Genomic DNA, 125,445 nt, shown 5'->3' with positions numbered 1-125,445 from the left:
GTATTGCCTGACAAATAATCCTGTAAACTGCTGCTTACTGCCCCATGAAAAGCCTGCAGATAATGCCAACCTTTCAGCTTGCTCCTCTTCCTTGGACAAGCACAGACTGCATTTGCAGTTTGAGATTCAGCTCCCTCCACCTCCAAAGAATCTTCCAGAAAGAAAAATAGGCAGCAAAGCTAATGTTACTGAAGAGGAAGTGTCCTTTCAAAACCTATGAAAGACATTTCAAATTTTACATCCAAGACTTCTAGTGAAGAGTGGAAATCTGTGATACAATAGACATAACCCACCTTGTGCTTGAGTCCCCCTGGATTTGAACCTGAGGCCTTTTGAAATTACATGGAAGAGCAGATGGGTTGATGCAAGATGCAGCCTCAGTACTGTGGTCCAGCAACAAAGAAACCACAAGTCCCCTGCAGCACAGCATCTGCCATTCCGTGAGTGTCAGTAATTCAGTGCTTTGTAGGTTAAAAGAGAGATCCTTCTGTTCTTCAAAATACCATAAGTGGTCAGTACAACACCTGCACATGGGGTATTTGTTTACTCCAGATGGGGATCTCCTGTATCATAAAATTCTGCCATGTGTCCAACCATGTGTCATGACAAGACAGCAACTTGTCCATTCACAGTGAATTGAGAGTGTAAGAAATGTACAAAACCTGTACTGAAAGCAATTCAAAGAATTTGGTGGATGAGAGGCTGGACATGATGGGCAACGTGCACTTGCAGCCCAGAAAGCCAAAAGTGTCTTGGGCTGAATCAAAGGCAGTGTGGCCAGGAGGGCATGGGGGTGATTCTGCCCCTCTGCCCTGGTGAGACCCCACCTGCAGGGCTGCATCCAGCCCTGGGGTCCCAGCACAGGAAGGACAGAGGAGAGACACAAAGATGCTTAGAGGGATGGAGCATCCCTCATACAAGGAAAGGTGCAGAGAATTGAGCTTGCTCACTTTGTAAAAAAGAGAACTTGGGTGAGCTAACTGCAGCCTTCTAGTAGCTGAAGGGACCCTGCAAGGAGGATGGAGGGCACTTTTGGCAAGAGCAGGTAGTGGCAGGACAAGGGAGAATGGACTCAAATTAGAGAAGAGATTCAGATTAGCTATTAGGAGCAGTTTTGATGTGAGGGTGATGAGGCAGTGGAACAAGTGGAACAGTGAAGTTGTGAGTCCCCATCCCTGGAAGTGTTTGGGACCAGGTTGGATGGGACCTTGAGCAACTTGGTCTAGATGAAGGTGTCCCTGCTCATGTAGTGCTGGAGTTAGATCATCTTTCAGGTCCTTTCCAACCCAAACCATTCTATGAATAATTGATTATGGTATTTCCACCTGCTGGACCAGCTGCTGGGTCAGGAATCCCTAACATACACACACACATCCCATGTTACATACATCCCTGTATAAGGGGATGAGTACAACAATCATTGACAGGAGTCATACTGCAGTCATTTCCCTTAAAATAAAATAATTTTACAAGTAAAATAATAGCTGTGTGCCTGTCCTTCCCAAGGGGCTGGATTTCAGACAGAGAGAGACATTGTCTTCTTGCTTTGTAGATGATTTCAGGACTGCAGTACCCAGAGGAAGTGTTTGCATTGAGTAGCTGTACATGAGCTCTGGAGCTGTGTCCAATGGTAATGCAGCAGCAATCTGTGCACAGAGCAAGATAGAAATCTTGGTAGGCCCCTTACAAGCTGTGAGGTTATGTCACAGGAAGCAGAGCCAGCAGCTGCAGTAGCTTCCTGAAAGGTCTGGGGGGTTTAAGAGCTGCAGTAGAGCAACAAAACATACCCAGAAAATGTCAGTGTGACAATTTTGTAGACTTTCAGCATAAAGCTTGGAGACCCCTTGAGCATACTCTGGAAGCCAAACCATTTTTTTTTTTTTTTTTAACAATCTCTACCCTGTGCCTGAAGGTCAGCACTGCTGATGTTTCTGACACAGAGAGCCCTTCAGGAGTCTCTTGTGGTGTTTTGGAATGATTTTGCAGCTGGTGAAAAGGTCTTTTCAGCACAGGGCATTGCCTATGTACAGCAAAAATTAATGATGAGAAATGACAGCTAAATGGGATGGAAAATACTGGTTTACAACAATCACTCTGTTCTGAAATTTTCCTGTTTCCCAAACCCTGCCCAACTGTGCGTCTTTTGCCCATTTCTATGCCTCTGTGCTATCTTCTTTCCCTTCTTCCACCATTTCACTGCTTTTTTTGCAACACACACAATGATATCAACAAGATCCATTTGTCTCCTGCAAAGGAAGAAAACTCAAGCTTTGACTTTTTTCCTTTGCCTTGTGACTTTGCCAGTCTGAATGCACTGGTTAAACAGGAATCATGATTGGCATTCATGATAGGAGCAGAACTGATGCAAGATAAATCAATAGCAACATGGGCTAAACCTGCTTCAGTACATCTATCATAGTAATTTACCTAAGTTTAAATCAATGTAATTAAACTGACTCACTTTTCTGGTAGAGACAAGGCTTTACAGTGTGCCAACTTTAATCCATTGACTGGATTAAAATAATAAAAAAGGGGTGGCTGGTGACTTTCATGTTCAAGATGATGAGTGACTGGTAGTGTCATGGAGAAGGAGCCATATGAAGGTATCTGGATGTGATTTTAAAAGAAGAAAATTAATCAGAGTGAAGAAATTTCCCTTAGAGTGCAGTGCTGTGTGGTAAACATGGCCTGAATTGCTAACCCTGTGCATTATCAGTATCCCTGTAACCCTTGCCTCTGGTGGACAATCACCTCTCAGCAGGGTAAAAAGCCTTGCATGCTGACAGAGACAGCATAGCTGATCATTGCATATTAATAGCTGGCCATTTTACAAAGTAAAAATTATTGGTTTAAATAACTTTCCCCTTTAAATCACTTGTTTCTAGGGTAAGTCTCACCCCTGGTAAAGGTGGAATAATACAGCTACGAGTTTTACTTAAAAATTTGTATCAGTTTAAGCACCTGGAGATTTAGTTCAGCTCAAAGTGTCAGTGAGAACTTCCTAAATTGTAGTTTGAGTCTCCTAAACTCTCTAGGCCAGCCTAGACCCTCTGCAGGACTTTCAGGTAGACTGTTATGTACAAATACTCTATCATGGGATATTTTGGGATGCAACACCAGAGGTCTCTGACTGAAATGCTCACAGGCATGGCAGGTATGAAGCCCTGCCCTTTCCATGGAGAACATTTTGTTTATGGCTGGGGTCATTTTTACCAAACCCAGTTTTGTAGAGCTCATCAGTTGCAGTAAGACAAGGAATGATTTCATGTGAGAACTCTTCATCATCCTTCCTTTCCGGTCGACAGATGACCTCCAAGCAAACATCATTTTCAAGCCCCTCCATTACAGTGAGGTTGACTTATTGTCATGTCATTACTGCTGGCAGTGCCTCTGCCTGCACTGTGGCCACTCAGAGACTCACATCAGATGCTGAGGTGAGGTTACCAACTGAGGTTACACAACTTAAAATTTTCCCCTGCAGAAGGGTTGGGAATTTTGTGTACAGACCACATAATGATACAAACCTATTTGCTCTATATTATTCCCTAGCTCCCAAAATAACATCTCCTTCTCTAGTGCACAACCCACTTTGAAAGCACAGATAATTTGTATGAACCTGATGGGATGTGTAACAGAGATGTGGCTTTTTGTTTCTTGTCTGCCCTTCCTTCCCTGCCCTAAAACCACAATGGGAATTTAAGTGCCTTGATGACTGATGTTTCTTTTAAGACAAACTATTAGAGATTGCTTAGATGCAGTTTCTCATTCTGGGTGAGACTAAATTAATTTCAACAGGGTCTTATTTCCCAGGAAAAAAACCTCAAACTATTCTAAACTCAATGATAACAAGTTCTAAAAAAATTTCAAAATCAGGGCTCTCTAAGAACATGTAAGATTTCACCTTAGCCCACAAATGTTCTCATACAACTACTTCTGTTTTTCTGATTGCTGATTTTATTTGGTCCACTTTGTCCTGTCTGGTTTCTGAGTCCTTTTTTTTTCTTTTTCTCCAGAGTCTGTCTGATGTCTAAGGAGCAAATCACAGCAAATAGCTCCTGTCTTGTCTAGCTAATTGCTACACTGACACTATGAGCAACAGCAAAAGGAATAAGATGGGATTTTGAGCCATAATAAAGTGAAATGTTTGATAAAACAAGCACAAAAGGAAAAAAGACAAGACTAGGAAGCCACCAGTGTTGCACTCAAGTCCCTCATACCATGTTTAAATTTTCTTTCTCCTAGTAACAGAATTGATCATCACAGTGCTCCCTCAGGACTCCTGCTATTTTGTACACCACAGATAAGTACATTTTGTTAGACTCTTTAATTACTGGCCACTACTATTCCTATAGTAGTGTGATGCGTTTGTCCATCCTCTTCTAAGAAACATTTTTCTTGTGTCCTATTTGCTTCTCTTACCTTTCTTGGCAACGTGCAGTTTAGGATAAAATGTTTTTGTCTGTCATAGCAAAGCCCCATGTAACTGCTGCCAGGTTTGAGTTTTGTGTGGAATGCATTTTAAAGGTTCACCAAGCTTTTGCCTTGATTGGCAAAAAATGAAAGGCTCACACTGAGTGTTTTCTATTATCAAGAAACAATCTTCAAACAGATTTAGAGCTCCATCTCTTGTACCAGTCGGGATAGTTATGGCACAGGCTCAGATGTTAGGACTCTTGGCATTAGCTAAGAAAGTACATCTGGAGTGTTGTTCAGCTGGGCTCTAAAAACTTAGACTGCTAAATGCAACCCCAAATCTGGGTATCCTGGACCAGTAAACTCAATTGCACCAAAAATTTTTTTCTCAAATGAGGAATGGGCTACTAAAAGTTGGACCATGATTTTGTGGCTTTGTAAGATGTGGTTCTTGGTGGCAGTACCAGCCTGAAGTCTCTTCCTACTGTTCTGCTCAAACAGATTTCTGCCTGAGGCACTGTTGTTCCACAACACTCTGAATGTGATGGAGACAGACCTGCTCCAGCAGTGACTTCAGTTGGTCATTTTTAGGCTGGGCCAGTTCTGTGCTAGGTTTGCATGAAGGTCTGGTGTGTGAGGAGAGCTGGGCAAGCAGCAGCAATGGGGCAGCAGCCCCTTAGCACTGCTGACTGTGCTGCAGTGTGGAGACTTTGTGTCATGAAACCACAGCTGAGGAGAGGATTGCCAAAGGGCTGGGTGCTACTAGAGAGCCCCCAGCACTTGTGGTTTTCAGATTTGTACTCATTGAGTCAACACAGTGGCACTGCATTAAACACTTGACTTCTATGGTCAATTAAGTGACCTCATTTGCAGAAGTGCCACACTCAGGGTTAGAAGCCAAGTTTCTGGAGTTGCTTTCCTAACACTCGAGGCCAGGCTTGCCTTCTTGCAGAGTGACACCTGGCAGAAAGGGGCTTTGTGCCTGCCTCAGGAAAATCCTGCCTGCTGCCTGAGGTTTGAGTAAGGAGATTATCTCTGCTTCCTCTCCTGTAAAAAGATAATTACACTGCCCAGCTTCCTAGAGAACCTTTGCATCTCCAGATAAAATATACTACAGAGGGGCTGTGCTAGATGAATTATTCAAGCTAAATTAAATTAATGAAGACTGTGGAAAATCAGTTGTTTCTTTTTTTAATGTGCTAGGTTTGGATTCTGCAGTGGCTTTTGTGGTCTCAAAATATTCTGAAAGAAGAGCACTGCTAACTCACAGCTCTGCTGAAAATATTTTCTTCATTGTCTGAAAATATATTAATTTAATTATTGACAAGTCCATTTGTGAGAGAGCTATTGAGGCGTGACCAGCTCACCACAGTGTTTTCTCTAACCATAGAATGCCACAGGGAGTGAAAAATGAAAAGTCAATGCAATCTCTGTGAGACAGCGAGATGGATTTATGAGGAATTACAGGCTGGTTTATAAGGAAAAAAAATTATTATTTGGACAACAATGTAGGTCTTGCAGTGTCCAGGAAGGACCTAGACAGAGAAAGTACAATGTCAGCCAGGATGCCTTAAATCCTTTGCATCAGTGCTTTTGGGTTAGCTTTGCTACCATCGCTGCTGTGGACATCTCTAAGATCCCCTCTCCCTTCCTGTGTCCCCAAAATGCCAGGAGATAGCTCCTGCACAAAATTTTGTAATTGTCACTCCATGATTTGGGATGTGGGGCTGCCAGCACTAGTGTGCTGATAGCCTGCAACAGCAGCTTAACTGAAATAAAATTATAATTTATTTTACCAAAAAGTTGCACAGCTCTTAGTAGAACAGATTTAAGAGAGGTGCCTTACAAATTATATATTTTTACCCATCCTTAATTTTCCTTGATGGAGCATAGGCAGACATGGCATTTTTCTCCAATATGGAGAACTGGAAGCTGGCTATCAGGCTTGCAGCCTGTTTCCTGAGATTAATTTTTTTTTTCCTACATATCTTTAGCCTGTCAGCTTTTCCTGGCTCACATAATTCCCTGCCCTCTTTTGGAATCTTGGAGGTGTTAGGGGTCCTCTGAAAGCAGGCTTGGCTACCCAGCCTGTCTGGGTAGAGACAGGACATTGTTATCATCATTCCTTTGAAGCTGAGTACCTGAGCCTGGCTTAACCAGGTCATTATTTTACTTTTCCTTGCTCAGATCTGTAAAAATCCCGTTGTTGCCTGCTTTCAGTTAACCCTATGAATTCAGACCAGCAGCAGTAGGAAATGTGGGGAGGGGGCAGGAGGAGCAATCTAGCATTAATCAAAGGGTCCTGCAGGCATTTTCCCAGCTTGCCTCACTTTGCTACCACAGAATTCCATGTGATCCTGAAAACATGGATTCTTGCCTAGAGCCTATAATAAACAACCTGCCAGCACTGTGTTTCTGCTTATTTAAATTAACAAAGGGATAATTTCTGTCTGGCATGCAGCAGAGCAGAAAGGCAGGAGGGGAGAGGCTCGGCCATGCCACCCACTTGCTGCTGCTCAGGCCAGGCTGGCTGAGTCCCAGTGCCAGGCAGCCCCTGCTGTCCCCTAAACTGTGCCTGAGGCTGGGCACACAGCTTGGAGAATGCCTCTGTCCCAGGGAAGAGCAGGGGTTTTGTAGTTCTCTGCAAGGTACCTGCCTATCTACCAGCCAAAACAGCAGGTTTGTTTTTCCCAGAGGCAGACCTCAGCCTCAGGGGTCACACCCAGACACACTGCACTGCTGGAAGGGACAAAGGAAGGGAGGGAGGGAGCATCACCTGCTCAAGGTGAGGTTTCGGCAGCTGCTGAGGGCATGAAAATAGAGCTGAATCCAGCCTACCTAAAATCTGAAGGGAAAGGATGAGGTTCAGGGAGACCCAGCTACCTGTTCTCATTGCCTTCTCCTCTTCCTTTTCTGGGAGTGCTCCAGGTTAAAAGCAACAAGGATTCATGGGCCATGGTGTGGCTCTCAAGCTGCTGAATGCCCACAGGGGAACTTTTATATTAGGGTGCAATTAGAGTGCATGTTTTCCTGTGGTCTGGTCTGCAGTGGACATCTCTGAATCTGCCCAAGACCTCAGCCACACACAGTGAAACAAAACAAAGGCATTACATTTTGGGAAACACCATGAATTTATTTTTCTTCCCCACAAAAAATGATAATCATTAGGAATGTGTCTATAAAACCTATTTGATATTTCAGTTTTGTTGAGATGAAATACGACCAAAGTGCTGAGTGCATATGGATGTTGTTGGTTAACTACCTGGTGAGGAAAGGGTGGTTTTTACTCTCTGTGTTCCCCATGCAGTGAACACAACAGAGTTCCTCACACTCATTATTTGATCACTTCCAAAAATAGATTCCTGCATATTTCATCCACCAGAAAACTTGCAGAGAGAGAAAAGACCTACTTTTCTATTTTTTTCCCTGCTAGTTGTGCCTGAAGCAATGTCACACTGAGAACTACTGGACAGCTTTCATACTTCCTTCTCTTCACCAGGAGTTGGCTGCAAAAATGTTAGGGAGCACCAGGGGCCCTACTGCTCCTGCCCAGCCTTTGCTGGATCCACATGGGGCCAGAAGCCCCATTTCAGCCCAGCCTAGGGTCAGGTGCTGCCCTGCTGACACCATGGCTGTGCTGGGATCTCTCAGCTGTACATCACAGTCTTGTGTCCCATCCTGTCTCCGGCATCCTCTCCTTCAGCTCTGGATGGGAGCTCCTGGATTGTCCTTGGCCCTTAAGCATCACTTCCCATGTCAGGGGCCATTGGTGGACTTGGCTACAGCCATTGTCTCTGCCCACCACAGGCAGAGCCTGTGGGGCAGCATCCACTGGTGAGGGTGGAGTCACCCTCAGGTCCCAGCTAAGGGCTGTCCCTCACTGAGAAAAGCAGCTCTGACAATACCAGTGTGAAAAAGTGATGGCAATGAGCCACCTTCATCTTGCAGTATTCCTGCGTCCAAGCAGGGAGGAACTTGACTCTGTGCTACACAGACAGAAAACATCTGCAGCCTGAGCTGTGTGCATCGTGGTGGCTTTCACAGGAGCCAAGGGAAAGGGGTGGCACTCAGACTCCAAGGTCTTCGTGCTTTAGAGCCATTTAAAAGTCTTTAAAGCACCTATTTAACCATCTGTAATGATAGTTATATGGCTTACTAGTTATCTGTCTCATGGTAATGCTGGGTTCTTAGCAAATAGAAGTCCTCTCAAGCCTTTCCTCGCTTGGCAAAGGCTTCATTCCCCTGACCATCCCAGACAATCCTCTCCTGTTTGTCAATCTCTCTCATACTGAGGGACACAGAGCCCCAGCCCTGGCCTTTCAATTGCCCAGCCAAGAGGAGATGCTGCTCTCCTCAGCCTGTGGTTTCCCCCAGCCCAGCTGCCAACAAGTCTGGCTCAGCCAGGCCCGAGGAGATGCTCCTGTTTTCTCTGCCCTTCCACACCCTCCCCTCTGAACTGTCTCCAGCTCATCCCATCTTTCCTGAGGATGCTTAAAAATAACAGCAATGCCCACCTGTGGAGCAGATATGCATCTTTGTGAGCTGGTCACAAAACAGACACAAAGCACAAAACCAGAGAATACAGAATACAAATAGGATGGTTACAGTGATGACAGATCTTGTGACAAGTCACCTTGCTGTTTCTCATTTTTCCCAAATATAGAGATGCTGACATTTCTATCTTTTCTTTTTAAAAGAGTTGCATACCTCATAAACACGAGAGCTGAAGCCAGACCTCCATACCCATCTTACATTTTATTACTTGTCAAAATAGCATTGGTGGGAGCAAGACTGTGACAGAACACAGGTTCTTTATAAATATTGCCTAAACTGCACCCCTAACTTCCTCTCCTTTCTATTTCTTATTCTCTTCCTTTCATCATAGTAATTTCCTTCTGACTCTTTTATTTCTCAAAAGCACTGGTCCTTCTCCTGGTTAAATTAAACTTCTAAAATAGCTATGAAAAAGCTTATTTTCACAAAGAAAAAATAAAATGCTGACATCACTTCTAAAAATACTACTAGTAGTATTTCATATTCAGCAATAAAAGGCAGACCAATGGCAAAAAGTTCACTTTTTAAAAGTCACTAATAGAAGCATGGTTTAAGAAAAATATAAAACACACACATATGTATATATAAAAGAACAAATAACTACCAAATATCCAAATCTCACTGGGAAACAGACATCAGGAATAGCAGATTCTTAGTCTAGTTCTTTCTCCTTACATCAGATAATTTTTTTCTTCAAAAAGTAATTATCAAGCACAAAGCAGATATTCAATTTGTCTTTGATTGCCTGTAGTTTTCCCCACTGATACTGAATCAGGGAATATCCAGAGGAATCAATTCAAATATGCATTGGAGTGTGGGAAAAAAAGAGAGCAATTATGACTGAAATATTAGGATTTATGTTTTATATTTGCAAAATCTTGTATTTTCTAAGTCTTACTCTGAGGGTGAGAATCTCATGACATAACTGTAGCCATGCAGGGCTGTCTCAATTGCTGTGAAGCATCACACCAGTCCCCAGATGCTGGTCCAAGCTGTGTGGCAAGTTTTGTGCCATGGCTCTCAGCCTTGTGCAGATGTTTTTTGTGCCTGAAATGGCATGCGTTCCTCTGTTCAGGTACTGGAATTGCTAAAATATCAATGACAGCCACACACACTCCCTGTGTCAAAAAGGATTGATAAAGACCAAGAAACTTGCAGGCTTGTGTTTCTCAGCTTATTCTCTGTATCAGCAAATTACTTCAGTAGTGCCATGAGGTGCAAAAGGAGATGGATGCATTGGGATGGGCATGTGAAAGGCAGTCCCAGCAACTGTGCACAGCCAGGAACAGGTGGTAATCTCAGCCCAGAGCCCCTCTGAAGAAGAGGAAGGTCACACTGTTCCTGCAGCAGGGTAAGCCATGCCAGCCTGTTAAGCACTACACAGTTCCAGAGAGGCAGGCCAACACAACAAGGAAATGCAACCCAGATACCTTGTTTATCTGCCAGGGAGTGAGAAAAGATGCTGCTGCTGGTTTAATTAAAATGTGTTTTAATGTACTAAATGTGTTTTAGTACATTAAAATGTGTTTAGTGGAGAGTTTATTGTACTCATCCATCATTATTGGTTAGCTACGTGTCCTGACATATATTGCATGTGCTTTAGAAAGCTGAGATTCTCAGCATTTTCCAAATTTGTAACATTTAAAACCATCTGATCCCCCATGGGACATCTGGATTTGCAATGCTATTGAGCACAAGTATTCCTCCACAGCATTTCCTATAGTACTGAGAGGATGAGATACCATAATAAAATTAAATATAATGTTAGCACATATTAAGAAATCACAGAAACATGGGGCTTTCTTGCCAAACACATATCTGCTTGATTTTGGAATCCCACAGTGTCAAGGAAACTCAGTAGGAATGGCAAATTGGAAATAGCCTTTTCTATAAAAGGAAGGGACATACCTATATTTCATAAGCCATTAGAATCCAGATTGTGAATGCCAACAGAAATAAAGGTTGTGCACTCTGCTAATTGCAGATTAAGTTTACTGACAACACTCTTAGCTGGGAGTACTTGCATCACCAACAGATTAATGCTGTCTTTAGCAACCTAACTTAATGTTGCAGCAGACCTCTCATTAGGGGTAGAAATGAGCCAAGACACAAACTCTCATTCATTCAACGTGAAAAGGGTCCCAGTTTATTCTTTACAGCTTTGCCATCCTGACTCTGACTGCAGCAAGCTCCCACTGCAGGGCCCAGCTGCAGGCTCTGACTGTGGCTGTTTCCTGCTGGGCTGTGACTGCCAGTGTTGGTTTGCAGACTCTGAACACAGCTCTCACCCAGCTCAGCTGTGACTGCAGGCTCTGACTCCATCAGACCCACACTGACCTCACAGCAGGTCTTCTACTGCAGCAACTCTCTTCCTTCTTCCTTAGGGCTTCTCAATATTCTCTTTCTCAAGGATACTCTTCCTCCGCCATCCTCCTGACCAGCCAACCCACACCTTTTATCACACTTTATTAGTCACAGCTGCAACCCATTAAGGGCAAGGATATTCCTCTTCTTTGGTAGTTAGGACAGTTGTGAGTTATCAGGGGTGAGGTCACCTGGAATCCCTTCTTCTACACCTACAATTGACCAGCTGCCAGTTTTTACTATTATCTGCACAGTGGCTGTGTGTCCAAAGGTTTGCCTGCCTCATGTGGCTGCTTGCTGGATGAGTAACTCAGGAGTGGAAAGAAGAAAGAGGAGAAAGGGAATCTTCAAGGGATCTGCTCAGTAATGAATTTATTCATGATGCCATACCCCACAGTAATCTGCCTTGTCCCCAGTGTTTCTTTACTTGGCTCAAGTCCAGGTGCTACATGGAGCCCAATTAAGTCAGAAGAGAACTCTTGCCCTACCAAGTACACCACCCTTGATTTAGGCTGTTGTTTTTTTCAAACAGCCTTTTTCCATAGAGGGGGACCATAGTATCCAATGCCAGAGAAACAGCACAATCCCCTCTCTCTGGAAGAACCTCACAAAGAAAAAGCAAATAAAATCCAAAGACCCATGGGCAGAGATGCATCTCACTCCTTGCCCATCTCAGCCTAATGGAGCATGACCACAGGTGGAAGGGTGTTATGAAGGCACTTTTGTTCTAGTAAACTTCAATTTCCTTCCCTCTATGTAACTTCACTTGTGAGTTGTTAAATCTTCCTTGGCAGCTTTTTGTGGAGGTGGGGGTCTGGGGAAGGAGGGCTCCTGGCACTTGAAGTGGGATGGTGCATCCTGCCTGGGGGAGGGCTTGATGCTGAGGGCAGCACATCTCTCACAGCCCAACACAGAAAACAGAGGTAGCAGAAATTCATTTCACACTGAAGAAGAAATTCTGGTACCAGAAATTTCAGCTTTACTTTGGCCAAAATTGTTTCTGCAATTTTTGGTTCACCTCCATACCATAGGATGCACTGTAATACCTGGGGCTGCCAGCCATGCAAACCTTGCAATGTCAGAAGTGCCTCTCAGGATAGAAAACTAGTATTTCTTCTGTCCAAAACACTATGTGACTACATTTAACAGTTTTATTTCCTTTGCCCTCTCTGAGTGCCTACAACACAGGATGGTAAACAAAGGCACCAGTTTCTTTACAACAAGGCATTGTGCTGACAATACATTGCATTTATCTTCAGGCTTCACTGGGATGCTTCAAGGCATAACCAACCTCCTCTGTACTGCACTTTTTTTCTTTGGTTTTAACACATTTTGAGAATGATCAGTGTCTGTTACTCCTCTCTCACTTTTTCTTCTCCTCTTCTGAGTATGCAACCCTCTTTCTTTTCTTCTTATTTTCTTTTTTTTTTTTTCTTTTCTATTATTTTGAATTTATCTCTTGAGAAGGTACAAAAATCCATGGATTGGTAGAGCATAAGGTTCTTTTTTGAACAGTTTTGTGAGGTGAGTATGACATAAGCAAAATAATTACTTTCACAAGTAAAATTGGCTCAGTTCTGTCTGATTACTCTTTTGAAGCTACATTTCAATGCATCTCTGATCAGACTGACTGTTTTCCATTGCAGTACTTTTGCCTCTGTGTTATTTTAAGCTTACCCTTACCATGAGACTTGAATTCATTTGGAACTCATTAATAATCAGTATAATTCCCTTTCATTAGAAATCTCTTATTGGAGTAACTGCTTGTTGTGACAATTCTCACAAAGTCACCATCTTTGTAGAGATGCAGCTGCTGCTGATTAAATAATATCTAACTTAGTAGTAAACTAATATTCCCCAAAATAATAAAAAGCCTTAACATATTCCATGCATAGTTAATAGGAGATCAGAAGGATGAAAGATACAGATAGGATCATTTTCTTGAATATCAGGATTCCCTTTTTTTACTGTGGCACAGTAAAAGGATTTTGTCTTGCATATATATGCATCTTTCCCTGCTCAATGTATTTTTTATTTCCATGTATAATGGAACTCACAACATGAAATGCTGACAAAGCTGATGAAGACAGCATCTTTCCCAACAGTAACACAATGGCTTGGCAGTTCATCATGTCTGAAGATAAGATTTTGTAATCAAAGGCATTGGAAGCTTGTGAAAGAGAGGGTTAATAATAATGAAAAAAAGAGCATTTCTTTCTTGGAGCATGGACTGAAATCTCTGTTTTTCTCTAAACTTTCACTGGGCAGATATATCTGTATTTTGACCCTCTTTACAAGTCAGTGTTTTTGTAGAAATTCTTGTACCAGGCTAACAAAGCTGTGCACCAGTATTCATGCAAGGGGTGTCAGTGTGTCACATTTCTCTGAACAATAATAGGCTGCAGAGTGGGAAGACATTTTAAGCAGCTTTGAAAGAACACGGAACAATTCCTTTGTTTTGCATGTCTTCCATGTGTATAACTACTCCCCCAAGTGCCAGAAAACTAACACAATAATTCGGCTAAATTTGGTAAGACTAAGAATTAAGTAAGAGCCTTTTCTATGGCCACATTCTGCTGGTAACTTTTGAATTATTTTCTGGAAGACAAGGAGAAAAAGAGCAGTCAGCTCAAGTGGGTCTGGAAGCAAATCCCCTTATTTGAAGGAGGATGAGGACAGGAACAAAGACATGTCCTATGAGAAATTAACTGTCTGTTTTGCTGTCCAGCCTTGATCCTACCTCAAAGATGGCAAGTGTCTTGGGGCAAAAGTTTCTTTGAAATGTGTGCAATTACTGGTGGCATTTCTGTTGCTACAGACCAGGCCATTTTCTCAAGAAACTCCTGCCTGTCTCTAATAGTGTTTGAAGGGTCCACTTTCAAATTACTTCCCTCGTTTCTTCTACCTCTGTTACTGGATGCATTAGAAGGCTGCCATTCAGGATGCAGTAGGAGCTTGCCATTACTGTTGGCTTTAAATGTTGGCTTGATCCACAGGAAAATAACATCTACTGTAGCTGTGGCTGGACTAAAGTGACAATGAGTCTGTGCCAGGCAGAAGGGCTTTGACTCATCTGCCCAAGGGTGATGTGGACAATTCTCTGCAAACTTTGGCTCATAGCAATGAGTCTTCTCTTTCTACAAGGAGCATTTTTACTGAGTTCATCTCAAGTAACTGGAAGCTCCAGTTCCTCTCTCTGTACCTTAGTGGAAACCTCGCTGACCCCTTGGGTGGGGGCAGCTGCCCTGTGAGAGGCACTGCCAAGAGAATTCAGTCCCATCCCTGGTGATCGTGCCCTGGGACCTCCCTTTGGTTTTCAGCATGAGGAGACAAAGCTCCTGATAAAGCAAAGAGTTTCCTTAAACTCTTTCACAGCTCAGATGCATTGTGAAAAAAGAGACCTTCATCCTCCTAATGAGCAAATGTGTTCAGAGTAAACGCACTCCTTGAAGGGCGTTAATGCTTTCATCACCACTGGCTAATGAGCCTGAACTTGCACCTTGTACTAGATACTAATCAGATTCCTCTTTCTGTTCTCTCCAAAGCACTGCAGTTCGAGCTGCCAGCAGGCAGCCATGCTTTTTAAAAATAACCACACATGGGTGTTCTTATTCAATATTTCTGTCACAGGAGCTGGCAAAGGTCTAGTCCCAGGCAAGACTGGGGCTCATTTCAATATGCATTGGATTCTTAATTTCTTTTAAAGTTATTATTAACTTATTCCATTTACAAAATCAAATAAAAAGACCTTTAACTGAAGAGTTACTATTTCTTGTATAATGTAATTTGATTTTTTCCTCTCTAAATTTCAAATTACTTTATTCCTGTTCTCTTTTTTTTTTTTTTTTTAATCATTTGCATAATCTACAACACTTTCAGGACTTTCTTACTTTGCATAAATCAATTTCAATTCTTGTTCACTTCATCACTTTCAAGGGGATTCTTTTCTGCTTTACAGGACTTAAATTAATCCTCTGGAGAAAGTAGTGTCGTGACACGGCCAGCATCAAAATCTGCATAATGAAAGCAATTTTTTCCATTTAAATTGGCACTCAAGAATATCACTGCTCATTAGCAGACTTAAGATCTTTTATTTCATTTTAAGTAAGAAGGACAAGTATTCTTTCCCTAATACGAGTTTCTTGCATAAGAATTTGTTCAAAGACCTTTAAATTTATTGCAGTGTAAGTTAGGTGTCTAAATACCTTAAAAAAACCAGCCTGTGTGATTTGTAGAGTATTAACACTGCTAGTAAGACTACCAGAATTTTCAGGCTTGATCAGGGTGGTGGTCTGTCTCATCTGGCTTCTCTCTGGGGTTAAACTGATCTGAGAAGATGGTTGAATAATGGATGGGTGTGGAATCACTCACGATGAAAGGGGAATTTCTGACTAATTCCAGGCACTCAGCAAATGCTTTTGCTGGTGATGATCTTAGATGAAGCTTAATACGAAACCTGTACTTAAACTTTTAACTGAGAAAAGTGCTCAGTATAACAGAAAGAAAGCTTCAGGAAAAAAAAATAAAAGCTCTTAGCCTGGAAAGGGGTGAAATTTTGTGTTCCTTGTTTCTTCAGAACCAGCACACAGCTGCAAAGCAGCCACATCTGTTTCTCCAGAAGTCTCCAGGGTTAGTTAGCCTTCCAGGGTAGATGCCCTCACACTTTCCCCACAGTCTGCAGGCTTTATCATTAATAATTCCTTAATGTTTATCCTTCACAGTTTCAGAAGAAGTGTCAGTGTTTGGGGGAGAAGGGGCCCTTCTTGCCTTGTGCCTGCAGCCCAGCTGCAGGATGGAGCAGGCTGAGCCCCTCCTGCGCCTGTAGCCCTGCTCAGGCTCCAGAGCCTGGCTGGTCTCTGTGGCTTTGCTTCAGGCTCTGACACGCCTGTCGTGCTCTGCTCAGCTCCATCCTCCCCAGACAAAGCTGCTGTTCAGTGATTGCAGGCAATCTGGGCTCCACACTGACCTTTCCCATTCTGCCCTCTCACTCAATAAGTGTATTCCTAGGTTCTGTCCAGTTGTCAAAAATAACGTTCTCTTTCTTTTTAAGATGAAGATTATTTTCCTTACTTCACTTTCAACTCATTTGAATATTTTACAGGATCGAGTGGCAATGATATCAGCTTGCCTTTTGTTAAGTTTTCTGTGTTATGAACGGGATGTTGCTTTTGTCTGCTAAATACAATGATAAAGAGCATTTAGAAGAAAGTGTTGATGCACCTATTTCTCCTGCATAAATGTGTATTTTCCAGTCATTGACTATTTCATTGTTACATTGCTATCATGTAAAAGGAACACAACAGAATAAATTGAACTCGGGGAGCCTCTGATAAGAAAATATGTTATTGAAAGTTGTATTTAATTTGGTAACATTTGTGAAAGACTTTTTAAAAATTATTTTCCTAGTTAGCATGTATTATTCCAAAATACATGTCTTTGATTTTAGAAATTGTCAGAGGAAATGAATAATTTTCCCATAATTTTTAAATGTCTTGTCTGTCTTACATGTTCAGAGCCAAATAAAAGACTCCATTTATGCAAAATTTATTTATGCTAACATCTGAAAACGATTTACATGCTAGAAGAGTGGAAGACACGGTGATCTTTTTTATTGCAAGACACATCAGAAACAAAACTTCTGTCTGACATATTTCAAGGTACACACTTCTGTTTTTTCTTCCATCAGTCTTCCCCTAATTCCCTGGCCTGCTGTGAAGTAAACATAACAGCAAAGAAACTACTTTTAACCCTGGATCAGCATTATTTTCTAGTCCATTTATCAATATTTTTCAAAAGAGATACTTTGGTTGGTCAAATGTATAACTGCATAGAATTAATTATTTTTGGAAAGCGTATCCTCTTTATCCCAGTATCTTTTGAGAGCTGCATTTGTGAAGGCACTCACATTTTCCACACTCATTCATGGACAAGATGCCTAGAGCTAGGTCAAGAGGAGAAGAGTGGGGATAGTGGCAGTCATCATTTGGACTTTGGGAGGGTCCCATTGAGTTTGCTTCCTTCACCCTGTCTTGTTTCAAAGCTTATGTTGCAGTTACTGGATGAAATGGATGGTGCATGGTGTAACTTGGACCTAAATCTTCCATTTCCTTGGTGACTGTGCCAAACCCTTGGCAAGAAGGGAGCAGCCATTCTTTTGACAGGCAGCAACCTTGCTCAGCCCTTCAAACAAATGTTGGTAAAGTATTTTATATGCTGCATAGCACTGGCCTGTGGATAGAGCCACCTGCCGAAGAGAGGTTGCTCTCTGGTCAGCATTTTCTTTCTGTCAGCCTTCGGCATCCTGCTGACAGCATTATCACTGGGTGCTCTGGGTCCAGGCTGCTTTCCTTAGCCCCTAACCCTATCCAAGCCTTGTACAGCAGGGCTGATGGTTCCCCTTCATGTTTGCACTTGAAATACTGAATGTCTCTGCCTGGGAATTTCTTTTCCTTCTACCAGCCCTTAGGTTTTCAGCCAGAGAACCATTTTGAACATTTTATGCCATTGTGGATATCAGAACCCTTGGAGTGCAGGAAAGACCTTAGGGTTTAGGGTTTGGGTCAGGATTACGATTAGAATTAGGATTAGGATTAGGATTAGGATAAGGATTAGGATTACGATTACGATTAGGATTAGGATTATGGTTAGGTTTAGGGTTAGGGTTAGGGTTAGGGTTAGGGTTAGGGTTAGTGTTAGGGTTACGGTTAGGGTTAGTGTTAGGTTTAGGGTTAGGGTTAGGGTAAGGGTTACGGTTAGGGTTAGGGTTAGGGTTAGGGTAAGGGTTACGGTTAGGGTTAGGGTTATGGTTAGGGTTAGGGTTAGGGTTAGGGTTAGGGTTAGGGTTAGGGTTAGGGTTAGGGTAAGGGTTACAGTTAGGGGTTAGGGATAGCGGTAAGAGTTATGTGTTAGGGTTTGGGTTTGGGTTTGGGTTTGGGTTAGGATTAGGATTAGGATTAGGATTAGGATTAGGATTAGGATTAGGGATTAGGGTTTAGTGTAATTGGTTAGTGTTAGGATTAGGGTTTAGTTTGGGTTAGGGTTAGGATTATGATTAGGATAAGAATTAAGATTAGGGTTAGGGATTAGGGTTAGGGTAAGGGGTTAGGATTAGGGATTAGGGTTAGGGCTAGGGTTAGGGTTAGGGTTAGGGTTAGGGTTAGGGTTAGGGTTAGGGTTAGGGTTAGGGTTAGGGTTAGGGTTAGGGTTAGGGTTACGGTTAGTGTTAGTGTAAGGGTTAGGGTAAGGGTTTGGGTTAAGGTTTGGGTTTGGGTTAGGGTTAGGGTTAGGGTTAGGTACAGGGTAAGGATTAGGGGTTAGGATTAGGGATTAGGGTTAGGGCTAGAGTTAGGGATAGGGTTAGGGTTACGGTTTGGGTTAGGGTTAGGCTTAGGGTTTGGGTTATGGTTAGGGTTAGGGTTAGGGTTAGAGTTAGGGTTAGAGTAAGGGTTAAATTTAGGGATTAGGGTTAGTGGTAAGGGTTAGGGTTAGGTTTAGGGGTTAGGGTAAGGGTTAGGGTAAGGGTTAGGGTAAGGATTAGGCTTAGGGTTAGGGATAGGGTTGGGGTTAGGGTTAGGGTTAGGTTTAGGGTTATAGTTAGAGTTAGGGTTTGGGTTAGGGTTAGGGTTACGGTTAGGGTTAGGGTTAGGGATTAGGGTTAGGGTTACGGTTAGGTTTAGGGTCAGGGTTAGGGTTAGGGTTAGGATTGGGGTTAGGGTTAGGGTTAGGGTTATGGTTATGGTTAGGGTGTGGGATAGGGTTAGGTTTAGGGTTAGGGTTAGGGTTAGGGTTAGGGTTAGGGTTAGGGTTAGGGTTACGGTTAGGTTTAGGGTTAGGGTTAGGTTTAGGGTTATGGTTAGGGTTAGGGTTTGGGTTAGGGTTAGGGTTAGGGCTAGGGTAAGGGTTAGGGTTAGGATTAGGGTTAGGGTTAGGGTTAGGGTTTGGATTACAATTAGGATTAGGATTAGGATTAGGATTAGGATTACGATTACGATTACTATTACGATTACGATTATGATTAGTATTATGGTTAGGTTTAGGGATTAGGCTCAGGGGTTAGGGTTAGGTTTAGGGATAGGGTTAGGGTTAGGATTAGGATTAGGATTAGGATTAGGGATTAGGGATTAGGTGTTAGTGTAATTGGTTAGTGTTAGGATTAGGGTTTAGTTTGGGTTAGGATTAGGATTAGGATTAGGATTCAGATAATGATTAGGATTAGGATTAGGATTAGAATTAGGATTAGGATTAGGATTAGGATTAGGATTAATATTAGGATTAGGATTAATATTAGGGACTAGGGGTTAGTTTAATTGGTAAGGGTTCGGACTAGGGTTTAGTTTGGTTTAGGATTAGGAGCAGGATTAGGATTAGGATTACGATTACGATTACGATTACGATTAGGTTTAGGGATTAGGGTAAGGGGTTAGGGTTAGGGTTAGGATTAGGGATAGGGTTAGGGTTAGGGTTAGGGTTAGGATTAGGTTTAGGGTTAGGATTAGGGTTAGGGTTAGGTTTAGGGTTAGGGTTAGGGTTAGGGTTAGGATTAGGGTTAGGGTTAAGGTTAGTGTTAGGGTTAGGGTTAGGGTTAGGGTTAGGGTTAATGTTAGGTTTAGGGTTTGGGTTAGGTTTAGGTTCAGGGTTAGGATCAGGGTTAGGGTTAGGTTTAGGGTTAGGATTAGGGTTAGGGTTAGGGTTAGGGTTAGGGTTAGGGTTATGGTTAGTGTTATGGTTGGTGTTAGGGTTAGGGTTAGGGTTAGGATTAGGGTTAGGGTTAGGTTTAGGGTTATGGTTAGGGTTAGGGTTTGGGTTAGGGATTAGGGTAAGGGTTAGGTTTAGGGTTAGGGTTAGGGTTAGGATTAGGGTTAGGGTTAGGGTTAGTGTTAGGGTTAGGGTTAGGGTTAGGGTTAGGGTTAGGGTTAGGGTAAGGGTTAGGGTTAGGGTTAGGGTTAGGGTTAGTGTTAGGGTTACGGTTAGGGTTAGTGTTAGGTTTAGGGTTAGGGTTAGGGTAAGGGTTACAGTTAGGGGTTAGGGATAGCGGTAAGAGTTATGTGTTAGGGTTTGGGTTTGGGTTAGGATTAGGATTAGGATAAAGACTAGGATTAGGATTAGGATTAGGATTAGGATTAGGGCTTAGGGTTTAGTGTAATTGGTTAGTGTTAGGATTAGGGTTTAGTTTGGATTAGGGTTAGGATTATGATTAGGATAAGAATTAAGATTAGGGTTAGGGTTAGGGTTAGGGTAAGGGGTTAGGATTAGGGATTAGGGTTAGGGCTAGGGTTAGGGTTAGGGTTAGGGTTAGGGTTAGGGTTAGGGTTAGGGTTAGGGTTAGGGTTAGGGTTACGGTTAGTGTAAGGGTTAGGGTAAGGGTTTGGGTTAAGGTTTGGGTTTGGGTTAGGGTTAGGGTTAGGTATAGGGTAAGGATTAGGGGTTAGGATTAGGAATTAGGGTTAGGGCTAGAGTTAGGGATAGGGTTAGGGTTACGGTTTGGGTTAGGGTTAGAGTTAGGGTTATAGTAAGGGTTAAGTTTAGGGATTAGGGTTAGTGGTAAGGGTTAGGGTTAGGTTTAGGGGTTAGGGTTAGGGTTAGGGTTAGGGTTAGGGTTAGGGTTAGGGTTAGGGTTAGGGTTAGGGTTATGGTTAGGGTTAGGTTTAGGGTTATGGTTAGAGTTAGGGTTTGGGTTAGGGTTAGGGTTACGGTTAGGGTTAGGGATTAGGGTTAGGGTTAGGGTTAGGGTTAGGGTTACGGTTAGGTTTAGGGTCAGGGTTAGGGTTAGTGTTAGGGTTAGGGTTAGGTTTAGGGTTATGGTTAGGGTTATGGTTAGGGTTAGGTTTAGGGTTATGGTTAGGGTTAGGGTTTGGGTTAGGGTTAGGGTTAGGGCTAGGGTAAGGGTTAGGGTTAGGGTTAGGGTTAGGGTTAGGGTTATGGTTGGTGTTAGGGTTAGGTTTAGGGTTAGGATTAGGGTTAGGGTTAGGTTTAGGGTTATGGTTAGGGTTAGGGTTTGGGTTATGGTTAGGGTTAGGGTTAGGTTTAGGGTTAGGGTTAGGGTTAGGATTAGGGTTAGGGTTAGGGTTAGGGTTAGGGTTAGGGTTAGGGTTAGGTTTAGGGTTATGGTTAGGGTTAGGGTTTGGGTTAGGGTTAGGGTTAGGGCTAGAGTTAGGGATAGGGTTAGGGTTACGGTTTGGGTTAGGGTTAGGCTTAGGGTTTGGGTTATGGTTAGGGTTAGGGTTAGAGTTAGGGTTATAGTAAGGGTTAAGTTTAGGGATTAGGGTTAGTGGTAAGGGTTAGGGTTAGGTTTAGGGGTTAGGGTTAGGGTTAGGGTTAGGGTTAGGGTTAGGGTTAGGGTTAGGGTTAGGGTTAGGGTTAGGGTTAGGGTTATGGTTATGGTTAGGGTTAGGTTTAGGGTTATGGTTAGAGTTAGGGTTTGGGTTAGGGTTAGGGTTACGGTTAGGGTTAGGGATTAGGGTTAGGGTTAGGGATTAGGGTTAGGGTTACGGTTAGGTTTAGGGTCAGGGTTAGGGTTAGTGTTAGGGTTAGGGTTAGGTTTAGGGTTATGGTTAGGGTTATGGTTAGGGTTAGGTTTAGGGTTATGGTTAGGGTTAGGGTTTGGGTTAGGGTTAGGGTTAGGGCTAGGGTAAGGGTTAGGGTTAGGGTTAGGGTTAGGGTTATGGTTGGTGTTAGGGTTAGGTTTAGGGTTAGGATTAGGGTTAGGGTTAGGTTTAGGGTTATGGTTAGGGTTAGGGTTTGGGTTATGGTTAGGGTTAGGGTTAGGTTTAGGGTTAGGGTTAGGGTTAGGATTAGGGTTAGGGGTTAGGGTTAGGGTTAGGGTTAGGGTTAGGGTTAGGGTTAGGGTTAGGTTTAGGGTTATGGTTAGGGTTAGGGTTTGGGTTAGGGTTAGGGTTAGGGCTAGGGTAAGGGTTAGGGTTAGGGTTAGGGTTAGGGTTAGGGTTAGGGTTAGGGTTAGGGTTAGGGTTAGGATTAGGATCAGGGATTAGTGTTTAGTGTAATTGGTTAGTGTTAGGATTAGGTTTAGTTTGGGTTAGGGTTAGGATTATGATTAGGATTAGGATTAGGATTAGGGATTAGGGTTAGGGATTAGGGTTAGGGTAAGGGGTTAGTGTTAGTGTTCGGGTTAAGGTTTGTGTTAGTGTTAGGGTTAGGGTTAGGGTTTGGGTTAAGATTTGGTTTTGGGTTTAGGGTTAGGGTTAGGGTTAGGTTTAGGGTAAGGGTTAGGAATTAGGATTAGGGATTAGGGTTAGGGCTAGAGTTAGGGTTAGGGTTAGGGTTAGAGTTAGGGTTAGGGTTGGGGTTAGGGTTAGAGTTAGGGTTAGGGTTTGGGTTAGGGTTAGGATTAGGGGTTAGGATTAGGGATTAGGGATTAGGGTTAGGGCTAGAGTTAGGGTTACGGTTAGGGTTAGGGTTTGGGCTAGGGTTAGGGTTAGGATTAGAGTTAGGGTTAGGGTTAGGGTTAGGCTTAGGGTTAGGGTTAGGGTTACTGTTAAGGGGTAGTGTTAGGGGTTAGGGTTAGGTGTTAGTGTAATTGGTTAGTGTTAGGATTAGGGTTTGGGTTTGGGTTAGGATTAGGGTGTGGGTTTGGATTAGGATTAGGATTACGATTAAGATTATGATTAGGATTATGGTTAGGTTTAGGAATTAGGGTTAGGGCTAGAGTTAGGTTTAGGTTTAGGGTTAAGGTTTGGGTTTGGGTTTGGGTTAGGTTTAGGGTAAGGATTAGGGTTAGGTTTAGGGTAAGGGTTAGGGGTTAGGATTAGGGATTAGGTTTAGGGTTAGGGTTAGGGTTAGGGTTAGGGTTAGGGTTAGGGTTAGGGTTAGGGTTAGGATTAGGGGTTAGGTTTAGGGTTAGTGTTTGGTTTAGGGTTAGTGTTTGGTTTAGGGTTAGGGTACGGGTTACGGTTAGGGTTTAGGGTTAGGGGTTAGTGTTATGTGTTTGGGTTTGCGTTTGGGTTACGATTAGGATTAGAATTAGGATAAGGATTAGGATTAGGATTAGGGTTAGGGATTAGGGTTTAGTTTGGGTTAGGATTAGGATTTGGATTAAGGTTAGGGATTAGTGTTAGGGGTTAGTGTTAGGGTTAGTGTTAGTGTTAGTGTTAGGGTTAGGGTTAGGGTTAAACCATTATAAATCCTACTGCAAAAAAGTTACAGACCTAGTAGAGCTGGAGCTGCTCTGGTCAGGATGGAAGCTCCCTGTCTCCCTGAGGTCATAGCTGATCATAGCAGCTGGAAGCCAGAGAAAGGTCCTGCTACACAGCAGTCAACTATGTCAGACTCCAAAATTGTTTTCCTTCTTCTATTTGTATTAGGCTTTCAAATACAAACGGCAAGCATGCTCTTTATCCCAGGAGTTTTCACTCTAATGGGTTGTTAATGAGCTATCAATTACTTATGCAAAAGGAAATACACACATACAAACACATATAATACTATTCCTTAGCTGAAGGTTTTAGGTGTTTAAATGTCGGGGGCTTTACCATCCTCATCTGGGTCATTAGCCCTCCATACATCTTCATAGAGTGATTACTCACTCTATTGCAAGGTCTAGCATGCAAAACTTTAGGAAAGATTGTGTATCTGAGGATCAGGGGCTCATGCTCCAATCTCGTGCAGCATTGGCAGTTCCCTGGGTAAGTTGATATGCAGCACTTCCATGCTGTCGAGCTGTCCCAGTGTATTAATCAATCCTCAAGCCGTCTTGTGAAGCTCGCTAGCTGTTAATCTTATTTCTAGAGGCATCGTCTCCTTCTTGACTGAGGATTCTTGAATTACAATGGCTAAAAAGCATTTCTGTCCATTCACAAGAGGACCAGAAGCTAAACTTTCTCCCATCCAGCCTTTGTCATTCACGCAGAGAGGACTGATCATTGTCATGAGCTTGACCTCGTAATGAAATCAGTGACCTTGAAGGTGGCACAGGCAATACAAAATCCTCTTGTTCACCCCAAGTTTAGAAGCTGTTTGCCTGACTCCTTTGATCAGCTTCCTCATGAATGAGGAGCCCCCAGCAAGACCTGCCTGAAGCGCTGAAGTCGCTGGCTCCCATATGGCAGAGGAAGCATTTGTGTGGCCCAGGAGGATCAGGACACAGATCACTAAGCTCAGTCCTGGGGCTGCTATGGATCCTTTTCTTTCCTCAGGCTCCTCTCCTACATTTCTCTGCATATTCCACTCCCCATTAACCCTGTAGTTGGCCCCAGGGTAGCCTCCAGCCTGGGGACCAACATCCTCCTGCCACACAGTTGCCTTCCCTGGCCCATCTCCTTCACTGCTGCTTGCCAGAGCTCCCAAAGCAGGGGCTGGGCTGCCTGAGCAGAGCAGCACACAGAGGTCCTGGTGGTAAAAAACACCAGCAATAAAACAGGATAAAAAACAATATAAGAATGTAAATAAATGTAAAAATGTAAAACAGTATAGAAAGGGGATTTTTATTTTTACAATGCATTGATTTTTTCCTCTCTCTGTGAGTGTGTATACATATTTGTGTGTGTGTGTGTCTCAACCATGTCCAACGAGCTTAATATGCTGGAATTATCCAGCCTGCTAAGGGTTAAAGTATTTATGAACTTGTTAAGAGATGGGAACATTATGCACTGTTCACAATGTTTAATTTTAACTGCCACGCTAGAGAGAATCTTTGATTACATTATCAAATTATTCTCATTGAATGTTAGTTGTATTTTTTCTTTCTTTGACAGCACTATTTCTGTGTTAGAAAATATATTCCTCCTAATTGAGTGGAAATGGGGGATATTAATTAGCTAGGTTTTTCATGCAGAGGATTCCAGCTGCTGAAATCCTAGGCCTGTATAGGGTTAAATGTCAGTCTAGAAGATTAATGACTTAACTGAAAACATTTTATCACAGATACAGAAAATAAATCCCCTTCTCAGATAGCCACAGAGCGTGTGTGCCACTGAGGAGGGGGACAGCACAAACCAATAAAACCTGACTGCTCCTGCACCAGCAAACAGCAGAGATAAGACAAAAATCATTATGAGGATCAAAGTCGCTGAGCTCCTTGCCTAGTGCTGCTCTGCAGGGCTGGAATACGAGGTGTGCTGCCTGCCTGGGGTGACATTCTCCACAGAAGCTCAGAGCCTGTGCCTTCACCTGGCTTTCTCAGCACAGGAAAGGAGGGATATGTGCTTTCATGCCAGGTTTACCTCCATGAGAATATCCTGTGCTGCTCTGAATTAAACCTTAGGAGTCTGGCTTTTTAAATTTCCAATTTCTCCTCCTTCCTTAAAAGTAAAAAAAATCTTCCCATCATCTCACCTTTCCCCACATGCTTTCCCTTCCTTATATGATTCAATATAGCTGGCTGTGACTATAATGAGATGCAGCCAACAACCTACTGACTATCAGTGGCATCTGTAGAACATGCAGGAGCAAAATGAACAGAAATCTCTCCTGGAGCACAAACATTTAGCAGTGACAAGAATAGTGCACAGAATATAACACAAATGCTTGGCTGCATGAGTTTTGAGGCTTGCTTGCCCACAAGTAAGGAAATTAATCTGGTGTTTAGATGAGGTTCATGTCTACACACTGTAAGTATGGATTTAGTGGCTTTTTGGTCAGAAATGAAAGCAAAGATGCTCAAACCCACAACATTTAAAATGTTCTCTTTTCCAGGATTAAGTCTTTAAGGTTTTAATAGTTAAACAGCCAAAAATTTGTCCTGATGAGGACAGAAAAATGTCACTCCGTCACCCACAGGAAAATGTGTCTTGGCTGGTGGGTGACTACTCAAACATTGACATGTTCAGGGGAAAAAGTATATTAAATAAATCCTTCAGGGCAAGAAATTGCATCATCTTACTTTACACTTTTAATTTTTCAATGTAAGACTGCTCTGTAGTTTTGCAAAAGTGCCTTTCAGTGGTAGGAGACATCTTTCTTCTAGCAAGATCCCCAATGAAAGCTCTGGACTCCAATACCATGGACATACACAAACCCACCTACTTCGAAAATATTAATCTGCAAAAACAAGGCACTGAAGGGACAATGTGACAGTTACTTGTACAACTTGAATTCAACCCACTTGCACACTTGTGGCACAGTCTTACACAACTTTTCTCACTTGGTCAGCTGCAGTGTGAAGTGCATGGGAGAAGGTAAGGCACTTTTTGAGCAGGAGATCAATATCTTATTTTATTTCCTTTTTTCTCCAGTTTGTAGCCCCAGGCCTTATCTATTACAGACTTTTCAAACCAGTTCTGAATAAAGATTTGTCTATTTTCCCCAGGCCTTTCCTTTAGCCTTATTACCACTTCTGAATACTTCCCATGCTGGTTTGGCTGCACTTGTAGATACTGCCTCCTTTGGTGGGTGGAGGGTTGGGGCACTGGGAGAGAAAGGTCAGGGTGGACCTTCTTTCCCTCAAGCAGCATGCACAAGAGTAGGTTAGCTGTTCAGGACATGGTTTCCATGTACTTCAACTGCAGGTGTTATAATGTCTACAATGGAGAGAAAAAGAAAAGAAGGAGCTCCAGGATCATCCCATAGAAAAAGGGGAATGTCAGATTCTTGACAGTAGGCTTAAGTGGGTGGACTTTGCAGTGATGAAGGAAAATAATGGAAAGAAGATTCAAGAATAGCCAGGCTCCAGGTGGTCATGGAGTGCCTGGAACAGGAGCTCTGCCTGGATGCACTGGGGAGCTCCAGGCTGGGCCACGTCAGAGGAATTCCACCTGTCCCAGTTCTGTGCATGGCTTTGGCTTCCCAAGAACAAAGCCCCAGCACACAGCCCAGCACAGCTGCCTGTTGCTGTCACAGCTGGAGGGTCTCCTCAGTCAGGTCCCACCAACAGGAGATCTGCACTGCAGGGGGAAAAGGGGCAGCATCACCTTCTGTGGGGAGGGGTCCTGCTGGGACAACTTTGAATCCTAATTTTCCTCCACTGTTCCCTGAAGTAATGAGCTGCAGGAAGGAATTTTCTTTTTATAGAAAGTTACACAAAGGGACTACACAAGTTCTTTGGTTCTGCCTTTGCATTCCAAAATATACAACTTGCTTCTTGATACTGTATGATCTTCAGTTACCATACACAAATAAATTATTTGCAGGAGAATGAGGGCAAGCTGAAAACTTATTTATCATCCAACCATTATAATGTGGTTGATGATCAAACAACCTGTGAAGCTGAGATAATTTTCTTCATCTTCAAGTAGCCACTGGAAAGCCTCATTACATGCCTGAAGTTGCATTGCTTAGCAACAACATTTCAGAAATTCAAGTTATCAGCATGATCACTAATAAGACGGTAAGCTGCAAAAGAATCCTGAATAAACTAGATTCATTTGCATTTCAAAATAAATGGGAGTAAATGTCAGATTGTGTTCTGGAGTATATGAACTCTTCTTAGCACAGATATACTGCGTTTACTCAAGCTTTTGTACAATAGAGACAAATGTGAAATGTTTCTAAAATTTTATAAATGCAGGATGTCTGTGGGTTCCAGATATTTTACTACTCTTCAACTGTTAACTTCAGCTAAAGAAGTCTGCTTTCAGCAAAACCTGCTGTCAAAGTGTGGCACACAGGAGAACAATTAGAAGTGCTATTTTCTAGGACAGGAGTATGAAGAAGGATAAAGATACAATTAACATGTTGCAGTGTACAGGATCCATTTGTTTGGTTTTTAAAACCATGGTTTTGGGACCACATTTGTAAATTTTACATGTTCCTTGGGGAAGAAATTTGCTAAATGTCATATGAAAGGTTTTCATGGCCTCTGTGTCAAAATGTAGACACTTAAGAGCTGCATGGTTCACAAATCCAGAGGGATGTTTCTGTAGCCCCAGATTTCTGGTAAAACTTACAGAAAGCAGAGCTGTGGGAGTGCTCAGTGAAAGTGAAGTGAGCAATAGCCCAAGACTATCAGTGACATGTTGCCTTTGTCTGACCTGGTTGCAATATTGATCAGCAACCAAGAACAAAAGCACCTGTCAGTGACCATGAAGCACTTGGTTTGGACTTGTTCTAATTCTGTCTCTAGAGAATTGATCTTGAAATGCTTCTTTCATTTATTCACTCACAGAACCAGTGTTTGGGGAAGAAACCCTGTTTATTGCTGTTCCTTTACAGACGAGCCTTACTTACCTTGAGGGCAGAGGAACACATTGTCTTACTTACCTGCTTGTAATTAGTAGGCTCCTTCTCTGGTCAGCATGTGTGTGGATGTTCAGGCACTTCCCAAAGATGCCACATCCCATCAGTGTAAAATTCTCTTTGGCTGCAGAGGAAGCCTCCCAGCCAGCTTTGACTCACTGCTCCAAAATGCACACACTGAACTGGAGGAGAGGATTTTATTTTTCCTAAGAACACCACTGGGACAAACAAAGCTGGATATTGGAGCTGGATATTTCCTTCTCCCAAGAAAAGAACAAGACTCATGCTCCAGGCTTTCTTTTAGTATTAGTTGCCAGCCAAAGAAGACAAATTCCAAGCCAAGTTTTCCCTAGTCTAGAGGTCATTCAGTGGGAGAGCTCTTTCCCTGCAAGGGAAGAACATGTATCCAAATGACAGGCAAACATATCTGAAGGAGAGAAAAAGAGCTTGACCTTGCAAAACAGACAGAGGTGAGGCTCTCTGGATACTTCAAGAATATGAAGATGCACAGCTTAAATGCTACACTTCTTATTTTTGTACAGTACAGACTTATTGTTTTGCTGTAGTATTCAGGTCTTTTCCAACCTAGAGACCTAGTCTACAGCTATTCCACCCTGCAAGCAGATATTAAACTTATATTTTAAGAAAGAAAATAAATGCATGTGAAGTGGTATTCCACCTTATTTCAAAGCCCAACATTGGAAACAGTTTGGAAAATGCTATAATTTCGAAAACTGTGGAACCTTTTGTATTTTGACACCCACACACAGCACTTCTGGCCTACAAAATAAGGTAAGAATGGAAAATAACTCATTCTAAACTTCAGTCATGTTTAATGCTAAAAATAAAACATGTAGACAATCTTATAATTCTTATAAATAATGATTCTAGGGTCCAGAGCAATAAATTTGAAAACTGTAGTTTATGATAATGTATTCTGCAGTGACAGTAGAAAAATAGGTCATCATTTTGAAAAGGAGAGAAGCTATCTGTCATGTTGAGCACACTAACAGGAAATTTGAAGCAGTTTCAGAGACAGTTAGTCCAAGATATTGCTCTTCTGACCCCCATGTCCCCCAGCACAACATGTGAGTGAAGAGTTTGTGGTCTTCACTGTGCAGGCAGAGTTACTGCACGTGTCCATCTCAAGGCTTGTTATATCTGGTGTTATATGTGGTATTAAGAATCTATCTATCTGTATGTCTGTATCACAGATTATCAATCTGGGTGCCATTAAACAAACTAAGTAAGTTTTGCTGTAAAAACAAAAAGGCAAAAAAAGGAGGAAAAAAATGAAACTAAAGAAATATGCTTAAAGAATAGGAGTGAGTGCCCTTAGCTGTGTGAAATGCATGGTCAGCTGCAAGTTCCCTGAAGGTACAAGCTATCACAGAGCAGTAAATCATGTTTTATCTTTACCCACTTAAGCACAGTTGCCCCCATAGGTCTAATCTGCCACTTTTTTGGGCATGTAATTAACACTTCTGGGGCTGGACTTCAACAAAAACCTACGGATTACAGGGAAAAGTATGTTCAGTCTATACCCCTCCACTAGCACTAGATGAAGATGATCAAGTCTCTGGCAGAATCTGGTTTTACCTTTGTTTTCAAATCTCAGGAATACATTTATCTCTGCAGATTTAGGGAGTGGAGGGAGGTTCAGTTCCACACAACTGGGGCAGGATGCTGAGTCTGTGCTTTAACAAATATTTGACACAAATATTTTTTCAGCCAGAAAAAAGCAAAGTTTTCTTCACCTGATTTGCTTTCCAAGTTGTCAGTGTCTGATTCAGTGTAGCCTGATGCTTAATTTTTCCTTTGATAATTGATGTATATGTCTTCTCCATTTAATCATTAAGTATCAAAAGAGGGATTCACTAAATTTCATTTTATTATACTTTTGCTGTACTTTTTTCCTTTTCCACACCCCTTTTCAGCAGGCAAAATCATCCTCAGACTTTCCTTTGCTTTCAGCCTCGTTTATCTTCTTTATTCAGTGTTCCTGAAAGTGCACTACTTACTCAGCATCTCAGGAATAGTCTGCTTCTGCACTGACTTTTGCATAAACTCACACTAATTGGCCTCCAGCTGCATATTTAAGAAGTTTGTTGAAAAAGCTTGAATTTCAACACTAATTTTGAAATAAAACAGTTAATATCAAAGGCAAGTAAGAAACATTTGCTACAAAAGTAAGTAAACTGCTTTGTCTTTAGCTAACTTTGCATCAAATAGATGTCTATAAAAGGTCTAATAATAAATGTGCATCATAAAAATTGTTCATGAAACATGGAAAAAGACACTTCTGACCAAAAAAGAAGGGCCTCTGCTCACCAGCACTGAATATCTAAAGGTTGGTTGTCTCAGTCAGTACTTGGAACTTTCCTTGTGCAGCCTTGAGCAAAGAGCATTTCCAGAGGACAATTCACTGCCCTGGTCCCAGATATTTCTTTTCTGCAGCAGCAGTATCTGCACTCCTCCTTTAAAAGAAACAGCTGATGTCTGTTTTGTTCATTCCATTAGCTCCTTCTGTGTAAAGATATGTATTAAGAGTCCAAAGATATCCTCACAAAGCTCACCTGGGAGGAATTCCAATCAAATTTATAGAGGTGATATTGCTGGAAAGAGAGGCCCACCATCCACTGGGATTGTGCTACGCCTGAGTCGTGCTCTTGGCTAACCCTGGGGTGAAAGGCTGGACATGACCTGGCAATCTGCACTCACATCTCCCCCAAGAGGGAAAACAGGCAGGTGCACTGGGTCTTTTATAATGGGAAAAACCCAAAGGAGGGAGGAATTGGAGGAAAGAAGTCCCTGAGGGCTGACCTATCAGAGACTTACATGTTCTCTCAGTCTAGTAGTGGGGAAGAAACAGGACTTAATAAGTCTGTGAACTTCCTAACCCCAGGCACTAAAAGCAGCCTATTTGGCATTATGGATTTATAGATATATAGATAGAATTCTTCACAGTTGCAAAATGGGCACTGTGTGATTTCAAACTTCTGGTCATCAGATATTCTATAGAAGCAGAATTCACTTCAACTTTTATTAATTCAGCTTTACTCAGATATATGTAAAAGTTAAGTTACAGAAATTTTTCTTTATATGCTACAGAATAGAACATGGATACAATAACGGTAGCATAAAAATAAATATATATTATTTTACATCATCTCAGTTAGATTGGGAGTGTGTATATTTAAGTATGGCACTGGGCAGCTGAGACTGGATATAAAAATCCATCTGGTTTTAGAGGAAGTTGTTATCAATGCCCAAAGAGCTTAACAGAGAATTACCTCATTTTTCTTTCTAAGGCTATACTAGACTGCTCTATGGTGGACCTGAAGAGAGCAAGCTGCTAATAATTTTCATTTGGACTGTTTTCTCATGGCTATCTAGTGGTCTGACTAATAGGACCCCCAGGGATTTTGGTGTTGCTGCATGAATTTCCCACACAATATATGGTATGGGTTGGATTTTTTTCCAGAGTGCAGATGGTTTTAGTTGTTAATCTCTGCAAATTCCTGCTGACCTCTTGTACGTGCATGGCTCTCTCCCAAGGAGGAGGTTCAGTCTGCCTTGTCTGTCATTCCACTTGCAGAACTTGGAAAATGTTTTAAGCCATTCTGGAAATCGGCTTTTCTCTTTCTTGAGACTGGTGGGCTCAGTCTCAAGATAATCAGAATCTCCTCCTTGTTTTCTTGTGTTATTTTTCCAGGGAATGCAGTTCCTGGCCAGTAAGAATATTAAAGGTTGTGGTGGCACGTGGTGTAGGGCACAAAACCACTTCAGAAAATGTCCAGTTCCTACTTCGTTTTTCTCACAAATTAACTATACTTTTTCATTTATCTTTTACCATAGACTAAAATTCACTCTTTCTCTATCGTTTCTAGACACACTTTTGGGGAGCAGGGGGAGGGAGTGTACTTCGTTTTCCCACAAGAAGATATTTTAAGCCTTTTGCTACAAAAATTATTATTCAGGTAGTTGCCCAGGAACAATGTCTGTCTTCCCGTATTCCCCAGACACAACCTTTTACCATTTCACATGGGAGACTCTTGAGCTCCATCTTCTGGAAAATGCGGGACAGACTTGTATTTCCGAGCTGGTTCCTGTGGAAGCTGGTGGGTTTGGGGCAGTGGCTCCCATCCAAGGCAAAAATTTTCCTTGCACCTTCTTTCCCTGTGTCCTCGAAGGAGAACCAAAGCTTTTGCAAGCATTTGGAAGATACAGGTACAGTTCCAAGGCAGATCTCGAGGGGCAAGAAGCCTTTGTGATTATTTTGGTATTACAATTGTGCCATGGTTGGGTGGAAGTGGCCTTGCACACACATTTTGCTCAGTTTGAACAGTGGCATGAGCAGGTTTCACCAGGCCAAGTGTGAGCATACACAAATACCTTTAATGGGGCTTTTCAGCCTGTTGGATGATTTCTGTGTTTTGGCTTCATTGAGGTGATTTAAGCATTGCTGGCTGGCACTGGCAGGCTGTTTCTCTTTGTTACAGGAGAGGCTGAATCAACACTTCACATTATGCTCTAGCCTTGATCTCCCTTACTTAGCAACCCGACTTTTTGTGCTGATTTCAAAGCCACACCACCGATTGTAAGAACTTCCCTTCGTTTCTTCTGGACCAATTCTCCCAGGCCAAAATGAATGCAGCCTCCCTCCAACCCTGCCCTGAAACAGCACAGAGAGGAGCAATCCAGGCTGGAATGCTGGCAGGAGCTTTGCCACAGCCTGCTTGCTTAGGGACTGGCTGCTGCACCATCATCCCTGAGCCAGAGGGAAGGAGCGGGATGCTGAACGAGCTTTGCTGCCAGCTGGTTGTTAAAATTGTTGTTTTTGCTGATTCTGTCCCAGAGAGGGATGTTGAAGCAGGACTGTCCTCCTCAAGCATGTGAGGGTCAGCACATGCCAGGGTGTGCAGTCAGCCCCCAGGGGTTCTCAGGCATCTGAGCAGTTTTGCTGTGTGGCACTGGGTATTTAGGGGTCCCTTTCCCCATGTGCACTCCATAGGGCCACAGCTGAAGCATTGCATGGGAACATAGTGGCAGCAGTGCAGGGAGCACAGGGCCTGATGGGGAACGAGAGGAGCCAGGAGATTTGGTGAAAATTCCTTGTGCTCTTCAGCAACAAACTCAGTCCTCCCCTTGGGGCATGCCTGGAGAAATGTATTTTCATTGCTATAGTAGTGCCCAGAGGCACCAGAACTTGAAAAAGGTACATCAAAAAGAGATAGTTATTGCCCAGAAGAACAAGATGAAACTGGATATGATACAGGCATCCTTAGGAGGATCATCCTTAAGAGAGAGGTTATGTCTTTAGAAGGATAAACAGGGCTGGTTAAGGCTATTTAGGAAAGGGAAAAAAATTATTTTGAATACTTGATTTTCATAGGAGATGTGTGGGATCAGGAGGGAAACAATGCCCTTCAAAGAAATATGTACCCAAAATTCTACTGAATCCAAGAAAAATTTAGGTTACTATGGATATCATGTTATCCAATTTGCTATTCAAACCAGGGTCAGTTTCAAAGTTACATGGGGATCCCAAAGTTGTCTGGGGCATTGTTCAGTGAAGTGCAACAAATCTTCAGGATTGCAGAGACTGCACCCTGGGCCCTGTTTCCAGCATGTGAACCACTCATTGAGACTTCTGTTTCTCCATTTCCCCCATATGTGGATGGAAAGTCCCTTACTGCATCTTGTGACTTATCTCTGCTCTTATCACCATGCATCTCTCTGTCCATATTCCCTCCATGGCCCACTACTAATTTCAGTTTCAGAGAGCACTCTTCATTCAGAGGAAAGGAATGGAGAAGTCTCAGTAGCTGAATGACAACTGCAGTGTTGTTTTGTTTCCTTCATCTAATTCTGAAGGAAAAAAGAAAAAAAAAGAACCAAAACAACACAAGGCAGTGCTTTCATGTCTGAATGTCAACAACAATAAAATTTCAGCTTACTATCAGCCTCAGATTAATTCAGTAATTTTTACTCTCAACAGCACCATTACCATATTATGTTGAAGATAACTCCACTCACCAACCTGGGGCAGCTAAAGCTCTTCTGACACTAGAAAATGTTCTAGAATTGCCAGGAGCTGAACCTTCATAAACACACATGACTTCCAGGAGAAATCAGGGTGTCACTGGGTCCCCCTGGTTATCATGCATTTAATTCTGAACAGGTGCCCACTATATTTATATTTGGTGTGTTATTCTGATATTATATGGTCAAGTTGTATTATGGCAGAAATAAAAGAGAAATATCAGGTGTTATGTCTGAAGGCTAAAATGAAGGGAGGCTTTCCTGGAGAGTTCATTGACTGCATGGATACACAAATCCTGTACTGAACAAGTGCTGGATTCCTTCAAAAGAATTAACACTTTCTGACAAATAATCTCTGCATTGCATACACAACAAGATTTTCCTCTCAAAGAAGGGAAGGAAAAGAGAAAAAGGAAGTTGGTCTTTACAAATGCTGTCATAATTTGAGGGTACAACCAGGAATTTATTGAAAGTTCTAGGCCCTTACAAGACAGGAAAAATCAAGTTTATCTGAGAATTGAGATACAAAACACATTTTCTCTTTTCAATCAACAAAATGCAAGGAGTAAATTTTCCTTCCTCCCAATTTTTTGCAACATTCCCCCAAATTAGGAGCACTTATAAGGTGATCAGTTTCTGCACAAATTCTTTTTGGTCTTTTTCCTCTAGGGCTTCCCTTCCCACTGGGGCAGGGGAATGTGGCTCAGTGCTGGAGGAGAAAGGCATCCTTTCTAGAACAGGGGTCTTGTATCCTGATTCACTGTGTCTTGTCTTTTGGGCTCCCAGTGTTGGCTGAGATGTGTGCAGGCCTGGCATGTGGTATAGTCTGTAAGCACAACACACCAAAAATATTATCAACAAAATGTTCTTCTATTCCCAGCACCCTCAGGACAACGGGATAAGTGAAGTCCTGGGCAAAACACTGAAGGAAGAGATGAGAGCTCTCTTCTCCTTTCAGAAGTACCCAGCAGAGGGTGCAGTCCTCCACCCTACATCCACCTGCTTAACAAGAGTCATTAGATGAGGAGGGCCATGAAGTCACTCAGAGGGCTGGAGCACCTCTCCTATGCAGGCAGGCTGGGAGAGCTGGGCTTGTTCAGCCTGGAGAAGGGAAGGCTCTGGGAACACCTTAGAGCGCATTCCAGTACCTAAAGGGAGCTGCAAGAGAGCTGGGAGGGACTTTTTACAAGGGCATGTAACAACAGGGCAAGAGGCAATGGCTTTAAACTGAAAGGAGGTAGGTTTAAATTAGATATTATGAAGAAATGTGAAGATTGTGAGGCATTGGAACAAATTGTCTGGAGAAGTTATGGATGCCCCATTCCCAGGAATGTTCAAGGATGAGGCTTTGAGCAACCTGGTCTAGTTGAAGCTGTCTCTGCCATCACAGGGGTTTTGGACTGGAGTGACCTAGGACCTGGAAGTCCCTTCCAACCCAAACCATTCTCTGATTTTATGGTTAGATTAATTTATTAAAATAACAGCAGTCTCCCAAAAAAAAATAGAAGTTTTATTTTTCCTTCTAAAAGGCAGGACATTGCTCAAGAGCTCAGGGAATGCTAGCAGATTAAGTGTGTGGAAGCAGAGCTGAGAAGAGCAGTCAGTGGAGGGTGAGAGGAGGAAAAGCACTGTGCCCTTGGGGTGAGGTGGGATGGCCCAGAAGAAGCCAGGGAGGACCTGCTGCTCCAGGGAACTGCCTCTCCTACAGGAACTCTGGGTTCCTGATGGAAACCAGAGGAACTTTCACCTCTCTGTGCTCTTTCCCATGCCATCCAGAGTCTACAAAGTGATTCAGGTCCTGCCCTCTCTCCTGGCACAGAAGACAAGACAAAAGCCACAGCTAAGAGTGCTGCTGGCATTATCTTTCCCACAACAGTTTTCTCTCTTCTGCTACAAAGTGGTGCCTGCTGGTGGTCCAGCATCCCTATCCAAGGCTTCCCTCCTCACCACTCTTCACTCAGCATTTCAGATGTGTCAGGCAGGAAGGATGCTGTTTGCCGCAGTGAAGCAGCCAGGAATACAGATTTTTCTAGCCCTTTGAGGTGGTTTTAATTCATTTCCATTACTTTCCCACAGCAGAGGCAGGATTGCTTCCCTGGCAGATGCAGAGGTTTCTGCCTGTGTGGCCTTGATCTTCTAAACTCAAGCACTTTGCTAAGGAAAAGGAGAAGAACAGGTGAAGAAGTGTTTGCTTCTCCAGAAGTCAATATATCCAAAATAAAAGAGGGTTTTAAAATTTAAAAAGTCAGAAATGAAGGCTCCCTGCCTTTTCATTTCCAGTGCACAGAAATATTCCCCACCAGTGATGAATAGAGTCCACATGAAGTTTTAGCCAGTGGCTTAGGTAAAATTTCTTCATCCAAGTCTTAACTGTTGTAAACACACTTGCTTAAACCTGAGTCAGAAGTCTGGAGGGTCAGGAACAATAAAAAATAAAACATCTAGACAGGAATTAATTATTTTTATTAGACTACAAATATGTCTCTCCCCACTTTTTTTTTTTTTTTTTTTTTTTTTTTTTTTTTTTTTTTTTTTTTTAAGTTTAAGAAAAAAGGGAAAAACCTGCAATGTAAAAGGAAATTCCTTTTCGCACTCTTTGTGGCTTTGCTGGCCTGGAAGTGCCCTGGGAATTGCACTGCAGCAGTGATACCATCCCCTAACATGTTTCTTTCAGCTGTGTACAAGTTGTCTTCCTGACTTTAGAGCACTGTTTCTCAAAGGCAGTTTCTCTTTTTCCTACTCATCTCTTTCAATCTCTTTGTTTGCTTTACCTATATTTTTCTCCTTTCTGCTTTGCTAGTTTTTGCAGTAAATTAGTGTCCATACTTTCCAATATATATGTAATTTCAAACAGAGAAATTTACAATCCATTTTGTATATCTAAATCTACTTGAAAAGCATCAAGCCTCACTTGAAATCCCATTTTTTGACATTCAGAAGCAACATCAGCAGTTTCAGCTACAATCCTTTTAATTACTTTTTCTCTGATTAAGACAAATTTATTTCCCAGAGTTATGTGTTTGCACAAAAATACAAGGCACAGAAAAATCCTAAATCAACAAAATGACACCAGTTTTGAAAATTACCCTGCCTGCAAATATTTATCATTTGAACATCTGTCAGAGCTGTATGTCCTACAAGCATTTATACTAAGTTCTTTCTTAATGCAGATGGAAGGAAAGGTGAGAGAGGGAGCTTAGAGGCAAAATTGCACAGCATAAAAAACACAATGTAATCAAGTGTGTAAAGCACATGGATATTAATTTTGTCTCCTGCTCTTTCATAAATAGCATTCAAGGTTTCCTCTGTTGTTCGTTTGTGTTTTTTTTTTAGTTTTCCTTCCTCTGTTGCCTCAGTTGAAGAGGTTCAAGTGAAAAGAGATTCTGATAAATTTCTGAACATAATTTCAAATGGAATAATAAAATAAAAAATAAAATGGATTTCTTTTTGCAGTGGAGCACAGATACCAGCCAAACTCAGTATTACCTTTTATATGAAAAATTCCTCTCAAAAATTCCACAAAAATTTAAGAACATGTCTGCACACCAGGGAATCAGTTGTTGAAGGAGTCAGTGTGTATCAGCTCACCCCAAAGGATCCAGCTGTTATCCAGCTGACACCCATCTCTTGTGGTGCAAACTTTAACTTCAGTCCCTATGGTTAAAATAACAAATGACTGAAGAGCTTTCAGCTCATGTTGGAAGAGCAAAGCAGTGTGCTCTCCACAAACATCTTGAAAAGAAGGCATTACCTGAATATTTAGAGAATAGGATTGTCCTAATTGAACAAAATACTCAAAAGGCCTTCAGGATGTCTCCAACTCTTCAAGCTACAACTTGAGATGATTTTCTGGCCCTTGAGGGGCAGAGCATGTCAGCCAAATGTTTAATATGCTTAAGGAGATTTCTAGGTTTGCTGCAATAAGAACCTAAGAATGGCACCGCTGGGTCAAACCCAAAGTCACTCAATAAGTTACAGGCAATGGCTGCAGCAGGGAAGACATGTGTGACAGCATTTGGAACCCTTCCAGCCTCTGCTTGCATTCAACTCCTGAGTTAGAGGCCTTTTCTTTGCATTTTTTGAATTTTTGTTCAGATGTTGAAGGCAGTTTTTAAATATCACAATGACCTTGGGCCAGGTAAGGAAGACCAAGTTCCTGAATAACTGAGCTGAGGCACAGCAAAGTCAAGAGAATTGCCTCTCTGAAAACTCAGTGTGACTCAGAGGCAAAATGGGACCAGGGAACCACTGTGCTCTGACAGTGTGCACACCCAGCTAGAGGAAAAGAAAGGGCATCTTCTATTGGCATCTGAGTGCCAGTAGGTTTGTTTTCCAAAAGCATGTTTTTGAAAGCTGAAAGCCACTTTGGACTAGGTTTTTTTCCCAATATAAAGTGGGATCACATGGCCAGTTTTCACAGCTTCCTTTTTTTTTTTTTTTTTTTTGTTTTGTAGGACAGGTAGCTGAGACTTTCTAACATTGTATACAATAGGGATTCCCCAAACAATAGTCTCCATCCTCCTTTATACCCACAGCAGCCCTTTGATTTTATCAGTGTTGATTTATAATGTTAGAAATTCTAGTGTTGAACCCAGGAATGTCAGACATTTCCTAAGACTCCCTACACACCCAGCACATTCTCCATAGCCTTGAAATCTGCTACATTGGGCAATCTTTTATTTTTTCCCTATATTTTACTATTGCAACCCTTCATTGAGCAGGACCTGAAGCTGGCAGCTCCTTGGAGAAAGAAAATTGCCCAAAACACTCTGATGCTTGTGGTTTCAGGTTTGCTGTTGCTCTGGGCAGTATAAAGGAAGGCACTGTGTTAAGGACAGCCAAGGCTCCACACAAATTTTTCAAAAATGGTCAGTAATGCTTACCATCCCAAAAAACCAGAGTTTCTGGAAGAAGATGCTCAGTGCTTCTTGAAAACTCATATTTATTTCAGTCTGGGACCCTGAGAGTATGAATGGATCTTGGAAGTTCAATTCTTGCAAGCAAGGGTTTTTTTGGCTGCCAACTCAGCACTGTGTAAAACATAAAAAATAGTATTATGCTCTAGTCATGGAAAAAACTTACCTTTTAAAGGTTTTTTTTCCATTTTATTTATTTATGGGAGTGGAGATGGGATGTATTACATCTGCAGATTCTCTCAGCCTGAAAATTTTTATTCTTTTGTAATTTAAATTTCTGTCTTATCTCTAAACTTAACACCTTGCTATACCCATTCTCACTCACAATTGTTTGTTGATAAAAAAAATTGTGTTACTGAGCAATTTGCTTTGAACCTACTCCTTCCTTTTTCCCTTTTAAGTATCACTAACTTTCATTTTTTGCATGTTTGCAGATTCTGCAGCACAGGATGCCCTCTTGTTGCCCTTCTTTCTGATGTTAAGAAATTTGCTCCATCCCTTTGCAAGTGACTTTCTTCTATCAGCCTGCAAACAACAAAAGAGGCTTTAAGGATGAAAGGAAGAGGAAGCCAGATTCACTTTTTAATAGTCTGGGGAGTGGACATTATCTCCTAGAACCGTGGAGCTTGACTGCAAAAGCCCAGAGATGACTGAATTAAGCTCACACATGTAATGTTATGTTCCCACAGGCCAGCCCCAGGTGGACTTTCATCACGGGTCTTTTGCTAAAAAGATATATGAAAAGATCCCCAAACATGATCTGGAATCAATATGATATTATTCTTTCCTTTTCCTGCTTTCCACTTTGCTGCTTTCAGTCTGACAATACCATAACCTTCACAGTCACCTCTGCAGAGATCCTGCTCCCTCTGGAATAGCAGTGGATGCTCTGCAGCCGTTTGCTTCTTCCCCAAAGTCAGATAACAAAGTTTCACATCTGAACATTTGTAGCTTCTGGTTTATGCTTGTTCTGGGTGGTTAATGTTTTGGGTTGTTTTTTTGTTTTGTTTTGTTTTTTCCCCTGAAATCTGCAGAATTTTGTGCCTTAAAAATGGTACAGATTTAAACCAAAGAATTTAATTTTTCTCAGCACATTATGGCTCAATTTGTTTTTGACAGCCTTCCTAGAATTTCCTCTTTTTAGAGCTGGTGCCCTCTATGTTCACATTAACTCTTCAACAATAGCACTTCTTTCTACACAAATGTCTTTTTCTTAAAAAGCTGGAGTTCTGCTTAACATGTGATATACTCTAACATACCAAAACAATTCAAAGTGAGTTTCTAATAAAACCCAATTGCACAAAAATTTACTATTTGACTCTTCAGACATAATCTTCTTAGGTAGATAATCAACTCTATTAATAAGAATATGTTACCACAATGTTTAGGAATATTGTAGTTTTAGGAATATTGTAATTCTTCAACAAAAGTACAACCTTTTATTCACCTGGAGAACTATGCTAGGCCACTGAAAATAAACATGTATTTTGGGGAAGTATTGTTCTATACATGCCAAAGCAGCAGTGTTTATTCAGTATTTGTATACAGTGAAAATTGAAGGTGCAGGATGATCATGCTGCAGTATTCAATTCCTGCATAAAAATAAACTGTGCACTACAGATGGAGAGATTGGATGACATTTAATTGATTCCCTATTCAAGAGCTGTAATCATCAAGATAAGCTGACACAATGCCCTAAAGAATAAGACTGTGAACAATTTAAGGTCAAAATAATGTTATGATCAGTCACTTGTGGGCTTGTTGTCAGATAATATGTTCTCACCATGGAGATTTGAGTTACCTGAGCCATCTCTTTTATAACCACAATAAAAATGAATAGGAGTAGGTTATGTCTCCCATTCACTGATTTAATGTCAAAGCTGATGCTATCTGGTGGTGGATGTCTTACTGTAAAAGTCCTGGTGACCTATTTTCTAGTTGTTAGTTGCTTACAGAACAATAATTGAAGGTGGAGTTGATTCCTCCACATTGGACAGCAAAATGCTGAGGTCTTGAAGAGGAGATGTTCTCCTTGAGTCAAAGCAAGAGATGATCCTTTGGGATACAGTAAGACTGGGTCTACCCATGCAAGTTTCCCAAATATGCCCTTATTTTTTCTTCTGGGTACTTTGTCCCAGCAGAATTTGGGCACTTCTACCATCTGCCTAGTCCTTCTGGACCAGTGACCTTCACCCTAGAGCAACTGCACAGTAACTCAAACCAGGTGCTGACCCTAGGTGATAAAAACAGGTATGATGCTTCCATGAAAACGGAATGACAAAGGTTTGTTGTGCCTGTGTGCATGCTGCCTTAAGCCTTGGGCTCACATCCAGGGCTGCACTCTTGGCCAGTGCAGAAACCACGGACACGAAGTGACAGGTGACAGCACTGGTACTTGCTGGGCTGGTTTCTTCTCCAGGCACACAGTGTGCTTGGAGAGATGCCACAGAGAAAGGTGGCAGCCAGAGGCCACCAAGCAGCTTATGGTGCCCTGGTAGTACTGTGTGAACAAATGGGATTCCAGCTCAAAAACATGACAACTCTTTTTCACATTTCTCCATAAAAATAGATATAATACCTTTACAGGCACTGATACCAATTCTTCAGATGGTGAAAAATGCAAACAACTACCAGGTTTTGTTACAAGCACACCCATTCCTATTCATTGTACCAAGGTTTGGGATCAGATGTGCTACAAGTTTAGGTGCCTAAAGATGCACAAGGCCTTTATTGAAAGCAACCTGAACAAATAACATAGTGATTTGAAATTGTGATTAGAATGGGCATAGCTACATTGGCAAGCTCCTTAAAAACTGGAAAAGGTGGATAAACCTGGCCCACACACCAAAAACAACACCACAGTGAGCCATAAGGGTTGTGATGGCTCAGACAGATTTTGGCAGAGTGTTTCAAGTGGGAGAGCTTTGCCTAAATAGTATTTACACCTTCCCAAAGCCTGCTTTAACTGCATACTGCAGAGGGAAGAAAAAATATCTCCTGAAATCTCCAAAACATAAAGCCATTTCCAGAGCTTTATAAGATGCTATAACAAAATAAACTCATGATACCATGAGTTTATGAAAGGCCTGAGATAAATCAGGACCTTAAAACAGCCTGTCTGGGGTTTGGGAGCTCTGCACATTTTGAAACATGGCAGCAAATCCTCAGATCCTAACATTATGAGAAAGAGTTAATTTTACTAATAAAATGCATGTGACCCTGAGATTTGTATGCTCTCTTTTTTCCTACAGTTATATTCCAGCAGTTAAACTCAGTTATTACAGTATAATGTATTGGTGGCTTGCTGAGGGCTACAGACATCATGTGCAAGGAGCTTTCTAAAAGCTTGCAGTTATTTTTCAGAGCTGATAGCTCCTTTATTGTGTGGTTATCCCCATATACAACTCTGACCATGCAGGTTTACAGCATAGCAGGGCAAATAGTAAGTGCAGGGAAGAGGGGTAGAGTGCCTTGAGAGCTGAAAGCATTGCTGCTGCTTTATGACTGGGATTGCAGCTTTGCTGTCCACTGCCACTGATGTCTGCAATTACTTTTAGCAAGGCTCTAGGAGGTGTTTCACTTATTATCTAGCTCCTCACTTCAAGAAGAAAAGAAGCACTTATGGGGCTGGAGTGTTCAAAGTGGGACTGTGAAGCTGGTGAAGGGTCTAGAGTATAAATCACATGAGGAGCATTTGAGGAAGCTGGGGTTGTTTAGCCTGGAGAAAAGGAGGCTCAGAAGAGGCCTTATAGCTCTCTAAAACTACCTGAAAGGAGGTTGGAGCAAGGTATAGTTCAGCCTCTTCTATCAGACTCTTTAGTGACAGGATAAGAAGAAATGGCCTTAAGCTGCACCAGGGAGGTTCAGGTTCAACATCAGGAAGATTTTTTTCACAGAAAGTGCTGTCAAGAATTGGAACAGGCTGCCCAGGGTAGTGGTGGAGTCACTGGAAAGAGTAAAGAAATGACTGGACACAGCACTTAGTCCTATGGTTTAGTTGGCATGGTGGTGTTTGGTCAAAGGCTGCACTTGATACTAAGAGCTCTGAGGAGCTTGGTGTTCAAAGTGACTTCCACCTTCCTGGTCCCCTAGAAAATCAGCATTTTACAAACCTGAGAAAGAGCAGAAATTAGGAGCAAGCTTATTTCAGATTTGTGGTCAGTAGCACACTGCCAGCAGAGCTGTGGCAGAGGTTTCCACATTCAAAACTCTTGTTCAGAAAGCTGCTGTCTCTTGTGCCTGCAGGTGTCACAATCTTCCTTACACACTGCCCCAGCCTGTGTACAATTCAAACAGCTGCAACCATTGCTCCCATCTCTGTACATGCCTTGTGAAGGCAAAACACCCTGTAAGCAGTCTCAACCACAGTAATAATCACAGCTCTTGCTTCTACTGAAAGAAAAATGGATTAATTTGACCTGGCCATAATAAAAACACAGGATAAATTGGGTAAACACAATCTCAGTGCATCAGGATTTAAATGCCACTAGCAGTAAAATGAGTGAGAGCAGGAAGCAATAAAACTCAGCAGTATTAAACTCATTATATTGCACAACTGTTGTGGTATTAATGAGCTCGTTTTGCACAGACAATGTATGCAATGCAGCTGAGCTGGTGTCAGTATAATAAGTTATATTTTTACTCCCATTCCTATGCACTTTTAAATTCATACTGGAGATGATGCATAAATTGAAATTTAATTTTCTTTTCTCTTTCAATTGAAAAGAAAGACATTCCCCAAAAACTCATATTCCAGCCTTGCTGTCACCTCCCACACATTTCACATATTTTAAAGATTCACTATGAATAAAAACACACACATTCAAAGTAAGTAAAATTTTAATTTATTTTGAAAAAATAAAAAAATAAAAAGCTTCTTAATGAGGGTAGACTTCTTAATTGGGAGAACTTGAAAGCCTTACTAGAGAGGGCTGCAGCTGCAGTATGAGAGGCTGCTACTGGGAGGGAACCTGTTGTGTGGAGAGGAGCTTCCTCCTGTTTTTGCCTGCATGAGAGGATCCTGCAGGATGAGGAGGCCTCCAAGGAAAGAGGCTGGTTTTCAACAAGTTGCCTTGTCAAGCAGTTTTGAGTCATGTGAGAGCAGAAAGGACATGTAGGACCAGTGGAGGATTTCTGTCCATACAGATGTGGGGTTTTGCAGGTGGTTTTGGGGAAGGGAGCTGTGGCTGGGACACAAGGCACTGCCACCAAGGGCTCCTTGCTTTCCCCTGAGATATAACAGGCAGGCTCTGCCCAGCTCCCTCCTGGGCACAAGTAAGTCAGAGCACTAAGTCAACACAACATTCCGAGGAATTGCTCTGAGCTGGAGGAGGCTGCAGGCTTGCAGAGCAGAGATTGTTGTAGGCAGCCAGCTAAATAAAATGTGGTCAGAAGCAGCTACACAGAGATAATTGCAAGGTAGTGATCATCATCAGACATGCTGTTTTATGTCTCCTGAATTTGCTTGCACAGAGAGGCTCATCAGACTGAGCAGGGCTTCAGCAGTGAAGCCAAGGACTTGGAAATGGTCTTGCCATTGCTGACACTGGCAGTCCTGCAAGTCCAGTGCCACCATCCCTGGTGTTGAAGCAATGGTGAGCTCAGCCCACCCCAGAGCTGATACAGAGCTTGCCAGGGAGCTCTGAGACAGGCTGCGTGGGCACTCTGTTACTGCATGAAAGAGGTTTCAGATGTTTTGATCAGTTGAAACTACTTTAAAATATATAAGCCACTCATAAAATTTGCAAGTTGAGTCTGTGAAAGTCTAAGCTTCTGCCCTAAGAGATAGAGAGGACCAGGAGCTGCATTCTGCTGGAATGAGACTGCCAGGGCCATCTCCAGGGCAGCTTCCCAGACCCTGATGTTTCCTTTCACACCCTGAAGTATGTTATCTGACAGTGTCTAAGGCAAAACACTTGGACTCATTTCTGAAACTTCCCTGAGTTTTCTTTCACACCTTAAAGATGCTAGTTCAGGGTACTGAATTACAGCAGCCCAGCTCTGCAAGAAACTTAGCAGGGATGAAGTGCTGGAAAGGGACCATGAAAAACTGAAACCCAAGTTGGACTAGGTGATCTCCAGCCACCTTGCTCCTGAGCAAAATTTTCCTGCTGTTCTGTAATTCTCATCACCATCTTATTCTGTTGTCTTTCAGTCACTGCACTACCAATGATCAGGACTGGCACAGCGCTCAATTCTGTATAAGACATTGTTATTTTCATAATGCCAATATCTTCTCCTAGGGTTCCAATTCCAGCAGCATGACTCCTTTGTCATGCTAACAAGAGAAGATTTATTTGGATGTCAGCTTTAAATATTGAAAATTGCAGAATGACTCATGATATCAGTTGAACAAAAACATCCCTGCACTGCCAGATTTAGAGAGAGAGCCCCTTGGAAATTTCATTTTCAGACACCTTTGTGCTTGCAAAAACATACTAGGCACCCTACCAACAAAGTGGCAACTTTTCGAGAATTATAGAATATAAAGCCTAATGGGAAGCTTTTAACTTTGATAGCTGACTCAGGGAGAAATTTTCCATTAAAAATCACAATAAAAACCTGCAGCCAAGCAGTAAGACTAATGTTTTGTTTCAGTTTTGTAGCTACTGGGCTTCTAATGTTCACAGAATCATTGAGGTTGGAAAAGACCTCTGAGATTAAGTTCAACCTTTGACAGATCATCCCCCTGTCCACTAGACCACAGCATTAAGGGCCACATTCAATCATTTCTTGAACACCTCCAGGGATGGTGACTCCATCACCTCCCTGGGCAGCCCATCCCCATGCTTAACCACCATTTCTGTGAGGAAATTTCTTCTGATGTTCAGTCTGAATCTCCACTGGCACAAGAGGCCATGCCCTCCTGTCCTATCACAATTACCTGGGAAAAGAGACCAACCCCCATGTAGCTGAAACTTCCTTTGAGGCAGGGATCAATAAGGTGTCCCTGGAGCCTCCTTTTCTCCAGCTAAACAACCCCAGCTCCCTCAGGTGCTCCTCACAGCACAGAACCTGTGCTCCAGACCCTTCCCCAGCTCTGTTCCCCTCTCTGGACTCCAAACCTTCTCTTGAGGTGCACTGAGAACCTCAATGTCTTCCTTGCAGTGAGGGGCCCAGAACTGGACACAGTATTTGAGGCAGTGATTTAACAATCACTCCCCTGAGTCTAGCTGGCCAGACCATTTTTGACACAGGCCAAGAAGCCACTGGCCTTCTTGGCCACTGTGCACACTGCTAACTCATGTTTAGCCAGCTGTCAAACAGCACCCTTACTATACAATAACATAGTATAGTTCACCATGATGAACTGTATTACAAAATCATTTATGAGTCATGTTTTCTTCCACTAAACATTCCCCCAAAAGTGTGTTTTCTATATGATCCATCCATTAGGGTCTCCTGCTATGTGTGGGCTTTTTTGGGGAGACAAGGTAGTATTTTTGCAGGTCAGGGACATGTGTCTAAAACTGAGAACTGAGTGCTCACAGTTGGAGAAAGTATGCTATATTAAAGCAGTAAGACTTGTCAGGGAGATGAAAGAGCCCTGGCTTGTGTGTATTCAGCCAGTTACATAGTACAGCAAAAGCCTTGAGGCAAACAGTTTCATTAAACATTAATTTGTGAAGCACTTCAAAGTTTAGGTTGAGGCATGCTTCTGTATAATACATGATATTATTTATCATCTAAAAAAGTTGTTTTGGATGCAATTAGGGAATAATCCTACAGCTCTCAGCAGTGATTCAATGGAATTCAAGGAGGTCTCACATCATTTAACACAAACATAGAGCAGAGGAAGGGCTTGAAAGTCTCTCCTTTTTAATCTGGCAGATCTGAGAAAAAAAAAAGTTGTGGGCTTTAAAGCATGGCCTTTGATTCATTTGCTTGAACATTTCAAGCTTATCAAAGTAGCTTAGCTCATAGAAGACAGTTAGGAGTTGTTTACACTGGTCCATGGTGTGCTGAAAAATGGACAATAGTAACCTTCACAGCAACACTGGCTAGAAGGTTCTGCATAGGATGGGCAACAAGTCAGCCTTGCTCTCCAGTCCCTTTGCCACACCTGAGCTGAAGCTGCTGTTGCACTAAGAGCTCAGGAGCAGCAAGGAGAACATCTTTCCAAGAAGCAGATGGTTGAGGGGGGGCTGTGCCCTCAGAGATGATGACAGCATGGAAGCCAGCATGAAGCAGAGCACCTGTCCGTGCCCCCAGAGCTCCTCCTGCACAAGCACTGGCTGGGTGGCACAGTCCAGCTGGAAATGCAGGACAAAGCCTACCTGCAAGGCAGCTGGTACCTCGGGATCAGCAAAGACCAAAACTGTCTGCACCTACCCTCTGATTTTATAGGCATACCTATCACTCACTACAAGTGAATAAGCATGAACAGTGAAACATTTCAATAGTAAAGGCAAAAATGTGTCATTGCCTTAAACACATGGGACTATTCACGGCAGTTATGATTTCGCATACAAGCTGAATTCATGAAATACGCAGGAAACCAATCAAACCAGCAGGTTGTATTTTCTGGTCATTTTTGTGAAGTACTTCAGGAAGCACTGAGAGATGTGCAAATGTGTAAGAGCATACTCTCTTCTATAAAGAATGACCTTTACCTTCTGCTCACTTACCAATCTTCAACTCAGTGCAGCATGCTATGCTGTACAGTTGCTTAGTGCATGTTCATACAAGAAGTCATAAAAAGCACTATAATTTCAAGAACTGCTTTGTAGGCCTATTTTCTGTAGCAGCTGGATTATTGTCCATGCCCTCAAATTCCCTACTGTAAAGCAACTATTTCAGAATCCCATCTAGTTCCTTTACCAGATCAACTACTAGGTACCACTGGAAGAGGGAAAAAAAAAAGGAAATATATAGAAATGTAAATAATTTCTTAATGAGTAGCAGTTAATGTGAAAGGAAGCTCTCACACTGCAATTGAAGAACTTTCCACTGTACTGAGAGTTCTAATGTTCTTTGCTATTGAAACAGCAAATTCACTGCAGCAAGCCTCCATTGCTAAAAATCAGCAAAGGCAGGAGAGCCCAGCAGCACCACACCTAACACTGCTCTACAGCCAGCTCCAGCTGAGGTTGGAAGGCATCTCTGGAGGTGATCTAGTCCTACACTCATCCCCCTGCACACATACCGGTTTTAAAGGAGACTCCACAGCCTCTAGTGGCAACTTGCTCCACTGTCTGACCACCCTCATAGGAAACAGTTTTCCTGATGTAAAACATTCTCCTGTATTTCAATGTATGCCCCACTGCCTCTCAGCCTGCCGCTAAGCACCAAGAAGAGCCTTGGCTAGGTTTACTCCCCCTTCCATCATGCACTTGCATGTTGGTAAGGTCCCTCCTCAGCCCCCTCCAGGTTGAGAAGTCCCAACTATCAACCTCTCCTTGTACAACAGATACTCCACCTCCTAACCATCCCAGCCTTTTGGTGGACTAGGTTCACTAAATGTGTCCCTCTTGTACCAAGGAAGCCCAGCTCTGAACACAGCACTCGATGTTTCACTGGATCTGAGAGGAAAGGATCAGTTCCCCCAATGTGCAAGCAACACTGTTCCTAACACAACTTGGGAGACTGTTGACTTTTCTTGTAGGCTGGCTCAAGGTCAGCTTGGCACCATAATTACCAGTGCATTTTTAAAACTCCCCTGGACACAAGCTTCCCCTTTCCTGCTCAGCATCCAGGCATCACTCAGATTACAGAAGCTTCTTCCACACCACACCTTCACTTCACCCTGCTCCACAACAAGGCTGGCAGGAGGCCCAGCACAGCTCGTGGCCCAGGACTGACTCAGCAGCAGGGAGAAGCAGCAAGCCTTTTAGTAGCCAGGAACAAGTTTAGCAAGTTCCCAGGAATATCAAAGAATATTTTTACAGTAAATGCTTTACTATGAAAGCTCTCATAAAAGCATCTGAGAAGTTGGAAGTGGTAGATGAAAAATTTACCCAGTTGTTAACACTCCAGAAAGCAATTAAAGAGCACAAAAGAATGACATTTGAAGTTCTGTATTTCCCCAGAGTGATGTGGTAACATGAATCAGCCTATAGTGCCCCAGCCAAACTTCCAGAAGTATTCATGTATCACCATAGCCTGTAGAAAGATTATAGTCTTTTATTGATTTATTGTTTTACAGATTCAGCTTTCAATAATAAAGTCCAATAAATCGATTTCCTAATAATAAAAACTCATTTTGCACATTATGTACAGGTATCCAAACATGTCACAGCGATAGCACAGACCTTCACACAGAACAAGCTGGGGAGAGGTGCTAAGGGCAAGGACGTACATTCAGAGATCAAGTCGTGGATATGCACAGTGCTTTTGGCACACCTCACTGAAGACTGCCCACACAGGGACAGTAAAATAATCCCAACTAAGTGATAACGTGGATTAGTTCAACTACATTAATTCCAGGAGGAACACTTAATTCACAATTAAACTAGCCATCAGAAGAGATTTAAGTTGAATCAAATGCAGCTGAACTAATCATTTTAGTTTTATTAAGCAATCCTCTGTAGACAAATTCTAGGCCTTGAGATCTGTCTCCAATATTGAACACATTTTTTAGCTGAGAGATGCAGAAGTTTGAGGACAAGGGAACTCAGGTAGGAAAAGTATTCTTTGGCAGTTCGATACAAATATAAAAAATACATTTTTTGAGGGCTAAACTAAGCTTTTCCCATTACCACCAGCACCAGAACTGCTTCAGTGACACAGTAACACATATCAGAACGTAAACACAACCTTGCATTTTAATGAAACAATTCATATTACAGATGAACATCATTACTCCAGGAACCCTTCAACAGGCTACCCACTCCCCACACAAAAGTTGAACTTAACACTCAGTGAGAAAACTTCCCCATGTCAATGACAGAGCCCAGGAAACATTGCACAACTGTTCACCTCTGCAATACAGGACCTGGCACACACAAGAGACCAATATACAAAGTGTACTTGAAGTATTTCAGCTCCTATGGAAACCTATTTTATGTCAAAAACCTTAGTTAATTTACTGAATAATCATTGCTCTTTTCTGAGATAAAGCTGACCACAGGTCTCTTTTTTTTTAACAGCAATCTAACCTTAGTATGATGAAAAACTGCAGCTAACGGTTTATGCAATCTGCTTTATAACATTAAATCAAGCAACAACAACTTAAAATACACCATTTCACAATGAGGCAGAAATTCATTTAAAATCTGGCAATTCCCTTTTAAAATCAGTTGTTTTCCCTTCTAGTGACACGGCTATCCCAAAGGAGATAAAGCCAGGCTCAGTTTGAAGAGTGGGGGGGAAAGGGAAACAGAAAACACTTCTAGAATGAAGCATTCAACAGTTCTGCAGCCTGCAGGGCAGAAGGCTGCAGTATTAATGTTTGTCTTCAGTAATACAGACCTAAAGATATTGCTTTGTCCAAACACAGCCACAAACCTGAAATTTTAAACTGCTTCCAACAAGAGGAACGTAACTTAAATAGGCCAGTCCATGGTAAAGACCATTTAGCCAATATCACTACTTAGTTATCTCAGTGCAGAAATACTGTAGGGCAGCTTCACTTCATCTTCCTTCTTTGTCCGCTTCATCTCATTCAAACTTCTAGTGCTCCGTTCAGAACAAACAGAAATAATAAAAGGCTTAAGCAGACTCCCTTGCTGGGCACACAAGTACAAGCAGCAGATCACATTTAGCCATGGAAGTTGACTCGGCCCATTTTCAAATCTTTCAGCAAATGATGCCAGAGCCTTATCCTGCTTGGTACCTTGAGTGTTATGGGGAGAACAGGTATATGAACAATACATAGTACTGCTTATGCTTGTTCCCAATGGAAAACTGACCTGATGCTGAGAGAAGTTGCATTCACTCAAGGCTGTAGGAATATTTTCATTCCACCACTTTGAAAAAAAAAAAACAAACTGGATAGTGCAACACAGACTGCCTAACCCACTTACCATAGAAACTTCCATTCCTTTTTATGGAATCTTCTCAGTATTTCTAGAACTTAACACCTACAGTTGGCTTAGTCATCCCAGCCAAGTTGCAGTCTCTATTTTCAGTTAACAAAACCAACTTCTCTAGAATTCACATATTACATAGAAAATGTATCTGAAGAAAAATCATTAGCTTTGAAATGCCTGACCATGAAGAATTAAGAAACAAAGATGGGAGTTCTTTCTTGGTTTTAAGGATCCACAGGACACAGAACTCCTATTTACATTGTCCTGTAGATTTCACAACATTTAATTCTTGCATGTTCATTCTGACACTTGAATGTCAAAGTGAGGGCAACTCAGCTTTGCTTTTATTAACTATCTCTTTCAAAGAGGAAAGAGATGAATCCCCTCCCCATAGATTCTCACGCATTCACACAGACTCTCTAGAAAGGTAAGACACTTTATTGAATTTTTTTGATAAATTAAGAAAGGACTATGAACCAGACTTATGGGTCACAGGTGCTTGTAAACAGACATCAGTTCCTTCCCACAGAAAGCCTCACTTCATGCACTCAGCCCAAAGTCACTTTCCCCAGCGTTGCTCACAGGCTGCATAGTGATGGAGGGCAGAGAAAAAGTCTTCATAGCTGACGTTTAGGTGGGAAGGCAAAGAACTGAGAAAGCAAGTTAGAAACATTAAAATAAGCTTTCATAAACACCACACTATTTGTACAGCCAACTCAGGTATATCACTAAAAGCAAGCTACTGTCTGAGTAACTTTGTGAAGCTGTTCTCAACATGGTTATTGTAACCCAACTCTATCAACTAAACCACTCACCCTCTAAACCAAAGCCTCCCATTAGAGCACACAGGGCCCTTCCAATCAGTGAAAAGCTGGAGGTGTGCCCACACATTTCACTGTGCTTATAAAAGTGCTCAGATTTAAGAAGTTCAGCAAATCTAGTCAGTTTGGTTATTACTAAAATTGAAAAGTGATCCATAGGTGTGATCTTCTTGTATTATTCCATTACCCTTGTATCCTTGCTTTCTCTGTCAGAAACCTGTAAGCCACAGACAATCAACACTGATGTAAGGAACACTGTGAAATGGGACTGGACCACAGACTAGGTGGTGACAGAAGCTGCTCCTTAAACCTGAGGCATGAAGCCTGCTGCTGCCCAGCAGGCTAAAAAACCAACAGGGCTAAAAAACCAACAGTGAATATTTGACAGGTTTCATTTAATAATTTTAAAATATCCTCAAATCAATCCCCAGACACTTGTTTAGTTGGATCTCCTCTTTTGGCCAGTTCCATAAGTTACATGATAAAGACTTGTTTACCTAGGTATTTTTCATTCCAGTGTGTTTCACAACATTTATAAGCAACTCACATGATTTCTGTCAGTCTGATGTGCCATGGAAGGAATCCTAATGTGCTGTCCACAGGACCAAACTTCAAGACTAAATCAGGATCAGGAAATCCATTTGTACCTGTAATAACAAGTTACATTAGGTTTTATTAAATTCATCAGAGGATTTGTTTTAGTTCTAAACCCTAAGGCATCTGCTTTTTCACTAAATGTCTTTTTTTTTTTTTTAATGAAGGTCCCAAGGACAAGTTAACAATTAAAAGGCACAGAGGACAGACTGGTCTTGCAACACCTGAATGACCAACTGAGCAAAAGCTTGGGCAGCCACTGCAGGCCCAGCTGGACTGTTATTTTTATGTCAGTAAGTTTTCAAAGACTTTCTATGGAAGTAACAGGAACAGATACATTGTTTTGAGTAACAGCAAACCTTAAAAATGTTGTTTTAGTTTTGTCTTGGCAAACTTGATTTTAGTAGCACAGAACATGCTGTACCCTGACTCTACCTACTACAGTCCTTACTTAACTATGTGGAGCTGCAGACAAGCAGAGTAAAAGGACTATTAACACACACAAAAAAAAAAGTTTAAGGAAGTTTCACTGAAGAACATCTTTGTACTACAGACCATCAAGAAAAAAACCTTGTTAAATGACTTGTCTCTCTTTTTCAGTATGAGACTAAGATAGAAATTTTAAAACCAACTTACTATCAATCAAATCTCAAAGACACTGTTGCAGCTGGCATCTTTCTGGTTAGATGAGTAAGGAAGAACAGGACAGTGTGTCTTTTTCTGTTACTGTGTGGACAACCTGACCCATTCTAGGGCAGAGCTAGATAATATTGATGAATTCCACTAGGTGCTCACACTTTTACTACCCATACCTTAAAACCTCAGCCAGTCATTTCCCTCGTGAGAACACGCTACACATCTTCTGAGGCTGAAGAGATTGACCAAACATTACTGCTTCTGTCTCCCTTCCATATACTTCTGCAGTGCCTAAGCTACTCCAGGCTAAAATTGACAGACAGGAAATAGGCTTAGAATGAGCAGTCTGAGGCCAGCTTTCCCTGCTAATTCTAGCAAGTTGATTTAGAGCAACATGTGAAAACCATGTAGTAGAGCACCCCAAGGGGACCCAAGAAGCTAAACTGTTCCTCTTGCACCTACCTAGCTCATCTGAAAAGCATTCCAGCAGTCATAACCCTATTTTGCTATAATGCTGCAATTAGTCATGATTATTGCAGGTAGTTTCTCATCACTATCCACTAATTCTGCAGGTTAAGTGCACGAGTGCTTATGCTGAGTAATGACTACCTTCAGCAGATAGAAGTTCAATACAGCCTACTTGCTCCAAACTTCCAATGTTATTTCTCAATTCTTTCCTTGTTTGCTTAAATTAAAAAAAAAAAAAACAAAAAACCACCCCACTACACAAAAGCATCAAGAGCCTTTTACAATTTTCAGATGAGTTGTAGAGGAACTTAACTTTGGGAATAACAGAAAAGGAAACTCTTATTTTCTCCACCCAGATTTACAAACTGAAGCTGGAGATTTTTCAAAAAGTTCACATCCTCCCTTCCCCACTGAATCACTACAATAGTGATGACATCTTTTACCAGAGGTAAAGAAGCTATTTTCCCAGGCATGTGCATTTTTTAAGGAAGGATGAATTTTTTAGGTAGGAGTATCTTGTGCCACAGTCCAAATCTTATCACAAAGTTAAGAAAAAAAACTGCAAAGCAAAAGCCACTTATGTGTTCAGAAGCTAGCACGTTAGTATGAAAGAGCTTTGCAGTGAAGCAGTGAATACTTAGAAATGGGGACTCTAGAGGAAGTGGACAGCTTTACTCATCAGTTGATTCAGTAGCTGAGTACTCCTCAGCTGGTACAGCGGCAGGATCTTCAAAACTGCAATCGCTTTTCAAACAGGGAAAGACCTTCAGAGAGCCCAGTTAATGCTAACATTTCCTTCTGGTTCCTATCTGAAGGAAAATGAAAATGCACACTGTAGTGTCATTACTGTCAGAACAGCCTACTAAAAAACACGTGCTTTCCACTCTGCATCCATTTCTCTACCTAAACACAGCAGCAGTACAGATAATTTACATGTGGAAGCTCCCTCAGAGCTGCTAGAGTCACAGCAGTCAAATTTATTACACACAAGATACAAGGATTTGGGAGCAGACTTTAAAAAACAAAAGAGGCCAAAAGACTTGCACACTCAAAGGATGGGAATCTGGCAGCATTCCTTCTAGGTCAGGAGTTCTGCAAGGGGAACATGAAGGAATTTTAGAGCTAATAACTCTATCCTTCTCTTCTCCACATAGATTTTAAAGGGCAACTTGAGTAGCCTTAGTTGATAGTCATGTTCTTTGCTGGAAGGCAGACAGACAGCAAGCAGAGACAATATTAAAATGCAGCTGGCACCTACTTTTCTGAAAACAAGCTGGTTAGCTGAGGCATTGCTCAGAAGCAAATACTCTTGAACTGCAGAAAACTCAAGCTGTAAGAATTAAGTGCATGACTGAATTAAGAACATGAAAAGCCACATGACAAGCTAGAACCATACCATTTTAGGACTAGGCTTCAATAACTGCACCCTAAATATGAACAAAAAGTTTAAAAACTACATTAACAGGGATTTAAATCAAAATTTAAAACCCAGAGATTTACGTAAGACTCTATGAATGCAAATTCTAAGAGTATAACTACTCAAGTATTGCTTTTCAGAACACGTTCTCAAATCAGTAATGCACAGATGCTTACTTTCAATACTGTTCCATTAAAAATGCACACAAGCTAAATTTGACTACAAGTACAACAAAGTTTAAAAAGCTGCTGCTAAGTAAGTCATGAAATACTTCACCTCCAACAATGTTCTAAACATTAAGTAAACAAATTAATAAGTAGGACTAGTTACAGATATTATCCTTAATTACTAGCCATGTACATAAAGCAGCCTGCTTCAAAGTTCACCGTTTTGACAGATTAGATCTCTCTTTCAATGCTCAGTTAGCATGCAATACTTCAAAATAAAACTGCTAATTTTAAGATTGGACCTAACACTTTTAATATATCCAGAGAGAAAATCCCCAACAGGTTTGAAAAGCTGCAGTTAAGAATCACTGGCCAAAATACACACAAAGGTCCTCTATTACATTAGTGACTGTTCTGAAGGAACTGTTGTTAATTTCCTTTAATTGCCTTTGGGACATAACAGAATAGATGCCCTAAGTTCTTCTTCAGGTGCCTTATTACATACATTTAATAGTTCCATTATAGGAGGATGCTGACAACAGAGAAAGGAATTTGGTTTGAAGTTAAGCAGCCAAACTGCCATGGAAGTCTATCCACAGAACAATTCAGCTGACCAGACACACATGAAAAAGAAGAAATCACTCTCAAGTCCAATTAATGGGGACCACACTACAATAATGTGCCTAAAGGCATCCAAGTTCAAGTGTGCAATCTGAAACCTGAACCCTACCAAGCTAATTACAGCTGCAATTAACATGCATGGATCACCTAGGCAAGCTGAGCAACTCATTAGAGCTCCATAGTACCACTAGAAAAGTGGAAGCTAATTCTAAACTTCTTCTCCCAGGTGTGATATCAGGGCAGTCCTGCCCTTTTCAGACCTATTGCATGTAGCCACACACCTCAGTGCAGAGCCAGTAATCTGCACGAATTAGTAATGAAGACAACTAAGCTAGTGTGGGTTATAGAGCAGCAAGAGAACAGCAAGTGCTCTATAACGTGCATTTAGGGTAGTAGGCAGGCAGCAGGAACAGCTTTAATCACTGTAACCAGATCTTGAAAAGACTCTGTCCATCTATGTTTGGAACTTGCAGGAAGTTAGCCTAAATTAGAATAGTCTAGTTTCAGGTAATCCCAGTAGTACTTTTCTCAAAAAGCTCATTGCAGAACATACCACAGAGGCTGCAAACTCTGAAAAGCCAAAATTCTGCAATTTAGCTTAATATTTCTGCTAAAGAATTTTTCTGCTTAGAAAATAGCTCAAAAGGCAATAAACCAATAAGAAATTTTTAACAGAAGCCTAAAAGCAATAATCATAACTTACTCTGATAGACTAAGCATCAAGATGCATACATTCTAAGCAATAAATATACTAGTAACCAAATTGTTATGAATAGAGTACTCTTTCCCCTCCATATTATACTTACTACTTAATAAGTTGTCTAACATATTCACATCCAGGTCTGAATGTGTTCTTTGCTGCTGTGCTACCAACTGACAGAAGTTCTGAGCAGCTTTAACTATGTCTGCTTTTCCATCTTCCGGAGACAGCACCTTCAATGTAGATTGGCAATTTAAAACTGAAAGTACAAAACACAGTTTAAAAGAAACAGAAATATAATTGTTTTGCATGTGCTTTAGATAGTCACAGATACAAGTTGAAAGTAACTTGTAGCTTAATTAATATATTACAACTAGTCACAAATATACTGCAGCTCTCTCAGAAAAGTGGGATTTGCTGTATTACTAAAACAGAAGCTTAAGACAATTACTTTGAGAAGTCTTGTGAGAAGGGCATTTAATTCAGTCTTGAAATGTAGTTTTCCAGGAAATTTGGGTTGGTTCTTATGCTGTCAGGCAAAGCACTGAGAAGAAAGATGCTTGGATAGTAACTTCAGGAGTTCAGGAAAACAAAACAAAACAAAAAAAAAAAAAACCAACAAACTAATTTCTACCCTAGAAGAGGAAGGTATTTTTAACAGCTACTGTGTACATTCACATGACAATGATTAAGATGGGGGCCTCCCTCAATCTGATCTCCCTCAATCTGATCTGAACAGTATCCCTAAATGTAATACACGCAATTCCATTTTTCAGAAGTGAAAACTTGCATATAATAATAAATTGGGTAGATAGCAGTTTGTTCCGCTGCAAACATAAAGCATCTGATCTGACTGTGAAGCCTTCTAAAAAAGAATGAAGAAATCATCTTGATGCAAGAGTTACAGTAAGGATCTAAGATTGAGTCACTGAAGCATGGAACAAGATAATAGTCCAGAATTCACCCATTCATCTGTAATTATGTCTGTGACTTAAGAGGACATTTCACAATAATAATTATCTTAATCCTACACGATTGAGAGGCAAGAGTCTTCTCACACGACATGAGTTGCATCATTGTCAGTTCTGGTAAGGTACCCAAGAGGTAAACTTGCCAAGGAAGCTGAAGGCCACATATGGTGCACTATAGCTGGCTTGAAGTGGGTTAAATACCAAAGTGTCAACACTTCAGGCTGATACTAACCTTATGATAGTTATAACCAGATACTTAAAAATAACGTTTCTTAAAACTGCAGAACCTGCCTGCAAAGGACCACACTGCACAGTCAAGATTCATAAGAACACCTAAAACTCCTCAGTTCATCTATCCAATGCCACCACAAAGAAAATAATTGTTCCTTAATATTGCCTGATTTGCAAATTTGCATCAAATGTCCTAGATTAAAAAATATTTAACAGTATCCCTAAATGTAATACACGCAATTCCATTTTTCAGAAGTGAAAACTTGCATATAATAATAAATTGGGTAGATAGCAGTTTGTTCCGCTGCAAACATAAAGCATCTGATCTGACTGTGAAGCCTTCTAAAAAAGAATTAAGAATTTAAAAAGAGAACAGAAAACACCTCTGCTTTTCACAGTTTCCAGCACAAAAGGTTCCTGAGATTTAAACGCACTCTTTCCATCAGCAAGTCTGAGAAGTCTTTCAGTAGTTTGTTTGGTGTGAACATAAATATCCCAACTTAGATAAGTGTAGCTAAGTATGGTGAATTTTAAGACATTAATAGCCTGCCTACCCCATTTTCTGCTGATTATTTCAACTTTCATGGGAAGAAAAAAAAATAGCATGAAACCTGAGTTCTTCCACATAAATCTTAGGCTAAGCTGTTCATAAGCCAAATTCATAAGACAATGTTACAATATTATACTTTATACTGGAAAACTGGCACCAAAGGATTTTGTTATCTGGTCAGCTCTCAGAGAGGAGGCAAAATTTGCAAGCAGCATTTTAAACACAGCTAAATGTGTGCAGTCTTTTCATAGCTGCACAACTTGTGCAGTCTTTTCATAAATCTTTGAACTATGACGATCTTAAAACATAAGGGTTGTTTAGATTTTTTTTTACAAGACCTTCTTAAATATTATGAGTTGCAGTTAGGAGAGCTGTATCAGCCCATCCCTTTAAGACAAAGGTTTAAGCACATGCCTGTGATTTATTATATTTTGAACAGACTTCAAGCATTTGTCTTAGGCAGCAGATGAGTAAATGAATACTTATAGCAGACAGTACTGTAAAAAGTACATCAACCTTGAAACCTACTCCTGCTTTCCACATCTAAATATGTGCTACAGCTATTGTTATCAAATTTATTTTTTTTAACTTGTGCCCTATACCTTCCTGGTGGCATTATACCTGGCCATGACAACCAGCAGTTTTGCTCTTTCCCTTTCTCCTTCCCATATTGAGGTGTATGTTTGGAAGACAGAAGCACAGACATTGTTAACTTGACATCAGTTCCCTTACACTTTAATACTTTTTCAGCTCACAGCAAAAGAATTAATTCCACTGAAACAGTGGGGAGTAAAGGCACACTGATGCATTGAAGGGGTCGTGGCACAACAGTCAGGCTGAAGATCAGACCACTCAGTAATGATTACTACAGAAAGAGGACAGCAGTGCTTTGCTGTTAGTTAAGAACAAATAAGCACAACGGACGTTTAATACTAGCTCAGGAAGGCTGCATGTTTTCTGATAAGCAGTTCTTAATGAAGAAAGGTCACTGTACACAGGAATGTGTTTAGGTAAAAGCAGATTTATGATTGATATACAGCTATTTAGAGGCATACCAAGCCCCTCTTGCAGTTCATCTTACCTTGACCACTTTTGTCGTGATTTGCAAATTCTCCGGTGTACTTTGAGCAATCTAGTCCCAAGAGCTCTTGCTGCTGTTTTAAAATTTCATCCATCAATCTCGAATTATTCCTCTTGAAAATACCTTTAAAAAAAAAGTTGCATGTCAGCCAACTCCTACAAAGGGTGTTACAAAATAAATCTGACACGAGACAAGAATAAAAAATTAGTCAGTACTGGTTTCAGACTGGAGTTCACGAGCGCAGCTAAGAATTCAAAGCAAATGCTACTGCACATGACTAATTTAAGTGACCTTGAAAAGACAACTTATGTGCTTTTGTTCTTCTTGCACCCAGCCTGATTTAAGCAGCAAGTTGCAACTGCATAAGGGATACCTTAAGACTTATTTCATTGTCCTTAGTATGCTAGAAATAGAGAAAGCAATAATCAGCAAAAAACAACCAAGTCAGATTAACACCAAATTTCTTTAATGCCCACACTTCTTACGTCTGCTACCACTTATTGCCACATCCCTAAGGCTACAGGGTAACAAAGCAAGTCACCACTGAATCAGCATTTCAGGTCTCAGTAACTGCCCACTCTTAAGCCATCCAATAGCATGGATTTCCTAATAAGAGAATTTCACAAACTGTATTTTTCAAGGAGCTCATGCAGTCCCAAAGGCCTTTTTATACTTACATATTTAAGGCAGACACATATTGAATACAGGAAATTACAAAAGCCTATTTCAAACATACTTGGGTTCTTGCACTAAAGTAAATTCTAGCTTTTGAGAAACATAACTCAATTACTTCTAATTAAATGCCACAGTAAAAAAAGAAATGTTACAGCTTAAATATTTACAATGCAAAAGCATGGCTAGGCATATTAAGTCAGGAACTGGATAATATATCACATGGTATTTAGAGGTTTTTACTGAGCTTCACTCAGAAGCCTTATGTCACTTCAGCTGACCAGTCTAAAATTGCCCATACACTAACCCTACAATGCAGACAGTGCAAAAGACAATGAAAGACATGCAATTTTATGATCAGGCTTAGGATTCAGCACCATAACCTGACTACAGGATCTGGAACTGCTAAACAGCGCCCACATTGGTCAAACAGTATATAAGCACTGGATTAACACTGTAATACACTAGGAGTCAAGTTTGCAATATGAAGTGATACAATGCATTTATTTAATATGCTAGCCTTTAGGCCTAATGAATTAGAACTTTTCTACAGGCTTCATTGGAGGCTTTAATAGGTGGCAAAGTATCTATTTTTCCTCTCATCCTGCATACTTCCCTTAAAAAAAAAATAGGGATATTTCATTATATATGTTTCAGTGATGCTTATAATTGATTTCACGTGTTTACAGAAAAGCAAGTTGTGGTAAGGCACAAACCTCTCCAGAAAAAAGTGTATTAGAATACTCTTGCCAAGTTTAAACTGAAGTTAAATTGCTGCTCTTTGTGCTCTCACTTTCTAGAGTATACTTACACATAACAGAAATTGGGAATGCTGCTTTAAACAAGACTGATACAACTCTGCTGGCTCAGTCTGTTCCGTGCTGGGGTTAGCACAGACTGTCTTCCTTACTCCCAATGTCAGCAGCAGTGCAGCCACTGCAATTGCTAATCCTGCACCCTCTTCAAGGAAGATCTGTACAAGGCTGCACATGCCTCACCTTTAAGAGTCACTTGACTTCCATACACTTTGAGATATAAGAAATAAAACTATGCTCAATACCCAGACAAACATGTGACTTAATGAGGAAAGACTCCCAGTCTGGAAAATAAGCTGCTCTTCTTCTTCCTCTTTCCAACCCAATACTAATACCAAATCCTTTCTTGTTAAAGGTTTCTGTCTATTCCTGCCAAAGACTGGAAGAACTAATTTAAGACTCCACAATCTAGCTCTAAAGTGAATTAAGACAATGAGGACAAAAGGTAGAAGAACTGTCCAAGGTGTTTGCTCCTCAGTAAAGAGAGACATCAGATAATGGAACTGGTCCAGCTCCAAAGTGAAGGTCCTTAACACACACAGATACAGAAGACTAGTTAAATAAATGTGTTCTTAAAATTCATCTGTGTATCACCCTTCTATTCTGCTCGTTTATCTCACCCACCCCCCCAGCTGTTCAAACTTGGGGACTGCATGGCTCTTGGAATAGCAGTTTAACAAATAGGAAGCTACCACAGTTGTATCATGTGGTTGCTGTATGCCTTCCCTTGGAAAGGCTCCACACCTAAATTCCTACTGAACCATCAACCTTGACACATGCACAGTTTTCCTGAAGAGAAGCTCCTGAAGCACAGCAGAAGGTAGTAAAAATTCAGACTAACTCAGATCTTAATTAAAAACCAACAGCATTTGGGAATACTCCTTCAACATTTGTCTCTCAGTCAGTGCCTAAGAGACTTATAAATGCACATCACTGCAAACACAGTCCTGCCAAATGCAATATTCACAGGCCAAATTCACATTCAACTTCAGGAATTTTACACTGTCATGACACAGCTATACTCTCCTTTCTCTTTCAGGATCTCAAAGCCCTATTTAACTAGAAGGTTCATTTTTTTTTGAACTTTGCAAATGTACCCGTTAGTTCTGGGAGATGCTGTTGCTTAATCAAAACAAGACAAATATAGCAAATAAATGCATGAGTAGGCCAACTCAGTGACAGAATTACATGTTTCTAGGTAGTGAAACTTAACTCTTGATTTACTGCTACCCTCCAGTTTTGTTCACAGTCCTCCACGTAAGTTAAAGCAAGTCCATAATGTAATTCTAACATTATAAAAAATCATGGTTTGACAAAGGTCTAATATTTTTTAGCAAAAGAACAGCTGTTTGCTGTTACATGGAAAAAAAAGCAGCACTACTCATGTCTCTAATATGGAACACAAACATGAAATTGTCACTATTATTTCTCATCAGAAGAGGTTCTGGTTTTGAAAAGCAGACACTTTCTTTCAGTCAGAACTCAGGAACCTTTGAAAGCTCGTGCAAATGTGTATATTCCTGCAAATGAAGTGTCCTAAGAATTACATGTATTTAAGCACTAAAATTCCCAAAGCCAAAGAGTTTTATACTCTCCGTCCTGGTTTGTTTCTTTTAATACTGAGAACTTGTGAGCTGTTTTCAGGGATAGTACTTGTTTATACAACACAAGCTGCAAGCATGCTGTCAGTCATTTGTTGCTGGTAGAGCTTAGGCAAACCAGAAGTGTTTTAGCTTCCTGCAGTAGTCCTCCATTACAAAGGTCTTTTCCAGGGCATTCACGTTTTGCTCAGATTTGCAGCACCTACAAGCCATGCTCCTTTGCTTGCAACAATGGTGTTGCAATAAAAAAAATTGAGCATAATTTTATGTTGCAATATTTTAGGGTTAGATACTGACAAATCAACTTTGTAATTAAGAAGCTGCAAGTTGTAATTAAGAGGAAAGCAGATGCAGAAGTCACAAGAATCTTGAACTGGAAGTGAAAAACTGGCACAAAGAAACACCAAGTGATGTCAACCATCTGTTTGTCTGACTGGACTACCACAGTCAACACCTGTTAATGCCTTAATGGATCTCAAAGTTCAATACTCTTAATTGCAGCAGAATCTGGTAAAACACAGAACAAGAGTTAGCTCACTCTTGCAAGGGAACACCTTACCAAAGTGGAGTCTAGTAAAGAATCTCTATAAAGTATCTCTACAATATTTCAGTTATTTGCTTCCTCAATTTCTTCCCAGTGCTGACAAGGAAAGAGCAATCAAAAATTTTAATTGTTATCAGGTATTAACATTTTGAGAACATCAAATAATAAGCCACTTCAAAGAATGCACATGGAAGAAACTGTTTTAATACATGAATAACTTTTGCCTACATCCTGTTGGTTCACTCTGGTTGATAACGGAGGAAAGCACAGCCATTACACTGGACCTCACAGGATATGGAAAGCTACAAACACACACCTCCTTTATTTCAAGAGTCTAAGAAAAAAAGTAATCCAAGTTTGAACGCAGCTGAAGTCACTTATATTTCAGTCAGATTAAGGCCATTTAAGATAGCACTAATCAAACAAAGAATTTGACTTAGAACTGAGAACTTCATAGGTGACCATTTCTCCCACATCTCCCCTTGGAGGGACATTCTGCACTAAGAGAACAGAAGCTCATCAGCAATTGAAAGGAAAGATACCTCTTTCAAATTTTTCCCATTCCTTTAAGAGATACTTTCTACAAATTAGTGCTATCCCTTTTAATAAAGGTAGTTTGAGAACTCCTCTCAAGTTGACACCAAAACGCAGTTGTTGAACATGAAATTTCATGTGTGGGTGAAGGCCCACAGCAGATGCCATATGATATTGGTATCTCACAAGTGTTCCAGTGACATAAAACTACAATGTATTTATCTTGCCCAGAAATTAACACCCAGATGATTTTATGGATTGATCCAATCAGCTAAACTATCAAGTAATCTAGAAAAGACCAGAAGCCTACTTTGGCTAATGAAATAATTTATTTTGCATACTCTATCCTTCCAAAAAGTGTTTAAGAGAAAAGTGGTCAGAAGTAAAGCAGTTCACTAGAAAGCTAATAAACTCAGAATGAATAACTCCGAATTTTCAATACAGTCACACTATGGGCTTTAAGAAACGTTCAGCATGAAGCATGTATCTAGAAGTCCAAAGTACCCAAATCCCAAGGTTCAGCAAGCTCCCAAAAAGCACTCTAGACTTGTCCTAAATTGTATTAGGAAAGCTTCACAGAAGTAACAATCAATCAAGCTCTCACAAATGGCAAAACGACTACCAAAAGAAAGTTAAAGTATACAGCACTAGTAAAAGGCTTCCATTCCCCAGAAGGTGTTTTAAGTGCTATTACATTACTGCATTATCAATGCCTTCTGACTTAAACAGGGCTCCAGTATTTCCTGAGATAAGGTCTTGAGAAGAATGGCTGGATTTCTACCAAGTAATAGGACAGGCAATACAGAAAGCCAGGAACTTTAGTTTGCATTATTTAACCCAGGTATGCACAGTAGCATTAAGTTTATTATGGCTTTGTCATGCTGCACATCAATGAAAATTGAAAGAAGGGGCTTCCACACACCAGGGGCAGTAAACCCAGGCCACCTTGGGCCTCCAAACATGCTGAGGCAACAGGGAAAGTCTCAGTTCTGAGACCTGCACAACTCCAGCCAAGTTGCCTTTACAGTTACTGGTACAACTGCTGTTACAAAACAGTGTCAGCTGGAATGCAGCTACTTATTTTGACACTGAAGAATACATGAACAACCTTCTATTTAGCAATTTTGTAAAAAATACAGAAATTCCCTACTATAAACAAATGAACAGCTTATCTAGCACTTCTTCTGTAAAGAACTTCATGCTTCCCTTTCCTTCTATAGAAGGAGCAGTTAAGGATATATTTTTAATTTAATCCTTCCACAGGAAACTGACACACTATTTCTTGCAGAGAAGGCAACCATGGAAGACCATGCTTGTAAACAAGGTTTCAAAAGAATCTCAGTACTGCACATATGCAGTGAAGGAAGGAAACAAATTAAGGTATACCTCACCACAGCTAACACCAATCCAGAGCACTTATAATTAGTTTTCCTTCTCCACCACAGCCAGCACCAGTAGGGACTTTGACAAATCAATAGTTGGTACAACTGTATGAACATAAAGCCTCACAGAAGCAGCTCAGCAGTCCAAAAGCACTACTCACCATCTGACTGGATGGAAACAAGTGTACACCGTAATTAAGGGTCACCTCCTGCTACTGATAAGAGCAAGTTGTACCTGACTTTATTCACCTTCACGATTATCAGTGTTAGTGCTGAGTGAGCACCAGATTTAGCAACAGCTGCAACATCCTACTTAATGACAGGTCTATCTGGAAATGGTGTATGCTCAATCAAGACACCCTAAGGAGCTTAGCACCAAAAGAAAGGCAGCATATGTGCTATTACCAGCAGTAAGCATACACTGGAACTGCACGAATGACTACTTGCTCTCTGAAGCTGAAGTCAGTCTAAAAAGCTCAGCTGTGCACAAAGCAGCTGTGGCTGCTATCCTCAACAACCCACTGAATACTTGTGAAACATGATGTGTAATGGCACACAAGTCTCATCAACCCTGGAAGTTTGGCAAAAACCACAGATATAAAACTTTTTAGTTGATCTGCCTTCTTTGATTTTGCTCCAACAAACTGGAAATCAAGCTAACAATTAAACTAGCATATTCTAGTATCAGAGGACCAACAGAAGCACAAGCTACTGAAAAATAAGTTTTGATACAGAAATCATGAGATAATAGCTATTTTCAGATCTCAGAGGCGAGAGCAAAACCTCTTAACATGTAACTTTAGAATGAAAAATTAAAATCCACACTCATCACACAACCTGCACTTGAAACAACCAAAAATACCAAACTAAAGAAAAAATTCCTAACACCAAAACAAAAAAATCATCGCAACACAGAACAAAAGTGAACAATTTACATATGCAACTTCAGAATGAATGAAACAATATACGGATACAGTACCAAATAGCCCAAGATTTTTTTTTTCTGAACTGCTTGCAATAACAAGGCTATTTCACCTCTTCAGGGGACAAAACCTTTTAATTTCTGGTCATCATATTTAGTCTTCTAACAGTCAATCTTAGCTCTGGCTGAATTTCAACATATGCTGGAGAAGCAGTAGTAGGTCCTCAAAAAAATAATGTTTCAGACACTGCTACAGCTCTGGCTCCTTACTGTGAGACAGGAGATCAGCAACAGTGGCTACCTAAGCATTGGCTGGTGCCTTCTCCCTCCTCAGTGTTGCACAGTAAGCAAGTTGAAAACCAAGACGACCAAGAAACATGATTCTCAGCTTGATCTGTTCCTCAGTTCAGTTCTCATACATATAATTTGTGAAGCACAGTGCTGGAACCTAAAAAGGAACTAAGCACATATATAACACATCAGGCAATACTGCCCATAGCTTATTTGGGGTTTGACACAAGCTAAAGATCCTGTATAATAAAAATGTCTCCCTTCAAGCTATGAGGGAAACTCTCTCTCTTCCTTGGTACTGTTTGCTCTGCAGCATTTCACCTGGTTGAACGCTTTCCAAATTGGAAGTAAAAACTGTCAACACATAAATGACTTTTCAGAAGGTACTGTTCTCTGTGTGCTTGAGATGTTGTGCAAATATTTTATATTTTATAACATTCCTTGACTTCCAAAGGAGGAAGCGTTCTCCCTCTGAAATACCACGTAACCAAGCTCCACAACAGCCCTGCACAGATGGCCAGTTTAAACTGCTAAGTGACTGGTATTAAGCCCAGTTTCAATAATGATCTTAGAGAACTTAGTGAAAGTCAAGTCCTCCATCACACAGGATCAACCATGAAACAGAACTATAAATGGTGATGGTTTAAAACAAGTAAAAAGTTTTTAAAAAAACAAAAAAAAAAATCACAAGTGTTTGTGCTCAAGGAAAGGCCTGCATACCTCAGCCTACTTATGTGGGATGCACCACTGGGCATTTCCTGAATGAGCACTAGGAGACAATTGTACCTCTAACCTGGCATAAATCCTCAGTTCACCTAACCTGCACAACACCTCAAAACAGCCATTGGAAGTGACTTAAAGCAAGTTAAACCCTGATCTCCTACAGTCTCACCCCTGACAGCAAGAGCACAAAAATCATCAGAATGAAGTTTTTTTCCTCTGCAGAGGACAGAAACAGGACACAGTCTATGCAATGTATGTATTGTTAGCCCTGAGTTAGACAGCTTGTCCAGTACAAGTTAGAGATCATCTCTCAATAGCTGGACAGAAAGCTTCATCTAATAATTTCTTGACTATGGCTGGTTTTAGTTCCCCACTAGGAAAGGATAGGTATGAGGAAGCTAGATTTGTTCCATGATTTCCTCACAGTACGTGAAATCCAAACTCTGAGCTTATCTTTACGATAGTCACTGACGTGAAATCAACATACCTGCAAGAGCCAGAGTTCAATGATCTTACACTTGAGACCCAGCAATAAATCACACAGCAGATATGAAAAAACACCAGAGCTTCCAGAAGCACTGGCTCAGAGTTAACTCAAAAGCCAAGCAGCACCAAATGCAGATCACATCATTTAATTTCACAATACAGACAGCACACAGAACATACATGCTTGTGTTTAACTACTTCATATAGGAGTACCTGAAAACAGAAGGTTACTTTCATTCATTCACTTCTGGAGATTCAGCCCCAGCTCATAAACAGCACTCATAACAGCAGGCTGCCTAAAGCTCTTCCCTTCTAACAGTCCCTGCCTTACACTTCCAGAAAGCAGGCAGGACCGGGTCATCCCGACACAGGAGTGGGTCAGAAGGGCAACCGGGCCATTCCCCAGGGACAGGAGCTCTGCAGTGTCCAAGCATCTCCGGCGGACGGGAAAGGAGCTGCCAGCAGAGAGGCCAGCACCGGACCCCGGAGCAGCACGGCGCTCTGGCTGCACGCCAGGAGGCGCTCCCGGGGCGGGCACCGCCCGGGACGGGGACTCGGGGCGCCGCGGCCGCCGCTCACCGTTGTGGTCGTAGACGCTGACGTAGGAGATGCCCACGGCCATGCACCACACGACCAGGCTGGCCATGTCCGCGTAGCTCGGCTCCTCCTCGGTCACCACCAGCCCCACGTGCACCGGCAGCTTCCGCAGGGCGCGCCCGTCCGCGCGCCACCGCTGCCGCCCGCGCGCCGCCGCGCCGCGCGCGGGTCCCCGCCGCCGCCAGGCCGCGCGCGCCTGGCGGAACCCGAGCGCGCGGGCGGCGGGCGCCAGGAGCGCGCAGGAGGTGGCGGCGGCGGCGGCCGCGCGGCCGCGCAGGCACGCGAGCAGCGCGCGCTGCAGGCAGAGGAAGGCGCGCACCAGCGCGTGCAGCGCGCGCCACGCCAGACCGCCCGCGCCGCTCATGGGACCGACCGACAGGAGGGCGCGGGGCCCGCGGGGGAGCGGCGGGGGAGCCTCAGCCGCTGCGCGCCGCTCGCCTCGCCATCCCCTCACGGAGCCCGCGTCCCCCGCCCGGCAACCGCCAGCGCCGCCATCTTCCCGCCGCCCCGCCTGATCTTTCACCTCTCAACCCGCCACACGCCAGCCGCCCGTTGGCCGCCGGGCGGGATGACGTCGCTTCCGCCCGCAGAGCGCGAGTGACGTGGCGCGAGAGAAGGGGAGGGCGGGGCTGGGAGCGGGGCGGGGCCGCGCCCCCTGGCGGCCGCTGCTGGCCAGGGCCCGGCGGGGCCGGGCAGGGAGGGAAGGCGCCGGGCCGGGGCGGGGCGGGGCGGGGCGGGGCTGGAGCCGCTCCCAGCCGGGCTCTGCCCCCAGCCGGGCTCTGCCCCCAGCCGGGCTCTGCCCCCAGCCGGGCTCCGCCCCCTGCCGGGCTCTGCCCAACCTCCCCGCTGTTTGCGACCGGTCTGCAGACCCTCTCTCTGCCCTTCCCAGCCTTGCTGCTCCCGGCGCCCGCAGCGCCTCGTTCCCGCTGGTGTGTGCGGCAGGGGCGGGCTGAGGAAGCGCCTGGACGCTGCAGAAGGCCGGCTCTCGGGTGTCTTTACTGAGATCCAGGTGTCACTGCCCCAGCGCCGCGAGCTCTCGCCGGGCGGCTCCGCAGAGCGGGATCGGGAGGCGGGGGCGAGACAGTGCGGCCTCGGGGTGCACACCCCGATCTGCAGCCTTCCACAAAAGAGAAAAAGCCTCTTTTGTGATCTGGAGCCTTTCACAAACCCGCGGCTCCCAGGCTGCCTTAGTTGTAGCTTCCTTTCCGAAGATGGAAACACCGCTGCAGGTGAAAGGCAAGTGAGAGCTAATGCCGGCTTATTCATAAATATCTAAATCTTTAAATACCAAAAATGTGGGTGACTGGCCTTAGAATCCTAGAACCATTAAAGCTGGGAAAGACCTCTAGGATTAACTCGCACTGTTAACCCAGCACTGCCAAGCCTTCTGCTTAACCATGTCCTTAAGTGCCAAATCCACATATTTTGAGCACATCCAGGGTGGTGATTCCACCACTTCCCTGGAAAGTCTGTGCCAATGCTTGACAATGCTTTCCATGGAGAAATTTCTCATCATACCTAATTTAACCTTCCCTGGTGCAGCTTGAGGCCATCTCCTCTGGTCTTGTCACTTGTTTCCTGAGGCTGACCCCAATCTTGCTCTCACACCTCCTTTCTGGGAGTTGTAGAGAATGATCAGATTCACCCTGAGTCTCCTCCAGGCTGAAGAACCCCAGCTCCCTTAGCTGCTCCTCATAGGACTCACTCTCTAGGCCCTTCCCCAGCTCCATTGCCCTTCTCTGGACAGCTCCAGCACCTCAATGTCTTTCCTGTAGTGCGGGGACCAAAACTGAGCCCAGCATTCCAGGTGTGGCCTCACCAGTGCTGAGTACAGAGAGACAATCCCTGCCCTGGTCCTGCTGGACACTATTGCTGATACAGGCCAGATGCCATTGGCCTCCTTGGCCACCTGGGCACAGCTGGCTCCTACCCAGCCAGCTGTTGACAAGCACCCCAGGTCCTTTTCTGCTGGGCAGCTTTCCAGCCCCTCTGCCCTAGCCTGTAGTGCTGCAGGGGGTTGTTGTGACCCACGGGTAAGGCACTCCACTTGGCCTTGTTCAATCTCACACAGTTGGCCTCAGTCCATTGATCCAACCTGTGCAGATCCCTCTGCAGAGGCTGATAATAAGGGAACATAAAGAAAAATGAGCTTGGGTCTCTCTATTCCAATTGCAGAGCTTAATGTGTTGGGGGACCTAAGAAACATGTCAATCACATTTGCATAGGAGACATAACCAAATAGCTGCACTCTGACACCTGACAAATCAGCCTCCATGGAGATGAGTGATTACTCAGTTACTGAATGCCAACAGAAGATAAAAAATAATAGCCTGTTTGCTATGAAAAGTAATTTGCTGATGTAATTACTCATCAGTTATCACCTGAGATCATGAGCTAACTTAAGTGACTGTTTGTAAGTCACTGGTTTTAGTGGTGTCACTAATCCAGTTTTGTTTAGTTTTCAAGCACTTTGGGAACTGCTTGATAAAATTTTTACATAAATCAGAGTTAATGCATTAATTATATAGCATTTAGTCATTTTTTGTGTGTATGTGCACAAAAGTCTGGAAAGTTCTGGCCGTTGAAGGGAGACACTTGCAGTGTGTACTTGCACTTTAAGTATACCTAACCTGAAAGTATATACACAGTATCTTGAGCTATATTGTAGCAAATTAGCTATTCAGATACCAAAATAAACAACAGAAAAAAAGAGCTTCACCTTACTTCATCTTATCCTAATATTTGCCAGGATCTATTTCCTGAGAATCTCGCTTCTGTTGTTTACAACAACAGAATCAGGTCAACTTGACCCTAGTGTTTTAATTCCTTACTATTAATTAACTTCAGAACTACTGTTAAATCTTATTAACCGGGACACTGATTCTTCTATTTATTTTACTTGCTGTGATGAAGATGAAGATAAGCCTTCTGTGTTTTGCCTGCAGCTCAGCTAACTTAGTCTAATGTAATTTAAAATAGTCCAAAATAAAAAAGGGAAATGTTTCAAGAAAACTGAAATCAATTTCTCAAAAGCAAGAATTTCTGAACAATCCCAAGAAATTGCTCACATCAATGTAACACTCCAGGTCAACCTGCAGACCCACGAGTTTAAATGTTTTGAATGCCAGACTCTTAGTAATTGTGCCTTATGGATTGCAGAATTTTATTTGTGGGGGTTTTATGCAACTATAATAATAAATGTTCTACTATAAAAGAGCCATACAGAGTTACAGACTGCTTTTCTAAGAGATAGTAATTGTATTCTTGCTTCCCTCAAACTACATAGCACTAATGGTATAAAAAAAATTTTTTTTGCAACATTCAGTTCACAATGGCACCCTTAATGTAGCCCTTCTGTCACTGCTATTACTTCTTGTAGTACAAATAGGGCAGGAAAAGCTAATGACAGATGAAAAGACGCTTGTCAGTAGAGACACTGGTGGCAGTGGGCAGCTCTAGACAACTTTAAGGCTCATTACAGATAAACTGTGACATCAATCTAATTCATAATCGTAGTAATCATCATCTGTGTTCACTCCAACACTGGAGGCCTCACTGGGTTTCGTTTTCTTCCTGTCCTCTTTGCCTGTTTCCGTGGAAGACAGATTATCTTCACACTGCTGCAGAATCTTTTTGGAGGACATCCAACTTTCTCCTCGGCTTTGTGCTGGCGCTGCACACTGCCCTCCCCGGACATCCGTGCCTTTGGCCACCAGTGCTCTTCTGGTTCTGAGGAGGTCACAGGTGCAGTTCCAAGGGTTTCCATCTAAGTACAGATGACGAAGACGAGGTAAATACTCCAAGACTTTGCGATCCAAGAGAGATATCTTGTTATTCCGTAAATTTAAAACCTGAAGCTGTTTCAAGTCCTTCAGCTCTTGTTCTCCAACATCGTCTATGTCGTTTCCTTTTAGATCCAATCTGGCAAGGGTGTCTGGAAGTCTGAACAAAAATAAAACAATACAAAGGTGTTATGTTCAGCATACTGTTTCTGTAAGTGGTATTTGGTGGTGGGTATAGTCCAAGTGCATTGATACACTAAAATAAAGCTATCACTAAAAAATGCAATCTTCTGCACAAACAGTTGTTCATGTTGGGTTTGGGTTGGGTTTGTTTGTTTGTTTGCTTGTTTTTTCATTGTTTTTATGTTATAGGTGTACTGTCTGTGCACCCTTGAACTGTTTTTCCCAAATTACTGACCTGTACTGACTGTTCATGCAGCTGAACTGTGCTGTACTATGAAGAAAATTAGCTGTTTAATTGACTGTCAAGTTTAAAAATGCTTTTTCTACTCTTCAATGCCAATGTCCAAACTATAGCACCATGAAAGATCAAAAGTTTAGACCATTGTGGCAACGCTGCTCCTTCAACTACTTCTATATATGATTTGTTGAAAAACATTTTTTAGTTCATAAGAAATAAAATTTTTCCATTTTGTTCTCCTGCTCCAATCAGGCTCAAACATGAATCATCACAGCAGTAATCCTTCTGATGATAAGCTGTTGAGAAACCATCAACAGGGAAAATACAAATGCTTTTAAAACAGTACTTTTGAGACTTAGAACTGGCTGCTTTTAGAGGAGAAAAAGCTGATAATCTCTGGATATGGTACTAGACAGGTCAGTATAATTCTTCTTTTCATATACATTACAAATTTATATGAAAAGACCTTAATTTCAAATGTCTTGCTCGTTTATGATCTTTTAATTTCCCTTTGATATAGTTAGTGGCAAGTGCTTTACAGAAAAGCATAGGCATGGAATATCTTTAATAAAATTAATTTGAAAATATCTTAAAAATCACCTTACTATGGTAGTATGCAAGGTGATGAAATTAAGAGTCAAGGTTACAGGTTTTAAGGAAACTTGACTGAAACTCTTAGAGAAATGATAATCATATTATCAAGATCTATTTAGAATAGAACAGCTGTATACTACAACTGGTAAAGTTATGGGACAGTCAGTGGCCCTCACTCACTGTTTTTTGTGAAGCCAAGTTTCGACCTCTTAAGCTGAAAGATAGTTTCCAGATTTTTGAAAATCTGACAAGTTCAATGTTAGTAATTCAAGAGTAGGGCAGTTCTGCATTGTGCTGTTTTTTCTGGGGAGATATTAGTATACACATATTAGTATAGTGATTCACTTCATAAAATCTGGCCTTACCAAATGCTTGTGACTGCAATAAATAGGTTTTGAAACCTAACCACAGACAACTATAGTGGTGCAATATGACACTGTAATGTCAGAAGGGTACTCTGGGGTAACACCCTAGTGCCACTTGTCAGAGGCAGTGGGAAATCACCCAAGAGGTTTATCCAGGCAGATTACAGTCCAAAGCCTGATCAGCAAGTCCTTAAACCTGAGAAGAGTCTTGTTGTACTAATGTTAGACTTAAACTTTATGGCTATATTGTTTGACTTCAGACTGTGTTGATCTAGAGAAAATAAATGCCACTGAGTACATGACTGAGTGCCCTGCAGCTGGAAGAAGAGCTGTGCTTACTTGGGAGCTGACCATGGCAGCCACACTGTGCTACTGCCACTGTAAGGAATATAAGCAGATTCTTCCCCGCATTTTCATCACACCTTGTAGGATTTTATGAAGTACAGGTCTTCTCTGAAAGTCCTGAAAATACTTGGACTTGTGGATTATTTTCTTTTCATAAAAAGAAGAGCTTTCTTTCTCCTAATTTCTGTCAAAAACCTGCTAAGACCTATTCACTTTAGCATATCAGTCATACCTTTTAACATTTTACACATGACAGAGTTCTCAGATAAAAGTCAAAAGTAATAATTTTTTTCTGTATATCCATGTGTAGCTGGTCATGATCAGACAATTAAATTAAGTACCTAAATTTTATTTCTTGTCAATTTTTTCACCTCTTATGTTTACAGCCCTCCCTGGAAATCTGTACTTACTGTTGGAATGAAAGGTCCCCAATATCTCCTTAAAAGTCATACTCTTTAAAGGCTAGTAGAGAGCTCCTTCCTTTTAATTCACTTGACTATGAAGGTTGTAAAATGAAATGGATTAGACAATACTAAAGTAACTACAAAGCATTAAACATTCCTGTCAAGCTAGACTGAAATCAAATATTTATGCACCACTAAATCACTTTCTGTTTTTAAAGGTGTTGCCAAATAGATTCAAATGCTAAAGGACATGATGCTAAATGAATTGAAATTTTACAGTGTTATTTATTTAGGCTAGTTAAACCTGTCTACAAGCCATAAAAATAATGTTTAACAAGCCAGTTCTGCTAAGAAGTTGATGTTAATGGAATTACTTTACTATTTTTTGCCATGTTATAGCATAGCCTTTTGTAATAATAAAATTGCCACTTTATATCAGAACAGCCTCCATTTGGCTTAATATGCCATCGCTGATAATGGCCAGTTCCAACACTCAGATGAATGTGAGAGATCCTCTAAGCAGAGCGTTAATGAACACAGTGTGCCCAAGGGATGTTTCTTCTGTGCTCTGTTGACTGGAATTTTCTTATAGCCTGAAGCTGGAGACTTTATCTGCATTCCAAATACCTTGTAATTTGTGAATTTAATGAAGTTGGGAATGCCAATATCACTGAAAAAGCACATTCTTTGTCATCAGAGTCAGTTCCCGAAATCTTAATATTTTAGCAATAATAAACTTGGTGTGGCTTGGTAAAAACTATCCTTTTTATCAAATCCTCTATTATTTTTCTTTTCTGGGGGAAGGTAAATCTAAGTAGCAGTATAAGCTTGATAATCTGTTGCATTCTCCTAGCAGATTTTTCTTATTGGTGTGCTAATTAAATAAAGTGGTCTCACTGGAAGGGAGAGATGCAAAATGAGCAGATTCATTGGGGGCCACAGATGTAATGAAAGCAGCTCTACTCTGAGACTGCTAACAGGAGTGCTAATTCCTGCTAGTTGTGGCAATGGGTTTATGGTATGGACAGACTTTTACCATGACTGGGTCTGAATACCAATTTTTGGCTCTCATTCTTATAATGCAAGGAGGAAGAGATGACACCTTGGAGCCAGCTGTCCTGAAATTCACTTGCCTCAGCGGAATAGAACTGAGGAGATTCTGTTCCAGCGCCAGATTGGAAAGCTGCACACACTGCTGGAGAGCTCCCTCCTCGAACGTGCTGACAGCATTGTTGTCGAGAAACAAGTGCTTCAGGTCTTGGAGTCCTTGAAAGTCCTGTGCTGTCACCCTTTGGATCAGGTTATTGCTGCAGTCGAGTTTCTGCAGCCTGCCAGGCAGCCTGAGGGGCAGAGTGTGGAGCTGGTTCTTTGAAAGCTCCAGTGTTGTTAAGTTAGGAAGAAGTTGGGTACCATCTATTGATGTCAGCTGATTTTCTGACAGAAGGAACTCAGACAGATTTTCTAGGTGTTTCACATCTCGCAGTCTCACAATTTTAAGTTGGTTTTTCTCTAATTTTAGAGACAGCAGGGATTTAGGTAGGTCAAGGGGCACTTTTGTCAGAAAGTTACCACTTAAGCTGAGAAAATGTAGACTTTGGAAAGATGCAAAGAAGTTGGTTGGGAATGAATTCAGTTTATTATCAGCCATGCTCAGATACATCAGCCTAGGAAGCCTAAGTGGTGCAGACACAGATTCCATATTGTTGCCATCCAGGATCAGACTCTGTAAATTGTAAAGGGAAGAAAATACACTCGAAGGCAGAGTTGCAATCAAGTTGTTCCGAAGATCGAGCACCCTTAGCTTCATCAAACCTGCAAAATCAGATGCATGCAGAGCATTGATGGAGTTATCAGCGAGTTTTAAAATTTCAAGACCAGATGGGAGAAAGCTGGGTATTTGCTTTAGCTGATTTTTACAGAGTTCCAGGGACTTCAAGGTGCTCAGAGCTTTGAAAGTGTTGTTTTCTATTGATTCTGTGCCACTGCATGACAGGACCAGCTCTTCAAGGACTGACATTCTCCTAAAGTCAGTAAACTTAAAGAGAAAAAAAAAATTAATGTGGTAGTACATTTTTAGGTATCCTGACTGGTTACTCCTTCTGGATGCTTGGGCAATTGCTAGTATATGCTGAAAAACAATATATTTAGAATGAGAAACTAAAAAAAATGGTAGCAATAGAGGTATTACTATAGGTACCTGTGGTTTCCCAGTATTTACTTACATTTCTAGAATTTTGTGGTTTAAGTCTATGCTGTGTCAGGTTTTGAGCAAACACCTACATTTGAAGAAGGAATATTCCTTTTATTTCCTCCTGGTGGATAGCCTATATAATATGGAAAGCTAACATCACCAGTGGCAGAAGTGTTTGCAGAGAGCGGATGGTTGTTAATGTTCATTGTGCTCAATGGTTCTTGCTAGAGCAGTTTTGAGTTCAGGATACAGCCATTTTCATATATCAACAGTACTGTCACTGCAGTATGTATTCCCCAGAGGGAGTACACATGGATAACTTTACCTCTTGCTACTGTTTTGGCAGAAAACTAAAATTCAACACTTTCCTCTCCCCCACTACCTTATCCTTTTAAAATAAAAACCTCACATATTAATATGGTCAAACCAAAAGTGTCTCATCAGCCTGGCCTGAAAAATCACCTCTGTGGAGCAATGTGTTTTCACAGAAACTTAGTTTTTATTCATTGGTAATAAAAAGATGCTTTGCAGTGGTAAATGATACTTAGATGTTGACTATGACTATAATATTGAGAGGCACACAATTGTTTCATTATTTTTCTGCTCTGCTGGAATGTGCTTGTTTACAAAGCTTGCCATCTTGTGTCTCAAGGTAAGGAGCAACCCTAATTGAATCTGGCAGCTTTCTCTAAGCTGAGATGGAAGGAGGCATGCAATGGGAGGGTGAGCCAGGGAGTACTCCAAACACACCAGTTGCTAAAACATTGGTTTTCTGAAATTGCCAGATATGCTTCCCATTGCCGTGGTGACTGAGTCTTAAGAAACTATTTATATGGGAATCCCCCCCAAAAAAGCAACATGAGCAGGTGTTCTGCATAGGAGTGGTGGGAAGGAGTGTCCTCATCTGTTTTCTCTTCCCACGTCCAAAAATATCTCACTACAGGTCTCAGGGGTACCACACCAGTCAGAGACCCTAAAGTAATAGTAGATTCTTCATCTTATTTCCCACAGGGCTTGGTAACTCCCAGCACATTTTACTCTCTTTTTGCTAGGAAGCAGTGTTTTATTCTCTAACTGAATTGCTTGTAAAATGATACTATTATAGCTTTATATTTTAAAAGATTGATCTCCTGAAAGTGAATCTAATATGCTGTTATTTAATACAAATGTTTTAAGGAATTTATTGTTTTAATTACTTTTTTTTCTTTTTTTTTTTTGGCTTTTCGAGTTGCTATGACCTGGGATATGTTACAAGCAGTTTCTTTAAAACAGATCCCTATCCTGGAGTCAAGGCAGATGATTTTCTTTTAGCATATAAAGCCCCACTTATTAATAGTTACAAATAAATGAAATTTTAAATTGAGCGTAAACAGGTTATAGCTGATCTTCAAATCAAGGCGGAAACAGAAAATATTGAAAAAGATGCTACAATTAATCTAGTTTTACAACAAACCCCAGGCTGTAAAATTACCAAAAGCAAAAATCCCAGCCACTGTTTTGAATATTGATCAGCCCTGTCAGAACAAATACAAAATTGACCTGGGTTAAAAAAAATCTATTTTTCTTGGTTTTCTTTTTTTTAACATTCTGGATTTAGCATACAAACTTATTTCTTTTTAAATTTGTTATTTTTTTTCATAATTTTAATAATGCAAATTAAGGTGCAGAAATAACTGAAACAATATTTTTTTATTCTTCTGAGGCAGCTAATTGCCAAACCATAATATTTGTGAATGCTTACATATAAAAATCTCTTGGAGGTCAGCTGTGGGAACTCTAGGCTTCCATTCAGCTCTTTAGGAAAGTATGTTATTTTCTCTATGAGTAGGTAAATAAAGGAATTTTAAAAACCAAGTAAATAAAAAAACCCAAATAAAACGAGCCAAACAAACAAAAATCCCACATCAAAACCCTAAAATCCTATAGAGTTATTTCAGTGCTTGCAGACTTGTACTTTACAAGCAGGAATGTTTCCCTAAGCACTATAATATATGCCAGTGGAATTGCTCAGCTGTGCAAAATTAAGCATAGGTATTTATGGTGTCAGGACCTCAGAAGTATAATTTGTTGCATAGGAAAAAAAATAAAAAATGTATTCAAAGACCCAGTATAATCTCAAGGAAACAGCCTACATAACTACAAGGACATAGTGTGAAAGGACTTCTTTCCTTTCTGTGTGAAGTCAGTAGTAGCAGTAAGGCAGTCTCATAGCCAGTGGAATTAATGTATAAAGGGAAAAACTCTCTCCTTAGATGGTTTCACACACTATTTGTTTTGATCAGTCATAAAACATTTATCCCACCACTCCATTTGCTTATGTCAAACATTTAAATGCTTTATGACACACTCTTTTGCTCTACTCAGAACCTAAGGCCCTTTTACTTGTAACTGAGGAGCTGCTGACAGGTATGGACAACTGGCCTAAGAGATGGAAAATGGCTCATCTTACTTATCTTGGAAATAAAATAATGGGGAGGAGGAGGGAAGAGTTTGCATGAAAAATGTATTTCCTAATACAGAATTCATTTGGCAAATCTTTTGTTTACCTTGAATATAGCTAAATAGTTTGACTCTTGTGGGTGTGTGAAATAAAGCAAGAAAACTGGAGATATTAGTAGCAGCTAAAAGAGTAAACTTTGTAAGAGGAAAACTGTACAATCACTGACTATTTCTCAGTGGGCAACAGGTATTCTAGATGCTGCTCTAAGCTGCCTTTCAGCCTATTTCATTTAGGCCTGAGAGTGAAAGCAAAGATGCATTTCAGAGCAGTTAAATTCTTTGTAAAAGAAAACGTATGTCATTTGAATTGCACATTTCTTATTATTTGCAGTAAATTGATGCACAGCAAGCATGTGTTATACAGGTGGTTATATTTCCCTTGTGTCTATCTATACAAGGTTAATTTATTAAATAAAGATATTTCAGGTAGGAAACAAAGAAGTGCCATTCCAGAGTGCAGTGCAAGATGAGCATAAGCTGATGCCTTTAATAAATGCCTTTAACCAGTGTTACCTCAAGAAACCCAGAAGACACTTTTCTAATAGCACAAATAGCTGGCAGCTTTGGTTAGAAACTGCTCTCATTTATGTGAGTTATTAGATACACCTGACCTTGCTTTTAGAAACATCTCATGCTGTGCCTTAGACTCAAACTTTCTTCCTCTGCCATTTCTAATAGCAGTTGTACCTGACACTTGCAGCTCCAGAGGGGTAAAATAGCTTCAATTTTGTTCATTAGGAAAATTATTCTAATGACATAAACCCTTTTATTTCACTGTGAAAAAAGTATTATATTGCATTAAAAATAGAAAAAGCTTAAAAAATTACTCTGAAAGTCAATGGGTATTTGACCATATGTAAAACAAGTCAACCTTTGACTGCTAGTTGTAAAATGCTAATTTTTTAAATTTCATACAAAATATAATTGTGACAGCATGAGCTAGTGCTTGAAGACTGCAGGAACATGAAAACACTACAGGAATATATTTACATATCCTTAAAGAGTAATTAAAAATAAAACCAGATCTGGCAGCACTTTGTCAGTTTTTAGAACATGGAATAAGATTCTCTCCTCACTAGATGCCACCACCATCTGGGAAGTTCAACTTTCAGTTACAGTGCACTACAAAAAGTACTTTTCCTGGGTTTTCTTACCTGGAGTTGTTTAATTTTGCTGTGGCTGATGTAGAGTCTCCTGGTGGTAAAGGGAATCTCTCTGGGGACCTCTGTAGCCCTGTAGCATTGCACTGACTGGGCAGGGTCACAGCTGCATCTTCTTGGGCAAGAGGTACTTAGAGCACTGTGAAAAGACAAGGCAACTAAAATGTAAGACAAATACATCTTCCAGAACAGGAACTCTGGAACTGCCTCGGCAACATACAGCTTGAATTAAGCACCAAAGCCCTTTTATACCATGAAATCTGATAAAAGGATATTATGACTGTGTATTTTATCCCAATGAGAAAACAGCAAAAACAATACAGTAATTTGCCAGGGTTAAAATGTTGGCAGGCATTACAAAGAGTGAGAAACTTAAACAGTGATAAGGCGCCTTTACATTTGTAGGTATGTGAAATTAGCGTTATTTATTACCTGACAGCTAATCTGCAAACATCCATACTATCTTCAGTTTCCTAGTTTTTTTTAAATGTGACACCATGGAATTAGTGGAGAAAAGATAAAAAGCTGGTTTATAGTGGGGCTGTAAAACCTTTGTATCTTCTGTGACCCACTATTAGAAATAGTAAAAACACAACTACAGTCAACACTGAAGCTTTTTTTGCTCTTCCTCTTGCATGATTCAGAGCACCACCCAAAACCTCAAAACTCAGGCTGCTACTATTTTAAAGATAAAACATTGTATTAGTTTTCTTAATATCTGTGGTACAGCTGAGAGCTGCTAACTGGACAAAAAAAATCACCTCTTCTTGTGTAATTCCCATAAATCAAAATTTAATTATTCTTGTATTTGAAAATTATAAATGGGAAATGCTTGAAAGCATTTAGTATAAATCAAGTAGTAGATAATCAATAAGACCTATTTACTCCATGACAGATGGAGAACAGAAAGATTTCCCCTAGTGTTTTCTCTCTGCTTATTAGTGCTTCTCTGACAAATCTGGTAACTGTGCCAGCTGGAGATGTAAAGTTTTGAAAGGCATATGGTTTTGGTTATGATAATTTTCCTTTGCACTCAAGCAGTTTACAACATACAAACCAGTGCGCTTTTGAAACCTTTGTATCTTATCACACTGATCTGCTTTGCACTGTACCGATATGCCTCCATCCTCTTCATCATATCTTCAGAAGCAGGTAATCCTATTCCTTAAATGCAGACAAGGCTAGTTATTTTTCCAAGGAAAAGATAATGTCAAGTTGATTTGACAAATGGATAACAGAACTGGGGGCAGGCCTTGATGGGAATGCCTATTGGATGCAGCTGGGCTTACACTGGACAATTGCCATATTCCCTCCTGAAGATCCTTCTGTCTCCTTAATCCTTTATACTGTGAGTGCAGAACTGCAAGCCAGCATTTGCTAAACCAAGCAGCAAGAGCAGAAACCTTTTCCAAAAGCAGCCTCTGAAATTGGCATGTTCAACAAGCTATGCAGAAAAATCCTGCCTGACTTATGCCATAGTGATCACTTGAGCAAAAATAAGCGAGTGGGCCGCTTTAGCAACTGTGCATTAAAACAAGTGTTTTAATGTACCTCAGTATAGGGTTTGATACTTGGCTTGTGGCTTTGACTTTTTTTCCCCAATAAGAGTCAAAGTATTCAGACAAATGTGTAAATCCTTTCTGCATACTGACAGCTACTTGTGGTATATTTCTTTGATTCCATTTTTCCACTGACTTGGGTTTACATTCTGATGCAACTAAGACAGTAATGCTCAGCATCCTATGTAGGAATTTGTCTTGCTTAAAAATGTCCTCAAAACGAACTGCTTTCTGCTCCTGGAGGGCCCAAAGACATGAAGATCCGGTTTGGTGTTGAGAGCTCTAGAGTACTGCAGACAGTCTGCAAATCCCTGTAAGAACCATAGATCTCATCCTTCCCTATTTTGTAAATTTTAGCTCAGTCAGCTGACCTAGGATGTCAGAATTCCCAGCTGTGGTTACAAGGTAATTATACCAAAGTAAGGTGCAATATTCTTGGCTCTTGGCATTTTTATGTAATGTCTCTATCCTTGGTCTTTTTGAACTAGTGAAAGGAAATGTTATTGGCTTAATAGCTGATTTCCATTATATTTACAGCAATGATTTAACCGAGAATGATGTTATGTATCCATTAATTTCTCATATATGCCTGCTTTTGGCAGCTAGGTAATTTAAAGCCATAACTATTAAAGATGATGTCCTATTAAACCTATTCTGTACAAGTTCTCACACCAGAGCTGATGACTTTGCTTTTGCACAAAATTATGACCTGTGGGCATTTTCTTGACTTTAGGAGACCTGATGGCAACAGAACAGACAAAATCCCAAGACAATATGAGCATGGGCTTAGCAGGAAGTTGTGAGCTATGACAAAATAAAAAAAAAAAACAAACCCAAACAAACCAACCAAAACAAAAAAAAACCCAAATCTACTTTCCCCTCCTCTCCCCAAAAATATATATATATATTTATAAACATTCCAGAATCTCTGTAGTGGACATAGCATTGCTGGCCCATGAGTTGCACAAGCTCACAGCACACTATCAGGGAGGTGAATGACTGTGGCCATTTCCTGCCAGCAGTTTTTATGCAAATTCTCCCCAGCTTTTGATGCAGATTCCTGTGCAGGACTAAAGGCATGATATAGCACTCCATCACTTCTGTGTCAGAAGAAATGAGCAATAGCACTGAAACAGCTTGTGTGAGAAGTCCCAAGAACATCCTGCATGGTGTGTGCTTAAACCAAAGGTAAACACTTCGATTAAAACCTGCAAAACCCCAAGTCTGTGTCAGACATTGTCCTGTTGGCATGTAATAAGGACATTTATTAGATATATTGGACAAATCTGGATAAAGCATAAGCTTGATTTGCTGAAATTTAGATATTTCAGGATTTCTGCTTTTATTTCAAATCTGAAGTAGGGCTCATAAAGGGCTATAAAATTCAGTGGGTTTTTTTCTGAATATATCAGTTAGCCAAATAAAAATATGCTATTTTTGTACAAGCCTTGCCTCACACAATATTTCAGCAGTACTAGTATTGGCCTTTTCTTTCCTCACCGAAGTCACAGGTTGACAAAAGCACACATGTTTATGTCAAGACATAACTTTTTAACCTAAGATTTAGAAAATTACATAAAAGTAAGATGTCATTAAATTGGGAAACTCTTGTCACAGAGTATTTAGAAATGTCAGAAGAAAGCCTATAAAACCTGCAGGTGGACCCCTTGTGATGTATCTGCTGGCACAGACCATGCAAGGGAAGATGGTGTCTTATCACAAAAGACATGGAGAAATTGAGCTCTTGCAGTTGGGGTGTCCCTTACCTATGAAAAGGAAAACTTGCAGCAAAAGACCAGCTCAGGGCTTGCACAGGGCACGGATAGGAGCTTGATCCCTGGGAGATGTCACAAGCAGAAGCAGTTTGGCAAGTAGGAGCTGCTAAATGATGGCGTATGCTCTTAAGGATCCTTGGCATATTAAGGTGCCATATGCTATCAAGTGCCTGCCACTGAGTACATGTGGATTTATAATTATTTTTTGCTGGAGGTTTTTAATTTGGATTTGGACCAGTTTTTCATAGGGACAGCAAATTGTCTGCTGCAAAGGTTACCTCCAATAAAGCACTCCTTTTCAGAGTGGATGAAGCTGCTAAGGGAAACAATCATAACATTGTTTTTCAAAATGTTATGCTTCCCTAAATCATCTGTTGAAATATCCTGAAATACTTTACAGAAATGTTTCCTAAACAAAGAGTATCAGAGGGTTACACTGAATCAAGATGGATTCTAGGCAAATTAATAAGACTTATTAATATACAGGTTATATATTTATAAAAATATTTTGTGTTTTAATCCTGCAAGGCAGAGTTTCACAAAAGAGACCTGTCTGGGGAAAAAAAAAAAATCCATTTTCTTAGCCAAGAATTTTGAAGAACTATTTTTATCCATTTTCATAGTTTGTGGAGAAGGTGTGTTCTAACTCCAGGCAAGGTCATTTTCATACACTGGAAACAGCTGCTGGATGAGTTAAAGCAGATTTTTCTTCCACAAAAAAGGTAGGCTTCTTTTTCTTCCTCCATGCTGACAACATAGAGGAGATGCAAATTATAACCCCTTAGGAATTTCTCACATTTCACTTGTCCAGGGCACATTTGCATTCCAGAAGAATTATCATGGTGAAACAGATTGAAAGGAATGAAATTTTCTTAAATGGAAATTCACATATTGAGGAGTTTTACTCATTGCCAGTTTTATGAGTGCTAAGGGATACTGGCCCAGATCAGATGCACCCCACATAAAACAACCCACCTGGAGAAGGCCAATTTAAAGAATTTCATACACATATGCCACTAATGATGCTGCAACTGGCCTTCAAAGTATTGTAGGCAATGGCATCCACTTGATGGAGGAACGTTTTTCATTAACTGAGCCACAGAGAGCTCTGCCCATGAAGTGAGAGATTAGGGTGTGGTGTAATGACAGTTTCCTATTAACCATATTACAAGCAATTCCCAAAAAGGAATGAAGAGGGAGGAAGAGTCCAATAAGATGAAATTTAAGTCCAAGTGCTGAGTCCTGCATTTTGGCCACAATAACCCCCTGCAGTGTTATAGGCAGGGGACAGTGTGGCTGGACAGTGCCCGGGCAGAAATGGACCTGGGGGTACTGTTCGACAGCCGACTGAACATGAGCCAACAGTGTGCCCAAGTGGCCAAGAAGGGCAACGGCCCCTGGCCTGTATCAGGAATAATGTGGCCAGCAGGAGCAGGGAGGCCATTCTTTCCCTCTACTCAGTGCTGGTGAGGCTGCACCTTGAGTACTGTGTCCAATTCTGCGCCCCTCAGTTTAGGAAGGACTGTGAGGCACTTGAGCACATCCAGAGAAGGCAACAAGGCTGGTGAGGGGCTTGCAACACAAACCCTGTGAGGAATGGCTGAGGGAGCTGGGGTTGTTCAGCCTGGAGAAAACTAGACTCAGAGGTGACCTTATCACTCTCTACAACTTCCTGAAAGGTGGCTGTAGGCAGGTGGGGTTGGTCTCGTTCTCCAGGCAGCAACTGGCAGAATGAGAGGACACAGTCTCAAGCTGTGCCAGGGAGATACAGGTTGGATATTATGAAGAAGTTTTTCATGGAAAGAGTGATAAGGTACTGGAACAGTCTGCCCAGGGAGGTGGTGGAGTACCATCCCTGGATGTGTTTAAAAAAAGACTGGATGTGGCACTTGGTGCCATGGTCTAGTTGAGATGTTAGGACACGGGTTGGACTTGATCTTGAAGGTCTCTTCCAGCCTAGTCATTCTGTGAATTATGTGAATTATGTGAAATAAAGAGGGTAGATCTGATGGCTAAGTCTGTTCTCAGCCTAGAATTGAACATAGAGGTCTTTTGCATGTGAACAGTTATATAAAATCTGTGATTAATATATGTAAGATCATATCTTGTTAAGTACCACCTAAAAGTAACGTGGCAGGGAAGGATTATCCAGTCAATAACAGAACAAAAAAATTAATAGAACTTTGCTAGTCCTGTAGGAAGCAAGTTAGTTCTGGCCCTTCCATTTCCTGTGAATATCTTTATCTATTAAAGCAGCCTGCTCATAACTGAGCATCCAACAGAATCAGAATGGAGCTTAAACTGTAAAAATTGTCCGCTGTTCAAACTACAAGGCATAAGACTCTGAAACAGCAGCTTTCTAAATTATACACACTGTGTGTGTAGAAAAAGGGTTTCATTCTTGCAAGCTGTAAAGCTGAACATTTTTGGCATGTTTTTCATTCTTTTGTTAAAACAAAGCAAAAATTCAGAACGAAAATAGCTATGCATAAGTATATACATAGAAATAAGCATGAGACTAAGATCACAATAGCACTCTAAAAAAGAAAAGATGGTCTGAAAAGTGACTTGGAATGGATATTTAGAATAGTTGTCAGTAAACTGTTGCACCCATGGACTCACCCATGGACTGTAAAATGCAGCCAACTATGAACTAGCTTGGCCTGCAAGGCAGGAATCACCTAAAATATAAAAACTAAAGTCTGTGGGGCTTGTTAGCAGAAATTTCCTGTAATGACAACTGAAAATGTATGGCCCTTCAAGTATCAGTGCAGAAGGACAACTCCCTCCTCTCTTTCAGAAAGCAGTGTGCTTCAGACATTCTAATCATCCTCTCTAACTCCTTTTAGAACATGAAAATCTTGCTTTACCATCTCTTATTTTCTCCCAAACTTTGATACTGTTAGATATTACCCATTTTGTCTCCATTTTCCCTTTGGTGCCCCCACTTGTGACTGCACAACCACCCTTGCAATCAAACCATGCAAGACGCTTCAGCACAAGACACACAGGGGGTGGCCTTGACATGTGCAGGTGCTGCAGCCTGGCACGCACAGCTGGGCAGCTGCGATTACAGAGGGCAAACTGACCCTCATGTGCAAACACACGTGTTTATATTGTAAATTCTTTGTGCAGAGGCTGGGGCTAACCAAAGCTTTGCATTGTACCTCACACAACACTTTCCCAGTCTAGGCATGGACACTAGATATCAAATCTACAGCAGTGGAGATGTCGATCCAAGTAATTTGTTTTAAAATTTTGATTCAGGCATTTCTTTGGATTTTTTTTTGTCTGAAAATAAGTTCTTCTCATGCTTAAGGTCATTTACTCTCTAAGTTTGAGGCAAATTTTCAGATGATTAATTAGGTACTCCAGTAATCAGTTAAAGTATGCAGGTTTAAATTTATGAAGGACTGTTTGTACTTACATGTACTTAATAGCAGTATAATGAGGAGATATCATATTCTGTACACCTTGTCTAAAATAACTGAAATTATGTACATAAATTATATGTGGAGGAATTATCTCATGATTAGCTTCACCAGCTCTATCACTCCATAGATAAGGTCAAAGGAGTAGATCACAAAGTTTTCAGAAAAATCTTTGACTTTAAAGGCAGCAAATCCAAATTCTTCTTGACATACAACTTGCTTCAACTATTTGATTGCTAGAAATGTTCCTTGTAGAAAGGATCCTTACTAGCTGACTCAAGCTACTGCTGTTCTCAAATGTTCTTCAATTACTTTGTTGATGTTATCAGGGTGTAGTATGCTACAGTTTACTCTAAATTGATTTTATCTAATTGAAGGCAAAAACTACTAACCTTTCTTAGGCTCAATTCCATAATTAATGCACAGCTTCCTTACAGAATAGAGCTACGGTTGCTCTAGGGGATTTTGGGAGGCATTTCAAGGATAACTGGAATTGATCAGAATTTTCTAGGGGACTTGCAAGCGTAGTTTTGAGATAACTAAATTATTCATGTGTTTACCCTTAAAAGCAAGTGATACTTGCTTTTACTTTCAACCACTCTTTTATGCAGTATTTCTGGTGAGGAATATAAATAGTAGCTAATGATAGCTACATTTACTGATTTTTAAAAAATATAAAGCATTTCTTCTCATTTATCCATAAGCCAGAATGTATTAGACAGATACTATGCTGCAGGTAAGCTCCTAAAAGGATTGTATTTGAGAAGCTAATCTTTGTGTGGAATAAGTAGAGACAAAACCTTGTTTGAGTGGTGAAATGTAAGGACATGCAAAGCAAAGGTAGCACTGATAAGGGATGAAAGAATTAAAAGTAATGACCACAGAACTCTGATACCACTACAGACAGAGACAATTAGAGTGGGACTAACCCCTAAGCTAAAGAAAAAAGACACTAAAAACCTGAGAATAAGTGATTCTTTAAAAAGAAGCAGTCATACATAAATTACACGTCTAAGTTTTTGAAGGCAGTATTTGCTATAGATATGTTACACAGTAACTATGGGAAACTGTCAAAATAAGGAGATACTGTTCAAATGAATGATAAAGATATATGAGCAGAAACTGCCAAATTTTGGCTAAGTGATACATTACTGTTCCATTAAAATAAGTGAAAAATGTAACAGAATTCTACAGGTACTTCACCACTGCAGTATCAGACTCAAAGTCAAAGCTAACATAAAAACTGATAGTCCTGAAATAATTAATTCTCTTGTGTGGCTGAACTGATTTAAACAATAAAATTAGTTTGGCTTTTGATCCAGCAAATACTTTGATTTTCTGTTGGATGCTATTGTACAAAAAAGACAGCTGATACAGCTGTGAAGAATGAAAATCAGGATGAAGGTCAGGCCAATGCTCTGTGCAGCTGGGCTCCCTCCAAAGCACTTGCAGCCTTTTCTCAGCTTCTATTCTCAATGCACTGATTTACAAATCCAGAATGTTTTCTGTAGGTGTGTGTATGGTATCTGTATCTTTTGTTTCCACCAAGGATGGGCTTAAGAGTAAGAGAATCTCCCATTAGCTGCCTATTTTTGTTACTATCTACCTTCAATTGCAGTGTAGACAATTTGAGTGGTTTTCTCTGGAGTATTTTTTTCACAGTGGTTACAGTGGGGCTGTGTTTTGTATTTGTGGGGAACACAGAGTTGATAATGTATAAATGGTTTTGTTATTGCTGGGCGGGGCTTACACACAGCCAAGGCCTTCTCTACTTTTTGTACTGCCAGGCTGGCAAGGAAAGTTGGAGTACATGGGAAGCTGGGAGGAGACATAACCAGGACAGTTTACCCCAACTGATCAAAGGGATTTTCCAGATCATATGACGTCATGCTCAAGATATGAAGTGGGGGAAAGAAGGAGAAAGTGGAGGATGTTTGGAATGATGGTGTTTGTCGTCCAAGTAACCATTATATGTGATAGGGCCCAGCTCCTGTGGAGATGGCTGAACACCTGCCTGTCCATGGGAAAAAATGAATTAATTTTTGTTTGCTTACTTAGCTTTTGCTTTCCCTGTTAAACTGCCTCTGTCTCAACACACGAGCTCTCTACCTTTTACCCTCCTGATTCTGTCCCCAGCCCTGCTGGTGGGGCAGTGAGTGAGTGGCTGCTTGGGGCTGTGGTGAAACCACAAAAAACGGTAAAGGGCAAGTGAACGGGTTTGTAACAACACTCTGTCAGCTCCTTGTCAAGCCTACAATAGCAGGTCCCAGAGGAAATGTGATACCTACTGCTAGTGGTGAAGTTTGCTTTTATCAAGCTCTTCTGAAAGCACAGATTGATGGAAGTACAATTCCTTCCTGCTCTGACATATCTCTTCGCATTCCAGGTGACTGGTCTAAGCGCTGAGCTGTAAAGTGGTATCTTCCTGTCAATCTGTGTCCCAATCAATTATTTATGTGAAGTGGAGCGAGGAGAGAAACTCACCTCGGCATGCCCTTCAGCCCCAGGGCTGTGTGTGAGGGGTGTCAGTGCTCTCACCATTGTCTTGGTATCCCCTTTCTGGCCGGAAAGTCCCTGTGCTCCCCCTCTCTGGTGCTGGCAGAGTAGCTTGTGTAGGCAGGATTGGTCTGGATTTAAGTAATCTGCTTTATTTTTTGAGGTGGATTTACAACTTCAGTGAAATAAAAGCAGTCTGCACCTGTTCTCCACAAGAAAAATAAACGTAATAAAACTCCCACTGAAATCAACATTAGAGTTGCAGCATTTCAAAGGAGATGAGCTGTAAAGCTGCTTGCAGAGAGCACCTTTGTGCTTATTCCATGAAATTTGAATTTGTTTTCATTTTCAGAACCCGGATGAGTTTAAAAAAAAAAAAAAAAAAAGCAAATACATTTTATATGGTTACAACTGCATTCATTGCAGGCACTTCTAGAGATGCAACAGTGCTGGTGGCAGTCCATTTGGGGCTAGGTTAGATATTAAGAAGGAATTCTTTGCTCTGTGGCTGGTGAGACACTGGGGCAGATTGCCCAGAGAAGTTGTGGGTGCCACATCCCTATCAGTGTTCAAGGCCAGGCTGGACAAGGCTTGAGCAACATGTTCTAGTGTAATGTGTATGGCAGGGGGTTTAGAGCTAAATGATATTCAAGGTCACTTTCTGAAATTTTCTTGGCTTCTGTGTGTTCCCCCTCATGCTTTAGATCTTCAGAGGTCGTAGTGTTTCCATCTTCTAGTGCCTCATTCAAGCAGTGATGCTTCTGAGCAAAGTTGTGGTTTTAGCATGACATCCGTCTGCTTCCTGTTGGGCACTTCTATACACATATAGGTCCGTAATTATACTTCACTGTCACATTTATTCATCCTTCCCTTGATGTGTTTACGTTGTAAGTTGTTCAGGGTAAGGTTGGCATTCTTTTTCTTTACTGTGTACATATCCTTACTCTTTAAGAATATGGTCTTAAAACCAACTTAGCATAGGTCTGTATAGACTATATAACAATAAACAACAATAAAAATAGCCGTAGTTGCAATAATATGCCCGAGGACGCTCCGGGTGACCAGGACGGGGTCGCGGGAAGGGCACAGGAAGGACACGGGGAGGACACGGGGACATCCTCGACACCCCCGGACCCCCATCCCCTCACATGCAGCCATCCCCCTCACACGCAGGGATCCCCTCACACGCAGGGATCCCCTCACACGAAGGGATCCCCGCACACGCAGCCATCCCCTCACACGCAGCCATCCCCTCACACCCAGCCATCCCCTCACACTCGGCGATCCCCTCCCACCCCGCGATCCCCTCACACCCGCGATCCCCTCACAGCCCGCGATCCCCTCACACGCAGCGATCCCCTCACACGCAGCTATCTCCTCACGCCCGCGATCCCCTCACACCCCGCGATTCCCTCACACGCAGCTATCTCCTCACACCCGCGATCCCCTCACACCCCGCGATCCCCTCACAGCCCGCGATCCCCTCACAGCCCGCGATCCCCTCACAGCCCGCGATCCCCTCACACGCAGCCATCCCCTCACACCCACGGCCCTCACACTCGGCGATCCCCTCACACCCCGCGATCCCCTCACACCCGGCGATCCCCTCACACCCGCGATCCCCTCACAGCCCGCGATCCCCTCACAGCCCCGCGATCCCCTCACACGCAGCTATCTCCTCACACCCGCGATCCCCTCACACCCCGCGATCCCCTCACACGCAGCCATCCCCTCACACCCACGGCCCTCACACTCGGCGATCCCCTCACACCCCGCGATCCCCTCACACCCGCGATCCCCTCACACCTGTCGATCCCCTCACACCCGCGATCCCCTCACACCCCGCGATCCCCTCACACCCCGCGATCCCCTCACACGCAGCTATCTCCTCACACCCGCGATCCCCTCACAGCCCGCGATCCCCTCACACGCAGCTATCTCCTCACACCCGCGATCCCCTCACACCCCGCGATCCCCTCACACGCAGCTATCTCCTCACACCCGCGATCCCCTCACAGCCCGCGATCCCCTCACACGCAGCTATCTCCTCACACCCGGCGATCCCCTCACAGCCCGCGATCCCCCCCTAGACGCAGCTGGCGCGGGCCCGCAGCGCCCCCTGCCGGCGGGCGGGCGCTCGCTGGCTCGGCGCTCGGCCGGCGCTGCCTGCCACACCGCCAGGCGGCCCCGCGCCCGCCGCGCACGCGCGTCCCCGCGCTCCCTGCGTGGCTGCCCCGGGAGCGGCGCCGGGAGCGGGGCCGGGGCCGCGTCCTGCGGGGCGGGAGCGGGGCCGGGAGGGGGAGCGGCGCGGGCAGTGCCGTGTGAGGGGAGCGGGCGGCGGCGGCGGCGGCAGGGCAGCAGCAGCAGCAGCAGCAGCAGCAGCAGCAGCATGTCGGCGGCGGGCGGTGGTCCCTGCGGTCCGGGCGCGGCCGGCCCAGCCGGCCCGGCCTCGGTGGCGGCGGGCGGCGTGTCCATGTTCCGCTGGCTGGAGGTGCTGGAGAAGGAGTTCGACAAGGCGTTCGTGGACGTGGACCTGCTGCTGGGCGAGATCGACCCCGACCAGGCCGACATCACGTACGAGGGGCGGCAGAAGATGACGAGCCTGAGCTCGTGCTTCGCCCAGCTGTGCCACAAGGCTCAGACCGTGTCCCAGATCAACCACAAGCTGGAGGTGAGGAGGGGGCTGCCCTGGCACCGGGCCGGCCGGGGCGCATCCCCGCACATGCCGGGGATGCTCGTTCCCTGCCACAAGCAGCTGAGGAAGGTTCGCCAGGCCCCAGGTTTTAGGATTCGGGCCTGGCCGCGGCTCCCTGTGGGTTTGATAATTCCAGCTCTGGCATGGAGCGGTGCGTGCCAAAGGAGTTCTCTGTGATGTTGAAAGCAGGAATCTTGGGCAACAGATGCTGCTGACTGGTCTTCTCTTTGCAGTGAGTCAGGACGAAAGGACAGAGTGCTCCAGGGGAGGTTTAGCTTGGACATGAGGAAAAGGCTCTTCTCAGAAGGGCTGGTTAGACACTGAAATGTGCTGTGGAGGGTGTTGATGGGGTCACCATGCCTGAAGGTGTTTAAGGAAAGGCTTAGTCTGGTTGCCATGGTGGTGTTTGGTCACAGGTTGGACTTGACGATTCCAGAGTTCTTTTCCAGCTTAATTGATTCCTAGATTCTGTGAATTTGGAAAAACTTGTTAAAGAAGGGACAGAGACAAGATCGAGGTGCTTAAACCTTGGAGTTAGTAGTCAAAATGAGGGCACTGTTCCTCCTTACAAGTAAAAGAAACAGAAAAGTGGATTGGGGATGGACTTTGACAGGTCCTCTTGTTCCTTCACACTTCAAAGTAGATCAGAGAGAGAGCTCTCTGCCAAGCTTAGCGACTGAAATAATAGCAGGGGTCGCACATTCTGTGAGGAGAATAATAAATAACTGGCCTTCCTGCTGGAAGATTTCTTCATGCCTGATACAGTTTCAGTCAGAGTGGGAGAAGTCAGAGCCAAGTTACCGGGTCCTGATGCTGCTGAGAGGCTGGGCTGCAGGTCCTTTGGCCTGTGAAAGAGCTGGAGTGCTCTGAAAGGAGATTCTGGAGAACTTCATGGACATTTTATATCTATCCAACCCGAATGTCTTTGGTTTAGTAGGTGTTATTTGTGGTGTCCTCAGCAGGTGTGAATGTGAGCTCCCCTCTTGTCTTTTAGTTACAATTAGAAGGCTTCTGGTGTTTATTCCTCAGTTACCTTTTCCCTGGACTAAACCCTTCCATTTTCTTCATTGTCTCTTGTAGGCCATACATTTTAGACTTCTATTGCTTGTTCTTTTTAAGTTGTAAGGATATAGGAGTAAGAAGGGGGATTCTGAGACACCGCGAAAATACGGGCTTGGTAAGAGCTTCAATAGACAGAATTCCCTTCTTCCAGTCCTTTGTGTTACACTTATTATAAAAAAAGAATTTTAGACTCTTCAAGCAGTAAGTTGCTATTCTGAAGGTGTGCCTTTCAGGAGGAAGTAAAGTAAGTAGATTGTCTTTGGTTTTAATCAGGTTCTTCCTGGTGTGAAGACATTGTTATGCTAAAGGACTTGTGGAATTTTATAGAGGAGCAGGATTTTTCAGAGTAGAGCAAAGGTCTCGTTAAAGTAGGAGTTTTTTTCATCTCATTCTTTGTTTCACCAGAATGCTTACTGTAGTGATGTTGTTATGCTGTCTTATATGTTTCAGTATTGGAGCAGTATATATATATATATATATATATATATATAGAAACACAGGCAGACACACATATGCATAAACACATACAGTACCAACCTAGATTATGGTAGATAATCCGAATTTATTGCATATTGCACAGGCATGGTGGATTGTTGCATACAGGCCTGTAAACCAAGTGAGTTTTCAGATTATTTTAAGAGAATGGATTTCTTTGAAAGGTTGTTTCAAGCTTAAATATTTTGAAAGGAAATTATATAACTCGGATGCTGAAAGGTTTTTTGTATCTAATTAAAATCATCAGGACACAGAAAGAACTGAAGATCTGTACATACAGCTCTTATGAGTTGAAGAGCAAAGTAGCCCGGTTAGCAGTTGCTAATAATTATCATAATTATTATGTATATCTACATACTTGAGTAATTGTTTGATAAAAATGATACTGGTAATCTAGAATGAGTGCTTTGGAAGTGAATGAAAAGTCTTACTTTATAAAGTATTTTTATTACTGTGAGTAGTATTAAGCCTCAGACATATAAAGGAGTTTTTATCTTTCAAATAGACCTTTAGAAGGCTTTAGTATTGCCGTGAAGGTTGTTAATTTTAGGACCTTGTATTTATTGGAGTCATAAACTTGAAATAAAAGCTGCCATTTAAAATCTCCAAAAGATGGAGCTGCTCTGTTGAAAATGAGTGTCTTGTCTTCTTACGTGTACAGATTTCTAATCAAAAGCCCCACTGACCAATATGTAGAGTACAATTACGTATTTTGAAAGAAGCCACTAACATCAATACTGGCATTTAGGATGTGACTGGTGGTTTTACTTCTTTTTTATGAGAGTTACTGTGCTTCATGTAACTTTTAAGATTGCAATCATTTCTTAAGAACTCACTCAAGTAACTTTATACTGCTTTTATATTTTAATACAAAGCTTTTGTCATAGTCACAAAAATGTCCTCTGTAATAGTTTACTTTGGTACACTTATTCAAGCTAATAAATTAGATCCATCTTGAGAAATATTAAAATAATACAAATAAATTATTTATTTGGATTAAAATAATACTTGGACTGAATCTAAGTTTGTCTAAGTTTACTCCTGCAGCTGCATTTGACTCCTCTTACTGATATTATTTCATAAAGGAAAACAGCAAAAAGTTACAAATATCATTCTGTTGTTTGTGGATACCATTTCATCAACCAAAAATTGTTGAATCTTTTTATAACATTGCAGGCAAGAATAAAGAAATGCAGTTCAGACTTGATTTATCCACTTTATCAGCTTAATATGCATTCTCTGATTGGTACAATCGCTTTTAAGAGGCACAGCTTGAGGTTTGGTGGATGGAAGCTCCTGCTGTAGGACTTCCCAAAAAAATTGTTGCCTTCTTGCTGTATATCTACTGCTAGAGAGAGGAGTCTAGGTAAAATATTGTATGAAGGATGTTAGTGGATAATGAAAGAAGTGTTCCAGGAAGACAGTAGTTTCCAAAGAGGCAGCTGTATGTTGGCAATTCTTGGCCAGGTTATTTTTAGCAGGAGCCAGAAGGTATTGCAGATGCACAGGGGATACATGAAAATAAATTTATTTGTTCTTAGGGTTGTGAAAGTTTATAAATTTTCCACTGTGCTTATAATATTTGCAGTGTTAAATTAAACTAATATGTTGTGGGGAGGATTTGTTTTCATAATTTTCCTGCTGGTCACAGTAGGACAGAGTTGAATTAAGTAGCTTGTCAAAGGGAAGAAAAAAATGGTGTTTGGCAATACACTGTCTTTTCTGGGATCAGCCCCATTTCATCATGAACTAATGGAGAAGTGTATCTTGTCAGTAGGATAACAAGGATCTCAGTCTTTTTGAAATGGTGACAGACATTTTAAAGGAGATTTTTTGTGATTTTCTGTTGGCAAACCATATGAATCAGCAGATGCAGGCAGGTGGTCAGTGTGTGAGATTTTAGAAAATGTTTAACTGAGAAGCAGTGCATAGGTTTTGTTGTTCCTGTTTGACTATTGCTTGACTATGACATTGTCTAAATGTCCATTTAAAAAAAAAATCTGAGTATATGCAGTTTTGAGGAAATAAAAGAAGCAGGTCAATGTGCCAGTGAAAACTGAGCTTGACTTTAACTTTCGCACTTTGACTGCCAATCTGATTCTGCGATTTTAAATGAACAAGCTAGAAAGGAATGTTTGGTAGAGCACACCCTGTATCTTGGCAGATGTGTTAAGCCTGTGTATATTCTAAGCTAAGGAAAACATGTATGTCTAAGAAGTTAAATGTAGTTTTATGTCCGTGATTAAGTTGGATTCAGCATGTTTAGAGGAACATGTTTCTGTAAGCTGAATTCTTCTGTAAGTAACTTGTAAACTATAAAGCACATACAGAGTGATGTGGGTAATATGAAGATGTATATATTTTAAAAAATCCCAACTGCAAACTGGAAAATTAGGTGGCTTTGTGTGTATGGTGGCTTTCCATAAGCATGCAAGTCCATCTTGTGGGACACACTGCAGAGGTACAGTCCTGCTCTGTTATTTGGCAGTGCTTTAATCAAGGTAGGGGCATACACCTTCTTAGGAAGGTTTTTAGGTGGGTTTTTGGGGGTTTTTTTGCATCTCTCCTGTATTTGGTAGTGAGAAATGGACTTATTGAAGACCAAGATATTTTTTGTCCATTTGAGGTATGTATATACACACATATAGAATAGTTGCAATAGCTTCTTACTTTTTTTCAAATGTCATTAGTATTTCCAATAGTTACTGAGGTATTGTTTTATAAATTGGACTTTTAATACTTTTTCTCTTTTGGAATAGAAATCTCTTGGTACTAGATAAAGTATATTATTTCTAAAGTATCAATGGAGTGAGGTTTGATCCAGCTAATTTGATATCGTAAAATGTAAGTATTTTTCACATATTCAGGAAATTTAAATTTATATGCATTTTTCCAGTCAGCTTATATACTGAGTTGTCATTGGTGTGATACATATAACTTCTATCAGAATCATTATGCCCTTTCTAGTTACAGTTATGCCCGTAATCAATTCATATTTTTCGGTATCAGAAGCCTATATACTTTTATACAAATTTAACTAGTCTACTTAATTTTCAGTCTGTATGTGGTAAAGTATTTTCCTTTTCTGTCTCATTTGTTGGGACCTGCCAAAGAGAAAGTGAGAGGAAACCAGTATATTAGTTTATATTTCTTAGGTTTTTTTACTGAGTTACATTGCATAGGTAGTATGAATTTTAAAATAATGACAGTAAAACTATCAATATGACTTCTGGGAACAGATTTATGTCTTCTTGATCAGCAACTAGAACCAAGAACAACCTGACAAAAGTAGTAATTGTGAAGCAGTCAGATATTTGTCCCTGTCAACAAAGTGATAAAAAAAAAAAAATTAATTTTTTCTTAAGTAAGTAGATGTAAATAGAATAAAACAGTAAAGCACAAAGTAAAACAGTAGTGAGACACAGTAGCTGATATTTTAATGATAGAGGTAAAAAAGATCACTCACAGGCATAAAAATGTTGGTGAATGTATCCAGGTATGTAGATGGAAACCAAATTTTTAAGATGCTTTATTTAAGATGTGGTACTATTATTTAGCCTTTAATTGTTTGGAGGAAAAGTGTGCAGATAATTGCATGTCCAGAATGGTCTTCAGCAGAGAAGATAAAAAAGTAGGAGTGTTTCTTTGCATCCTTTTAATTTGCTGACCCTGAATGTTTTGTCAGGACTAGAACAGAACCTGAGAAATGGAGCAACTCATTTGTCTTATGTCCTTTGTCTTCTCTATGGGATACAATGAAAATGGATTAAATTAATTTATGATTCATTTGTGTCTTCAGTATCACACACTGCATTTTTACCAAGACTACTTACATAGCTATGTTACCATACTGTTTATTTAGGGAATCATTAGTCATAAATTTTGTTGTTCATGTTCTTATTAACCACATGATAAAGACTATTTTGTTAAATTTAGTATAAGCTATGAATTGAAGTCTCAAAGGTCCTTTTTGGGATCACAATAATAATGAAATAAAGGCTTTTAATATAATCTGATAATCTTATAATATAATCTAATAGTCTTCCAGTAATATCTTGAAACATATTCATCTTTGACAAGTGGTAAGCACTGTGGTGAAAATTGGGGGGATTATAATAAAAAATACAGTTTCTAAGTGTATCATCTATTCAGAAACTCACTTTGTGCGGTGCTGTCACGTTGTTTAATTTTGCAGGGAGCACCCTGAGTTTAAACAGGACTCTGCTCTGTTGCATGGTTCCTCATTCAGAGCAGTTAATTGAACTGAGTAGGGTTTGACAAATTGCAGCAAATGCTGCTTAGTAGACAGGAAGAATCAAATAGTCAAGACTGAGGAAGAGTAGACTGTTCTTGTCTTTTGGAGAGCTGTAGGCAGAGTGGTGAAATGGTACTCGTGAGGTAATGGACACAATCCTTTCTCCAAGGAGTTAGAGAAGTGTAATAAGAGCTCCAGCTACTTTGCATCAAGGGTCTGGTGCAAAGTTAGGGGACCATGAAACCTTGGCAGTATGTGGGCTGTGCATGCAGGCTCTGTTGTTGTTTTTGTGTACCTGGTGTCTGAGTGTGTATCTGCAGGCTGTAGGAGCTGCAGCTCTCATGTTCTGAAAAATTGTTTTCTGTCCTGCACTTGTGTAATGTTATGGGAAGACTAAGGAATAATGATTTCATTGTTTGTAAAGCACAAGTAAAGATTTTTATTTTTTTACCTGCATTTGCCTTTAAATGACGTTTATCTTTTAAAAAAATGCCACAAGAATGAAATTATAAGCCAATATGCTAGTGTCATATCTTGATGTTTATACTGGTTTTTTATGCATATGCTGGGACAAGAGTATGGAGTAATAGCAGCATTGTAGTGTGCTTTGTTGTGTTTCATGATCCTGGGTCCTGCAGTCTTTAAATCAGAAGGTTAATAGTCCTGATCAGGAGTGAATTTTGAAATACATAAATGCATATGTTGGTAAATTTTATGGAGTCTAGTATAAATTACATAAGGACATGCTGCTGAGGAAATAAAACCACCTCATAAGCTTAATTTGTCTGTGAATTTTGGTTTGATCCCATAGCAAGATACATAAGGACCTGTCCTTTAAGATTAACTATTAAATGTATATATGTACACAAGAAGTGTTTTATTAATAAGAGAATCAATAGAGCTTGGAAATCTCGTGATTTGTGGGGAATGGAATCGTTGAGCACTTTCTCAAATCACTAAGACCTCAGTCAGGTACTTCCTGTTCTCTTCTTGCATGATCTGGGAGTTTCCACAGCATCCTTTCCTTTGCCTTTTTATCCCTACATTTTTTGGTTAATTGGCTGGACACAAGGCAGCAGCTCAGTCTTTTGCTCAGAACATGTGTGCTGCCTGTACACCAGGCTGTTAGCTTCTGTTTCTGTGTGGATTAAACAAGGTAGCTAAAGATCTGACTCTTCCCACTTCTCCCTCTAAAAGGGCACTGATCTGTCACTCTTTCTTACTTTTACACTAGTTTAGCGTAGAAGTTGTATGTTTTAGGAACTTTAATGATACACACTTTCACCCCTCTAATAGATTCATTTGTATCTTGAAAATTAATTCAGTTCAAATCAACAGGGAAGGAAGATTAAATAGGGAGAAATGTAGACATAGAGATAAAAAAGATGGCACCAGATGGCCTTGTTTAGGTAACTAAAAAATTCTGAAATGAACTCCTAGCTTCTGGCAATGGAAGATTATATGGTGGGAAAAAATAATCTTTAGAAAGACAGTCTTCATACCTTTATGAGTTTAGAAGGCTTGGCATAAGAATTAAGTGAGTGTACCCTAAAGGTACAAAATTAAATAAAAACTAAAGGCATTTGATGAGTGCTTGGCTTATGACTTAGTCACTTGAAACTTGTAATAGATGCTTCTGTATGTATCTAGCTTCCTTTTGCAGAAAAATCTGAGTTTCCTACTGTGTTTGAATTTTGCTTAGACTTTTTTTGAGCTAGAAATTCATATACCAAGAATTGCATTCATTATACTTTGAGATAATTCAGTTCTTCCTCTCATTTTTATTTGATATGGTGAATAATGTGACTGTCTTGCCCTAATAGTATGCAGGGCTATGACCCAGCTTCCCAACTCAACTTGGCTCCATTTAGAGTGCTCGTGTCTGGGCTGTATGTAAGTCATAGATATCTTTTATATCTGTTCACTCAAATGGAACTCTTGTCAATTGCAGAAGTTACTGCAGTGATAGCTCAGAAAATGAAAAATCTTTTCCCGAAGCTAACCCTGTTGTCGTTATTTTATCTAATGATGCCATCTCTCAGTTTTCTCCTCACCCCCCTGCAGCTGCTTTCCCTATCAGTGGTGGAGGTTGTTTCCTGTCACCATGGTAAGTCACCATCATCCCACTTACTGAAGTTTTCTCGGTTTCTGTGTGTTCCCCCTCATGCTTTAGATCTTCAGAGGTCATAGTATTTCCATCTTCTAATGCCTCATTCAAGCAGTGATGCTTCTGAGCAGTCATACATAACTTGTGGTTTTAGCATCTGTCTGCTTCCTGTTGTGCACTTCTACACAGAAATACCTGTGTTTTTTCTTCTCTTTTACATTTATTCCTCCTTTTCTTGATGTATTTACATTGTAAGTTGTTCAGGGTAAGGTCTACGTTCTTGTTCTTTACAATGTATAAACTTAGTGATCTTTGAGTGTGTCTCTAAGATATACTAGAAATAAATTATTTTTGGTTAGTTATTCTGATTATTCTGTTAGAATGACTAAGGGTCACTTTTCTGTGAAAAATGTACAGGTGAGAGTTCAGACCATCTTACGAAAAATATTATATAAATTAATTGGAAGAGGCTTAAATGCTAATATTTTGATTTAGGACTCCTGATGGATAGCACTAGTTAAGATTTTAAGAACTCCATGACTATAAATGCAATTAACCTCAGCGTTTAAGATAGCCTTTATTTTATTGACAGTTTAAAATACATATTCTGTATAAGATAATTGTAAAAAACTAATTTTTTTAAAGAATATGTATCTGCTTGAACAGGAAATAACTTGATTAAAAATAGGGCATTGTCTGGGCTCTTTTGCCTAGAGATTTTTAAATCTTTTTTTTAAATTTTTGACATAATCTGTGGAAGAAATATTAATTGCTTAATGCCATGATTTCTTTTCTTTTGTCTTCTGTGGGAATAAAATCTGTAGTTTATAAATTCTTGTGTTATTTCAGTTGAAACTGGCATTTAATTTTCATAGCTGTAAGACCTTTGAGAAATACAAAACACCTGGTAAATGGCAAACTATTGCCAAAATTGACTAAATGTTAGCCTTTCTAAGCTATTTTTCTGGTATCATCTGGATGTTAGATTGTGTGGAAGGTAAACGTTGAGTTTTGCTGTTTTGTGAATTTGACCAAGATCTCCAGTTTACTTGAGTTGTAGACTTTTATTTAGAATTTATTTATTTAGAAGTAGCCTGTGGTGATAATCTGAAGCTATAACTTCATGCTGCCTGCTTCATTCATGTAGGTGTAGCTGTAGATTTTCATGATTAAATGTTACTTCCATGACCAGTCTGGTTGTGCTGTTTGCTGTGCATTGGCTGGGGCAGAGATACAAAGAAGGGAGCAGAAACTAAGGTGTAACCTTGCAGTGTGGTGCTTGCTAGTGAATGGTAATTGCTGATCTGCACAGTTCTATTCTGCCCAGAAGGGTTCCATTTTTGGCTGAATCAGCAAGTTACAGTTAAGAGGAGGTCATGAATGTGAACACACTAACTCCTCTTCAACCTCTGCCCCTCATTGTTCCCCGTTCAAAGTTTCTGTTCTGTTTTTCTTGTTTGGTGGCTCTTCCTGAACTCGCCTAACCATGAAGCCCAATGGCCTCCTGTGGGTGGATGTTTGTGTTTCTGCCCCCAGCTGACTTCTCTGCGAATTCTAGGGTAGTTGCAGGTGACCACTAAAGTGAATGACATCTCTCTTTGACAGTCTTGTTGGAGAGTACATTCGAATTAAAAGATTAGTACAGTTCCTTGTGCAGCATTAGTTTATCCTTGTGTTTATCCTATTATGTTTATAGAAATTTAAATATAATATTATCTGACACCATCATTTTCTGCAAAGCCCTTGCCTCATGCTGTGAATGGTGCTCTGGGAAGGAATAGCCTCACTGATAGTCCTTGTTTGTGCTTATGATTTCATCTGCTGTCTCTGCGCCACCCCTGGTTTTTACTGAGTAACTTCCAAAATTGAAGATAGGTTGAATTTCCAGCAGTCTTTTCATATGTTTTCTTTATAACAAATGGAAGGAATTTGGATAAAAAACCAGTACTAGTAAGACCAATATTAAGTGAGCTGGCCAAGCTGAGAATGCAGGACTTCCGTGAAGTAACATAAAGATTTGTCAGCCTTCATAGATCATCTCAGGATATGAAAGCTGCTTGTTGTGTTTGCATATTTGTATGACTCTTGTGCCTGCATCTGTTCCTGGGGATAGATTTATGACTTTTCATAATGTATATACAGACTCATTTCATGATATATGCTCTTACAATTTATAATTTCGGGTTTTTTTTATTTTGTGCTCTTTATTTATCCAGGCCTTATGGTTCCTGGAGGGAGGTAACAAGAAAGATGGGAGAGGGACTTTTTACAAGAGCGTGCAGTGACAGAGCAAGGGGCAGTGGTTTCAAGCTGAGAGTATGTTTAGATTAGATAATAGGAAAAAATTCTTTATTGTGAGGGTGGTGATGCACTAGAACAGCTTGTCTGGAGTGTCCCATTCCTGCATGTGTTCGAGGCTGGGCTGGATAGCGGGAGGCAGTTCTGTTCTGTTCAGTCCCAGAGATGTGGGACTGAAGGGCATAGTCAAGAGGCCGGAAGGGAGACTGTTCTTCTTGGCAGCCACAATCTGGAGGTTGGCTGGATCCATCTCATCAATTGCACTCTAGGTGCTCTGAGTCACCTGTGGAAGTGCCTACTTATCTCTGAATTACTCTGGAAGCTTGGGGAGGCTGTCCATCTAAATTACGTACCTGCAGTTAGACCCAGTAAGTCCTCCCTACTTATAGTCAAATCCTTCCTGGTTTTTTTTCATTAACGGATACAGATGTTTCATACCAAGTTGCCTTACAACTTGAGTTGCACTGTTAATTTGAATGTTAGTATAATGTTATTAAAATACCTGAAATACCCTGCTTTAATATGAGAGGGCATTTTTAAAGAATTAGTCGCTTTTTCATTTTGGTCTTTAGTTCCAAATCTTTTCCATGCAAAAACACACTCTGGGAATTTACCTAAAAATCCCCTGAAACCATATTCTGTGTTTTTTTTTTGACTAATAGTAGCTTTAAAACTTATCTAAATGTAGTTTATCTTAGAAAATGCTGCTTGAAGTTGGATAACAGGTGACTTTGTAAACATGTTAGTATTTGTTCTTTCATTGCAGATTTTTGCTTTTTAACAGAAACCCTACATGAAAACTGTTTTTAAAATGTTTCAAAACCATTTTTTTTCAAGAGTTAATAACTATTTCTTGTTTTCTAAATATGCATTTTAGGGGCATTTCATGGCTCTGGTTTACCCAACTAATTTTCTATTTTAGTTAAACTGTTGATAATAGACCAGCTGTAAATAGGATTATTTGACTTCAGCATTGGATAAATAATTGTCACTCTGCTTTAAGCAATTTTTTTCAGTAAGATTAATAATTTTGCAATTTTAAATTGTGTTTACATTGCTAAGGGTGTAAATCCCACATAGGTTTAATGCCATTGCCTTGTTTTGAAGTGGACATCAGCATCACATGCCATTATCTGCGTGAGGGAAAGCTCAGCTGTTGTTACTCCTGGCAATATGGTCATTTGATGCTGGTTCTGTGGCTGCATGAATTTTGTGGCAAGTTGGAGAGAAAATCCTGCAAATGATCCAGTGTTAAAGCTGGGCTACAGAGGAGTGTGTGAAGCAGGTATTCTTAGCCTGTATTGCACCATGTACAGCATCCATGAACCAGCAAATGCCACAGTTCTGGTGACCCCATTTAATCCTTGCTCTCATTATTATGATGGATTATATCTTCACAGGCACAGTTGGTTGATCTGAAGTCTGAACTGACAGAAACACAAGCAGAGAAAGCAGTATTGGAAAAGGAAGTGCACGATCAGCTTTTGCAGCTCCATGCTGTTCAGCTTCAGCTACATGCTAAGACTGGTCAGAATGTTGACTCCGGGGCTATTAAGGCAAAACTGGTGAGTATGGCAACTTGAATGTGGGATTATATTATTCTTCTTCCTCTCCTGGCTGAACTTCTTCCTTGAAAAGTGTAAATAAGCTGATACCAAACTTTCATGTTAAAAATATTAACTTTTTTGCTTTTAAATAGCATTTATAGTTGGTTGGTAGCAACCATTAAAATAAGATTAATAACATCAGAGTAAGAATAAGGATTTAAGAAGTTGTTTTTTTAAATAAACCATTTTTTGTGGTTTCTGAATGTAAAAAAAGAAGATGTTTTAGTGATTTATAAAGCTTTCCTGAAGACTGAAGTTGCAAAAGATAAGAGGACTGTAATAGAAGCAGCTAGTTGGCATTGACTGATAACCTGAGCATAGACTGCCTTGTTACTAGCCACACCACAGATTCAGGCTCTAATAGTATTCAAGCTCTCTCTAAAAAAGTAGATTAGCGTTGCATACATGTGGTTTTTAAGTGTTGGTGTGAATCAAAGTCTGTCTCTGACTTTCTAAAATTGCTTCACAGTTCAGTTGCAAATACCTTTTCCCAACATATGTGAATCATTAGTCTCTTTTGCTGTTTTTGATATTTTGACATTAATTAATGTACAATAAAACACAGTAGTAAACTATAAATTTTAAAGGATGTCTAGGTTAATCACTGAACAACAGGAGTAACCCAAATTCTTTTTGTTTCAAATTCAAAAGCTGTAATTGATTAGAGCTGTCTTCCTAGGTCTACATAATTGTACATTCAGTATAAGAGCAACATTTTCTGGATTGTCCACATATAATTTATTCTATACTGAATTATGGCTAAGTATGGTGAAATTTATTTAGGGCTCTAAATAATTCTCATGGCTTTTAAATAAGCATTAAATATCACGGGCATTTCGTAAGTGTTAAACTGCAGGTTTACATGTGGAAAATTTTTTAAGTTGACACAACACTATTTTGTGATTTTGGTCCCCAGATTTTCTTAGTTAGACTTAACTTCTGACTAACACAGAGACTAATACTTTTAAGCTTTTTGTTTCTCCTTACCTTGTTATAAATGATTTCTAAAGATATATTAGATTTCCATGATGTTTTCAGCAGTCTTCTTCCCACCGGTGACAGTAAATACATTTTGCATACATTGGTTCAGGTTTATGTGTGTTGAAATTGATATTCTGTGCTTAATTTTCTTTAGTTTTTCATTTTTATAAATATGAGAACTAGTGTTTTGTTGTACTTTGCCTTTAGGGAATTTATAGCTTTAATGGACAGAAGCTCAACTTTAAACTCTTCTAGATAAGGAAAACTATGAAAGTTTGCAAAGCTAGAACAAGCAAACGGAGGCAATAATGACAATAAAATGGGACCTCTGATGTTTGGGTAAATGAAACTGTTGTGCTGACCTTCTGGCAGTCAGAAGGTCTCTGTGGGCAAAGAACTGGATCAACAGAATGTGCAATGGGGAAATAAAGCTCTACTAATTGACTTCCTGCTTTTTTGAGGGATGACTCTCTTACTTTGTATGTCGATTCTTTAGACTCCTAGCATAAGTGTATACTCTGTATCTGTAAAACTACACATAGTGGTGAACTAGGACATTTTAAAATTTTTAGATTGATAAGCAATTGATAATTATGTAGTTTAGGCCAAATCCATTTTTAGAAGTGGGGAATCTTCCTAGTGCAATCATAATAACTCTTTGCAAGAGTATGAGTTGTCTAGTTGAATTTTTTGTTTTGCATTTTTGCACTTGATACCTTTTCTGATACTTCCGCCTGTCCTTTGTGTCCCTCTTGTAACTCACATTATGTTGTTCTTTCTGAGAGAAAAAAATCTATTACCTCTATAATGTTATATTACAGAGTGGATTTTCTGTGATTCTTTCATGTATATTGTATTATCTTGCTATTTATAGAGATTCTTGGTATTTTAGGAGAAGGTATTGTTTTCAATACCACACTGAAGTTAAGTTTTTAATAAAATTTTTAAGAAATTTCACTGCAAGATGCCAAAATTGTTGCTAAATAGAATTGTAGCAGTGTGTTTGTTCTTTATGCCATCTTATGAAATGCACAGTTTGCTGGTGAAGTCCTTTTAGATTGAATAATTTATGTTGTTGCATTTTCTTGAAGTTCCCATTGCCTGTTTCTCTAATTATGGAACTCTCTTCTTCTGTCTTAAGTCTGTCCTTTCTGTGGATGAAATGGTAAGTATGCTGATTGCCGTATTTTTTATGTTTAAGCAGTGCTTTTGTTTTGTGCAACAACTTGTATATATGTTGGCCTCAGAAACTGGCAAAACAGATCTGGCTTGTTCCTTCTTCCCAACAGTTGGCAAGATTCTGTGCAAAGAATTTCCTTTGCATTTTAATTTTTCTTTTCTAGATGTGGTGCCCTCTTTCCTAATTTTGTATGTATTCTGTTTATTATTGCTACAACTAGTTTGGGGTGATATCTGGCAGCTTGACGTTCTGAAAGATTGTTCTGGCAGTATCTCAAAAAATGTTAAGGTGTTACACAATTGCTAAAGCATCAACACTGTACACATCTATGAGTGTAATGTGAAGTATTCTGCATGTTGTATTTTAAAAAAATCCTGTCAACTTCTCCTTTTCCTCCCCTTTTTTTTATGGGCATGATTTAATATGGTTTACTGGCTGATGCAGGAGCCAAAAGCATATGAACTCAATAATTCATAGATATAAAGAAAAAGTGAAGCAAACTTGGCTTTTGCCTTTTCACAGTGATAGACTTGAAAGGTTTTTAAACAGCTTTTCCACTTCTATTATTTTACATGCTTTGCTGTCATTACTCAGTATTTGATTTTTTGAAAAGCTGCAGGATAGCTGGTAACTGTAAGCTTTAGTCTTCAGCATTTCTGTAATTTTTTTTTAATATTAACAACAGAAAATACATTTTCTGTTTTCAGAATCTATGCCATAATCTATGAAAACTAGAAAGCGTGAAAAACTATTCTGTAACTTAACTTCCTTGATTTCTTTAAACATTTGTGAGACTTTTGTCAAATCTTTTGATAGTCATTCAAAACAAGACATGTTCTTTCAGAGCATCTTCAGAGATTCTGAAAAAGGCAAACCTTTTAATTTTATTTTTTTTAATTCATGTGGTGATCAGTTGGAGACTGTTCATAGAAGATTGGCTTCTGGGTGTAATTCTGTACCTCTGTCACAAGAGAGTAGTCATAACAGTGGAGAAAATAAGAAGAAAAGACTTCTGTGGGATTGCATTTACCTTGTATTTTATGTGTAACATTTAAAATGCATGACTAAAAGTGATTCTACCTGGAAATGTGACATTTGGCTTTCTGCTTAATTTAAATGTCGAACCAAATTCAGAGAAAATCAGTGGAAAATCTGAGTTTGGATGAGGGTGTTTAGGCAGGCTACTTAGTATAAATACTGTAAAATGTGCTGCATTAAATTTGCTGGTGTAATCAAGCATCTTTGATCACGTCAGCAACTCACTTTTCTAAGGGAGGTTGATATATGTGTATCTTAAATTCTAGTCTTTGTCTTTTTATATTTGTCAAATAAACGATGTTCTAAAAGTGGACAAACAGGGAGCCTATACTACTGTGTAGATCACCTTAATGCAATATTGACAATAGGAACAGAGCTAACAGGAACACTGTATGTATATGTATATGAACTTTGTAGCTACTGTAAAACAGCTGTTGAGTCTGAACTATGACCTTTCTTACTCTTCAAAGTGTGTGGCAGAGACAATACAGCATGGTGGCACACTTGAATTCTTTTAATGAAAGCCCAAGACTAAAATAATAATAGAAAGAACTAGTATAATCTTAGAAACTCGTGTTCTTGAAATGCAGATTAGTCAAAATTCTTGGCTTAGGAGTGAACCTGCAGTTCAGAAAGAGATGTGCTGCAGAGTCATTTTCACAAGACAGTCCCAACCCAAAGGCTAGAGACCAGAAGTGGCTTTGTGTGACATGTTTTCTAACATGCCTATGGAGCCAAACTTGATCTGAAGGTGGGTCATCATGGGAACTGGAGGAAGTGAAAAATGGCAGTGATTTCAAGCAATCTTTGAGCTGTTCTTCCTGAGCACTGCACTGGAGAATTCTTGACCAACATGTACGTAGGTGTGTACTCTGTTCTTCTAAGCTGATAAAAGTGTTTAACAGGTAAGAGAGGCTGTAGAGTCTATCAAGTTCAGAGTTGACTTTCTGGCAAAATGAGTAAATACTTCCATGTATCTGTCATGAAAAGAAATCCACTGGGGAGGACCAACCTTGTGTAATTTCTCAAGTGTGGTAATATTGACCGTTTTAATGGTTTTATATCCAGGCTTGGAATAGTGAATAGCATATGCGCAATTTCATAACAGATTTGTCTTGCCAGTTCTGTAAAATTTTGTATCTGTCCTGTTGCTTCTTTAGTAGCACTTCCTGGTTTAATTTGTCTAACAATGTAATTAGTACAGGTACAGTTGTCTTCAAAAATGCATTATAGTGAACTTAGTTTTTATTGCTGTTTCAGTTGACAACCATTTTTGAAAGGAAACAGTATTAGACCCTGTGTCTTTAATATTTTCCTGGTTTGTGGCGGGGTTTTTCCCCCACTTTGTAAAGGGAAGCAGAGCACAATATGAAAGATACAAGTTATCAAGCATGCTCTCCTTAAAGTAGATTTTGTAGATTAGCAATCTAATTCCTTTTGCACCAGTACCCTGGGCAATAGAACAGGTAATGACTATGCAGTTTCTGTGCATTTGGGATGGAGTAATGTGGGACTAGTTTCATTTCTGTAATTCCTTTTTCAGGAGGTAAGCCAGAGGGAGACAGCTTGCTTAAAGTGTGGTTTTAGTGTGGGTTTTCTTTTTGTTTTGTTCGGTTGTTGTTTGGGTTTTTTTTAACAGAGCTATTTTGCACTAATTTTCTTTTAGTTTTGTCAGGGTGGGCATCTTCACGTGTAGAATCCTTGGCTTTATTTATGTGGTCTTCAGACTCTAATCTGGAAATGTCCCTGGCTGGGCATTTCTTGGTTGTTTGCATGAAAATAATTGTCATTTTGAGCACATACGGTCTTTTGTTTCCATGTCATCATCATCATAATAATAGTTAAAGAATTTAGTTAAATTGAAATAAGTTAAATTGAAATATTTAATAGCTTCATAATTTAAAAAAAAATTTTAGTATTGCTTAACTTTGAGTCTCGTATTTGCAAGGCAAGAAAATGTAAGGATGATATTCAGGCTATTTAAATTTTGCCACCTTTGTGTAGGATATTATGCAAACCACTAGCTGTAGTGCCAGAGTCTCTGCTTTCTTTTTTTTTTTTTTAATTTCTTTTCCTGCATGCATGTCTTGTACACAGGAAAATAATTTCAGATTGTGTATGCAGAAACAGTAAGTGTTCTTTCATTATTAAATTAGATAAAAGCTTTTTAACATTCTTTTCTTGGTTTTTGTTTGTTTTTTTGTCATTGTAAAGGAGAGAGAACTTGAAGCTAACAAGAAGGAAAAAGTGAAAGAAGCTCAACTGGAAGCTGAGGTGAAGTTGCTGAGGAAGGAGAATGAAGCCCTCCGTAGACACATAGCTGTGCTTCAGGCTGAGGTTTATGGAGCAAGATTGGCAGCCAAGTATTTAGATAAGGAGCTAGCTGGAAGGTATGTGGGGTCAATCCGTGTCCCCTAGAATAAGATGGTTGTTGTTGTTGTTGTTGTTTCCTTCCTTTGCATCCCTAGAGGCAGGTTCAAGGTTAAGACTAAGCAGGAAAAGCCTCACGTTTCCAGTTAATTAACCAAAGGAAGAACAAAAATGTCCAGGGTTCTTGTGCCGGTTACTGCGTGACCATGTCCTGTAGCCACATGAGGTGTACGAGTCCTACAGTGCATTACTTTTTCAGTCATAAAGCAGCATTGCTTTACTCTTTGTCGCTATGTAGGGTCCAGCAGATCCAGTTACTGGGCCGGGATATGAAAGGACCTGCTCACGACAAGCTGTGGAATCAGCTGGAAGCAGAAATACACCTTCACCGCCACAAAACTGTTATTAGAGCTTGTCGAGGTCGGAATGATCTCAAACGGCCAATGCAAGCACCACCAGGACATGTAAGTTGAAAAGATGAGCCATTCATCCATGATTTCCAGACATGAGTTACTTCTTTATCTTTGTGATTGTTTTCACTTCAGTGTTGTGTTTTTTTCAAATGTCACTTGTAAATATGTTGCTCTTTTGTATGCTGAAGGACAGTTCAGTGCTGAATAGCATATCCCTTTACGTGGCCACAGAAGGTAACACAATTCCTTTGACTTACCTAGGAACACTCAGTCCTTTTCTAAACTGAGCCTCTGATATAAATATATATATATTTATGTGTATAAATACAACTTGAACAGCAGAATTTGTGGCCTAGTTTTGTGGATCTAGCTTATTTACAAAAAGCAAAAATAAAGTTTTTAGCATTAGATTGAAATTGATTTTAATTTATTTTATTAAAAGGCCAGATAAATTGACACTCTGTAAAAGAATTATTTGTAGGTTGTTTTTTTTTCCCTCCTAAAGGCACTTTTTAAAACAAAACCTTTAAACAGCATTTCACTATGGGTATCTTTGCTAGAACTCACCCAGCTTGGCACATGTTCTGTTAATCACCCCAGTCTTCAGTACATAAACCCAGACATTTTCAGCAAAGTGCTTTACTTTGATCTGTTCTAAATACCTTATTTGTTCAGATGGGTCTTACTGCTTATGTTGCTAATTGCATATACACTGGTGGACAAAAACATGTATTTGTGATTTTAAAGCTATGCTTAATGGCATCAGTGACTTATCAAAAGGAAAAAAACCACCTTGATCTATTTAGTCTCTCTTTTAGATTTGTGTTCAATGGCTTTTGGTGTGGTTTATTTTTATTACAATAAAAATAAACTTGAGCAAGCAACCTCTTCCTTGGGAATATATTGCCTCATCTTCTGTCATTTGGTTACTTTTAAAATGAGTTTACATCATATAACATTTCAGTAGTGATCAGCACTTCTTCATGTAGTCCCTTAGTATTTTTAATATGTATCTGATTTCCTTCTTTTGAAGTTAAGTTCTGTGATTGTGCATTAATCAGCAGTGAAGTAATCGAAATAATTATTCTCATCAGGGGTGAATAATGAGGAATCTTTTATGATTTCATTCCCTTTCTGTAAAGGGGCACTGTTAGTTTGTCCTGCCTGGAGCTAGTCTAAAACTGTTGCTCATAACACTGCCTGTATGTAATTACAAAAACCCAAGATGCTGAAATGCATCAGTTTTTTGTTCCCGTATTTATGCTTGTGCTATGTTTGTTATCAAACTAGGATCCTGATGCCTTAAAGAAGAGTCAAGGTGTTGGTCCAATCAGAAAAGTTTTGCTAGTTAAAGAAGACCATGAAGGACTAGGAATTTCAATTACAGTAAGTATTTGCATTTATTTTCTATGACACAGAAGCAGCAATTCAAGTTTGTATTCCTACTTTTGTGAAACACGTGGATCAGTAAATGTGTGGCTGGAAGAAATGAAAAAAGCTTGCACAAATCCATAACTATGGTCATATAACTTCAAGACTCATTTTGATAGATTAGGAAATAGATAATTTCTGCTTCATGTTAAACTTAAGATGTTGACTTATGTGTAGGATAGAGACACTTTAGGAGATTAGCCAGTGGTGATTTCAGGTGTAAGTATTTAGAAAAGCAGAGACAATCTGAGACCTGACTTCCAAAGCTTAGCTTTTGTGATTATAACTTTTATTAAAGTATCTGTATTGGCATCTCTCACCTAACAAAAGCTGTGTAAATTTTTTACAACAAATTTGGAAAACTTTGACTATTATATTTTTATTCTAAATATGAATATTGTTTCTTGAAAGTCAATATAGTGCATGATATGCTTTTTTTAATGAAGTTTTCAGCTTTTCATTAGTTTGTATATGATTTTACAGTTTTATTAGTATTCAGATTTGCATGCTTTGAGTTCATATTCAAAATTTTCTATTCTTCTGTGGGGAGAAGAATTAAGGGAAGCAGTCACGCATTCTTAAACATTCTTTGTTTGAAGAATGATATCTAATTTTCTAAAATAGAAGTTGAAATAAGTACTTTAGGAGCTTCTATCTGAATGTCAATTTTATGTTAAATGGCATCTCAGTTAATTAAAATTTGCTTTTTTTTAATAGGGTGGGAAGGAGCATGGTGTTCCAATACTGATCTCAGAAATCCATCCTGGGCAGCCTGCTGATCGATGTGGAGGACTGCATGTTGGTGATGCTATTCTGGCAGTAAATGGAGTTAATCTAAGAGATGCCAAGCATAAAGAAGCTGTAACTATTCTTTCCCAACAGGTCAGTTTGGACCTGTTACCCATAGGCGTGTTTAGGTGCTTTCTGTGTTCTGCCCGTTGAATTACCTTGAATTTTAATGTTTCCTGTTAAGTACAGTGTAATGCTAAGCTACAGTGATTCTTGAGGCTCTATCACCTTACACTTAATCCTCTTATGTTTTGCAAGTTAAGGAGAAAAATTCTGGGTCGGTAGTGATTCAGTTAAGCACGTATTGGCAAATCATTATTCAGTAAGGCTGATGAAAATCAGTTTATTACATTGCCCCACAGAAATCACTATTTAGTGACGTATGCTTTACTCTTACGATCGAACAGCTCCAGCCAAACAATGTTTCTCATATGCTTTGTGGTCTAGAATCTTCTTGATTTGTTTCCCATTTTCAGACAGTGAACACGTGTGCTTAATTTATCAGAAAACATTCTCTTTAGAAATCACTGTTTGAAATGTACTGACATATAAGAAATAAGGGTAGATTTGGTTAAGCTTAGCTATAGAGCTGTTCTACTTTAGTCAGTGGAAACTCAGATACCTATACAAAATATTCAACACAACTGTAAATGTGTTTACAACAGTAAGTGTATTTGATTTAGTAAACTAGCTCATCTTGGTAATCTTGCTGGGTAGCAGTGTGGTAGTAAGTAAATTTGTATTTTTGGCTGCATTTTAGAGAGGTGAAATCGAATTTGAAGTAGTGTACGTTGCTCCAGAAGTCGATTCAGATGATGAAAATGTGGAATATGAGGATGAGAGTGGACACCGTTACCGTTTATATCTTGATGAATTGGAAGAAGGTGCAAATTCAAGTTCTCATAGGAAAGATGCAAATGTGGATGCCAAACCCACACAAGGTAAACCTTCTAAAATGTATTACATGCAGTTTAATTCCGAGGTCTCAATATGCAAACCAATTTCTGGAAAATACTGTTTTTATATTCATTGTAAAATTAATCTGCTGTCAATTCAATTAACCTACTAATAGGTTAATTGTCACTTCATCTGGTTGGTCCCTCACTGTTTGGCCTGGTTTACTTAGATACCACTGAATTAACTGAATTAACTTACGAACTTTTTTTGTGGTCATGTTTTCCCCAAAGGTTGAAATTATAATTTATTCTTATATTTTGGTGCTTTTGACTAGGAGTTGTTAATTCCCCTTAACACTTCATGTTGGTCACTTCTTCAGATAGATTTTTTTAAATCAGAAAAGCAAAGAAACAGTTCCTATTTTCCTGCCATACTATATTCTGCTAAAAACCTGTCAGCTTTAATTTTAATGGTAATTTCAGCAAACATTCCAGCTTTTGAAACAAGGATCACTGATCTATCCTTCCCAAGATTGCTTCTTTCCTTAAATCAATTTTCTTTTTAACTTGCAGTGTTTGATAAGAAGCCAAATATCGATGGACATGAAAATGGAGACCTGGGAAATTCAGTTGAAGCTTCATTAGAAGACACTGCACCCAAATTAGCCCGTTCTGCTGAGTCTTTATCCTAAAACCAAACAATCAAAAAAAAAAACAGAAAAAAAAAAAAAAAAAAAAAAAAGAGCAAAGCATGGACAGATCCCATCTTTGGGAACAATTGATAATCAATATTGACTGCTTAAAGTTGCATATACTAGTGTAGGTTGTAAAAGGATGATTAAATGTCAAAAGGAACTGTTTTACTGTTGCCTGGAAAAAAGGCGGTTACCTCAGGGCTTCATTGTGAGCAATTCTAAATGTGGAAAACTGTCTTTTGCGTGACACACAGTAGTTATCAAACACACAGCATGTAAAATGAATTTCTTTCAATAATAAGAGAGGGGTACCACCTAAGTGTGGGATTTTTAAAGTGGATGACCTCAGTATGTTCCACTTTTAATCTCATTGATGTCCCTAAGGAAGCAGAATAATGTGTGACCAGCCTAATTTTGACCATTGGAGGTTTTAAAGGGACAACTGATGTTCAGTTTGGTGTGAAATGTGCTTTAACCCTAGACAGATAGGGGGGACACTTGTTCCATTTCATCCATGTGTTTTGTATTTAGGATTTTTGAACTGTAACTGTAAAAAACACTTTTTTTTTTTTAATAGTAAAGATGAGAGCATAGACTGTCAAAATCCACGTAAACACTGGAGTGCTTGCTAATCATGATTGTTCAGCCCATGGTAGTTTTACAAGTGAGGTTTTTGGATTTCCTGTGTTTATTTAAATTCGCCACCATTTGTTTCATTTGAAACCTGCTCCAAAAGTAGTTAAACAGAGTAGTATGGGGTTTTAAAAGTGAAATTAATTGAAAAATTACTCACAATATAATGTGTGCCCTTTGGTATTTTTTTCTGAGCATCATCAATTTAGTGTTTGTTTTTGAATGGATATGGTTACTGCTAAAGCAGAATTGTTTGGTCATCATTAGCTTGACCTTATGAAATGATGAATGCTTTTGATGGGTACTGAACATACTCATTTTGCATTAAAATAATCCTTAAAGAAGTAGAAGTTCACAGAGTGCACATTACTTTACAGGATGTTCTCAGAATAACATGGTGCCTGGCCCATCTGTGTTATGTTATGGCAGTCCTATTAACCTATAATTGTCTTACTGTTGAAGCAAAATGTTACTCCCTTTGTGAGAGCAGTGTATCTTAAAATAGTTTTTTGTTGGTGTGCATCTAAAGGCCCCCAGCGTGGCTGCAGATAGGGAGGTTGAGGGTGGTGTTTTGAGCAGTTTCTCCTGCTCCATTTGTAGCTCTCTTGGTGAAGTGCAGCACACTCCACAGACAAGCTCTGCATTGTCTTCACACTTACTATTTCAGCATGCAGTGCCATCTTTCCTGTTCACTGCTCTGCAGGCTGTTGAACTGTAATGTAAAATGTACATTGAAAGAGGAACTAATGTGAAAAGACATCTTTGCAAGTGTTAACTGTGTAGGGTATAAATACATAAGAAAAAAACCTCAAAGGCCTTTAGAGTAACATCAATTAATCTTATGTTCTAAGTTGTGATGTAGAACACAGTTATCTTGTCTCTCCTAGGAGCACTATATATATATGTTTATAGAAAAAGCCTAAAAATGTATATACTTTATTCAAAGATTTTGCTATTTATAAATTCCTTAACTTCGCTATTTACACGATCATTTTGTGTGTGTGTGTGTGTGTGCATGAGTTCCACTTACTCAGTGGAGTAACATTATTTGGTTCATTTTTTATACTAGTGTTCGTCATACAGCATACTGTTGAAGGTTTTTAAAATAGTCAAGGCTGTACAGTTTTCACTGAACAGAAACTAGTATTTAAAAATAAAGCTGTGTGAAGAAGAAACAGGTCCCCAGGCATGTTTCTTTTTCTGAAGCTTCAGAAACTTGAGGACACATTGGCTGTGTGTTAGCAGATGAATCCACTGCCAGAACTTTTGCATCCAGATTTGTGTTTTTCCCACAGCTACTCAAGCAGAGTGCACTCTGAAACTGTCTGTGGCCTGGAACACTCAATATCCTTTCTGTCAAGAAGGGGCAGTTCAAAGCTAAGTTGTGGTCGTCTTGTCCTTGAAAATCATTGCTGTGTGAAATCTTCCTGCAGTTCTTAGAAATTAGACTTATCCAACTAGTCTTGTAACTTTTTAAAAAGACATTCAATTTTCCTGTACAGTTTCCCTTTATGTGAGGGAAAGGTGAAATTTTTAATTTATTTTTTCTTCCTTACTTCATGGCCCACTGTATTTTCTGTTCAATGCATTTGATCAATTTTAGCCTGAAGTGGGAGAATGTTTCTAGAGTTATTTTCCTAACATTCCTCATCTGCCAGTTTCTTATGATGCTGTGCTCTCTTCTTTATCTGCTGGACTTTTTCTCTGCTTTCACCCTCTACTTTCATCTCTGTATGAGATCAACAGAAGGAACAATTGCTGAGAAAAATGACTGGGAGTATACATATCAGATAGCAGTAAATTATCACCAGATTTCCTTCCCAGCAGATTTTATAATCTTTGTTTAGGAAGCCATGGATGGGAGGATTTTGCTCAGACATTGCAGTCTGTTTCCACGTACGCTGTGCTTGTTACCAGCTGATCTAACGTACTGGTTTATTTGCAATCATCCTGAAATGCTTAGAGAGTAATATTTAAACTGAGAAAAGTTTTGCAAGTTGAGATTTCCAGGTTCAATGGACAAATGTGTATTCTCCCCTTTGTCAGTAACTGGAAGACTCAGTCCTGCTGATTCTCAGAGATTGAATGAGTTAGACTTGGAAGAATTTCTGAGGAAAGTCGGTGTTCAGATTCCATTTTTATTTTCTAAAGTGTAAAACAGTTTACTTGTGTGTGTATATATATTTTTACTTAAAAAATAAAATAATATTCTAAAGATAATTTTGCAATTTTTTTAGTATATAATTCCTTTCCTATTAAAATCTTCAGTAAGACAATTGTATTTTAAGCTAAAGGTGGACAGTGTTTGTTGGCATCTGGGACCAATGTTAATTAAAAGCATGTAAGATAAGGAAAGTGCTTGATGGCAATAAATTTAACTCTGATCAAAGGTTGTATGTAGTATTTCCTTTGTAGAAGTGTTTTCTTGGCAGTGAAGAGGGTTTGTATCCATCTCAATATGTGTTAATCCACAATTGTATCAAACAAAATACAGATATTTATTGTATTTGTCCAAGCATAATTACATCATGGGTTACTCTCATTTCTGTAGCAGATGGAACATTTTGCAAAACATGTATACACCTAGCTAAGCTGAATATAATATATTTTTATTAGCCTGTAAATAAATGTAGTCTTCTGCATTGCAGTGATTTCTGCACCTAATTCAGAGTTGTTTTTAATTTTCTTCTCTTTTTATATATAAAAAAGACCCAACCCTGTGTGTGTGTTTTGTCTGTAAAGCATGTAGTGCACACCTGGCCAAAAAACTAATATGGGAGAAACCAAAACAGCATAATGTGAAATTTGACTCTAATTTAGTCTTGGCTGGCAATAGTTAAGAGCAAATACATTTTTTGAAAGACACAGTTATAGGACTTGCCTCAAACTTCATTGAGATGCATTTTCTGCTGAATGTTTTTCGGTTAAAAAACAAAAAATATTTGCAGTGTCTGACTGTACAGTAATACCATAAATATTCTGAAGCCCTTGACTAGGAGAGCTATAAAGACCTAGACCTGCCAAAGGGTTAAGTCATTTGGCTAAAATTGTAGAAACTGCCCTTTATCTCTTTTTTTTTGGTTGGCGTTTTTTTGTTTTCTATGCATTTTGAAATACTCTTAAGTTTCCCACTGAAGTTACAAAACACTTCCCTTTAGGTTACAACTTTCAGTCCTGATATTTAAGTCCTTTTGTTCAGATTGTCTGTTTTGTGTTTTAAATTATATTTTAAAAGAAATAATTTCTCGCCTCTACTTGAGTGATCACCTCACCCTAAAGCATGAAGTTCATCTGAATGAGCAGAGAGCTCAAGTGGAAGGCAATGATGTGGTAACTGGTAGTAGTATAATTATGGTAGTGCTTAAGGATTTATTGGGAGTGTGTAAGCAGAGGGCAGAAAACTGTGAGCGTAGGAACTGTCTCAATAGACAAGGCTGAGTCATGTTGGATGAAAAGATGTAGAATGTACAATTGGTAAGGGCTGAAACTGTTAACTATTTATTTTTTAGCTCTAAATTTTTTAGGAGGGTTTAGATATGGGTGACTTCAGCAGATGGAAGGAAGGGGGAAAGGAGAGAAATCTAGCTTGTGGTGTTGTTAAACAAGCAGAGGAATAAAGGCAGCTATGAAGGAAGATAGAAAGAGGAGAAACAAAATTACTTCTTTATGTTAACTGAGGTCAAAGAGGATCCTTCAAAATTCTTTGTGTTCCAGTGTCCTGCCGAAGGAGCTCAGAGGCTGCTCCCGGTGACTGGGGTCACTGAATAGTCCTCTGCATTTTTTTCTTCCAGAGACTCACACATGACAGAAGAGAGATACATGTGTAAGAAGTCTGTTTTTGCTGGTTGAAACCTCAGCTCAATGGCCTGAAACACATTTCAAGCTTGCCTTTTTAAGCTTGAACTTACACTACAATAATTGGAAAATATTAATATTACCATCTTGTCCAGTGTGTCTTTTCCAACAGGAAGCAGTTCCTAGTTCTTTAGAAGTTTTGCAGTTGTAAAGGAACCAAGGAGTTGCAAAGTGGAAAACAGGCTGACTTTGAAAGAGAAATACTCAATTTCTTTGGATATTCTTTTATCATAGATTTTTTTTCCTCGTGTTGCTTTTGATGCTTCAGAGTAGCCTTGTCCTATCTACTGGTGTTCTCTTCCCACATATGTGCTTTGGAATCTGGTCCTGTGTAGGACACGGTGCTTCTGAGTCAAATGGTTGAAAAAGGCCAGGTAATATTTTTGAGGATTTTCAATTCCTAGGTGAAAACTTTTGGTCACTTGGGTAAATTTTCCACACTCTATAGAAGCATTTGATTCAGCTATCCAAATTATTTGGTGTCTTTTTGTCAGCCTTCTCATTCAAGCTAAGGCTTGTATTTCCCTAGGTAAGCATTAGAGCTGCAAGTGTTTTGAAGGCTCTGCAGGAGTATGATCTTCCAGTCACCTGTGACAGGTATGTTAAAAATTCATGTATTGATCCCAGGAGAACAGGTTACAATTTTTCTTTGTAACTTTCTACTGGAGATAGTGATCATAATTCCCTTCAGAGATTTTGGCACTCTGTATTTCTTTGAATTTCCTTTTTGAAATGCAAAAGCACTGCAGCCTTAGCTGGCTCTGGCTCCCCAGCTTCTCCTGCACCCAGCTGGGGGCCATCAGCTCTCTGCTGCCTGGTTTTCAATAGCTGGGTCTCAATCAGGCAGTTAGGAAAACGTAAGTACAAGTAAAGTGAAAGTACAGGCATTCACAGATATGTTTTGATTGCCTGTAGTGCTGGAAGTCAGGGTTGCTTGGGAGACAGCTGGTAACTTTTCTGTTAACACTGCAAGTCTTCAAATATATCTGTAAATCTTTGTAAATCCTGTTGATTAAATCTTAATTTGCCTATGAACTGGCTAAATATTTGCAAAGATATTACTTCTGTCAAGTAAGTCAGATTCCCATGAAAGTGTTTTTTTTAATGTTACTTTACTTGCTGTTGTCCAAGTGTTTCTGTCTGTCATCAATTTCTTTAGGGAAGTGGAAGCATTAAAAGTAATGCTGCTGAACTGGAATAGTTACATATTTGGTCCACTGAGCTTTCACTGCTGGAAATGTCCTTGACTTGAATGCTTTGCCTTCCAATAAGGAATGGATCGTCCCTATTTAATCCCTGCTGTAAGAACCCGTAGAGGATACCACTGTTGACTCTTCTTCTGCTAAAGGTCAGGGAAAAAGGTTACTATACGTTGCCCATGCTCTTGTAGAAGTGAAGCCTTTGAGTTATGTCCATAAATGCACCAGTTCCTCTTGGTTTAATTTATAATTTGCATGGTAGTCTGTGGTTCTGTGAGAAGGCATTCGCCATGAGTGCTACAATTTATACCCTGCAGTGGGTACCCTCAGCTTCTGAGGGTAGCAGGTTTGGACTTGGAGCTGAGATGTTGACTTTTTATATATGATAAATGGGAATTTCTGTATAGCTATCAATTGAGTGCTGCTGCAGGCTTTCCTATTTATTCGATCTTCCTTTTTTATCCAGAGTGGCAGTTTAGGTATTTTCCTAATTTTTTGAGAAATGTGGGGTGTTATAAGGAAATTCAGGAAACCAGCAGAATTAGGGTGCTCCTTTGAGTATTATTTGAAGTGTTATTTTAAATACAGGTCATTTATTAGTAACTTCTATTTTAAAATGAAAGACATGGCAATTCTGTGTATTATGGCCCCCACATCTTACTATGTTAATAGGATTGTCTTGAGTGGTCTGGGTAAGTAGGCAGATGTACTTGGGTCTGTGACAGTTTTTATGCTGTTTTCCACATCCCAACTTGCCTATTAGTAATTCCAATTTGTGACCAGAATCTTCTTTTTTCGTGCTAAGTATGTGCATTTGTATGTGGTGCCAAGAGGGGGCAGCAGCTTCCTTCCAATCTTCAGCATTAACGAGCCTTTGAGAAGCAGCCTAATGTTTCATGGGTTGGTTTTTTTGTGGTTTGGTTGGTTGGTTGTGGTTTTTAATTAAAAAAAAATAGAAAAACTTTATTCATTAGAACTATTTCTAGAAACATGTAATCTTAAAATAATTAGCATCCAGTCTAATTGACATCCTGTAGCAAGTAGTTTGCAGATGGCACATATTACAGTTAAAAATTGTCCTCTCTATGTATCAGCAAAGCATATGTCCAAACACACATAAACACAGACATGTATAATTACATACAGCTCTTCATTCATGACTTGCTAAAAACCACAATTACTTTAAAAGAATGAGTACTCTGCTCTCTTACAAGCTCAGAGACAAGCAGTGAAATGTCTTATGTCTTGTTTGTGGATGAGTTAAGGCTTTCCAATAGAGGGACCGAATGCAGTGATAAAACATGAAGTGAAGTGCCAGGGAGGTTTGTAAATACTCCTGCCTGCGCTTTGCCAATGCCCTTCAGCCATGGTACAGAACCAGCCTTGTCACATTCCTGGAATCTTTGCTGGAACAGAGACTGTCCATGGTCATGTCAGGTGAGGAGAAGCGGGAGAAGGAGATGACAATTGTGTTTTGCTCTAGTCCTGGTTCATACAGAAGCCTCTTGGCTGGAGAAAGAGGAAGGTCAGTTCATGTTGACCCACCATTGTCTTTTCTCTACTGGTGCTCCTTTCCAGAGACCACCAAATGATAGTCCAGTCTGCAGATCTTGTTTGTTGTCATTAACCAGGTGAGCAATAGGCCTGTCAGCAGAGGCATATATATGTCCTTGGTGCTGGTCTGTGTACAGTGTATTACGGGTTGTATTGTAAAGGGGGGAGGATGGACCATGACTTCATATGTCAAAAAGTTACCTATATACATGAATACTTACCTTAAAGGAGTATGAATGCCATCTGCAAGGTCTTTGTAAGAGAGTAGAAAACTTGCTGCAGCATTGTTATCAAAAGCATGGCTCACTTTGTGTTGTGGCATGTCAGAAAAGGTTTGTGTGGCCTTTTATGATGAGACACTGAAAGCACTTGACACGTGAACCATCCACAACCTTTCCACATCCACGTATGACACTGGCATTTCCATATAACAGGCATGCTTTATCCAGGTCACCTTATTCAAATTTTATAAAACTGTCTGTCAGAACAGATGGTGTCACTTAAGGATAAAAAGCTTAGCCATAGATGTGAAGAAAAGCTGCCTCTTCAAGTGAGGTCTGCTAGCTCGTCTTAGTCTTTATCGCCCCTGTTTTCCCTGCTTGACAGAGGACTTTTCACAGGTTTGTGGTTGGTGTTTTCAGAGGCCTTTGCATTTTTGGATAGGTTTGATTTGTTGCTACAGCTCTGGACAGGTGGCAACATATCTGTCTATCTCAGTTTGCCCATCTGCAAAATGGTGTTTGCCTGGGCCAGAGAAATTAAGATGCACAAAACACATTTGTAAGGAATCGTTTCTAGTTTATGCTCAGGGGTGTTCAGACCAAGGGCGGGATGCTGGGTAATATTACTGTCTTTCTGGGTCTTTTCTCCCCATTTTTTATGGCAAGTATCACCATCTTCTCTGCTATCTGCCATTCCTCATGGAGGAGGAGGACTTCTGATATGCTCCCTGTCATGGCTCAGGCATCACCATTGATTGCTGTGTGTTTCTATAGAGCTTGTTTTAAATCGGTCTTGGTGTTTCTTTTAAGCCTAGAATTTTGGCTCACTCCCTACCTTTTTGCCTGCCTTCTAGTAGGCAACATACATGTGTTTTCAAAGTCTATTATTGTCTGTTGTCATCTGATTTGGCTGAGAGAATATTACAAGCTTTGAATAATTTGTTATGTTTGTACATTCTCTCATGCTTTTTGGTAGCTCAGATTTAGTAGGAGGAAATGCTGGGCATTCAGGGTATTGTTCCTCTTTGGGTTAGCCAATAATGAAGATTATTAATACATTAAGGGAGCTTTTCCAGTAAAGTCTTAAAAATTTTCTGTCTAGTCAAAATTATGGATTCTTGAAGTCTCTTCAGGATGATTATTCAGGGCACAAATGCCTTAGTAACACTACTATGTCATATTTCTTGACTTTTATTTTTTACTATGGTAAAAATTTATGTTGTGCTTTAACATGATTAAGTTGTTTCCTTCCTGGATTTCTCTTTTTTTATATTTGTAACTGTACAAAAATAAACAGGATGATAATCTCTTGGATGTCACATGGCAGAGGAGTAGCTGTGTTGTGAGTGTCTAAGTAATGAATTAACTGAGCCCAGGACAAGAGGTTACTGAATAACCTTTGCCTACTGTAGATGGCAAAGGTTTTTCAGGACCTACAGCCACTTAATGTGAGGCAAAGCCTAAACAAATTGGTGACATTTGAATGAAAAAGTCTCCAAACCCTTATGTCCAGACTATACAATGAGATAGCACAGAAAGTCAGATGTGAGGCATCCTCCTTATCACGGGTAGCATGAATTTTCTCCAACTACGGATGTCTTCCCTCTTGTCTTTATCTAGTTTAGAAATACTTTATCTGACTCCTTGTCGTGTGTCCTTAATGGATTGTAGGACTGTACCGGGGGGAGGAAGGGGGCTTCAAAAAAAGGAAGCCCTCAGGAGAGGTTTCTATTTTAAGTTTGAAACTGATTGTGCAGGTATGGCACCTTCCTTTTAAATAAGTATGTTCTCATACTCACTCTATCTTCAATAATTCATAGGCATTGCAGTGATAGTCTTGTTAACCCCACACAGCTATGGCAGGGTAATTTTCAGTGTAGATATCAACAATGCTGATGAGTTTCAAATGAAATGTTAAATTCTACTTTCACACAGTACTAATCACAGTGGAGGTCAGTACAAACTTGCATCATCACTGACATTGGAAAGAAAAGGGCAGTACACAATTTTATATTATGGAAAATAATAAGGGAAAAGGAATGCAACAACCTAACCTTGTCATTCCTTCAGTCTGGCCTGATTACAGGCTGGGATTACAGGCTCACTTGCTGAGCAAATCTAACCTGATTTTGGAGACAGGGTGGACAGAATACAGATGGATTTCTACAAGGTTACTTTTCAGGGGCCATCTGATCCTGCAGGACTGCTGTGAGACCACAGACTCCCTTCTTAGAACTCTCTTAATTTTTTCACTTTTTGTTTTAATGATAGTGCTCTACCAAACAGGTAAGCACAGTTAGGTATCTGCTCCTGTAAAGGGACCCATAGCCTGATATTCCCATCCTGTGTAGGGAATATTTTGTGCTTCAGACAGAGCTCCACTAAAATCTGACCATGGAGTGAAGGACTGCCAGTTCTCTGGCAGTCAGTGGGAAAAATATGAAGGAAGTGTGCATTAAAAACTTTATCTTCCCAGGTTTTAGCCATGCCAATAATGCAGACCAGCCATTGGATTCACAAGCTACTTCTAGTGATTGGAATCCAACCTCCTGTGTTTTTTCAAGGAGGAAACAAAGGAAAACAAGGAGGCAGGGATCTGTCATTTGCACACAGGTGCTAGAGACACTGCTGTGACTGCTGCCATTTTAGCTCAGTGCTCACAATACTCCTCAGATGCCAGGGGTGCAGATGGGCCTCAGGGCTTTCCCTGCCTGCCCCCATCTCTGCAGATGAAAGAGCTGTATGAAAAGGCTACTGAGCTGGTTGAACCCATCTAGTGCGTGGTGGCTGGGGAGGGAGGCCAGGCTGTTGATCCAAAGGTCATAAAAAGAGAGCAGGTGATGTTCTAACCAGGACATACCCTGAGTCAGGAAATCCTAATTCCAGCCTAGGGCTAATTTTAATCTATTGCCTGTTGGATGTAAAGATCGTGGCAGGTACTAAGATAAGGTTTAATATCTGATGTTTAGGAACTAAAAGTAATAGAAAAATACTCTTCAAAATTACACTTGATAGGAAAAAATGTTTTTATATTGAACATTAGAAAGGTATTGATAGAAGAAATAAGAATTTGTCATCTATTTGCCAGTCTAAGGAGGTCAGGGCAAAGAAAATTTGTGATTTTGCTGTGGTATTTTTGGAACCTTTGTTGTAGTTGGGGGTTTTTTGTTAATTTTTTGTGTTTTAAATATTAGGCACCAGCTGGAAATACATGCTGTCATTTTTTAGTTTGAGTTGTAGGTAGCTGACACCATTTTTTACACTTTCTTACCTCAAGAGCCACCTCCTTCGGTTCCCTTGTGCAGTTAGAGCTGTTCCCCTGTTCCCAGCAAAGTCAGCGACTTGCTGTCAGCAGCAGTGGGACAGGCAGGTCCTAAGTGCCAGGAGCAGTTAATATTTAACCTCCCTGTGGACTCTGACTTGGCTTTACTGTTCCAACCCTCTGGGAGTGCCTGCTCGGGGAAGAAGTTTGGTACCAGAACACAACTGGAACTCTCCATTGACCAGAGGATCAGACTCTGCTCTCACAATCTCTAGAGATGCCAGAGAGAGATCCAGAGCTAACAGGCCTTCTGAGTGTGGAAATTCCCAAAATGGTGCATACTCTAACCTTCACTGTGGAACAAAGGTGGTTAAACCTGATGTTTTATAAGGCTGCCTGTGTTATACCTGCATCTAGCTTTGGCAGTGGGGGTAGGCTGATGTAGACAAGCTGGAGTTTGATGTGTCAGTATGTAAAAAGCCATTCAGAGGATGGACATGAGGATGGTCATTGGCACTGGTAAGGTTCAGGCAATCCTCATTCATTCATACACCAGGATTTTGTATCTCTACCACCACTAGGGTACAAAGATGTAGGGTAAGAAGTTCCCTTGTGCTGCTATGGTTGCTAAAAATTTCCTAGGCCAAGGTGGAGAGGCTCAAGGATTTTAGTGTAAAACACGCTCAGCAGGCACTCAGATGTGAACCATGAAGCACCATGGCAGTGACCAGATGTGGTGCCTCTGTCCTTGTCAGCACTAAGCTGCTGTGAAGGGAGGCTGAGGATGGTTGGGGATCTATTTTAAGCCACCCTTGCAGGTTTGTTGGGTTTCTTTCAAGGGGGGTAGGGATGAAAGCAAGGTGCAAATTGAGACCAAACTTTCCATTAGGCTAAATCAGCTGTGTTAAGATGGGTTTGAATGACAGCAGAAATGGGCAGATGCTGCCAAGAAGCTTTTGACACTTGTGCCATGCTACAGATGTGCCAAGCATGTGGCAGAAATATGCAAAAAGTTCATTATAACACAAGTAGTGTCATCTGCTGCCTGGTCCTCTTGCATTGCTGCATTACTTAGCTGCCTCATTAGGTGGGGAGTAGGCCTGATTACTGACTTGTTTGTCAAGTGACAAGTCAGGCTAATTAGCTGTGTGGGCAGAGGATTGGTTTCAAGCTCATCA

At 40.6% G+C, this 125,445-nt stretch overlaps 3 protein-coding genes across 3 annotated transcripts; 1 reads left to right on the top strand and 2 right to left on the bottom strand.

Annotated features, from left to right (window-relative positions):
- Nucleotides 1-51,801: 51,801 nt before the first annotated feature.
- Nucleotides 51,802-68,752, bottom strand: NUS1 (NUS1 dehydrodolichyl diphosphate synthase subunit). Its single transcript, XM_056487928.1, has 5 exons — nt 68,192-68,752; nt 59,643-59,765; nt 56,916-57,068; nt 52,754-52,853; nt 51,802-52,035 (listed from the first exon to the last, which is right to left on the bottom strand). Exons 1-5 carry the CDS (start codon nt 68,571-68,573, stop codon nt 51,945-51,947), a joined length of 849 nt encoding a protein of 282 aa, XP_056343903.1. The 5' UTR covers nt 68,574-68,752; the 3' UTR covers nt 51,802-51,944.
- Nucleotides 68,753-71,703: 2,951 nt separating this feature from the next.
- Nucleotides 71,704-80,150, bottom strand: LOC130251249 (nephrocan-like). Its single transcript, XM_056487751.1, has 3 exons — nt 79,965-80,150; nt 75,254-76,155; nt 71,704-72,151 (listed from the first exon to the last, which is right to left on the bottom strand). Exons 1-3 carry the CDS (start codon nt 80,148-80,150, stop codon nt 71,704-71,706), a joined length of 1,536 nt encoding a protein of 511 aa, XP_056343726.1.
- Nucleotides 80,151-91,606: 11,456 nt separating this feature from the next.
- Nucleotides 91,607-116,840, top strand: GOPC (golgi associated PDZ and coiled-coil motif containing). The gene is made up of 8 exons (XM_056487934.1): nt 91,607-91,902; nt 103,544-103,708; nt 109,164-109,339; nt 109,618-109,783; nt 111,023-111,118; nt 111,881-112,045; nt 112,713-112,893; nt 113,422-116,840. The coding sequence occupies exons 1-8, from the start codon at nt 91,621-91,623 to the stop codon at nt 113,538-113,540; spliced, it is 1,350 nt and encodes a 449-aa protein (XP_056343909.1). The 5' UTR covers nt 91,607-91,620; the 3' UTR covers nt 113,541-116,840.
- Nucleotides 116,841-125,445: the final 8,605 nt, after the last annotated feature.

The sequence above is a fragment of the Oenanthe melanoleuca genome, chromosome 3, assembly GCF_029582105.1.
Source record: "Oenanthe melanoleuca isolate GR-GAL-2019-014 chromosome 3, OMel1.0, whole genome shotgun sequence".
NCBI lineage: Eukaryota > Metazoa > Chordata > Aves > Passeriformes > Muscicapidae > Oenanthe > Oenanthe melanoleuca.
The sequence above is the reverse complement of the archived record's forward strand: the minus strand, read 5'-3'. Positions and strand labels throughout refer to the sequence as shown.

What these genes read in the sequence shown, in the direction of transcription:
- NUS1 (XM_056487928.1), bottom strand. Translation starts at nt 68,573, where the DNA reads ATGAGCGGCGCGGGCGGTCTGGCGTGGCGCGCGCTGCACGCGCTGGTG. An exon ending in CAGCGTCTACGACCACAACG is followed by an intron (nt 59,766 to 68,191) that starts GTGAGCGGCGGC and finishes TTTTTTTTAAAG; the next exon opens with GTATTTTCAAGAGGAATAAT. An exon ending in GTTAGACAACTTATTAAGTA is followed by an intron (nt 52,854 to 56,915) that starts GTAAGTATAATA and finishes TTGTTATTACAG; the next exon opens with GTACAAATGGATTTCCTGAT.
- GOPC (XM_056487934.1), top strand. Translation starts at nt 91,621, where the DNA reads ATGTCGGCGGCGGGCGGTGGTCCCTGCGGTCCGGGCGCGGCCGGCCCA. An exon ending in GGGCTATTAAGGCAAAACTG is followed by an intron (nt 103,709 to 109,163) that starts GTGAGTATGGCA and finishes GTCATTGTAAAG; the next exon opens with GAGAGAGAACTTGAAGCTAA. An exon ending in GATAAGGAGCTAGCTGGAAG is followed by an intron (nt 109,340 to 109,617) that starts GTATGTGGGGTC and finishes GTCGCTATGTAG; the next exon opens with GGTCCAGCAGATCCAGTTAC.
- LOC130251249 (XM_056487751.1), bottom strand. Translation starts at nt 80,150, where the DNA reads ATGTATTTGTCTTACATTTTAGTTGCCTTGTCTTTTCACAGTGCTCTA. An exon ending in GCAAAATTAAACAACTCCAG is followed by an intron (nt 76,156 to 79,964) that starts GTAAGAAAACCC and finishes TTTCTCTTTAAG; the next exon opens with TTTACTGACTTTAGGAGAAT. An exon ending in CTCAGTTCTATTCCGCTGAG is followed by an intron (nt 72,152 to 75,253) that starts GCAAGTGAATTT and finishes ATTTTTGTTCAG; the next exon opens with ACTTCCAGACACCCTTGCCA.